This window comes from Cajanus cajan, chromosome 3, assembly GCF_000230855.2.
Source record: "Cajanus cajan strain Asha chromosome 3, NIPB_CcT2T_4, whole genome shotgun sequence".
Lineage (NCBI taxonomy): Eukaryota > Viridiplantae > Streptophyta > Magnoliopsida > Fabales > Fabaceae > Cajanus > Cajanus cajan.
This window is the reverse complement of record NC_138519.1, coordinates 3,803,339-3,947,517: the sequence shown is the minus strand read 5'-3', so window position 1 is coordinate 3,947,517 and position 144,179 is coordinate 3,803,339. Positions and strand designations below refer to the sequence as shown.

The 144,179-nt window shown below is 30.7% G+C and overlaps 12 protein-coding genes across 23 annotated transcripts; 4 read left to right on the top strand and 8 right to left on the bottom strand.

Annotated features, from left to right (window-relative positions):
• Nucleotides 1–73: 73 nt before the first annotated feature.
• Nucleotides 74–14,710, bottom strand: LOC109813377 (K(+) efflux antiporter 2, chloroplastic). 3 transcript variants are annotated; one of them, XM_020377555.3, is made up of 21 exons: nt 14,581–14,709; nt 12,652–14,307; nt 12,137–12,308; nt 11,978–12,068; nt 11,448–11,584; nt 11,298–11,357; nt 11,066–11,185; nt 10,700–10,768; nt 9,860–9,925; nt 9,348–9,437; nt 8,287–8,391; nt 7,979–8,107; nt 7,542–7,751; nt 3,324–3,473; nt 2,544–2,597; nt 2,393–2,451; nt 1,760–1,826; nt 1,509–1,685; nt 1,286–1,342; nt 634–708; nt 74–488 (listed from the first exon to the last, which is right to left on the bottom strand). In XM_020377555.3, exons 2-21 carry the CDS (start codon nt 14,241–14,243, stop codon nt 366–368), a joined length of 3,603 nt encoding a protein of 1,200 aa, XP_020233144.1. In that variant the 5' UTR covers nt 14,244–14,307; nt 14,581–14,709; the 3' UTR covers nt 74–365. The 3 variants fall into 3 exon arrangements, with proteins under 3 accessions (XP_020233144.1, XP_082926341.1, XP_082926342.1); XM_083070215.1 differs by lacking the exons at nt 74–488; nt 634–708; nt 1,286–1,342; ... (1 more) ...; nt 1,760–1,826; nt 2,393–2,451 and having other exon boundaries at nt 2,597–2,762; nt 14,581–14,710; XM_083070216.1 differs by lacking the exons at nt 74–488; nt 634–708; nt 1,286–1,342; ... (1 more) ...; nt 1,760–1,826; nt 2,393–2,451 and having other exon boundaries at nt 2,597–2,757; nt 14,581–14,710.
• Nucleotides 14,711–17,889: 3,179 nt separating this feature from the next.
• On the bottom strand, nt 17,890–20,096 carry PLIM2B (GATA type zinc finger transcription factor family protein). The gene is made up of 5 exons (XM_020377586.3): nt 19,813–20,096; nt 19,206–19,299; nt 19,026–19,054; nt 18,603–18,692; nt 17,890–18,364 (listed from the first exon to the last, which is right to left on the bottom strand). Exons 1-5 carry the CDS (start codon nt 19,945–19,947, stop codon nt 18,083–18,085), a joined length of 630 nt encoding a protein of 209 aa, XP_020233175.1. The 5' UTR covers nt 19,948–20,096; the 3' UTR covers nt 17,890–18,082.
• A 4,060-nt stretch (nt 20,097–24,156) lies between these two features.
• Nucleotides 24,157–46,103, bottom strand: LOC109813407 (propionyl-CoA carboxylase). 6 transcript variants are annotated; one of them, XM_020377590.3, is made up of 14 exons: nt 45,990–46,103; nt 45,241–45,316; nt 44,937–45,138; nt 44,436–44,510; nt 44,170–44,271; nt 43,531–43,571; nt 42,730–42,843; nt 42,020–42,134; nt 41,717–41,907; nt 41,498–41,614; nt 41,348–41,428; nt 25,709–25,935; nt 25,484–25,523; nt 24,157–25,053 (listed from the first exon to the last, which is right to left on the bottom strand). In XM_020377590.3, the coding sequence occupies exons 2-14, from the start codon at nt 45,283–45,285 to the stop codon at nt 24,487–24,489; spliced, it is 1,917 nt and encodes a 638-aa protein (XP_020233179.1). In that variant the 5' UTR covers nt 45,286–45,316; nt 45,990–46,103; the 3' UTR covers nt 24,157–24,486. The 6 variants fall into 6 exon arrangements, with proteins under 6 accessions (XP_020233179.1, XP_020233178.1, XP_020233182.1 ...); XM_020377589.3 differs by having other exon boundaries at nt 45,947–46,060; XM_020377593.3 differs by lacking the exon at nt 45,990–46,103 and adding an exon at nt 45,947–45,962 and having other exon boundaries at nt 45,241–45,319.
• Nucleotides 46,104–53,273: 7,170 nt separating this feature from the next.
• On the top strand, nt 53,274–54,755 carry LOC109813399 (small ribosomal subunit protein uS19m). The gene is made up of 2 exons (XM_020377581.3): nt 53,274–53,431; nt 53,900–54,755. Exon 2 carries the CDS (start codon nt 53,905–53,907, stop codon nt 54,283–54,285), a length of 381 nt encoding a protein of 126 aa, XP_020233170.1. The 5' UTR covers nt 53,274–53,431; nt 53,900–53,904; the 3' UTR covers nt 54,286–54,755.
• Nucleotides 54,756–57,985: 3,230 nt separating this feature from the next.
• Nucleotides 57,986–61,462, bottom strand: LOC109813398 (uncharacterized). The gene is made up of 4 exons (XM_020377579.3): nt 61,017–61,462; nt 59,667–60,190; nt 59,116–59,584; nt 57,986–58,522 (listed from the first exon to the last, which is right to left on the bottom strand). Exons 1-4 carry the CDS (start codon nt 61,164–61,166, stop codon nt 58,160–58,162), a joined length of 1,506 nt encoding a protein of 501 aa, XP_020233168.1. The 5' UTR covers nt 61,167–61,462; the 3' UTR covers nt 57,986–58,159.
• A 6,581-nt stretch (nt 61,463–68,043) lies between these two features.
• LOC109813400 (denosine deaminases acting on tRNA) lies at nt 68,044–72,290 on the bottom strand. Of its 2 annotated transcripts, none has more exons than XM_020377583.3 (10): nt 72,062–72,290; nt 71,863–71,983; nt 70,812–70,999; nt 70,446–70,526; nt 70,041–70,154; nt 69,367–69,443; nt 69,203–69,279; nt 68,998–69,117; nt 68,831–68,918; nt 68,044–68,361 (listed from the first exon to the last, which is right to left on the bottom strand). In XM_020377583.3, the coding sequence occupies exons 1-10, from the start codon at nt 72,204–72,206 to the stop codon at nt 68,251–68,253; spliced, it is 1,122 nt and encodes a 373-aa protein (XP_020233172.1). In that variant the 5' UTR covers nt 72,207–72,290; the 3' UTR covers nt 68,044–68,250. The 2 variants fall into 2 exon arrangements, with proteins under 2 accessions (XP_020233172.1, XP_020233171.1); XM_020377582.3 differs by having other exon boundaries at nt 69,367–69,536; nt 72,062–72,288.
• Nucleotides 72,291–80,314: 8,024 nt separating this feature from the next.
• On the top strand, nt 80,315–84,333 carry LOC109813390 (remorin). The gene is made up of 5 exons (XM_020377568.3): nt 80,315–80,616; nt 82,158–82,208; nt 82,500–82,587; nt 82,936–83,017; nt 83,965–84,333. The coding sequence occupies exons 1-5, from the start codon at nt 80,463–80,465 to the stop codon at nt 84,157–84,159; spliced, it is 570 nt and encodes a 189-aa protein (XP_020233157.1). The 5' UTR covers nt 80,315–80,462; the 3' UTR covers nt 84,160–84,333.
• Nucleotides 84,334–85,623: 1,290 nt separating this feature from the next.
• LOC109813389 (transcription factor MYB17) lies at nt 85,624–89,016 on the bottom strand. The gene is made up of 4 exons (XM_020377566.3): nt 88,762–89,016; nt 88,532–88,673; nt 87,496–87,625; nt 85,624–86,422 (listed from the first exon to the last, which is right to left on the bottom strand). Exons 1-4 carry the CDS (start codon nt 88,963–88,965, stop codon nt 85,861–85,863), a joined length of 1,038 nt encoding a protein of 345 aa, XP_020233155.2. The 5' UTR covers nt 88,966–89,016; the 3' UTR covers nt 85,624–85,860.
• A 12,838-nt stretch (nt 89,017–101,854) lies between these two features.
• On the bottom strand, nt 101,855–107,700 carry LOC109813396 (DEAD-box ATP-dependent RNA helicase 8). 2 transcript variants are annotated; one of them, XM_020377576.3, is made up of 10 exons: nt 107,010–107,700; nt 106,255–106,318; nt 105,400–105,634; nt 104,564–104,802; nt 103,914–104,165; nt 103,650–103,830; nt 103,281–103,369; nt 103,118–103,191; nt 102,902–103,029; nt 101,855–102,477 (listed from the first exon to the last, which is right to left on the bottom strand). In XM_020377576.3, the coding sequence occupies exons 1-9, from the start codon at nt 107,318–107,320 to the stop codon at nt 102,951–102,953; spliced, it is 1,524 nt and encodes a 507-aa protein (XP_020233165.1). In that variant the 5' UTR covers nt 107,321–107,700; the 3' UTR covers nt 101,855–102,477; nt 102,902–102,950. The 2 variants fall into 2 exon arrangements, with proteins under 2 accessions (XP_020233165.1, XP_020233166.1); XM_020377577.3 differs by having other exon boundaries at nt 106,255–106,315.
• A 5,889-nt stretch (nt 107,701–113,589) lies between these two features.
• LOC109813401 (37S ribosomal protein S27) lies at nt 113,590–115,657 on the bottom strand. Its single transcript, XM_020377584.3, has 2 exons — nt 115,371–115,657; nt 113,590–113,975 (listed from the first exon to the last, which is right to left on the bottom strand). Exons 1-2 carry the CDS (start codon nt 115,586–115,588, stop codon nt 113,885–113,887), a joined length of 309 nt encoding a protein of 102 aa, XP_020233173.1. The 5' UTR covers nt 115,589–115,657; the 3' UTR covers nt 113,590–113,884.
• A 4,362-nt stretch (nt 115,658–120,019) lies between these two features.
• On the top strand, nt 120,020–130,349 carry LOC109813402 (uncharacterized). Of its 2 annotated transcripts, none has more exons than XM_083070211.1 (6): nt 120,020–120,172; nt 127,441–127,979; nt 128,739–128,931; nt 129,029–129,093; nt 129,189–129,399; nt 129,799–130,349. In XM_083070211.1, exons 1-6 carry the CDS (start codon nt 120,038–120,040, stop codon nt 130,141–130,143), a joined length of 1,488 nt encoding a protein of 495 aa, XP_082926337.1. In that variant the 5' UTR covers nt 120,020–120,037; the 3' UTR covers nt 130,144–130,349. The 2 variants fall into 2 exon arrangements, with proteins under 2 accessions (XP_082926337.1, XP_020233174.1); XM_020377585.3 differs by lacking the exon at nt 120,020–120,172 and adding an exon at nt 124,718–124,960.
• Nucleotides 130,350–135,422: 5,073 nt separating this feature from the next.
• On the top strand, nt 135,423–140,867 carry LOC109813375 (FT-interacting protein 3). 2 transcript variants are annotated; one of them, XM_020377553.3, is made up of 3 exons: nt 135,423–135,743; nt 136,975–137,036; nt 137,530–140,867. In XM_020377553.3, exon 3 carries the CDS (start codon nt 137,576–137,578, stop codon nt 140,600–140,602), a length of 3,027 nt encoding a protein of 1,008 aa, XP_020233142.1. In that variant the 5' UTR covers nt 135,423–135,743; nt 136,975–137,036; nt 137,530–137,575; the 3' UTR covers nt 140,603–140,867. The 2 variants fall into 2 exon arrangements, with proteins under 2 accessions (XP_020233142.1, XP_082926336.1); XM_083070210.1 differs by lacking the exon at nt 136,975–137,036.
• The last annotated feature ends 3,312 nt before the right edge of the window (nt 140,868–144,179 follow it).

The window sequence follows — 144,179 nt, the reverse complement described above, 5'->3', positions numbered from 1 at the left end:
GTATAACTGCGTGATCAAAATTAATTTGTACCATATCTTTATGATGAAATGACTTGGTTTTATAACATTCAAATCAAGGAATAACACCAATATTTATATAACCTTATGATAGTAGATAAACAGTGGAAATGAGATGCCATGTTATACACGCTTTTCAAAAGCCAAAGAATATGAAACATACAACAGGGACATCATCCTCAGGAGAAATTTGAGAAAGGATGATTAATCAAAATTTCGGTGCAGATATATTTCTGTACAATGATAGAACATCTACTCTGCTGCTATACAATTTTTAACTGTCGTAACTTATCCGAGCTTTTCTGTTTGTTTCTACCTTCCTCTTTGTATATATGGGGGGGTCATCTTCATGTCGCCAGTTTCCCTTCAGAGACTTGAGTATCATCTGATGAATCTGGGGATTGAGATTTGGGTTTGCTCGTAATTCTATTATATCCATATCCAAAAGAATTTCCATTTGATTCGGATAGCTGAATAAACAAACAAACAAACCAAAAGTAACAATTCCATTCAGACATCAATCATATACAAAACACAACGTGTCCATTATGTAATTTCCAACTATCAGAGTTTATAGATAGCCGCTGTGCACATTTGATTAAAGGAAATACGTACTTCAGTGAGCTCAGACAGATGGCGAGATCTGAATTCATTTATAGTTGCTGCAATCTCCGATGTAGGAAGTTTAGCCTGAAGAGAGAAAGGCTTATTTAACTAAGATCGTCCGTAGCATCGACTAAAGACTTCGTTAACTAGAAAAATGATATGAACCTTTTGTATGTTCTCATTCTGATAAGACCTAAATGAAACATTTGCTTATTTTATTTTCAATTTCTTCCCCACATACCTACTAAAAAAACATCTAATATCTACAATGAGATGTACGACCAATTTTACCATGCCATAAAGAGCAAAAATATACTCATACTATTTCTAAGAAAATATAACCATAAAATAAGTAAATGATGGATATGAATACGATAAAGAGAAAATAAACAGAAGCTCAGACAATGCGACATAAAGATTCAACCAAAACAAAATACGAACATAATATTTTAATTTTGCCTCAACGAACGGAAAATAAACAGAAGTACAGATAATGTGACATAAGGATCCAACCACAACAATATACGAACATGATCTTTTACCTCAATGCCCGGTGTTTGTCATTATCAGATAACAGTATTAATAAAATACTAGGACATAGAAAGTTCGTACTTTTGAGTTTTGATGAATTTATCTTCTCAAATAACAACATAATAGTTACCTGAGCAAGCACGGCAGCTGCTAGTTGTAGACTTGGTTCCAAGGTCTCTGGGACAACCTGCAAATATAAGTGGCAGAGAGATAAATAGACAAGAAAGACAAGATCATCGATGAGTATTCCAATGACAGCCAATTTGGCTAAATATACAATAGTTCAGAAAAATATTTCCAAAATTTTCCACAAGGCAATCATAACTAATAATGTAAGAGGTATAGAATATTACAGCGGTAGCTCCAGCCTTTTCTAAATTCAATCCATGATCAACATCGTGAGCACGAACAAAAGTCTTCACGTTTGGGAAGTGCTTGCTCAGAGCCCAAACTGTTCTATAATTTGCACCCGGGGAATCTAGGGTTACTGCAGCAGCACTTGCCCTTTCGGCCCCAACCTTATGTAGGACCTTATCATGCAGTACAAAGCATGTCAGGTAATGAACATGCATTCAAACTCAAGTACTGAAGTCATATGCACTACCTCTCGACTACCAGCATCTCCAAAGTACACAGGGAGATCCAGGGAACGCCCAACTGTGACTCTATCACTGCAGACATTGGCAAATTATGAAGATAGATTAAGTTATAATCTGCTTTCCTGTCCAAAATTGTACATATGATATCGCACATCTTTGGAGAATACTATACAATAGAATCTTGATTAACATCCAAAGATTATCCCATCCTTGTCACTTAGCACCCGCATTATTTAACAAGAAACCAACCAATTTGGGGATTTATCTCTATTCAAAGTATTGAGAAATACACAGAATCCAACAATTCAGAAAGACAGCAAAATCAAATGATTTTTCAGTTAACCCTTTAATGCCAAAAGAAAGTCAGAAACTGATGAACAAGCAAATAGCACATTCATCTAGATACCTCATGAATAAAGAAAGAGACACAATATGATACTAGTCCTTTCTTTTTTTCCCTTGGCAGGGCAGAGTTTAGAATATCATTTAACAATTCTATCCAGTAATGTTTTTTTTTTCAACATAAATAAGATCCATTAATCTTAAAAATCATTTCATAGTTACAAAATTATTTATCCAAAAGGTAATATACAATAACAAGAAAAACTATTTTCAGTTACTATTGACTATTGAGTTACCTTCTCACGTCTAATGCAACAAAAGGGATAAGTTGCTCAGAAAGAAGTTGTGCAATGATCTGGAAAAAACAAAATGCTAACTGTCATATTTAAATAACAAAATGATAAATGATTAAAACTAATTAATTAAACCAAAAAAGAAAGAACTCACCTGCCCAACTCGCCCAAATCCACAAATAATAATATGATTTTGCAGATCATCTGTCTGTAAAAGATGTTCTCCAAAAAGAAGTCAACACCTAATTTTACATGTCAAATCTAAAAAACACAAATGCTGAAACAATATGATCTAACTGCCTCCAAACACGGTTTCAGCTTATCATGACTCTGCCCCCTCTCTTTTAACAGAAGGTATAATTGTCAAGCTGTCCTACATAGTAAACACATTTATAGTTTCTCTGCCTAAGATATTCTGTCCAAAACACTATGAGTATCATTACAAAGATAAACACAAGACAGTGAGTGTTTGCGTGACTGTAATAGTGTAATTGACTGACCTTGTGCAAAGTTAACTGCCTTAGTTTGCTTTTTAATTATTCATTTATATTACCTCCACTTTCTCTAATAATAAATGTCATAAATTTAATGCTTTTTCTTATTGCTACCGTTTGATGCTCAATGGGATTCACATGGGCAATGACAGCCACATAAATTTTATGACTTTATTCTGGGTACAAATGGTAACTTGGAGAAAGAAAAATCTTAAGTCGGTTGTAAGCAAACATTTCTCTATTTTCTTTTTACTACTGTAGACACTACCCAGCTGTACTGTCACTCCTGGTCAAGACTTGCTTTCGTGAAACACAACATATAATCCATTGAGTTGTAAATAAAAAAGATGGTATTCAGTCCACCAGAGTGTTTTAGCAATAAATTTCACAGCCTTTTGCAGTTAAAAGTCCCTGTCAATCACTCATGCAGGTGATCTTACCTCACTTTCTACAGGTAATAAACTTCTAACATCATGCAGCTCAAAACGGGAAGCAAGAAGCTGTCCTCCTGCAGCTAGCCATGGAGTGAGGGCCATTGAAATTCCCACAACGAGAAACAGTAAAGAGGACATCTGGGAAGACATTATGCCCTGCATATAATATCAAATAGCAAATATTAGTTTTTATAGCAGATTAAATTTCAATGAGGAAAAAAATTTTGAGCAACTATCAGTAAATTTATCTCTGTTTTGCATTTTTCAACTTCCATCTTTTAAAGATAAAAAATTATCAAGAAAAAATGCAGAAATGACAATAGTAAGCATAAAATAAACTATTTTGAAACAACGAAACAACTTTTAATAAAATAATTATACAAAAATTCATAGAAATAAGAACCATGAAAGTAGAGCTCAACAATATGTTATGATACTCACTCAAGCCAAATAAACACAGAAAAATAGCAAAATTTGGCTACTGTTTTATTGGGTATCTAATAATAGATCAACTTCCTGAGTATAAATCGAAGGAGGAATAGTAATCAATTACAATATGAAATCAAAATTGAACCAAGACTAATTAGAATAGAAGGGAGAAGGAACTCCTAGAGGAAGAGATTGAATAATTACATTTTACACACTTCCTTTTTCCTTTTTCTCTTATACACATCATACTCACTCATAATCTCTCCACCTACAGTTAGTTATCCTCATTTTGTTGCTCCTCCTGACTTCCTCAATTTCAGTATATGTAACTATTGTTGTTGGCTCATTGCTTTCGTTTGGAATATTCACATTGGGCCTCCTTAAATTTCTCTCCCCTTTTAGAACAAGGTTGCTTTAAAAGGGAATGGAAATGAAATGTAAGGAGGCCCGATGAGAATATTCAAAACAAAAGCAATGAGTCTGCAGAATTAGTTACAGATACTGAAATTAAGTTAGAAAGAGCAACAAAATGAGGATAAGTAACTCTAGGTGTAGAGATTAAGTGTGAGGATGAAGTGTATAAGAGGAAAAGGAAAAAAGGAAGTCTGTGAAATGTGATCCCTCTCTCTCTTTCTCTGGATGTCCCTTTCTTTGCTGTCTTCTATTCAAATTAGTCTCAGTTCAATTCTGACTTCATATTGTAATTGGTTACTGTTCCTCCTATGATCCATACTATGGGTGTTGGTCCATTGTTAGATACTCAATAAAACAGTAACCGAATACTACTATTTTCCTGTTTGTTTTGCTTGAGTAAGTATCAACATTTGGTGTTTTCATTGTGGATGATGGAACATGGATGAAGAAAACGGAAACCCAACTCTCCAGGCTCACTGATAATGGCAACCCAAAACACATTTTGCAGACACAACCTTGAGTTTGGAACGTATTGAAATTTACTGGAAAGCAGAATTCCATTCTACCATCTTTGTCCTCTCATAGTGGACCGAACTTGCACAACAAGAATGGTAAGATTCCCTTTCAAATGCACAACAAAAACCTCAAGTTCTCGCAGTTTGATGGCACCCATGCCTTATAATGGATCTTTAAGGCAGAACAATTCTTTGACTACTATGCCACCCTAGACCATGACTGATTGATGATTGCAGCATTTCATTTGGATCAAGATGCTATTTCTTGGTTTTAGATGATGTAATGTACTCACCTGTTTCATTCTTGGCAAGCCCTAACTCACCATTGGGACTAAGTTTGCCCATCTGTGTTTGACTCTCCTCGTGCGACCCTATTCAAATTGGTGATCGGTTTGGGACTACTACTTGGTATTTACATCTTTGGCCACTCATGCAGAAGGTTTATCAGCAGAGGCATTAATTGATTGTTTTATTAGATCAGTAGACTTCATCAAGATCTACGCAGGGAGGTAATATCAATCGCCTCTATCTTTAATTGAAGTTGTTTCTATTGCTTGATTGTTTGACGTTTGAGGACAAATATACTCAAGTTACGAAATCTCCAAATTCCTTTCCTCGCAATAAATTCCACCCTACCACTTCTCAATCTCAAAATCGCACCACCACTACTCCTTCTACCACGTCTCTTAGCACCATTAAAACCCAGCTACCATCACTTCTTCCCACCCCACCCATCAAACCTTTTCCATTATAGCCAAAAAAAACAAATATTAAACAAATTAGCCCTGCTGAGATGCAACTTTGTCAAGAAAAAGGACTTTGTTATTACTGTGATGACAAATTTTCTTTTCAACATAAATGTCCCAAAAAACATTACTACAACTACAATGGCTAGCCTTTGTGGTGTGGTTCTCCCAAGGTTCATATCACATGACTGAGCAATAATAGCAAATCTTTGGAGCATGCAATATGTACTCAAGCCCTCTTAAACCATAAAACAATTCAAAAATTTCAAGTTACTAGGAACAACGTAGTCAATAACACATGATTGTGGCACTATCGTATTGTTGTGGTGCATCTTGGGAATATAACTTGGCAACTGACTAGTTTAAGAGACATGAATGATAAGAAGGTTGTTACTTGTATTTTTGTGGCAAAACCACCATTGGTTGTATTACTTGAGTAAAGAGACATCAAATGGGAATGAGGGTAGATGTTGATAGTTGTATCAAGACTCCATTTGAAGTGGCAGCATTACTAAGAGAAGCTTGTGCGAAGAAGACTGAGAAGGAGGCATACTTCACTGTGCCTCAAGAAAGTGAGGAGGAGGAGGAAGAGGTGGAAGAAATGATGAGTATTGAAAAGGAAAAAGACCTGCAACTTCATGTGCAGCATCATGTGACCTTGTTGTCACTGCCAAGAAAGGCAAAAGCATAGGCCCATGGATGTCTAGGCAATGCAAGAACACATGATATTGCAAACCCTTATTGAGTCATATAACATCAAAACAACAGCCAGAGATAACCTAATTTTATTAACAATAGCCAAACATCTCACTTTTATACATCGGCTTACTCGAGATTTAAATTGCTAAAGGGTTGGGTGGATTGTATTTTTTACTTAAATCTTTATTTCGACATTTGTTTACAAAAGAGTCTGACGAGTCTTTTAATTTTGACATTTGTGATTTGTCAAGTTTCTAAGCATCATTGTGCATCCTTTTTGCCTAGTAATAATAAAAGTTTTTCTCCTTTTGATCTTGTCCATTCTAATGTATAGGGACCTGTTGTTGAATCTGTTTCTGAGGCCAAATAGTTTGTAACTTTCATCATTGATTGTACCCGTCTGACATCAACCTACCTTATGAAGCACAAATCCGAGGTTTGCCAAATATTTGTCAATTTTTTCTGTCTTGTCAAAAATCAGATTGGTAAGTCTATCAAAATAATTCAGTCAAACAATGAAACTGAATATTTTAACCTTGAATTTTCTAAGTTTGTTACAAAGCAAGATATTATCCATGAATTAACTGTGTTAATACTCCCCAACAAAATGGGATCACAGAAAGAAAGAATCGTCACCTACTTGAGGTTGTCAGAGCTCTACTCTTTCAAATGTTTGTTCTTAATGTCTACTGGGGAGAAGTTGTCCTAACTATTACTTATCTCATTAACCGATTATCTACTCATGTCTTATAGGGTATTAGTCTAGTTGAATAGATGTCATTTTTCTCTTCTCCCTTACTATTAAGTCTCCCATGTCGAGTGTTTGGGTGTGTTGCATTTGTTCATTCTCATAGTCCTCATCGTGGCAAGTTAGACCTAAGAGTTGTCAAATGTGTCTTTATTGGTTATCCTTCTAATAAAAAGGGGTATAAGTGTTATCATCATCAGAGTTGTCGTTTTTTTGTTTCAAAGTATGTCACATTTCATGAAATTGTATCCTTCTTTGTCAGCCCTCAACTTTAGGGGAGAGTACTCTAGAAGTTGAGTTTGTCTTTGGATCATTACCTCTTCCTTCCTTGCAAGATGTGCAAGATATTAATCTTGAAGAAGAACAAGAAGATCACAATAAGGAAATAGGGAAACAAAATAATAAAGAAATAGAGAAGCAAATATCTAAAGATATTTAGAGATATTCTAGATCTTTTAAGTATATATCATATTTACAACACATTATAAATCCACTTATCAGTTTATTTTTCCAAGAAAGTCGATCATAATCACAAACCTCCAAAATAAGTTGAAAACATCAAGATGCATATTGTTAGAAACAAACACAAGCAGGATGATGTATTTTAAATAAATGTAATCTTAAAAAATCTAGAGAACTCTAGCAAAGTAAAACAGTTTAAAAGGACAAAAACCTGATTAACAGCTTCACCAAAAGCCACAAATGCAAATTCTCCCCCAGGAGCAAGAAGAAGACCCACTCTAATGGCAGAAATGAGAGAAATACCAAACATTCTGCCAATTAAAGAAACCAACAAAGTCTTGCCGCATATCAAGAGTCCCAGAGCCCCTGTAATGACTGGAAAGTTTGAAACAAGAAGTTTTGGATCAATTGACATTCCTACCTGAAAAGTCACAAAAATTACATTCCATCAACTACACAGATTGAAGCTGGCTTGCTCAGAAAGTCAAATCTCAAGGCAGCCATTCATTGCTGTTGAAGATTAACATAAGAATTATTCCAACATAAGCAATTGAACAGCAGCTTAACAAACTATAAAATAGATATACTTGCATGAATAAATATACAACACAACTAATTAACTTTCAAATTTGAATATTATGCACAAACCGTCATAAAGAAGAGACCCAGTAGAAGGCCACGATATGGAGCAATATCGGATTCAACCTGTAAGGAAAACTCAGTTTCTGCCAGTAGTAAACCAGCCAAAAAAGCCCCTAATGCCATGGAAAGTCCAGCCTATTTTAAGTAAAGATAAATTATATTAAATAAAGGTAACAAAGTTAGCACACCAAAAATAAAGGCATCACTTCAACGTAAACAAGACTAACTTGAAGAAAACTGCCAAACCTTGGTGTGATTCAAACCCAAACGAAGGAAAAAGAAGGGAAAGGAAAAACATTGGTACAAACACCTACCCTGGCTGTTAGAAGGCTAGTCCCAAGAATAACAAAGAGTGTATTAGCAGAAAATATTTCTGCATTTTGATTCTCTGCAATCTGCTTATATATGGGTCGAAGCAGCTGTAGAAAGAAAAGTGAGAAAAATTACACGGCAAAAGTTATAGTGCATTTAAGAAATGTCATTACATGCCTTCCTAGTTCCTAATGAACCCAAAAATATAGAGCTTATCCTTTGGGGAAAAAAACAAAAAGCTTTTATATGACATGTAGGGTTTTGATACACATATTACACATTATAAGAGTATATTACTCTATTGTATCTTTGCGGTCTGCAAGAAAGATGGCTTTTCCTTGTAATTGTTTCTTGCATACAGATGTGTTAGGTAGTAGCTTGTTGTGCAAGCTAACTTATTACTTAGTTAGTTGATAGCTTGCATATATATCATCTTGTCAACTGATTCATTCAGTCAATTCATTTTACTAAATAAAATTCAGAGATATTATTTCTTCTTTCTCTCATTCAATACATATGCTAAATGCCTGATCCATTTAATCCCACTAAACCTAGAAACTCAAGACCTCAATGTTTAACCACTACCATGCAAACTCATCTCAACCAATATAAGCAACTGATTTTATGCATTCCATTGATGATAAGTAGTACTAGTTGATAACTTCCATCCACAATGATAAGTAGATTATCTGAATGTTCACAACACCATATTGCAGATCAAAGAGATCATTGTAAAATATACAATCTGTGGAACATGGTGGCTGGTGACAGTGGTGAGTAATTTGTACCAAAACTCTACCCCCTTGTCAACCTTTAATTGTCAGCATATCTACCCTGAAGTACAACAGAATTGATGGCCTATTGTTATGCTCCATAAAAACTTGTATGATGAATTTACAAAATACTCTTATCAAGATTATTAAAAAACAAATTAGATAAACTGACAAGAAAATGTAAATATTTCCTTCAATCAGAAAAAACTAGACATCAGCTATTCAGATTTGGAATACATTTTAATCACTAGAAATAATACATCCACACCTCAGTTCTGAATACAACTTACCAACCGTCCACCTGCAATTATGGCAGTGATGGCAACCACTGCCTTAACAGCAGCCAGACCAAGAGCTTCAGCAATGGCTTGAAAACCAACCTGAACACAGAGATTGTTATTTCAATGGATGACAACATAGGCAGCAACAGCAGCATAGAATTGGTAACAATGATGATGGTGATGATAGAAGTAAGGTGAAATCATTGGCTTCCAATAAAGCATTTAACACAAACCACCTTTAATTAGAAAGAGTGAACTGTGTTTTGGTCCTTTTAATGCATATGATATATCATTAAAAAAACTAAATTATCCAATTAAGTAGTTATCTAAACAATAAAGAACTCCCACATTGAGTGAGGGGGGAGGGCAATGAATAAGTCAGAACACCCTTGTCATAAACTGTATCGTGCTACACATGAGTTCATACAACTTTAAGTAGCCATGTTCTAAACCTCACCACCATAATATTTTCAATTATCTGATATACATGTTTTAGGATAAAGAATGCTGGAAAATGTTACCCCTCCTTTGGAAGAATTAGGCGAAATAAGAGGTATGAGTATTAGCAAGACAACAACAGCCAAATCCTGAAAAGCAACAAAGACACAATAGTCAGTTTTGGTCAAAATATTGCAATACAAAAGAAGATTAAGAGATAAAAATAAACAATCAATGTCATAAACAACAGATTGACATAAAAATCACAAGATAGAGACATGGACACTAGTTGAGAATCTATACAAATATACTAAATAAGTGCCAAATATATAAATGTGCATGGCCAACTACCCTGATAAAAAGTAAAAACAGAGGACATGTTTGCTGAAAACCGTGTCTCAAAAGCACACAATGGAGCTTGCATTATATATGCCAGAGGGATTTGCTGGAAAGCTTGGACGGAAAAAGAAAAAATGGATTAATGGACTCTGGAGACACTGGGAAATTTCGGTTTCTCAGATTGCAGCCTCTGATACCATGATCAAAGGTAAAAACAGAGGCCATGTTTGCTGATTATTGTGTACACAGAGGAGCATGCATTGTATAAAACTTTTTACAATGAATACTATTAATTATAGGAGATTTTGTTCCTATAAATCAGATGTGATTTTGCCTATATAATTGCTATCTAATTAAATACAGAATATTTAAAACTGATTTTCAACATATGCCAATCAATAACAATAGATTTTACTTTCAGAATTCATCCTCCTTAACTAGAACAATGCTTGTTAACTAGGACATCCTCCTTAACTAAGATGAAGTTTAGGCAACTACATACTACAAGTATCATATTATTAAATATTTTATTTTACAAGAAAAATCCTGCAGTTTCTAGATAAATGGGTAAGCTAAAAATTAACCTGAAAAAGCAAAACAGAAAATGTAGCCCTTCCATGCCGTGACGTGCTCTCACCTCTCTCCTGTAACACCTGCAAAACAAATTCACTTGAATTATTGCCACATGACAGACTCAGCAGACCTGAAAAATAGAAGTTTCAAATAGAAAGAACACAGTCTTTAAAATTTTCAAAGCAGGACATCAGTTACAGCTATAGCCGTTAATCTTATTAAGTAATGACAACCATAAAGACATCTTTAACACATGCAGGCTACAAAGAAAATCCCATTAATATTAATACTTTCAAAAAGATAGATATCATCTTATTTCAATGTGAACATATAGCACAGTGTAAAAATTAAAAGCAAATGGAGCTAAAGTTATTTACCTGCAGAACAACAGCAGTTGAAGATAATGCCAGGCCATTCCCAATGACAATAGCAGCAGGGCCAGCTTGACCACAAATATAATGAGCCACCAAGCCGACAACTACAGCAGTCACCAAAACCTAAAATTTTACATATAAACTAAGAATTGTTGGCTTGTGCATTACTAGCATATAAATAGAATAGCCTTAGGTGAAACAATAACAAGAATGGAAGATGGAGTTTTCCAATCACCTGAGTAGAGCCTAATCCAAAGACGTATTTCTTCATTGAGCTAAGCCTTTCAACAGAGAGCTATAAAAATACAGTTCAGAGCTTCAGATTATTTTTTTACTATGGAGATGGTCAAAGCAAGGCAGAACAAGATCTTATAGGAAGCTCCACCTCCAGGCCAATGTTGAATAACAGGAAAACAACTCCAAACTCAGCTATTGCTTTTGTCCCATGAACATGACGAATGATGGAGAGACCATAAGGCCCAATTAAGATACCAGCAGCCAAGTAGCCAAGAACAGGACTGCCTAAACATTGTTGCAGGTAGATGGCTTATCAGAATCAATTTGATCAAGTTACGACTTAAAATATTCTGTATCCCAAAACATAATTCAAATAATGACTAGGACGCCTATGACGAGAGCAACAAATTTTTTTATTCAGTTCAAGTAACCAAATTTGCTCCAAACTAACAAATGGCATTTATTATCATAATCAACCTAACAAACAGTAACATAGGAAAAGAAATGTGAACTTAAAAAGATGACAATATAATCTATATACCAAAGTTTCATGCAAGCAATCTATAGAGTTTGGCACCTAATAAAATTCAAGCTGAAATATAACATTAACAAACAACTTTATTATTCTTGGATGGGCTATGTCAATCCAACATTAATAAAACATGGAAACCTAATTACCTCCAGGAATCTTTTGAAATAACGGTACAAATACAACACTTGCAAGTAGTAACCAGAGCATGTCAAAGAGGGAGGCTTCCTCCTCATCCACCTAGGATAAATAACATGCAGAGTCAGATAAAACTTAAGAAATTGAGCATGAGAACAAGGAACACAAACCTCTTGATCAGGTAATGATGCAATAATTTTCTTAAGTCTCCAGGGAAGCTCCTGAAGCTGTCTAACCAGAGGCTTTGTAGTTGAAGAAACTTCTTCAACAGTGGTTGCAATGACTTCTGGCTGCTGAAGCAGCTGAGCATTCCTCTCTGTTTTATTGGCATAGAACACAACCCTGAAATAAAATTCCACCACTTCTTGAAAAACAGTGTCAAACCTTCATATTGATCTTTGCATCTTATTGGCATAACATGGAAAGGTATCAACTTCCAAGGTAGGAATTTTATTTAATTTCACAATCAATTATTAAACAAGCCAGTGAATATTTTAGCCTTGATATGTTTCTATCATGTCACACAAAAAGAAGAAAACTATCCTCCTAATATTTCATATGTTAAACTCGTACCATAAATATTGTGTGCAGCAATATGATGTATATACCTCAAGATTGTTTCTAATATAGTTGAAATGAAAATAACAGCAAGAAAAGGCGCAGGATAAAGGAAGATTATACAAACCCTGCTCCAATTAACAATAACCCAAAAACCAGCTTGGGTAGTTGCTTCTGTACAGACTCCACAATACCATGAAAAAGTGATTCTGGTGTGTAATCGGTCTCATCAGTAGTAAAAGAAAAGAATGATGCTGGAAAAAATCGGGAAGATTTCTTCTGTAATGCCTTAGGAGCAAACGGTGAGTTATCTCTAGTAAAATCCTTTTGTGTTTCCAGCTTTTTTGTTTGAACTACATTCTTCGACTTTTCTATTTCAATTTCAGCTTCTTTAGAAGAGTCTAAGCTTAACTGTCCATTCTCATGATCACTCAGATAATCAGACTGTGCCAAGTCTTCCAAACTTTGGCTGGTGTTATCAGATAGTGTTTCTGATGATTGCTTGGCAAGCAACAGCTCATCATCAGTTGAGAAGTCAATCTCTCTTTTATCAGCATCATCACCAGAAAAACCTTGAACCACCTTCTCCTCAGAAATAGCCACAACATCTTGTACTTGTAGAGTGTCTATGGCATCAGCATTAACATTTGGGGCAGATCTGTCTGCTTTCAGTAATGCAATCTCGGCATCATTCATGCGTTGTGCAGCCTCAAGTTCAGCGGCAACAGCTTGCTCTGCTAAAAGCATTATTTTTGTGACATCTTCTTCTGCTTTTGCTACTTTCTTCTGTGCCTGTTCTGCAAGTTCATGCAATTTGTTCACTTCATTCTGCAACTCCTCCTTTCTACATTGCAAGCATCTCAGGTCATTCTCACAATTTGCTAAATTTGTCTGGCATTCCCTGATATCTTCCTGAGCAACCAAAAGTTCTTTCTCCTCTTGCATTATATCTTTATCACCATTACTCTTGTTAGAACCTTGTGGGGAATCGTAAACCCCTTTTGTAACCTCCAAAGAGTCTATGGCTACTTGAAGCCTTGCCTCAGCAAGGGAAAGAGCCATTGTTGCTTTCTGAACAGCTTCTTTGGCAACAAATTCTTGACCCACAATATCTTGGATGACATCAAGGGTAGAAGTAACATTGTTCCAAGCACCTGCTGCTTCATCCTGCAAAAAAATCGCAGTCTCCGATATCTTTTTAACCTTTTCCTCAAACACAATGCTGTTAACTCGAGCAGCTTCTAATTCTTTCATGGCCTTTTGCAACAGTTCTTTCAATTCATCCACATTTTGTACCTCTACTTCTACTTCACCCCCAACTTCTTTCCTCCCTTCTTCTCCTCCTCCCAAAGGTACACTCGATTCAGCACCGGAAATGGACCTCAAATCAGAGTCCTCACCCACACCTTCCACCCTATCAACATTCCGACCATTGCCATTGACATATGCTAAAGAATCATCACCCTGACAATTTGACCAAACCTCCCTATTTCCCCTAAAATGTTTATTATTCTTCCAAGACAAACTCCTCTTCCCATTTGAAACACTCAACTCACCTACGCAGTCTACTCTTGGACTTCTCCTACTAAAACGAGCCTTTGAAATAGTCCTCGAGTTGCCGAGAAAAGAACAACCAAAACCTCTCCCTCCAAATACAATGCAAGAATCCAAACCATCCAACACCACATTTGACTTTGACAAACTGAAAGCTATATCCATGTTATCCTCCAAAACCAAACACTCTCACAGTTCAATACATTCTACAAACAATTCCTCGAAAAACCTGAAACGAAACAGAAGAGTCCAAAACCGAATTAGAAACCTCAACACTACAGTCAGCAACACAACAGACTCAAAATCACGTTGAAACACAACTCAATCGTGATTTTGCCAAATATTTTATATCATTAGTGAATGATAATGAGTTCGGAGCACACAAACTATAATCAAACATGCACGAAGCAGCATTTTCGCATTCAATTCAACAGAAAAATATCTTTTAAAAAAAAAAACAAGTGTTTCGGGTATTGCGGAATTGAATGGTTGGTGAAATTACCGAAATGAGGAGAAGTGAATGTGGTAATGGAATTTCCGAATTCGTGTGTTGGAGAGAGGGAAATGAATGAGTTGTGCTGCGTGTGGGTGTTGTTAAAACGGTCAGCGAAGTGACGAAGCAGATATATAGGAGGGAGAGGATATTATTCACAAGCTTTGTCTCACTCGCGGCTAACGCGCGTGGGCCTCACAGTCACAGTCACAGTCTCACCTTCATTCACAAAACGATAATAAATAAATAAATAAAACATGTTTTCCTTATTATACGAGTATTTAACGCATGCTTAACAAAACTTTGAGATATTTAGTTAATCTAAAACTTCACAAAAAAAAAAAAATTAGTTAAGCTAAAATAATTTCATATGCACTTTTCTTATATTTGTTTAAAGGCTATAGAAAAGGATTTTGGGACAATTCTTTTATTTCTATGACAGGGTGAGAAAGCCATACTTTTGTAAGAATATAGAAAACCATTTTCTAATATACTTTAACTTTCATTTTACTTGTTATTTCTTCTTAGAGCAAATGATATTATTTTTTTATTGAGAAAGAAGGTTATTATTCTATCATTTCATATTATATTAAAATATATAATTTAATTTAGTTAACTTAATGTTACAAAAAAAAAATACACTTATTTCATATGAGAAATATAAATATTAGGTTATCCTTTCTACAAATATTAAAATATAGGATAAATTACATTTTTAATTTTTAGATATATTAGTATTGCATCATTATTCTCATATTATATTAAAATATGATAAAATAATATTTTATTAGAAGAAACCTGTTTATTTAGATATTTCTTAAAATACTTTATTAATAAAATCAATTAAATAATCTCATAAATTTATATATTACCTTAATTTAATATATATATATATTATACCATATAATAAAAATATTATTTTATTTAAATATTTATTAAATATTATATTAACTACATTAAATAAATACTACCTTAATACATGTGTTTGACTTTATTTTACTAATATATATATTTTAATAATGAAAATATTTATTTTGAATATATAATTAATTTTATAAAAGTTGTAAAATAATAATTAAATGTGCAAATGAAGAGATAAATTATTAAAGTGTAACACTTGTATTAAAGGAGAAAAGTGTTTATTATAGTCTTAGAAGAGAGGACAATATATTATTTACTTCCTATATTCTTTATTATAAGAAGAAAAAAAAATAAGCAGATTTCAATTATTTTTATCATGTTCTTCCTAAAATATATCTCATTTAATGTATCATTTTTCAGTTACACTACATTTTTTTTTTTACATTTATAATAAGAATAAATTACAAAAAAAATATTATAAAATTAGTAAAATTTAATATAGCTAAATAGTTTTTTAATGTATAAAATTGATTTTTTCTTATAATAGAAAGCAGAGGGAGTACATCTTTAAAAGATGTTAAGAGACGTTTAATACGTGGAATATTTTTACTTTTCTTAGAATCTTAAATTGAGAAATTTGATTTCTCATTGATATTTATTTTAAAAACAAAAATTGTTTTACTTTTTTTAGAATCTGAAATTGAGAATTTTGATTTCTCATTAGTATCTATTTTAAAAACAAAAAAAATTCAAGAATATAATTTCACTAAAATCATTTTATCCCACTCTCTCATTTTGTTTTATCCTTCTTAATTATTATGTAATATTTTTCTCTATTTATTTATTTTATTTAAAATAGTATAATTTCATAAATGTAATAAGATTTGAGTAAATAAATTCATGTAATGAGTTTATTTTAATAAATAATTTAAAAAAGAAGAAGTATTTATATACTTAAGAATATGATATTGTAACCAAACATGAAAATCTTTAATTCTTACAAATCTTATATGAATATTCCTAGTAATTTTATGAGTAATCAAACATATTTTAATTATGTCTAAAAGTCATGATTCACAAGTTTTGTAATTTCTAAAAATCATGAGTCTTGGGGTATGAAAAATCTTATCTCATACTAAATGTCCCCTTAGTGTAAGATATTTTGGTAATAAATTTTTTTGTAATAAAAGTTAACAAAATTCTAATGAAAAATTAAAAAAAAATAGATAAAATATTATATATTGAAATATGTCAAGAAAGAAAATTGTAATTTTCACATAAGAGATAGGACAATATAATATTTGCATCTCTCATGTGAAGAAAGTGTAATTTACACTATTTTTTATTTATATTATTTTGAAATTTAAAAATGAGGTTTGTTAATTACATTGACTTATTTTTTAATTGGAGAAGGGTAATAAGTTATAACTATTTTTTTTTTTAAAGTATCATGTATGACTTGTTAGTTTATTCTAAATTAAAAACAAGTTAGCGTTAGTCAACATGCATCTTTAAAAATTATTTTCAAGAATATTAAAATATAAGTAAACACTCTTGAAAATATACCCAAGAAAAATACTTTCAATTATAATATTATTCTCATGAACACAATATGATATTTTGAAACAAACATCAGAATGGACATAGTTAATCATTTTGGTATACTCTAAACTAGGAAGCTTCTCACCTGAATTCAACGGCCACCGGCAGCGCGTGAAGTGTGGTTAGTTAATCATTTTGGTATTGATTCCATGCTAATTTCGGAATATATATAGCTATAATGATGAATGGACACTGAAACTGCTTACAAAATATCCAAACTATATTTTGTTTCTAATGGAGTCTCTTTTGTCTGATACACAGGTATATTCTCCACTTCGTTCTAATGTTCGAAAAAATATTTTTTTATTTTATATAACAATACTCACACTAAATTTATTTACAACAATGTATGAAAAGATTTGTGTTTTATTTAAACTATTATTTTAGTTCCTGTATTGCATAATGATAATATGAATATTTATTTTATATAATTAAAATTTATAATAAATATATATTTGTAAATATATAAATTATATCATAATAAAAATTTATGATCAATAAATATTTTTAATATACAAATTATACTTTGGATTTTTAATAAATAATTTGAATTATAAGGCTATTTTTAAATTTGAAGGGATAGATATTTAAGAAAATCAATTATATAAGTAAAGACAAAACAGAGAGTAATTTGAGGTGATTGTGAGATATAGTTGTTTAATTGTTTGCCAGTTGAGGAAATTATGTGTGAATTCAAGATAAAGAAATATTATTAAAAGTTGTTTAATTGAGAGATGGAATTAAAGTCTTTCTTATTTAATTGATAATTCTTATTAAAGTTTTATGTCTTCAAATCAAATATTATCACTGTTCACTACTATGATTGCAGGATAGGATAAAAATTCCAACAACAAAGACACAAAAGAACACATGGCTCAAATGTTTTGCTAGAAACATTTCAATACATCAACAGACAAACCTCTCAAGTTACAATGAAACTCAAAAATATCTTGTGACAAATAGTGTCTTGAGAGTGCTACATAAACCAATGACCTTGCTCTGAAAGAGGGGGGAGGAATTAATTAACTGAAACAAATACATGTTTCATTCAAGAGGTTTCTTCTTCTTGTGTTTGGTCCTCAGATTCTTCTGGTGCATGTGATGGCTCCTCAATAAATAGTGGCTCAGGAGGTGTGGAGGAACCAGTCCTCTTGTGTGCAGCAGCTTGGAGCACATGGCTGTAGTTCCCTTTCTCCATGAAAAGTTGTGCAAAGTGGACCCTGCAGTAGAGGACACCATCTAGAGCAGCATAGTTTGAATGTGTGAGAGGGCACCCTGCATGTTCACACCTAAAACAAGTCTTGTGGAAGCATTCTCCTTCCAGTGTCATCTGTTTCATAAACCATATTAATGCGTGGTTAGTTAGATTTGTATTTTGTTAAGTCTAAATCCTAGTCCATGTGATTTCAAATCAGTGTACAAATTTAATTACAAAAATGTTACATTATATTCTGTTTCAAAAGCTTGTATCAAAAGGATGAAAATAGAGAACAATAATAGCATTTTTTGGGAAAACAAACTTGTTTTCACTGTTTTCTGACACATGGGGAAGATTGGAGATTACAAACCTTTTCCAATGGATAGACTGTTTTTGAGCAGACTGAACATTTGTCCAGGGTGCCACTGAACATGGAAGATACCTTGCTTGGTGCTCTATTCTGTTAATATCATGATAACTTGTATATTAGAAAGAGCAAATAACAACAATAATAATAATATAAAGTCTCACGGGAAGATATCTCAAGGCAGCAAGAAACTGGAAAATTATTAGACAATTTAGGACCACCAGATGCCAAGGGTCCCAATCAATCTTTGCATGATATGTATTTAAGCTTTTTAGTTATGAGAAAAAATTAATGACACTTGATAATACATCATGTAAAGAATAGTTAAAGATCGTGTCAAGATTATCTAATAATTTTTCGATAGATCTTAGATGTTTGTAGAGTATAATTGATAAAGTATAGGTCAAGGTAGGATAGTGAACATACCAGGTCGCTTTGCCTCTCAGTAGACTTTGCTGCAACATTTAGAGTCAAGAAAACAACATAACTCATTAGTGTATTTAAAAGAAAAAAGACATGTTCTGATTTTCCTACCTACTTTGTGAGATTGGATGAGAATATGAAAATAGAACAAAAATATTTGCCAAAAGAATGTCTTTGTCTTACCAAAGTTCTTGTTGAAATTGCCAGATTCCTTGAAAAGCTGTTCAAAATGAGTCTTGCAATAGAGAACTCCATCCATTGAGGAGTATGTGCACATCTGACCAATATTAAGTAATATATTATGGCACCCCAAGTTTTGGATCAATGTTTAAAGGACATTTAATATTCCCTATGTTTTCTATTATAAACAACAAAAAACACACATTTTTTTCTTAAATATAAATAAATTTTAATTATTTTTATCTCATTTAATAATATTTTCTCTAAAATACTAATTCTTTAATGACATTTTAATTACACTATTCTTTTTGACATTTATAATAAGAACAATATAGAAAAATATTATGAACTTAATAAAATTTAATGCAGCCAACTAATTTTTTTTATATGTGTAAAATCAATTTTTTTTAACTTATAATAGAAAACAGAAGGAGTAGTGTCATATCAAGATACTTTAATGTGTTTGTGGATTAACTGATTTTGTATCTAGAATAAAAATCTTTGAGATGATTTTTCAAAAAGAAATCTAAAAATTAATCTTTCTCAAACATGCAATAACAACATAGAAAGGAGAAGAAGCAAGAAAATGAATGGTATTGAAGATCTATACCGTGAGATGTCCCTTGCAGTGGCTACATTTGAAGCAGTTTTTGTGGTAAGGAATACCTTCAAGAGTTAACAAGTCAACCACATAAACAGTCTTGTCACATGCATTGCATTTGTCAAGAGTTCCTGTAAATGACATGCTTGATTCTCCCCTTCCTTTATTTGCTTGTGTTTTTTTTTCTTTTTTCCCTTTAGGGATGTCTGAGGAACCAAGAGAAGTTCAACAAGAATATGTGCTCCTCAGACAAAAGGGAATACTGAACAAAGTCTTGGATTTGTCTTCGAAAAAGTGACTTATATCAACATATGCTACCAATGGTAAGTGGTTGACAAGAGTTTGGAGACCAAAAATCATGTGAAGCAAAAATGGAAAGTTTTGTTGTGATTTGTGGATATGATCCAATTTGATGGAGTGAAACCAGGTTGGTGTGGTTTGACCATTTCATTGAGTGGAAATTGTGTGGTACAACAAAATTAGCTATTTCCAACTTTTTTCATTTACTATTTTGGCATGATTAAGACGCAACTGCTTAGATTTTTGGAACTGTAACATGGCATAGTCCAAATTAACCATATTGAATTTGATAAATTAAGATACTGTATTTTTAACATGTTTTAGTTAGGATAATTCTAAAAAGAGGAAACCTTCCTAGTTTTTATCCTTCTTTCTTGAATCTAGAAACAAGGAAACAGTTTCTCCTCCGTGGATCTGTATCCCCATATTTAAAAGGTTATTTTATTTGTTTACTAAAAAATCGAATAATTGTAGAGTCTTTGAATTAATCATAGAACTATGTGTAGACACCTACACTGTTTGGGTAGTAAAATTGTATAAATCATATAATTGTATATCCAAAGATATAAATTCTTAGAAGTGAATTCATTTTATAATTTCTTAAATAATAAAAATAAAATAGCGAATGCTAATCATCCTATCTTAACCACATCATCAAAGTAAGAGTGCTTTCTCCAAGTATAGTTTGTGTTAATCTCATTCGTGATGGTACTATTTGGTACACACCTTATTATTTTTTCTCAAATTTTCTCTGGCTTTCTCAAATTTCTACTACGACAAAAAATATGTGGAGAACGTCTTCTCCATTGTTCTATGATTCTATCTTCTTAAATAAATTGTATTTTAAAATTCAGTATTATCACTTCTTTATCAATAATTATACTTAACTAAAAGGCATCTAAACCGAAAGACTCTAATAGATGAAACACTAAAGTGAGTAAGAATTGAATAGGATGCAAGGATGGAAAGAGACGGTAAGATGAATGACGTGGTTTACAATTACACCCAAAAATGCCTGTGCTAACGTGACTTGACAGGAGAGAACGTTCAATTGTTTATATTAATGTACACAACTTTCATTTCAAATTTTATATATTATAAATAGATACACACTTAATTGCACTTAAAGAAATTGTATAATGAATTTGCATAGTTTCTTTTTGCAGACTTTTTTTTAATATATTGTTTTTTTAATTATTTAAATCACTTGGCCCATTTTTATTTATCAAAATAACTAGTTTTTAAGCTCAGGCGAAAAATCGGTTACTGAGTAACCAATTTCTCAAAAAGATTTTTAAAACAAATTTCAAAATTTCTTTGAGAAATCGGTTATTCACTTGGGATTTTTTTTTTTTTTTTTTGTTTTTTGTTTTTCAGATTTTTAAAAAAGAATTGTTTTTTATTTTATTTTTTGATTTTCAGATTTTTAAAAAAATTATAATTAAATTAAAATTTTAAATTTATGTATCATATTTTAAATTTATGTTAAAAATAAAGATAATGTTAAAACTTATTTATTTAATTAAAAAGAAATTTATTTTAAAAAAAATAGGGATAATTTAATTTAAAATTCCCAACTTTAAATAAGAAGAAAATAACAACAACAAAATAGGAGATCGAATAAATAAGAACAACAACACAATTACAATCCACCAAATTATAATCCAACTTTAATGATGTTCGGAGGTTGTCGGTTCCTTGTTGGGTTTCGACGACCAATGCGTGGTTGTTATGGTTCAACTTGCTCCTCATCATGTTCTATATGAACAGTTTCGGTGGCTGGATTCGACGAAGCACTTCCACCGATCTTAGAGTGATAAGAAGAAAATGAAGGAAAATTCATGCTTTGCATATAATCATGTGCACTTTGTGACGTGTGTACGTCGATGCCAAAAAGATTGTTCATGAAGTCTCCTGTTGGAGTTGTTGTTAATGGTGGGGTGTACATGAATTGTTCATTTGACCTATGGAGGTGTTGTTTCCACAACATAGTTGAAGATGAAGAAGACATTTTTGAAAAACAATAGCAACGAAATTGAAGAGTGCAATAGTTGAAGAGAATTGATCTTTTGTTGTGTATTTAGGGTTGGATTGTATGTAGTGTATATATAGTGCAAAAAATTTGAATTAGTTTGTTTCAATGCGTCAAGAATCCAAAGACTTTGTGCAAAGTGTTATTGTCTTGGCCCTAGAGCATCAGAATCCAATGAATTTGTGTAGAGAGTCATCAATTGCTTTGTCCTAGAGTGTAAGAAATTTAATGTTTTATGCAAAGTGTCATTGCCTTGGTCCCTGAGCGTCAGGAATCCAATGACTTTGTACAGTGTCATCAATTGCTTTGTTCCAGAGTGTTAGAAAATTAATGCTTTACGCAGAGTGTCATTGTCTTGGTCCCAAAGCGTCAGGAATCCAATGAATTTATGCAATGTTATCAATTATTTTTTCCTAGAGCGTCAGAAATTTAATGTTTTACGTAGAGTGTTATTGCCTTGGTCCTAGAGCGTCAAGAATCCAATGACTTTGTACAATGTTATCAATTTCTTTGTCCCAGAGCATCAAAAAATTAATGTTTTACGCAGAGTGTCATTACCTTGATCCCAGAGCGTTAGGAATTCAATTACTTTGTGTAGTGTCATCAATTGGTTTGTCCCAAAGCGTCAAAAAATTAATGCTTTACACAGAGTGTCATTGCCTTGGTCTTAGAGCGTTAGGAATCTAATTACTTTGCATTTGTCCACGTTAGCTTGCAAGCATGTTGCTTTAGTTCTATATAATGTTCTGTAACAAAGGCTAAAATGCATCAAATTGAAACATCCAATCAATGGAGTCGTTAACTGTTCCGACCACTGTTTATTATGATGGACAAATTATCTCCACTGAGCATGGAGATACATTTGTTAGCAACGTGGTTAGAACCCTACTAGTAAGCAACGGGATGACTTATCAGCAACTTAAGCATGTTATTAATGATAACCTTAATCTTCCTCATTATAAAGTTGTCATAAATATCTACTACTGATACCCAATTTCATGTATTGGTGGTGTATATAAATATACAGTGTGTCGTCTTAGGGATGTGAAGATGTGGAGTGTATACTTTTATTGTTCATAGAACTGCACGACCTAACAAGTCTCGAGTTGTATGTTACGATGACATATATTGGATTATTGCATGGGATGGAAGCGATTGAAAGATACATTAACCAAGCAATGAAGTTAGATAACTAATGTTATATGATTTAAGGTTTATGTTATTCATCTATTATGTTTGAAGTTTGTTTAAATTATTTTTTTTAAGTTATTTTCATTTTAATGATGTAACCGTTATAATTATTGTACTAAATATATAATATCATTAATATTTAATAAAATAATATTATCATTTATTTAATAATAAATTTAATTATCTATAATTATTAATACAAAATCAATATATTTATTATTATATTACATTATTCAATTTTCTATATTTAATAAATTTAATTTAAATAATAAAATCAATTTTAAAATCCTAAAATTTATTAAAATAAATAAGTTTTAACATTATCTTTATTTTTGACATAAATTTAAAATATTATACATAATTTTAAAATTTTATATATAATTCTGAAAATTAAAATTAATTATATTAAAAAAATCAGAAATATTATTAATTTTATTATTAAATATTATTCTTTAAAAATTATTTAATTTAAATATTAAATATATTTTTTAATTTCTGAAAATTTAATTAAATTAATTTTTTAATTTTTTATAAACAAAAAACGAAAGAAAAAAAAAAGCTCAAGGAGAAATCGATTATCCAGTAACCGATTTCTAGGTAACCGATTTCTCAAAGGAATTCTGAAATTTTTTTAAAACATCTTTTGAGAAATCGGTGTTTAGGGTTATTTTAATAAATAAAAATGGGTCTAAATTATTTAAATAATTAAAAAATATATATTAAAAAAAAGTACTTTTTGCAAAGACAAAAGTTAAAAAAGGCAAAATGACAGCACAAAGTTTTTATAAAAAAGAGAGAGAGAAAATAAACTATCATCCAATCACAAACCATTATGTACTATAAGTTTGTTGACTTTTTATAATAACTATCTTAAAATTCATATAAATAATAATTTCTAGTTGTCGGTAGTTATGCAGAATATTACAAAGAAACAGAACCACCTAATGTGAGGTTTATAAGGCTTCCCACCATAATCTTTAAAGGGATGTTGTGGCTACAGCCTTTGTTAATTATCATCAGAAGTCTGTGTAGGAGTCCTGCTTCAATCGAAGATAATGCGATCAGTCCAAGCTTCAATAATTTTTATCATTCTAAGTTTTGCAATGCTCAGTTCATTTCCACTCATGGGAACATTGCCATATGAGTAGTAAATCACACAATCAAGGAGGCAACACAACTTGTTGACGCAGTATGAGATCTGAAATGGTCTTTCCATGCCGATCAATTCTTCTAGAACAGTTGACACCACCATCCAAGATGTTCTTGACAACAATGTTCAGTGACTGGATTCCCTTGACTTCATATATCTCAACTTTAACAATTTCATTCATCCATTTATCTCTTTGATTTATTGCATCTAAATCAGGAGAAAGGGACAAATCCAATAGACAGGAGGCCACTGATTTTACCCATTCAGATGTGATAATTAGTTTTAACCTCTCATAATCAGGCGGAAAATGTGGGATGAGGGAAAAATTTATGTCATTTCCTTTATCTCCAGCTCTGCTGTGTGCTACACTGTAAAGTGGAATCCTCTGTCCAGATGGAGCAGGGCAACTACTACCAATGGAAACAAATTCTGAGGAGGATTTGTCAGTGTCGTCTTGTAGCTTCGGTGGCAATCTCAATGTGTGCCTCAGTTTGTGTTCAGGATCAACTACTTTATTAGACAGACTTCCTGTGCTTCTCTTTATCCCAGTTCGCCAGAAAACATCTTCGCGCTTAACCTGAAGAAAAATCTAGCTATGATGAATAGTCCTAGGCTCCTAGCATCATGGTTAATGAAGCTTGCAGTAAGATCACTAGCACTGCAACCAAAAATAACTGAGTTACTCTGTCAAGAAATCACAAGTTTCATTCAATGTTCAAGTTCATTATGACTTCAGCAGTTCAGTTCAGAAGGAACACATCTCACAACGATGTAAGTATGAAACACTACATCATTTCCAAGTTCACATTTTCTGCCTCATAATATTGATTGAACAAAACTAACCCTTATAAGTTTAAAAGTCTTTGCTCATAATCATTTTTCTGAAAATTTGGTGATCAATGGATCTCAACGGATTCTGTTGATCCATGTGTGTAAGTGTAGTCCTAATGCTTGCATATACACAGTGTGGGAAAACCCATGACAGAGGAAGGGGAAGAAGAGATTACCAAATGTTTTTCTAGAAGAGTCTCCTTCTTATATCCAGTACTGCATTCAAATAAAAGATGTCACTAACGGTCTGTAGAAAGAATGTTGGGTATAGCGGCAAGTTCAGAAAAACTTGAAGAACATTGATTGTCAATTCAACACAGGTTTATAATTTTCAACTATAAAAGTTAGCTATTAATAATTTTAATCAAATGCAAGCAGAACCAAATTTAAGTAACACTGACCTGATACCACCACCACCAGCTGGTCCATTTGTATACAACGCTGTAAATTCTCTAGTAAATTGGATGGCTTGTTCCTTCTGCTCAAAAAGTCCATCCATGCGTAGCCGAATATCTTCACTACAGTCATTTCCATTACTTCTGGTAGCTTTAAGGCTATCAAACCCAATTATATATGAAAGTATACTGTGATTAAGACCAGGAAATACTTCTTGCATCCATGATCTAACCTGATTAAGATATGAAGATACAGATATATTAATCGATAGTTGGCTAGATGTACCTAGCGGTGGACAAACTGAACTAAACTGAACTTATAAGTAGTTCATATGAATTGAACTGAACTGCTTATTAGTTCAGGAAAACTGAATTGAACTGTTCTTTTATTTCATTGAACTGAATTGCATTATGAAAATTTGAACTAAACTGCACTAAACTGTTATGATATTTTGAATTGAACAATTTTGACTCGTTGATCCATCAAGACTAGACACATTTAAACCTAATAGGTGATCTGGAAGGCTATGCCAGCCACATGCCAGCACATGAGCCACATGCCAGCACATGCCAGTCACCATTGTCAACAATGACAACCACCGAATTTCTTTTTCCACAAAGCAACCACCACCCCCTCTGTTTTTCTAAATTGCCAGCTTCTATGATTTGTATTTTCTTTGTTTCTGATTCCTATAAATAGCTATCAATGTAAGCTCTCAAGGCACTGATCAAATTCGAATAGTTGAAAAGTTTAAGGGTTGAAAATGAAATTTACCAATAGTGTAGGGGTATTTATGAAATTTCTGAAACTTTGGACAGCGTGGCAGTTGACTGGTCAACGTAACGCGTGGCGATTTCTGGTTAGCTGGCGGAATGACGTGGCTTGGTGAGGTGGCTGTGGAGTCAAAGATAGACTTGACCAATGACGTGGCTCCCTTGACACGTGGCGTGAAGAGAGTGGCTGAAGGTGACAGGTGTCCGTGACGTGGCACGCTGACGTGGTCGTCTTCAACCTCTGATTTTCCGGCGACTGCCTACAACTCCGGCACGGTGGTTCTGCAACTCCGGCACGGTGGTTCTACAACTCCGGCAGTGGCGGCGAATTTTTCCGGCGACACCCGTGGTGGCTCCGGTGACCGCGAAACTTCGGTTTCCAAGGTTTTCGTACCTTGCGGACGTGATGGCGGTGTGGTGGCAAATGAGGGTTCTCAGTCAACGTTGACCACTTATACGTGGCGTCTCCTGAGTGGCTGATTAAAGATGACGTGGCGCTTATGTGGCGATGACGTCAGCTTGTCTTCAACCTCCAGAAATTCCGGTGACCGTCAAATTTTCCGGCGAACTTTTCCGACGAATTTTCCGGTGACTTTCCGGGTGGTTTCCGTTGATTCGCACAATTGGTCATCGCGCTTGGTTGAAACTACCAGCCATGCATGTGAACAGCCCACAAACACCGACCATTTCATGTGCAAAGCCAACCACCACTTACCATTCCAGTCTGTTCCCATTACCATTCTAGCCTGTTCCCATTACCGTCCAGCCTGTATTCCCATTCTTTTACAGCTTGTATTCATTTCTGAAGGATGTATGATGGCTATAAATAGCCTTGCTTGTAACCATTTATGCATCTTGAAGTTATAAGAAATTGAGTGTTTTGAGTTAGAGAGTCCCTCTCTTTTGTTCCTGAGCCAGTTTGGCATCAGAGCAAGGTTCCTAGATCTCGGAGTTGAGTTTGAGTGAGAAAATCAACAAAAAGTTGAGTGTTTTTGGTAAGCAAGAGAGTTGTTCTTCCAGAAACTCCACTTTGCGGTCATTTTTTCGCAAAACTGACACCGCCATCACGTCCGCAAGGTACGAAAACCTTGGAAACCGAAGTTTCGCGGTCACCGGAGCCACCACGGGTGTCGCCGGAAAAATTCGCCGCCACTGCCGGAGTTGTAGAACCACCGTGCCGGAGTTGCAGAACCACCGTGCCGGAGTTGTAGGCAGTCGCCGGAAAATCAGAGGTTGAAGACGACCACGTCAGCGTGCCACGTCACGGACACCTGTCACCTTCAGCCACTCTCTTCACGCCACGTGTCAAGGGAGCCACGTCATTGGTCAAAGTCTATCTTTGACTCCACAGCCACCTCACCAAGCCAGGTCATTCCGCCAGCTAACCAGAAATCGCCACGCGTTACGTTGACCAGTCAACTGCCACGCTGTCCAAAGTTTCAGAAATTTCATAAATACCCCTACACTATTGGTAAATTTCATTTTCAACCCTTAAACTTTTCAACTATTCGAATTTGACCCCTGAAGGTTTCAAAATTGCAAATTAGCCCCTAATCTCTCCAAATTTCACTTGTGTCCCTAATCTCTTGTATAATTACCATTTTTCCCTATCTATCAAATTACTATTTTACCCTTATCCTCTCAAATTTCCCAAATTCTAAATTTCTTAAACACCTTTACCATGCCTCCACGAAGACAAAATGAACCAACTCTACGTGACATTCAAATGGAAGAAATGAGGAGACAAATCCAACAATTACAAGAAACTGTGAATGCACAACAAGTCTTGTTGGAAGCACGACACCTACAGTCAGATGCTGACGACTCTAGTAGTGATTCATCATCATTTAAAAGTCGTCATCCACAAAGACGGCCATTCAGAAATGACGACATCAGAGTAGATATTCCAGATTTTGAAGGAAATCTTCACCCAGATGAGTTCGTTGATTGGCTTCAAACTGTAGAGCGAATCTTTGAATATAAGGAGATTCGAGAAGAAAAGAAGGTTAAGATTATTGCTGTGAAACTAAAGAAGCATGCTTCCATATGGTGGGAAAATCATAAGAAGAAGCGTGAACGTGAAGGAAAAAGCAAGATCAAGACATGGGAAAAAATGAAACGAGAACTAACTCGGAAGTTCTTGCCTTCTCAGTATTATCAAGATAATTTTATTCAGCTACAGAATCTTCGTCAAAAGAATTTATCTGTAGAAGAATATACTAGAGAATTTGAGAAGTTGATGATGAAATGTGATATTCATGAAAAGGAGGAACAAACAATAGCTCGTTACCTTGGTGGATTAAATAGTGAAATTGCTCATCCAGTCCAGCTCCAACAATATTGGTCATTGGACGATGTTATCCGTCTAGCCATGCGAGTAGAGAAACAGTTACCCCAGAAGTCTTCTTATAAAGGCTTTTCTTCCACTGAAAATTCTCCTTATCCTCACGAGACATCCACAGATCAACCCAGCTCATCAAGTAAGCCTCCATCCAAACCCATCACCATCGAAAACAAAACCAAGGCCAGCAAATGTTTCAAGTGCCAAGGTTTTGGTCATATAGCCTCCAATTGCCCAAACAGGAGAACCATTACCATTATCAAAGGAGAAGCTTATGAATTATCAGAACAAGAAGAGGGTCCAGAACAAACGGCAGAAGAATGCGAGCCAATGTATGATGAAGAACTCACTGTTCCTGACCATGGTGAATCTTTGGTAATTAGGCGAAGCTTGCATACAACATCAGTAAAAGAAGAACCTTGGTTAAGACACAACATTTTTTACACTCGTTGCACTTCTGCAGGAAAAGTTTGTAATGTTATTATAGACAATGGAAGTTGTGGAAATGTAGTTTCTAACTACATGGTGGAGAAATTGGAACTTCCTACCCAGGCACATCCACATCCTTACAAGTTGCATTGGTTCAGTAAAGGTAGTGAAGTAAAGGTTGACAAACGTTGCCTTGTGACCTTTTCCATTGGCCAAAAATACAAGGACCAGATATGGTGTGATGTTGTACCTATGGATGCTTGTCACCTTCTCCTTGGAAGACCCTGGCAATATGATCGTCATGCATTATATGATGGTTATTCCAACACCTACTCCTTCGTCAAAGATAGAGTAACGGTCAAGCTAACTCCCTTACCACCAAGTGAGCTTGATAGCAACACAAAAGAAGCCAAACCACCGGATCTAAACTCGAGGACGAGTTCTTTCCAACCCGGGGAGTATGACCCAGAGTCTCCCTCTAAAAAGCCATGCATGTGAACAGCCCACAAACACCGACCATTTCATGTGCAAAGCCAACCACCACCTACCATTCCAGCCTGTTCCCATTACCATTCCAGCCTGTTCCCATTACCGTCCAGCCTGTATTCCCATTCTTTTACAGCTTGTATTCATTTCTGAAGGATGTATGATGGCTATAAATAGCCTTGCTTGTAACCATTTATGCATCTTGAAGTTATAAGAAATTGAGTGTTTTGAGTTAGAGAGTCCCTCTCTTTTGTTCCTGAGCCAGTGGTTCGGCACTTCTTGCCTACATCCACAAATTCACACAAAAATTTATTTCTCTCCACTTGCAATTTTTACAAGGACAAAATTGCAAACCCTCTCACTCACAAGTTTTCTGGAAAAACTTGGAAACCTTCATACACAAGTTTTCTGGTTTTACCCATAAAACTTGTGAAGAGATGGGTTTCCAAGGAGAAGGTGACAAGCATCCATAGGTACAACATCACACCATATCTGGTCCTTGTATTTTTGGCCAATGGAAAAGGTCACAAGGCAACGTTTGTCAACCTTTACTTCACTACCTTTACTGAACCAATGCAACTTGTAAGGATGGGGATGTGCCTGGGTAGGAAGTTCCAATTTCTCCACCATGTAGTTAGAAACTACATTTCCACAACTTCCATTGTCTATAATAACATTACAAACTTTTCCTGCAGAAGTGCAACGAGTGTAAAAAATGTTGTGTCTTAACCAAGGTTCTTCTTTTACTGATGTTGTATGCAAGCTTCGCCTAATTACCAAAGATTCACCATGGTCAGGAACAGTGAGTTCTTCATCATACATTGGCTCGCATTCTTCTGCCGTTTGTTCTGGACCCTCTTCTTGTTCTGATAATTCATAAGCTTCTCCTTTGATAATGGTAATGGTTCTCCTGTTTGGGCAATTGGAGGCTATATGACCAAAACCTTGGCACTTGAAACATTTGCTGGCCTTGGTTTTGTTTTCGATGGTGATGGGTTTGGATGGAGGCTTACTTGATGAGCTGGGTTGATCTGTGGATGTCTCGTGAGGATAAGGAGAATTTTCAGTGGAAGAAAAGCCTTTATAAGAAGACTTCTGGGGTAACTGTTTCTCTACTCGCATGGCTAGACGGATAACATCGTCCAATGACCAATATTGTTGGAGCTGGACTGGATGAGCAATTTCACTATTTAATCCACCAAGGTAACGAGCTATTGTTTGTTCCTCCTTTTCATGAATATCACATTTCATCATCAACTTCTCAAATTCTCTAGTATATTCTTCTACAGATAAATTCTTTTGACGAAGATTCTGTAGCTGAATAAAATTATCTTGATAATACTGAGAAGGCAAGAACTTCCGAGTTAGTTCTCGTTTCATTTTTTCCCATGTCTTGATCTTGCTTTTTCCTTCACGTTCACGCTTCTTCTTATGATTTTCCCACCATATGGAAGCATGCTTCTTTAGTTTCACAGCAATAATCTTAACCTTCTTTTCTTCTCGAATCTCCTTATATTCAAAGATTCGCTCTACAGTTTGAAGCCAATCAACGAACTCATCTGGGTGAAGATTTCCTTCAAAATCTGGAATATCTACTCTGATGTCGTCATTTCTGAATGGCCGTCTTTGTGGATGACGACTTTTAAATGATGATGAATCACTACTAGAGTCGTCAGCATCTGACTGTAGGTGTCGTGCTTCCAACAAGACTTGTTGTGCATTCACAGTTTCTTGTAATTGTTGGATTTGTCTCCTCATTTCTTCCATTTGAATGTCACGTAGAGTTGGTTCATTTTGTCTTCGTGGAGGCATGGTAAAGGTGTTTAAGAAATTTAGAATTTGGGAAATTTGAGAGGATAAGGGTAAAATAGTAATTTGATAGATAGGGAAAAATGGTAATTATACAAGAGATTAGGGACACAAGTGAAATTTGGAGAGATTAGGGGCTAATTTGCAATTTTGAAACCTTCAGGGGTCAAATTCGAATAGTTGAAAAGTTTAAGGGTTGAAAATGAAATTTACCAATAGTGTAGGGGTATTTATGAAATTTCTGAAACTTTGGACAGCGTGGCAGTTGACTGGTCAACGTAACGCGTGGCGATTTCTGGTTAGCTGGCGGAATGACGTGGCTTGGTGAGGTGGCTGTGGAGTCAAAGATAGACTTTGACCAATGACGTGGCTCCCTTGACACGTGGCGTGAAGAGAGTGGCTGAAGGTGACAGGTGTCCGTGACGTGGCACGCTGACGTGGTCGTCTTCAACCTCTGATTTTCCGGCGACTGCCTACAACTCCGGCACGGTGGTTCTGCAACTCCGGCACGGTGGTTCTACAACTCCGGCAGTGGCGGCGAATTTTTCCGGCGACACCCGTGGTGGCTCCGGTGACCGCGAAACTTCGGTTTCCAAGGTTTTCGTACCTTGCGGACGTGATGGCGGTGTCAGTTTTGCGAAAAAATGACCGCAAAGTGGAGTTTCTGGAAGAACAACTCTCTTGCTTACCAAAAACACTCAACTTTTCGTTGATTTTCTCACTCAAACTCAACTCCGAGATCTAGGAACCTTGCTCTGATGCCAAACTGGCTCAGGAACAAAAGAGAGGGACTCTCTAACTCAAAACACTCAATTTCTTATAACTTCAAGATGCATAAATGGTTACAAGCAAGGCAATTTATAGCCATCATACATCCTTCAGAAATGAATACAAGCTGTAAAAGAATGGGAATACAGGCTGGACAGTAATGGGAACAGGTTGGAATGGTAATGGGAACAGGCTGGAATGGTAGGTGGTGGTTGGCTTTGCACATGAAATGGTCGGTGTTTGTGGGCTGTTCACATGCATGGCTTTTTAGAGGGAGACTCTGGGTCATACTCCCCGGGTTGGAAAGAACTCGTCCTCGAGTTTAGATCCGGTGGTTTGGCTTCTTTTGTGTTGCTATCAAGCTCACTTGGTGGTAAGGGAGTTAGCTTGACCGTTACTCTATCTTTGACGAAGGAGTAGGTGTTGGAATAACCATCATATAATGCATGACGATCATATTGCCAGGGTCTTCTTTGGGGAACACACCGTTGATAAATTCTATCATCAAGGAGAATTTTCACTGGCCTAAGCTGGAGAGAGATGTCATTCGCCACATTCAACGTTGCAGAATCTGTCACCTAGCTAAATCCAAAAGCCAAAACACTGGCCTTTACTTACCATTACCGGTACCAGCTACACCCTCAAAAATGGCACAGAATGCAAAGGAAGAACTCTCTAAGAGAGAAAATACTCAATTGAGTAATAGAAGTGATATTGATTGATCAGTGCCTTGAGAGCTTACATTGATAGCTATTTATAGGAATCAGAAACAAAGAAAATACAAATCATAGAAGCTGGCAATTTAGAAAAACAGAGGGGGTGGTGGTTGCTTTGTGGAAAAAGAAATTCGGTGGTTGTCATTGTTGACAATGGTGACTGGCATGTGCTGGCATGTGGCTCATGTGCTGGCATGTGGCTGGCATAGCCTTCCAGATCATTCTCCCGGGGTTGGAAAAGACTCGTCCTCGAGTCTAAGCGTCTTCCTCATCGAAGTAGGGTGAAAGGTCTGCGACATTAAATGTAGCAGAAACACCGTAAGAACCTGGTAGCTCGATCTTGTAGGCATTGTCATTAATCTTCTGGACTACGCGGAATGGACCATCAGCTCGTGGCGACAGCTTGGCATTGGACTGTTTTGGAAACCTTTCTTTCCGCAAATGAATCCACACTAGATCGCCTTCCTTGAATACCTGTTGCTTCCGGTGCTTGTCTCGTTGAGCTTTGTACTTTGCATTTTGCTTTTCAATCCTAATTCTGGCTTGCTCATGAAGCTGTTTAATTTCTTTGGCTCTCTGGTCAGCATCAGCGCTGAATTGACTCTTGTCTGAAGACGGAACCAAGTCTAAAGGGGTAAGAGGTCGTGCACCGTAGACGATTTCAAAAGGACATTTACCAGTAGCTTGATTAGTGGAATTGTTGTAGGCAAATTCCACTTGAGCTAGAATCTGATCCCAATGGCGAAGATTTTTACCTACAAAGCTGCGTAGTAAGTTACCTAGTAGCCTGTTGATAGCCTCTGTTTGACCATCTGTCTGTGGATGGCTAGCACTATTGAACTGCAACTTCGTACCCATCTTTTTCCATAGAGTTCTCCAAAAGTGAGTCAGAAATTTAACATCTCTATCTGAAGTGATGGTTTTAGGAATTCCGTGTAGGCGAACAACTTCCCTGAAATATAAATCAGCAATATTAACGGCATCGTTAGTCTTTTGGCATGGAACGAAATGTGCCATCTTCGAAAATCTGTCCACAACCACCATAATAGAATCCTTTTGTCTTTGGGTTCGTGGAAGTCCTAGGACAAAATCCATGCTGATGTCTTCCCAGGGTGCAGCTGGTACCGGTAATGGTAAGTAAAGGCCAGTGTTTTGGCTTTTGGATTTAGCTAGGTGACAGATTCTGCAACGTTGAATGTGGCGAATGACATCTCTCTCCAGCTTAGGCCAGTGAAAATTCTCCTTGATGATAGATACAGTCTTATCTCTACCAAAATGTCCTGATAATCCTCCATCGTGTGCTTCCCAGATAATGGCTTCTCTTAAAGAGCAACGAGGAATGCATAAAACGTTGTCTTTAAATAGAAAACCTTCATGACGATGGTAATGTTGGAATGGCTGATCTTCGGTAGACTTCCAAACAATGTTGAAATCTGGATCGTCTTGGTATAATTCCTTGACGGTCTCGAAGCCAATGACTTTTGTTTGCAGAGTAGTGAGCAAGAAATGACGTCGGCTTAGGGCATCAGCAACAGAGTTCTGCTTTCCTGACTTGTGTTTGATCAGGAATGGATAGGCTTGAAGGAACTCAACCCATGAAGCATGCCTGCGGTTGATCTTTTGTTGTGAACTCAAATGCTTGAGAGCCTCGTGATCAGAGTAAAGAATGAATTCTTTGGGAAGCAGGTAATGACTCCAGTGCTGAAGTGCTCGTACAATGGCATAGAACTCCTTGTCGTAGGTCGAGTACTTTAGCTTTGCATTATTTAGCTTTTCACTGAAGAAAGCTATTGGTTGGCCTTCCTGGCTAAGAACTGCACCAACACCAATGTTAGAAGCATCACAATTTACTTCAAACACTTGATCAAAATTAGGAAGGGCCAATACTGGAGCATTGGTCAGGTGGTGCTTTAATTCATTGAAGCTTTCCTGAGCCTGTTCTGACCATTGGAATTTATCACCTTTGATACAGTTGGTGAGTGGAGCTGCAATTGTGCTGAAGTTCTTGATGAACCTGCGATAAAAAGAAGCCAATCCATGAAAACTTCGGACATCGTGAATGGATTGAGGAATTGGCCAACTGTTAATCGCCTCGACTTTGCTGGGGTCCACCTTGATACCGTCACTAGAAACAATATAACCAAGGAATATAATTTCATTGGTTAAAAATGAGCATTTCTCAAGGTTGGCATAGAGTTTCTGCTCCCGTAGAACTTCTAACACCTTCTGTAAGTGCTTCAAGTGCTCCTCCTTGCTTTTGCTATAAATCAGGATATCGTCGAAGTAAACGACTAAAAATTTTCCATTGAAAGGCCTTAGTACATGATTCATCAGTCGCATGAAAGTACTGGGAGCATTGGACAATCCAAACGGCATGACTGTCCATTCGTATAGACCATCTCGGGTTTTGAAAGCAGTCTTCCATTCGTCACCTGGTCTAATTCTGATTTGATTGTAGCCACTGCGAAGATCAATCTTTGAAAAGATAGTGGCGCCATGAAGTTGATCCAACATGTCATCGAGCCGTGGTATTGGAAAGCGATATTTGATGGTGATCTTGTTCACAGCTCTACTGTCCATGCACATCCTCCAAGTTCCACCTTTCTTTGGAACTAGAATAACAGGGACAGCACAAGGACTGACACTCTCTTGAATCAAACCATTTTTCAATAATCCTTCAACCTGCTTTTGTACCTCTTTCTGTTCCTGAGGGCTCATTCTGTATGCAGGCTTGTTAGGGATCACGGCTCCTGGTACAAAGTCTATGGCGTGTTGTATGTCACGCATAGGCGGTAGTCCTGGAGGAATTTCTTTGGGAACAACATCTGGAAATTTTGATAAGAGTTGAACAATCTCTACAGAAGGTTTAGTTCCACAATTCTGTTCAAGTACTAATATAAATTCCAGATTACATACCTCATCTTTAGGCACCTTGGTGACTAAAGAAACTAAGGGAACTGTTTTCTTTTTATCCTGGCTGGTTTCTCCGGGAGGCAGTGGAGCTAATTTGATCTTTTCTCCATCCTTGGTGAAGGAATATGTGTTGGCGTAGCCATCAAATTGAGCTCGTCTATCATATTGCCATGGCCTTCCTAAGAGGAGGTGACAAGCATCCATGGGGATGACGTCACACCAAACTTTGTCTTTGTATTTTGAACCAATGGAAAATGAAACAAGACATTGTTTGGAAACCTTGACTTCGCTTCCCTTATTGAGCCATTGAAGTTTATATGGGTGTGGATGGACTTGAGTTGGCAGCTTGAGTTTCTCCACCATGTAGTTGGATACTACATTTTCACAACTTCCACTGTCTATGATGACGTCACAGATTTTACCATTACTGGTGCAACGAGTATGGAAGATGTTGTGCCTGAGCCAGCGATCGTCTAAACAAGACATTGTTTGGAAACCTTGACTTCGCTTCCCTTATTGAGCCATTGAAGTTTATATGGGTGTGGATGGACTTGAGTTGGCAGCTTGAGTTTCTCCACCATGTAGTTGGATACTACATTTTCACAACTTCCACTGTCTATGATGACGTCACAGATTTTACCATTACTGGTGCAACGAGTGTGGAAGATGTTGTGCCTGAGCCAGCGATCGTCTTTTGTTGGCGCTGTGTGCAGACTTCGCCTTACCACTAATAGCTCTCCATGATCGGCAGGCGTACAGTCTTCGTCATACACAGGTTCAATGTCTGCTTCTGATTCTTTCTCTGATAATTCATGTGGTTCTTCTTCAATGATGGTGAAAGCCTTTCGATTGGGACAGTCGGAAGAAATATGTCCATAGCCTTGACATTTGAAACATTTTATAGTTGATTTGGATTGTGGGGCAGGTTTGGAGTTGTTGTCTTTGGTATTTTGGGCTGGTAGTTTGGAGGTGTTGGACCGGGTGTTTTGGGCTTTACTATTATAAAAAGGATTTTTGGATGAGGATGGTTGATAAGGGTTTTTAGAGTAGGAAGGGCGGAACGGGTATTTGGATGTGGAGGGTTGGTCTCGAAGAGTGGTGGAGAGTTGTTTTTCAATTTTGATGGCAAGTTGTACTACATCATCTAAGTCCTGGTTCTGTTGTAATTGGACTTGGTTGGCTATTTCAATGTTTAGTCCACCAATAAAACGAACTATTTTTTGTTCCTCGTCATCTTTAAGGTCACATTTCATTACTAACAACTCAAATTCCTGGGAATATTCTTCTACTGTGCGTGACTGTTGAGACAGTTTGTGAAGCATCATATAGTTTTCTTGCTTATAGTGGAAAGGTAAGAACTTACTTGTGAGTTTCTTCTTCATCTTCTCCCAAGATTTGATCTTTTCCTTCCCTGCTCTTTCACGCTTCTTGTTGAGATTCTCCCACCAGATGGATGCTTGCTTCTTCAATCGGATAGCCACCATTTTGACCTTGAGTTTATCTTGAACATCATGCAGGTCAAAAATTCTTTCCACCGTTCGGAGCCAATCCATAAATTCGTCAGGTTGTAATCTCCCTTCGAATTCAGGTATATCTACCTTGAAATTATGAAAACAATTGGTTTGTTGTGTCCTCGACACTTGGTGACTTCTAGAGGAATAAGAAGATGAGGAATCACTGTTGTCTGACTCATGATTTGGTTTATTCCTCAGCTGTTCAAGTTCAACTCGTTGACTTGCAACTGTTTCTTGAAGCTCTCGCAGTTGCCTTTTCATTTCCTCAAATTCGATATCTCGAATGGTCACATCGTTTTGCTTTCCACGAACCATGGTGAAGGTGGATAGGAATAAAGGGGTAATTTAAGAGGTTAAAGGGGTAATATGGGAATTTAGGTTAGGGTAAAATGGTTTTTTTTTGTAGAAAAGGGCAATTTTGGAATTTTAAAAATATAAGGGCTAAATTGTAATTTTAGAAAGTTTAGGGGCAAAAATGTAAATTCAGAAAGTACAGGGGTAAAAGTGAAATTTCAAAACTTACAGGGGCTTTTTTGCAAATTATGAAACTTTGGTCAAAGTCAACACTGAAGACACGTGGCAGAATATGGTTGGTCAGAGGTGGCAAATGAGGGTTCTCAGTCAACGTTGACCACTTATACGTGGCGTCTCCTGAGTGGCTGATTAAAGATGACGTGGCGCTTATGTGGCGATGACGTCAGCTTGTCTTCAACCTCCAGAAATTCCGGTGACCGTCAAATTTTCCGGCGAACTTTTCCGACGAATTTTCCGGTGACTTTCCGGGTGGTTTCCGGCGATACAAACTATCGTTCCCAAGGTTTTGGGACCTTCCGGACGCTTCTACGGGGTCGGTTTTTCGAGAAAAGGCCTCTAAGGGTGGGTTTTCGGGGCTGGCCGAATTTCCAATGGATTTTCCGGCGACCAAATTCCTCCAGGACTATCGCCTATGCGTGACATACAACACGCCATAGACTTGGTACCAGGAGCCGTGATCCCTAACAAGCCTGCATACAGAATGAGCCCTCAGGAACATGCAGAGGTACAAAAGCAGGTTGAAGGATTATTGAAAAATGGTTTGATTCAAGAGAGTGTCAGTCCTTGTGCTGTCCCTGTTATTCTAGTTCCAAAGAAAGGTGGAACTTGGAGGATATGCATGGACAGTAGAGCTGTGAACAAGATCACCATCAAATATCGCTTTCCAATACCACGGCTCGATGACATGTTGGATCAACTTCATGGCGCCACTATCTTTTCAAAGATTGATCTTCGCAGTGGCTACAATCAAATCAGAATTAGACCAGGTGACGAATGGAAGACTGCTTTCAAAACCCGAGATGGTCTATACGAATGGACAGTCATGCCGTTTGGATTGTCCAATGCTCCCAGTACTTTCATGCGACTGATGAATCAGGTACTAAGGCCTTTCAATGGAAAATTTTTAGTCGTTTACTTCGACGATATCCTGATTTATAGCAAAAGCAAGGAGGAGCACTTGAAGCACTTACAGAAGGTGTTAGAAGTTCTACAGGAGCAGAAACTCTATGCCAACCTTGAGAAATGCTCATTTTTAACCAATGAAATTATATTCCTTGGTTATATTGTTTCTAGTGACGGTATCAAGGTGGACCCCAGCAAAGTCGAGGCGATTAACAGTTGGCCAATTCCTCAATCCATTCACGATGTCCGAAGTTTTCATGGATTGGCTTCTTTTTATCGCAGGTTCATCAAGAACTTCAGCACAATTGCAGCTCCACTCACCAACTGTATCAAAGGTGATAAATTCCAATGGTCAGAACAGGCTCAGGAAAGCTTCAATGAATTAAAGCACCACCTGACCAATGCTCCAGTATTGGCCCTTCCTAATTTTGATCAAGTGTTTGAAGTAAATTGTGATGCTTCTAACATTGGTGTTGGTGCAGTTCTTAGCCAGGAAGGCCAACCAATAGCTTTCTTCAGTGAAAAGCTAAATGATGCAAAGCTAAAGTACTCGACCTACGACAAGGAGTTCTATGCCATTGTACGAGCACTTCAGCACTGGAGTCATTACCTGCTTCCCAAAGAATTCATTCTTTACTCTGATCACGAGGCTCTCAAGCATTTGAGTTCACAACAAAAGATCAACCGCAGGCATGCTTCATGGGTTGAGTTCCTTCAAGCCTATCCATTCCTGATCAAACACAAGTCAGGAAAGCAGAACTCTGTTGCTGATGCCCTAAGCCGACGTCATTTCTTGCTCACTACTCTGCAAACAAAAGTCATTGGCTTCGAGACCGTCAAGGAATTATACCAAGACGATCCAGATTTCAACATTGTTTGGAAGTCTACCGAAGATCAGTCATTCCAACATTACCATCGTCATGAAGGTTTTCTATTTAAAGACAACGTTTTATGCATTCCTCGTTGCTCTTTAAGAGAAGCCATTATCTGGGAAGCACACGATGGAGGATTATCAGGACATTTTGGTAGAGATAAGACTGTATCTATCATCAAGGAGAATTTTCACTGGCCTAAGCTGGAGAGAGATGTCATTCGCCACATTCAACGTTGCAGAATCTGTCACCTAGCTAAATCCAAAAGCCAAAACACTGGCCTTTACTTACCATTACCGGTACCAGCTGCACCCTGGGAAGACATCAGCATGGATTTTGTCCTAGGACTTCCACGAACCCAAAGACAAAAAGATTCTGTTATGGTGGTTGTGGACAGATTTTCGAAGATGGCACATTTCGTTCCATGCCAAAAGACTAACGATGCCGTTAATATTGCTGATTTATATTTCAGGGAAGTTGTTCGCCTACACGGAATTCCTAAAACCATCACTTCAGATAGAGATGTTAAATTTCTGAGTCACTTTTGGAGAACTCTATGGAAAAAGATGGGTACGAAGTTGCAGTTCAGTAGTGCTAGCCATCCACAGACAGATGGTCAAACAGAGGCTATCAACAGGCTACTAGGTAACTTACTACGCAGCTTTGTAGGTAAAAATCTTCGCCATTGGGATCAGATTCTAGCTCAAGTGGAATTTGCCTACAACAATTCCACTAATCAAGCTACAGGTAAATGTCCTTTTGAAATCGTCTACGGTGCACGACCTCTTACCCCTTTAGACTTGGTTCCGTCTTCAGACAAGAGTCAATTCAGCGCTGATGCTGACCAGAGAGCCAAAGAAATTAAACAGTTTCATGAGCAAGCCAGAATTAGGATTGAAAAGCAAAATGCAAAGTACAAAGCTCAACGAGACAAGCACCGGAAGCAACAGGTATTCAAGGAAGGCGATCTAGTGTGGATTCATTTGCGGAAAGAAAGGTTTCCAAAACAGTCCAATGCCAAGCTGTCGCCACGAGCTGATGGTCCATTCCGCGTAGTCCAGAAGATTAATGACAATGCCTACAAGATCGAGCTACCAGGTTCTTACGGTGTTTCTGCTACATTTAATGTCGCAGACCTTTCACCCTACTTCGATGAGGAAGACGCTTAGACTCGAGGACGAGTCTTTTCCAACCCCGGGAGAATGATCTGGAAGGCTATGCCAGCCACATGCCAGCACATGAGCCACATGCCAGCACATGCCAGTCACCATTGTCAACAATGACAACCACCGAATTTCTTTTTCCACAAAGCAACCACCACCCCCTCTGTTTTTCTAAATTGCCAGCTTCTATGATTTGTATTTTCTTTGTTTCTGATTCCTATAAATAGCTATCAATGTAAGCTCTCAAGGCACTGATCAATCAATATCACTTCTATTACTCAATTGAGTATTTTCTCTCTTAGAGAGTTCTTCCTTTGCATTCTGTGCCAATAGGTTTATCAAGCAGTAGAATCAACATATATTTAAAAAAAAATGAAGCTAGATCACTAGTCTAAATGATGGTTATAAGGTTGTAAAGGTTACCAGATATTCTGCTGCTTTAGCACGTTTAACACATTCATAACCCCCATAAGATATCTCTCCCCACCCTTTCCATCCACAATCCTGTAAGTATTGAGCATCAAAGTAAAGGGAGATTCTGAGGAACTGACAGAGAATGATTCAGAAATGTACCTGTGGAACCAGCTGCAAAAGTTTATCAGGAACTGATATAGTGGATGGTTTTGCCCCAAAACAAAGAACTCTAGAGCTTGATAATGGAAGGAAAGAAACATCCTGGAAATCAATCACCTGTTGAAGAAAACAGTGAGTTTTTTTTTCTTTCTTTTTTGTCTAACATGGTACCCATCTAGTCATAAATGTTCAGTGCTTCATAACAAACATTTAACTTACCAAATCAGGGGTTACATAAGCCCCAGGGTCTCCAATCTCATAGAGTAATTGTTCAGCACAGGTATTGAAATTTAAAACTCCCCCACTGCCTTCAGCCTTTGCTACACATACTTGACCATCAAAACAGATTTCAGCATAAGGAAGTGATAAATCCAGTAGTTGCAGGAAGGACATATCTCGGTACTTGTCTCCTAAAACAAACAAGATAGAGCTTGAAACTATCATCTCATTCATACAACCTATCAACTTATATTTTATCTCAAACCATATGCAAGGGTAGAGTTAAGCTATATATTAGCAAACCTGGATGCATGAAGTATCCCCCTGTGAGTTGGCAACCACACTCTAGAAGATGGCCAGCCAGAGATCCTTGAGCTAGATGTTCTAATTCATCCCAGTTCCATCCTAGCTCATAAACCTACCCATATACCAGCTTGATCATTCAGAATTATGTCAACAGATAACTAAACTAAGGTATAAAGAACTGACCGACAGAGTTCTCCTGTGATCCTAGTTTTTCTGGTTAGTATAGACAATCTAAGATATTTGTCACGTTATTAAAAAATGTAATATTCTCTTCACAAAAGAAGTCTACAACTTCTCTCGAATAAAATCTTAATTAATGTGATATAAATAATAAAAAGTACTAGTGTTGCTGTTTCTCACCATGTTATTTTTTTGTGTCTCTAGCTATTTAAACAAAATCAACCGTTCATAAACCAAATATCGCAAATGCTTAAGCAGTTGGGTGATGAAAAATGAATAATTTTTATGTCTAGCATGCCACTAACAAGAATGATTTAGGCATGAAACATGGTCAACACATGTGCCAACCCTTCCTTGTGCTAAAATTCAACTTGGTAGAAAGGGGGGTGGGATGGCAAAGATTGATCTCTACAACTAAAAAGTATTGTCCATATAAAGACTGAAATCAGTCACTTAAAAGCAAGCATTGATGGAGGAAGGAGACAAAGATGTAGAATATGAAGGAAAGAACTGATCAGATTTCATACCATAGGTGCTAAGAACAAAGCAGCGTCTGCAATTCTCGAAGTAATTATTACATTTGGTTGGTACTTTTCAAGACAACGAACAATAGGAGAAGCGCCCAAGTAGGTGCTGATACCCTTTGCAAATTACAGCCAAAATTCACGTCCAGGTTAACAAAAAGTCCAAAAAAGTGGAGAAAGCATGCATGAAAAACTAAATTTAATCAGATTATACACATGACAATATTGCAGACAGACAAACAAAGTGGAATAGATTGGTCCCTTCATTTAGTTCAATAAGTAAATCAGAATACAGCCTTACAAGTCTAGAACTGAAGAAAAAATCACAGAAGCAATCATTAATATCAACAGCCAACATCCTAAAAGCTTTAGTTGTTAAGTGAACACTGATGAAAGATTTTATACTTAACACTCTCCTTTATGCAAGAGCCTATTAGATTTAAAGGGTGAACAATGCATTGGCCTACCCTACCTTATTATGAAATTAAACTTTTTTTTACTTAAATATTGGAGGTGGCAAGAATCAAACTCCCGACCACTTGATTATAAAGAGTAATACAATGCCGATGAACAATGACCAGCTAATTCCTAAAGCTTAAGCTGTTAGGTGAATGCTCGTGAATGGTTCTGTATCTAACAAATTATTCATCTGACAATCACTAAATAGTTAACCAGTGGGTGAATTGCTGCGCACAAATTGGTTGGAAATACATTACAAAAATGGAAGGAAAAAAAAAAGTTAATTAGAGAGTGACTTTATATGTGAACACAAATAGCCTCGTAATCGTAGGAACAGATTCTTACACCCTCCATGATATATGATTTTGCTGGTGAAAATCCTGAACCTGAAAGACGTGTGTATATATCAGTCAGTTGTAGAACTTAGCATGGAGAATAGTAAGAAAACCCCCTAATTTAATTTCTCTTTTTTTATATATACAAATATATTAAAACGGGGAAGAATAGTACAACCAGATGCATCAACAATTTCAGAGAAGCGCCTTGAAAAAAGCTAAAAACTTGAAAGAAAAAATTTGAAAAGTAAAAACATATGCCTTTTTAAGCTTAAATAAAGAGTAAATAAATATAGAGCTCATACGGTTAATAACTATCATTCTTTTAACCAGAAAAATCTCCTTATTAGGACACTCCTAGTCCTATTGTTTGTTTATACATTAGAGAGAAGTACGCTCTTCATATCATCCAATTACAGCAAATCAATCTTTCTACTCCAACAAGGACCTTTATCAGAGGAGGGATCACCCAACATACATCAAACAAAATGAAAAATAGAAATTGTAACAGTTGGTAAAAACAAATGCCTGAGACAAATAAACTGAATCGGAAATTAGTTGGTATTTGAAATCCCAGTTCATCATTCAAACATTCATTTAAATTTTCCAATAAAATAGTTCAAAGGAGAGATTACAGGAAATCCAATACCTATACTAGAGACAGACACCTCGTGTGCAACAGCAATAGAAACATTAAGACCCAGGCTGTTGGCTATTTCTAAGACCTTCTGTTGAGCACCCAGAGGATCCACTTTCAGAAACAGAGTGATTGAAGTTAGGAAAAAAAAGAGTAAGAAACCATATTATATCAATTCAAACCCACTGCATTACTCAAAACTTTGTTAAACATATGATATCTTTTGATAATCAATAAATATTATGTGTACCATTAAATGCAGCAACAATAATTCTTACTTGCACCCATATTGGTAATTATGCAAGTTCCTCTTTCCAAAGCCAGAGGCACCAGCGTATGCATCCAGTTAGAAACTGCAGAAATTTTTTACAAAAGAACAAATTTAAGAATAGAATTAAAAAAATGCAAGAGCAGGAAGGAAACCACTCCGCCACTAACGGCTGCAATATAGAATACTTTAAAATGATAAAATGGAAAACATAGTTGTTTTCAAATATAGATAAAGTTAAGTTCACTGTCTAAAAAATTAGTTAATTTTCCTGTTTAAAAAATATAGATAAAGTTAAGTTTCAAATATAGACCAAATATGAGTAAACTATTCATTCATGAGAAGCCGACACCAAACACATCATTGCAAGAAAATAAATTCCACCGAGAATTTTCATTGTGTTTAAGCACATGGAAGAAATGAATATTGCATTGATGTATCCAAAATATATATATTTAAACTGAAAGGCAAAAATGAAACTCCACAATTTATTTTGACATGAAACACCTACTCTGAGAATCATAGCCGTCACCACCAGACATCATGATTTGATAACGATCAGCGAGAGTTCGCTCGGCCAGGCATTCAAGAACCAGATAATTTAGTTCTGGAACTCTTTGAAGCAACTTAAGAGCAGCCAAAGGCCTGTCACCACCAAACCCCGCTCCACATCCAATGTAAACCTTATCCCTTCGCCGTTGGGGATTACTTCTCTGTAATGTAATTTCAACAAAGTTAGTTCCCTAATTACCGTTGACTCTGCATTGGAGACAATAACTAGAAAGATAACCAAAGGTAAGAAACAATAAGGTAACCAGCTTGATCAAACAGTTATGGATCTCTTCATTATGGGGTTCCATCAGTTCTACACTTCAACTTCCACCCCTGGTTCTGCTAGCAAAAAGAATAACCACATGAAAAATAGAATCCAATAGTCTTTTCAAGATCTCTAAAGAAAGAATCTGAATTCAATGCTAAACAAAGGTAGAACAAGTCATTCGTCAAAGGGGCATTTTCATTCCTGAGAGTGGAGTCCTGGGTAACATTTTGCATCAATGTAAAGTGTGAAAATTTGGCACGGTTGAACTTGAACAAGAAGGATATGCTATTTATCAAACACCTTAAATTCAAAACAATTTCACCATTCTCTTTTTCCTTTTCTTTTTGAACATGATTGAACAACAATATCAAATTCAAACCATATTGATAAAGCATACATCAAATTAGGAATTTTTTGTCAACTTTCACAAGAGTTCTGCACGCATACATCCCAACAAAGATAACATGAAGAGTCAAAATTAAACACCAACCATTGGTCAAAATGAAAACTAGTACTAACTACTAACCATACACACACTGAGATGACATAGAGCTACTAACAACTTAGCATATTATTTCCAATATAATGAAACAAATTATGGATGAAATTCACAACATGCAGAAGATACATTTGTCCAGGTAGATCAGATTGAAATGACACAGCCATAATACAATTAAGTTCACAGTCACATGCCCACTTACAAATGAAGGACAGATTGATAATCATTAAACAAAGTTCACTCACAGCAATGAAGATAAGTAGAAGAAACTGGTTGGTACTTTAATTGACAACAATGGTTCCGTGCTTTAATTGACAAATAAATAATGGTTCCGTGCTTTAATTGACAAATAAATAATGGCAAAAATTAATAAATAAATTAAACTTTCAGCATAAAAGTTTGCCAGCATGTTCGGATAAGATTAAATTTGGAACTCGTTATTCATAAATCAATATTAAGAACTCCTTATTCAACGATTGAAATTATTAAAATTTAATATAAAACATAAATTATCGAGTAGATTTAGTCTAACTAAATTTATTTTTTTATTAAAGTCAATGTATATATATATATATATATAATCAACTGAAGCCTGATACCGTCAATGGACTTGTTTCTATTTCTTGATTTTCTATTTTTATTTTAATTGTAGTCATTGGAGGATATTCTGAAATAATAATTTTATTATCTATTTTTTTCCAAGTCTTATTGGTTTTTCTTAAAGGATTTATTGATTTAATAATATTATTTTCTTTACAATAATTTTTTAACCAATCAAAGAAATAAATATTAATTTCATTTTCTTCCATAAAAGAATAATAAAGATTTCTAAAAGTAATAGTTTCTTCTTGAGTAAAATTTGCAAAATACCATTCTCTTAATTTTTTATTGTAATCAACTTTAAAATCTTGATTAATCCATTTTTTATCAATTTGAAATGGTTCTTGTTTTGTAAGAGTATTGAGAATCTGAGAAGCAGAAGGGTTGTAATCTTCTTCTTCTTCAGTTTGTCTTTGAATATTTTCATAATGGGGTTTTGCTATCTTAGAACTAATATCTAATTTAGTTAAATCTATATTGATAGTGGAGCCATCAACTGAATGTCTCGCACTATTTCCTTTATAAATCATTTGTGGTAAATTTGGATCTTGATCTATTCATTCTCAACCTAATATTTGTTCCTTCTTGGACTATTTCTCTAACTTGTGTGTTATAAATCTTGGGCTCTTCTATAATATCTTCTAATAACCAATCTTCTGGAATTTTTGAAATAACCTCAGCGTGACTAAGACGCCTAGGCACTTGTATTGAAGATTTTCTAAGATTTGCTTCTACTAAAACAGTTTCATTTTTTGGAGATGATCTAAGAGCTTTATAATTGTAGTCTATTTTAGTAACTTTATAATAGATTCTAAAAATAAGTTGTATTGGACCAGAATCTTCATTTAAGATTTCATCTGGAATTTTTACATATAATTTTAGAGCATTATTTGTTTTAGTATTTCTAATGTTCATAGAGAAGTTTGGATAACAGTTAAAGAAGGCATGACCATCATGTAAATTACTTTCTAATATTGCTATAATAGAATCTTGAAATTGTTTCATTCAAATATCTCGTAATAATAATAGTATTGGATTGTTTACACCTAATCTATAATTAGGTTTAACAGCTACTTGAATTAATCCTAAATGCATATAATTATAACCCTTTTTTATATGTTCATCTAATATACTTTGTTGTAATAAATTAATAGTTTTGTTGGTTTTAGTTCCTGGATAACAAAATTCTGAGATATGAATTTCATCTTGATTTGTTGACCAAATACTATGTTGTTTATAGACTTCACATTTTTTAACAATAGGTATTGACCAATTATGAAGAGAGTTTTCTATTTCTGCTATCTGTATTTCTGCTTGAGAATTTTCTTGAGAAGTACTTGGGGTATCTTCTAGGGTATTGGGAGTTCTCATAACTATTTGTTTATTTTTGTTTTTGGTTTCTAAACTGCTAAATGTTTCAAAAAGTCTTGATAATTTTGAAGGTTCTTTGACAATGGTAAAGGTGTGGCCTCTATCCATGGCTTACCAATGGGTTTACTACCTCACTAGGCTTTACTATCGGGAACACCAACAAGAGTGTATAACCTTGGTCTCTACTTCCCCCCAAAGAAGATTCAAAATATCAACAATTTTTGAAATAAATAACAGAATTTGAACACAAATTCAAGAATAAAACAAACAGTTATTAACTTAATATAAATCGGATCAAGAAAAGGTGGCAGAGCCTCCTAGTTATGATCAATTTATATTAAAAGTTTAAAAAGTATTGACGGTATCAGGCTCTGATATCAATAAGGGAAGCGTGACATTATAAACATATTGATTATATTGATACAGAGTAATAGAAATATGAAGATATGGATAATCATGAAAAGTAATATGAAGATGACTATTTTCTAGAAATATCAACATAATGAGAGACTTGCAAAGATTTCAGATGGATAGCAGATTTTGAAAAGGAGAATTTTATTTGAAGATTGAAGCTTACTAGAATACTCGATGATTTACAATGAAGGAGAACTCCTCCTTATATAGACTATCTAAGACCTACTAATTTACTTAGAGGGTAGTGACTCATAATATTATACAAGGGTAAGACAGGAAAGAGAAAAAAGTACAATTATTTACATAAAGTGAGACTTCAAAAGATAAGTAATCTTTAAAAGTCTTTTGTCTTCTTGTGCTATTGATGAAACGTCTTGATCTTGATGAGCTGTCTTGTGTCGTTTTGTGATAATGATCTTGAAATCTTGGCAGAATGGACTTCTGACTCTTTATTAAAGTAACTTTTGTTTCAGTCAAACATATCTTCATTGCGAAGATAAGGACTGGTTGAAATTGAATCCGAAGAACCTGTTTCTTCGGGTTGAGTGTCATCTTGTTCTGCTCTAATTAATTGTAATCTTGCTTCAAATTCCTCTTGAGAACTGGCAGAGGCTAGTTCGGCCATAATTTTGCTTTTCTCAGCCAAAAATTGAGTATCTTTGGCTAGCTTCTTTTTGTTGTCTTGTTGTAAAATTGTTGGAGAATTTCCTTTGGCCCATTCTTTAATCCTTGATTTGCTAATTAAATTTAAATCGAACTTTTTCCACCACTTAATTTTTATTGATCTAGATAATATCTTCAAAGGAACATTATCATATGGCTGTCTGAAGATATAATCCCATGTAACAATCCAGGTAATATTCTGGGAGGCCACAAAAGTAATCATTTTGTCCATAATATCAATGTATTGGTATTGAGTAAATGTAATATTGATCTAGGTTTCAAAAAGTTTTGAAAATGGCAGTCTTTAGGGAATATGGTATTGAGTAACTGTTCTCGAGTTAGATCTTTCCACTCGGGTTCTATTAGCATAATATCAATGTATTGGTCTTTGGTGATGTATGAATCGTCATATGATCTTCAATTTGAAGGTGTGGTTGTTGGAATAGTATTGCGGGTAATGTTTTTGGAAAGGTTTTGGGAAATTTGTTTTGAAGGAGAGGGTATTGAGCTAGGTTCTGGGGCATGTCCTAGGGCAGAAATAGGATCGAATTTATTGTGAAAAAGTAATGGAGAGGTGGTTGCTTCTAAGAATGTTGGGGTTTTTTAGGGTAATTTTGTATTGAAAGACATAGGTAACTTTCTTGATGTACTCGGCGAAGCCGATAATTTTCTTGATGCTTCTGATTGAGCCGATTTAACAGTATTGTTGAGTGGGGCCTTGAAGGGCGTCCCATAATTGTCTCTAGAACTTTTGCTCATTGTCCTGTAAAAACTCTCTTGTTAAGTAATCTGGTAATGTGTTGGTCTCTCCTTTAACATGCTCAATCTCAAAGTCAAAACATGATAATAGAGCTTGCCATCTTGCGAAAATATGTTTTGAAACCAAATTTTTAACATCCTTTTGTAAAATTGATGGAGTTGCTTTACAATCTGTTCTAATTAAAAATCTTTTTGAAAATAAATCATCTTGAAATTTTTGAAGACATAAAACTATTGATAAGATTTCTTTTTTAACTGTCGAATATTTCTTTTGAGCTGGGTGCCAAATACCTTAATGGTATCTGACTCCTTGTTCTTTTGATAGAATTTTTTGCTTTAAAATCTCCCCATATCCTAAATCTGGGGCATCTGTCTCGACGATAAGATAGGCTTCTGGGTCAGGAATCCTTAAACAGGGTAATCTTTTGACTATTTGTTTTACTTTAATAATGACTCGAGTCATTTCATTATCCCAAGGTTTTGGATTCTTTCTAAGGCGTTCATAAAGTGGGGCACATATAACTCTAATATTGGGAATAAAGTCTGCCACGTAATTAACACAACCTAAAAATCTTTGGAGTTGGGTCTTATCTTTTAACTCATTTGGGATTTCTGAAAATTTTATTGATCGTTGGATAGGTGTAATAGTTCCTTGGTAAATTTCATAACCTAAAAATCTTATTTTTGTTTGAAATATTTTAATTTTCTTGGCTGACACTACTAATCCATTTTCTTTGATTAAATTAATAAATGTATTTAAATGTTCTATGTGTTGATTAATAGAATTGGAAAATATTAATACGTCATCTAAATATACTAATGCAAATTTCATATATGGATAAAAAATGTCATTCATAATATTTTGGTATTCTGAAGGGACATTTTTTAATTCAAATGGAAGTACATTCCACTCGTAATGTCCAAACGGAACATTAAAAGCAGTTTTGTACTTATCTTCCTCTTTCACCCCAATTTGATAATAACCAGATTTCATATCAAATTTTGAGAATATTGTTGCATGATTTAATCTTTTAATTAAATCTTGTTTATTAGGTAAATGATACCTAATCCATTTTAATACCTTATTGAGGGGTTTATAATTAATAACTAATCTTGGTGCTCCTCTTTCGAGTTCGACTGCATTTAATACATAAAAAGCTGAACAACTCCAAGGAGATTTAGAAGATCTAATTAATCCTTTTTCTAAATATTCTTGAATTTCTTTTTTACAGTATTCTAAATATTGGGAATTCATTTGAATTGGTCTTGCTTTAGTATTGATATTCTTTTCATCAAAATTTTCAAATTATTAATTATAATAATTAAAACAAGAAATTTTATCATCAAAATTAAAACAAGAAAGTCCATCAAAATTTTCAAAATTTTCAAACAAGAAATATCATCAAAATTAAAACTCATTATCCAAAAACAAGAACTTATTATCCCAGGCCTTCTCCAGCAGATGTTCTTTACGAAGAACGAGGAGAATTAGTACAAAATTGTTATTCAGGAAGTGATATAGTTGAATGGAATATAGATGGTATGAGTGAGCAAAATTTACTAGATCACATTTGTATGATGTCTATGGCAGCTAGTGCCTACAAGAGAAGAGGAAACTCATTCAGAAAACAATATTCAATTTTCCAAAATCAAGATCCTCAAGATTATGTCTCCTGAAGAATGGGGACAACCCATCCATCAACCAAAATCATTCTCAAGACAGTTTCATCCCCAAACATACACTTATTATGATTACACCATGGCATGGACATACATGCTATATTTGCAATCCAAGACACATTCTTGGTTCTTCTGGTTTCGTAGAGGAATCTCTTTAAAATTTCCTAAATGGTTTCTCCAATGGTTCTATACATGGGGACCCATCAGAGAATTATTCCCTCAAGAAGTTTCTGAGAACTATGATTATTTTAAAGAAGTCACAACATTTTTACCAAACTACAAAATGATTACTTTTGTGGCCTCCCAGAATATTACCTGGATTGTTACATGGGATTATATCTTCAGACAGCCATATGATAATGTTCCTTTGAAGATATTATCTAGATCAATAAAAATTAAGTGGTGGAAAAAGTTCGATTTAAATTTAATTAGCAAATCAAGGATTAAAGAATGGGCCAAAGGAAATTCTCCAACAATTTTACAACAAGACAACAAAAAGAAGCTAGCCAAAGATACTCAATTTTTGGCTGAGAAAAGCAAAATTATGGCCGAACTAGCCTCTGCCAGTTCTCAAGAGGAGTTTGAAGCAAGATTACAATTAATTAGAGCAGAACAAGATGACACTCAACCCGAAGAAACAGGTTCTTCGGATTCAATATCAACCATTCCTTATCTTCGCAATGAAGATATGTTTGACTGAAACAAAAGTTACTTTAATAAAGAGTCAGAAGTCCATTTTGCCAAGATTTCAAGATCATTATCACAAAACGACACAAGACAGCTCATCAAGATCAAGACATTTCATCAATAGCACAAGAAGACAAAAGACTTTTAAAGATTCCTTATCTTCTGAAGTCTCACTTTATGTAAATAATTGTACTTTTTTCTCTTTCCTGTCTTATCCTTGTATAATATTATAAGTCACTACCCCTCTAAGTAAATTAATAGGTCTTAGATAGTCTATATAAGGAGGAGTTCTCCTTCATTGTAAATCATCGAGTATTCTAGTAAGCTTCAATCTTCAAATAAAATTCTCCTTTTCAAAATCTGTTATCCATCTGAAATCTTTGTAAGTCTCTCATTATGTTAATATTTCTAGAAAATAGTCATCTTCATATTACTTTTCATGATTATCCATATCTTCATATTTCTATTACTCTGTATCAATATAATCAATATGTTTATAATATCACGCTTCCCTTATTATATATATATATATATATATATATATATATATATGTGGAAGGATCAAATAACTTCAAAAGTAACTCTTGTTTAAGTTGTTTCACTCAATAATTCATGATATATGTTAAATTTCAACAATCTAATTGTTAAATTAAAAAAATTTAATACATAGATGAAGTCTATAAATTTAAAAAAAAAATTGAAAACTATTTGATATTTAAAACATTTTATATGTTGATTTGAATATATATAATGAAGTATTATATGATTTTCAATTTTCTTTTAAAATTTTTAAATTTAATCTATACATTAAAATCTTTTCATTTAACAGTTAAATTGTTAAAACTTAACATATATCATGAGTTGAAGTATCTTAAATAAGAGTTAATATTGGAGTCATTTTGATCCCTCTTCTATATATAGAGAGAGGAGGACTCAAATGATACGGATGAAATTTTTATGAATTATTACATTATTAATAACTTTCAATTAAATGTGAATTTTTCAAAACTTATCAATTGAAGGTTCTTTACTTCTAAATCATATATAAAAAAATTTGTATTAATCTAAAATAATTTAATACCTTATTTTTATAAAATAAAATTGACATAATATATTTTTTAAAATATATTAAAATATAAATATTTTAATTACTTTTAAATTTAATTTTAACAAAATTTGATATAGACATACAAGATAATATGAAACTATAGTTCAATATTTAGAATTGTCGATCCATCACATGTTTGAGTTGGTTGAATTAAAAAAAAAAAAAAATTACAAATTTTATTATGTTGGAAATTGAGTCCAACCCACTAACAATGGGTTGATTTACCAATTTACTCATGCAAAATAAAATTGAAAAAAGCCCAGCCCATGAATGTGACAAAGGATGGACGGAGACTTACTGGGTTAGGCGTTTCCTCTTTAGGGTTCTATTCTGCAGTTCAGCACTTCGCCTCTTCGTCTTCGTGATTCGTCATTACTGGGTTAGGCGTTCAACGCACACGCACCGGTACTGATTTTAGTTTCCAATTTGCGTACTATTTTACTAATTAAGATCAAGGATTCTTATTAATTGTGTTGTATATATGGCTATAATTTGTTTAGTATCTAATTTCACATTATAAATCCCTTTAATTCACTAACTCGTAGCAAGCGGAACTAGGTTCATCTTTTATAAGTTGGCTAGAAAGTGATTAAGGTTGGATTCACTCACCTCAGACTGAAGTAGGTGACCCGTTTTCACAACTCTAAAATTTTGGTATGTTTAGATGGGAAATCGTAGTGAGTGAATTGTGCCCCCAAAACATAACCCCAAGCCTCTCCTGTTATTGGCTACTATGTTTGAATGGGTAAAAAAAAAAAACATAATTAAAGCAAAAAATTGCGTTCCGTTTCCTTTAGTATATCTGTCAATGACTGCACATTGGTGTGATTTTCTGTATTTCAATCTTATGGTTTGCATTTTGTGTTTGACTAGGAAAAATGAGGCCCACAATGATGCTTAGGGCTCTGAATAAGCAGTTTCTTGGAATGGTTGGCGATGCAGCAAATACTGTCACTAAGAAGCCTCCCCCACCTCCTCTGGTGTCACGCAAACCAGCGTTCATTGATGCATTCTTGTACAAGATGAAGAAGAACCCAAATCTTTTGTCAAACAAGACCATTTGGTCACGTAGATCCACTATCTTGCCAGAATTTGTTGATACCAGTGTCAAGATTTACAATGGAAAAACCACTATTCGTTGTAAGATTACCGAGGGAAAAGTGGGTCATAAGTTTGGAGAGTTTGCTCTCACTAGGAAACGCAAAACCAGAGAACAAGCCAATGCCAAAAATGTTAAACAACTTAAGAAAAAGAAGTGATTTTATTTTGGACAAAAAAATAATTTCATGGGTCTTTTATCTTCTGCAACTATATACAGCAATCTGGTTGTTTCTTAGGTTCTCTAGATTGCTCTTGAAGACCCAACAGGTTTCCCTGATAGAATATTGTCTACGAGGATCTTCCTGAAATTTGGCGGTGGTTCCTGTTGAATTGGTTCTTTGACTATCTGAACTTTTCATTTCGTATATAATTTAACTTCTGAATGATAGATCAATTTATGTTTATCACTTGATTTGATAGGACCTGGATTTTATAGTTGCCTCTGTTTATGCTGAATGCCCCTGAATTGCATAGGATGTCATCATCATGGCCAGGAACTTTGCATGATTTTGGAATGCTCCACTGTGGGTGTCCTTTACAGTAAGAGGAAATAAATGAAAGAAAATTGTAGTGATGTTTTTATGAAATTTTATATCGTGAATAAATGATATAGGGTGGTTTATTTTTATTTGTTTGGTTATAGGAAGAGTAGAAGAAAAGGAGTGAGAAATATTGTAAGATGATTTTATCTATTTAATTAAATTTAATTTTAAATCATATATTTTTATTTTAAATATAATTTTGTTTTTATAATGTGGTTAAATATACAATATAGTTATTAGATATATAATTATTTTATATTTAATTAACTTTTTAGGTAGAAATATCTTAAAATAACTGTTTAAAACCCTAAGTATTTCAATCAAAATGATTTTCGTCTCAGCACTCTGCCCTTCTGATAGCAACATTCTGCCCATGTTATAGGGGAAAAATGAAAACGGGTATATGTAAGAGAAAAAGAAGTAGCAACTCGCCCAATCTAATTTATATTAAACTAAACTTTGTCATAAGTTCTCAAAACAATAATTTTTTCTATTTTATATTATTTGTATACAATAATTCTTCTTTATAATATATTGTTTTCTCATGAGATTTTTCACTTAAAAGCGTTATTATAACGAATGAGGCTGTGATAGTATAATACATTAACTATATTAATTGTTAATTATTTATTATGAAAATTTTAAAGTAAATATAATCAATAAAATTATGCTAAAAGAATTTTCACAAAATTTCCGTCAAGAATATTTTTGTATAGGAAATTGTAACAAAAAAAAATTCTATTATGTAATATAAAGTTTTTTTTATCATGTAATGTAAATAAGAACAATTATGCTAAATTTCTTTTACAAGATTTATATAAAAAAAATATTTTACGTATAAAAATTATAATGAAAATTGACTTAAAAATATTTAAATATGGAACAAAACATTTTTAATAAAAAAACACGCATAATTGAAATTTCTATGTCTAATTTTTAGAATATTTAAATTAAATCCAAAATTTATTGTACAATAATATTAAGCACTGTCTCTCTCTGAACCTATATACATAAGGAAAAAATATTTAATGTTTTTTGGATTAAAATATAAATAAATTTCAATCAAGTCAACATCATTTAATGCTCTTAAACCAAAAATACTCATAATGCAATAAATAAGAATACTATTTATTGGAAGTGCGATTAAGAATATTTTTATAAATGTAGTGTATATTTTATGTGAAATTGTGAAAATTAAATATATATATATATAATTAATTTTCTTGTTTATATAAAATTGGTATTTTTTGGTTATATATTATATTTATTGAATACAACACTTAGTGTCTCAAAATAAGTATTGTCCTAAATTTATTTTACCCATAACGAGAAAAGTTAATAAATAGATAAAAGAGAATAATAATTTTACAAAAACTAACCATATAATTAATTATATTTTTTAAAAATGATGCAACATGATAATTAGTTTCCAAGGAATATTCAGAGGAGTATAAATGAGAGAATGTTAATTAATACTACATTGAAAAACTAACATAACACTTATTTTTCTTTCAGATACGACACTTATTATAAAACAAAAGGAATACTTGATTAATATGAAAATAATATCAAATATAATATATTTATTAGATTTATCAATTATAGTATATTTAATAAATTAATCACATATTTTTATTAACAAAATTTATTTAAAAAAATTATTAAAATAAAAACAATTTTTTATTAAAAAATTAATGGCTAAAAATATACACACAAAATTACATTATTTTTTCATTTTTATTTTAAAAAATGTGAGTTTATAAGACATATTTTGAAATAAAAAGTTATATATATGAGAAGAAAGATCACTTACTTCAAGTGCAAGTCTTGGTATAGTTACTTTGTTTAATATTTTATGTTTTACATAAAATTTTAATAATCTAATCGGTTGAATTAAGAACTCTTAATAAATAGATCAAATTTATATTTTAATAGTTTATAAATTTTTATATAAAGTTACTGTAATTATAGATATTTTAGTCTAAAAATAATTAATATATAAAAAATACAAATTAGGTCATATATAATTATTCTAAGTTGAATCTTGTAAATGGATTTAGCTCCTCGAAAATAAATGAGTGTACTTAAAAGATAAAGTGTACTTTTGTTAATTAAAGAATCAATTATTGATAATCATAATAAAATCTAAAATTAATTATGATATTTATTGTTGATTTTTTAATAAATAATTATTATTGTACTTTATTTTCTAAAGTCAAATATTTTTACTTTACTTAAGTCAAATCCTTTATAAATAGGTACAAATGTAGTATATCAAATTTCTTCATGCATCTCAAGTATTCTGGCCCTTGAACTCTTTGGAAAAAAAAAAAAAAAAACCATGGTTGAAATTGTTAATTTAACATTGTTGAGATTTTCCACGGTCAACCTAACTTAGTCAAACATGATTTATCCAATTTGATCCATAATCATACTAGAAAATATAGGCTTTTTTTTTTAAATGTCAATTATGTGAAATTTGATGAAATAATCTTTTTTATAAAAATTCACATTATCTCTCTAATTATATGAATTCTTAAATAAAAGGAAATTTTATTGAGTATAAATTAAATCTGAAACACATGAATGACATGAAATATAATCTAATTTAATCATCTATATATAAGAATATAAAGATTATTCCATCAAATTTCACATATTATAAATGAACTTATAACTAAAAATTAAATTACAAAAATATATATAAATAAATAAAAGACCTAATTACAATATTTTAGTTTAAGTACCTAATTAATTTAAAAAAAAAAGTTATGAAACAAATAATGTATCAAACCTTATTTCAATAACTAGAAACATTGGATTAGGTTTTACATGAATAAATTGAATGGATAATAGAAAAATAAATGGCTTTGTCATTCATAAAGATATATGATTAACTGAGGGAGAAAAATACGAAGAAAGAGAATAATATAAAGTTAAATATATTTTTTAAAATAATAATGTTAATTCTTAATTTTTTATTAATTTTTAATATTCATGAAGAAATAAGTCATTTTCTTGTTTCCTTGAATAAATGAATAAATAACATCATCAATTTCAAAGTAATTTTTTTCATCATCAAAAGGTACCCTCTTTCAAATACGAAAACAATTTGACAAATATCAAATAATTAAATAAATATATTTTTTTAACCTGAGTTTAATTCTACATTTACAAAAATTAATATCAAAATTTTAATCATTTAGTTAAACGATGTAAAATAAAAAACAAATTTAAATTAATGTTGATTGCATGAAATACATGTCAATTAAAAGGAACTTGTAGATATTAGATGTAGTGCTTTAAATGAAACTAGTTAGGGGGAAGCTATAATTACATTGATCAATCTTTATGTTTAGCAAGGAATTAAAAAAATGTGTAATGATGATAAACATGAAAGTATACAAGAGATAACCCCACCTGGGTATATGTATGAAAAAAGGGTCATTTGTCACAACATGAAATAAAAAAGAAAATTTGACAAAATCTATCATTGTTCCTTGTTTTTCTTCTCCCAATATTCATCTTCCCATGTTTCTACCTGTCTTATTGAATTAGCCTTTTTATCTAGAAAGTCTTGTAGGGTTTTAGGATCATATGGAGGAGGAATAGTGCATGGATTTGAATCACTAGGAAACTTCACCATGGACTCCTCCATGAATCTCCTTTGTGTACCATTTACAGCACATGCCATGGTTTCAGGACAATACTCCACAGCTCCTCGAGGTATAGTTGGTTTGAACCTTAGGAGCTTTGCATATTCATTAAGTAGATGAAACATGTAATCATATACATAGTCCATGTCCATGTCCTCGTGAATGAATTTGCTAGCAGCCTCACCTATTGCTTGTGCCTGCCAAATATTTTAGCCAAAGTAAGCACGATTTTTTATGATGCTTGTGACATGAAGCGTATGATAAAAGTAGGAAGTTTTTATCAAGATAACAATACTCATTAAACCTTTTATGTTTTATACAATTCATTAAATGCTCTTGAACTAATGCAATTAGGAAACTTGTGAGCTTGGCTAGAAAAATACTAGAAGGAATATATAATGAGTGTGTGCGTGTGAGAGGAATTATTGTTTAATCTAGAATCACCATGTGTTTATGATTCTAATACATCTCAATGTGGCATGTTCAATTTTCCAATTTACAAGTTATGTGTTTGGATTGGTTTCATGGTGAAAAATAAACAATTATTTTTTTGTGAAGGTAAAATGTTAATAGCATTCTTTCTAACACTCCATTTCTAATCATTAAATATGAAGAAAAATTCGTTAAATAAGATGAATGACTCATCTAAATTTATGATTTTTAATAATTTTAACTAATAATAAAAAAGTATTAGAAAGAGTGTTTAAGAAAATATTGCTAGCATTCTTAAAAAAAAAAAAAAAAAAAAAAAGTTGATGAGAGGTGGAGAAAAAAAGGGGGAGAAGTTGACCTCATGAGTGTGGTTGTTGCCCCATTCGACTGCAAACTTAAGAGAGGTGCACTTGGTATTGTCTCTAATGGGCCAATAGTGCTCCAAGGGAACCATGCCTCGGACAAAAAAATCATGGAACCTAGACCTAACATATAGATTCATAGAATCGCAAGCCAAAATGTACTTTTCACTAACGGACCAAGCCCATCCTTCTATGTATATCTTATACCTATGAGTGCATTGATCCCCTAAGTTGGATTTCTTGTACCCTTGGTTGGACTCTTGTTCCCAGTCCTGTATGTATAGGCGAGTGTTCCAATCCTGTTTTTGTGTGACATTGCAATGCAAAAGGTTTTTCCTAGTTGAAGCAACATAAGGGTTACCCTTCCAATACGCGTAGGGTACTCTGTCCTTCCACTTTCTCTTCTTGTTCCCATTTTTGATATCTTCTAGGACATATTTCCATGGCTTTATATTTATCTCAGCCCTTAAATAAATAAATAAATAAATAATGTAGGTGAGTTTTGTACATAAAAGAGGAGATATGTGTAATTTAGGCATATTCTTACCAGCCCCAAAAGGACCAATCAGGGAAGACAATGTCCAAACTCCAGTGGTCGGAGCAATAGCGGAACAAAGGTGGGGGTGCAGCATTTGGGCCTTGAAACCTGTCTTTTGGGATAACGGGCCGGTCATCGCAATCAAACAATAGCTCCAAATCAGGGAGCTTCCCAGGGTAGAGTCTCACAAGTTGCAAGATCCCCCAGAGAGTAAACACATCTCTGGTCTGAATTGACTTCCTATACTTGTCCACGTACACCCTCCCGTCCACGATCACTACCCTCATGTGCGCCGTTCTCCGTGCACCCTCCACCATCTCCCGCGTGATCCCTCTCTCTCTCCACGCCCTTAGATCTTCGTGGATCCAACGGAAGTACGACGGGCACGTGCCACTCCCGTTGCTCCTCGGCCTGTGTGTGGTCGGGTACTCCCTACCGCACACGTGCCACTTCCCGCATCTCAGGGGAAATTCCTGTACGTTCGGCCTGGCTACGTGGACGGCTGAGATGTTCTTGCTTCCAAGGGAACTCCACTACATTTAGATCATAATTCCATAATAAGATTCATGATTAACATACAACAATTTCTTCATACTACTTCATAAATTTATCATTTTATCTTTGTATGTTTTGTTATTTGGTGTGAAATCAACGTCGAATATAATTCAAGTTTATTATGGTTTTATCATGCTCTAATATCATATCTTATTTTATCATATTTTAACCGCTCAACTATTTTTTAATTTTTATTTTTTTAAGCTTACACATCTCTCTTTGCCATAGACTCTCTTGGAAAAAGAATACTTCCTTTTCATGATGCTAACCAAGTCTTGTGTTGTAGTAGCCAGAAAAAAGAAAAATTACAGTGAGTCCTTGAAAAAACAAATCATTTATGTATCATGTAGAAAACATATTTTGTACACTAAATAAGAGATAATTCTTTTTTTTTTAATCATATTGATATAATGAAAAATAATTAAATATGGACAATTAATAAGGCTTAACAATTAATTAACGCCAGAAAAAAAAATGAATTGAAAAGTTCTTCACCTTCCTACTACTTTTTCTTCATCTTGTATATTTCTCCAACAAAAAAAAAGGCCTTGCTGTATACATGTAAAAAAAATGCAAACTCTATGTACTTTTCAAAAAATGAAATTTCGCCCAATAACCACGATTTATGAACTTAAAAGGATAATAAACAAGAATGAGATTTGGTTTTCCAAAATTGCATTCATATCAACTTGAAAACCAAAGAACGCAAACAAAGGCACAAAATAATCTTTTTCTCTGTCTCCTACTTCGTATATATCTTTCTACCAAAGAGAGTACGTGTTAATTTGAACTTGCATGACTAACCGTATTCCAGAAAACAAAAGCACAGAAAGTGGCTACAAAGCAAAACAGCACAGTGACTGTGGTGGAAAGTGTGGTGACTTTGCCCTTCTTCTGGTTATTATAAGAACGACCACCGAAGAGCTTCAAATATGTCTCGTTGTCCTTCTCCATGCTTCACTTTATTTGCCTTCTTCTTCGATTCTCCTAGGTTTCAGATTCTCGTACACAATTGTTTTTTCACCATACTATACACATTAAATTCTCAAAACAATAATACTATATGGTAATATTGGACGGAACGGTGTATCATGTATGTGTATCTTATCATAAACTCTATTGGTTGGTGTCTATAGTTATGCTAAAGAGAGAAATATATGGTATAGTGAGAGAGGAAGAGAGGAACATTGGATGTTTATGTAACGTATACTCAACGTGGTCCCTCAGATTTTGAGTTTAATCTCTACATGCTAAGTTTTTACTCTTTACTTTATATATGCAGACTTTTTTTTATTATATATATATGCAGTTGTTTGCTGATTTATAATAGAATATAATTATGAAATAGGAATTTAAATTCTGATAATAAGGAAAAAGATTTTCTTTAATTTCATAAGATTAAAGAAACGAATTATCTGTACGAAAGGAATTATTGTCTAAGATGGAAAGTAGAATCAAAATTTGAAGATAATATTATCAATTTTAGTAAATTAAACTTCCACTTTTGAGAGAGATCTGAAAATATTGGGCTGACTTTTTCTTTCATATGTTAAAATATTTTTTCATTCTTTTGATGGATTTGAGGATATATATTATCTGAGAAAATAATCTATCCAATATAGTTTAAAGCATTTTTATACTATAAATGTATTAAATTTCATAATAATTACTTTGAGAGTTATGTCGGTAATAATTTTAAATTTATTGAAAGTATAATAAAAATAATAATATTAATTATGTATAATCATTAAACTCGTTATTTTACTTTATTTTCAAAATAATATTTTAATTTATGTAATATACAGGTTAAATATTTAGATATGAAATTAAAATTTATAATAAAGTATACATACAAATAAATATTATGTTTAAATATATGAACCATATTTAAAATTTTATATATAGATATTTTTAAACATATAAATTCTATTTTAAATTTATAAATAATTATAATTAAAAAAATTAATTAAATTAAAAAAAAATTAAAAATATTTTATTGAAAAAAAATCTTAAAAATACTCTCACATAAAATAGAAATTTGCGTTTAATATATAAAAGTTGATTTCTAATTAAATCTTTGTTAGCTTCAACTAAATAATATTATTGCTAAAATATAACTTATGTTACCACTTATATTAAAATATACATTAATTTATTTTATTATTATTGAAATAACTATTAAAAAATATTTTAAAATAGAAAATTTCAAATGTAATTTTCTTGATAAAATAATGTAATTTAATATAATATAAAAAAATCCATAACTATATAATAATTTGTCTAATATTTTTTATCCTTGATTATTATTTTCATAAATAATTTTTAATTTTAATATATGTTTTAAAAAATCTTTATCAAGTCAGTGAAGGATATATAACTTAGTAAGTAGAAAAAAAATATTAAAATCTTTTAAGATCTGTTTAGTACACATATATATATATATATATATATATGTATAAAGCACATAATTTTTTTTATCGTCAAACAAGATTCTATATTCGCAATGGTACAAGGAGTATCATAAATTCGTATACAAAAAGAAAGGAACAATCTATATATATCCACTTATGACTAATTTGAATGTGTGAAGCCAAATTATCTTCTAACCAAGATTATCACAACATATATTATTTGAAAAAAAAAATATGTATTCATTATAGATTTTAAATATAATATAATTTTTATGTAAAAAGTAATTATTTATTATATTTTTGTTATATAAAATAAAATTTTACTATTTTCATTATAGAAATACTAGTTATATATAATTTTTTTAATTAAACGTTTTATTTTTACAAATTATCAAATCTCATATGTTTAACTAAATTATACAAAAGAACTTTTATTATTTTATGTATTTACTTTTCTTAATATAATAAAAAATTATAATTATAATTATTATTCAAATATGTTTTCAAAAAATATTTAATTAATAATTATTTACTTTAATATCTGAGTAATGTGTATGTAATGCACATGATACACTTTTATTTCATGTAACTTAAAATTATAGTAACTAAATTTTTTTTAATATATAAATTATATTTTGATTAAAATTTATAAGAATGAGTATTTTTATTATATAAATTAAACTTAATTAATATTTATAATAAATATTTTTTATGATTATTTTAATTATTAGTATTTAAAAATAATTTAGAAATAACAAAATAATAAATTAAAAATAGATAAAAAAAATTAAAAAAATATTTAAAAATGTTATCATTGAAAAAAAAATAGCTAAAAAAACTTCTTTTTAAAAATGGTTGTTACAAACACTCTCCTTCAAAACAATTATATTATAATTCATATTGAGAAGTGATTATATATCTATAAATCTTATATATATATATATATATATATATATATATATATATATATATGTGTGTGTGTGTGTGTTTTAGTGTTTCAAATTAATGAGAAATTTTTACATTAAGATTAAAACTAAATTATAAACTATTCTTATGAAATAAATAATTAATGTCATTGCTTCTATTATTATCACAATAATAATAATAATAATAATATTATTATTATTATTATTGTGGTATCACCACTTATATATTGTTATCATAAGAGAGAATATCAATCTAATATGAATATATATTAGAAAGAAAAAAAAAAATATATATATATATATATATAATATTTTTTTAACTGTTCAAACCATTATTTTGTTAAAAACTTAAAATCCGGAAAGAATCAACACTTACTTCAAGGTAGGAAGGGAACAAAACAAATTTACACTCTTGAATAACAAGTAAAAGATTAAGAGAATCCTCTCAAAGATTTTTTTATATATATAATTTATAGGGTTACTAATACTAATTAAAAGGAATAACATGGCCAGAATGATGGTATGCTAACTTGTTTGTAAAGGCTATTCCACGTTTATGCCGTCGATCACAAAAGGGTAATTTTATTTCCAACGTATCCAAAGGGGTCGTTGAATTAAGACTCAAAGTCTTCAAGGGTCACTCAAATTGAGTCTATATTATGAAACTCTTCAATCTAACTACAAATTGTTCTTTTATTTTATGAATGATTTTATCCTAGAAATTCGAATATATGAGAAGAAAACAAGAATGGTACAATACCATTGTGGACATCTTGTTTTGTTTCGTTCTCACATTATGGGTTCCAAGAAAGTGAGATAGAAGTATGAAAAGTCAGCAACGATGGTTAGTTTATTCAATATCATATATTTTATCAATTGTGTGGACGGACGAATAGCAAACTAGGTAGGAATTTCCAGAAGTTATTATCTAACTGGTCAATTACTTGAAAATTGGAGAAAAATCATTGGGCTAAGTAGTATAATATATATTAGAGCATTATTAGGTTAAGATCCACGAACTCTGCCTATAGTCTCCTATGTGCTTCATCTAACCATGTGCGTGCGTGCCCACCTATTTTTCAGCGTTCAACTCTAGTAGTATACATATTTATTAGTTGTAGAACTTGAACAAAATTCTTGCACGAGTCAAAAATCTTATACATAGTTTTTTTTCCCCTTTTCTTCCTTTTGTATAAAGGGGCTAACATTAAAAAAAATTATGTTTGTTATATTTTAAATGTTTTAACGCGTTTAAAAAAACGTTACCCGAAAAATTAGAAATTTCTTATATTTGATAGAAGACGATGAAAAGTTTCTGTGTGCATGAAAGATTCTTTAATTATAATAATTTATGAATAAGAAGTTAAATCTTTTAGAAAAAAAAACATGGTAATCGATTTTAAATACATTATTTTTAATAAAAAGTTGTTTGTTCAATTAGTTCAACATTTATGTTCTTTAATCAAGAAATGAAATTTGATCTCTACTTTAAACATAGTCACAATTGAAAATATCATTTTATCTCTATAGAGGTTTACTTAGAAAAGAGCGAAAAGGAGTTATGTCTCTTTAACCAATCAATCAAACAAAATTCAATTCTATTGTGATTTTTAAAATATTATAAAAATAAACAAACTTATTATCCATAATAATTTATGATTTTTTATAATCATATTATTAATACGAAATATTAATTATCAAATGATTAATCTCTTAAAAAATATGGTTTAGTGAATTCTCATATCTTAATTATATTTTTTTCATTCATAAAACTCAACTGTGAAACATTATGTAATTCCACTCTAACTAACAATTTGTTGGAAGGAACTTGTGATAATTTTGTTTTAGCCTAAAAAGTTACAATATTTTGTAATTTTTAAAATCCTGTCATGTGGTACAAACATATTTTTTGTTGGATGATTGTAAGAAATCATTGTGGAGGGGAGAGTGTATTTGCTTGGATCCATATATAATTGTAAATTATGGTTAGATTGTAATTTATAAGTAATTAAATATAAATTATCTCTAATCAAGGATAACCTGTTGTCTTGTAAATGGTTTTATAATATCTCATATACTTATTTTAATATAAAATTATTTTACTGAAGAAAAAAAAAAAACTATGGTCCCAAACTATGACTAGGTCAAGGAGGAGTGAACCACCTTACAATATTCATCCATGCGGGCTAAATTATAGTCACAAACACATTTGGTGGATAACATTTTGTGTACGTTATTTTTACACCAATAAATTAGACTAATAATAACTTAATAATCAGTTGAAAAGAGTATTGTTGCAAGTGTGTGAAGAGAAAGTTGACATTAACGTGCACCAAACAAACTAAGGAGAAATAATGGAAACCACAAATTGACTTTGATTTTGGGACACCAATCACGATGCAAACTCCATGTGCCATTTTTCCAAAGTTGCGAAAAGGTTTCGTACGAGGTGATCCATGTAGAATTGACCAGACCGGGTAATGGTCTTGAAGCTTGGTGGGCCCAAAATACAGGCTTCATAATTGGCCCAGGGTTTAAGAGATCTATCTCCAGCTTGTGTATACGGTTTCATTGGATCATCGAGTGCTTGTAGAGTGGCCAAGTTCATTGGGGCTAGGAACCATGAGTTTTGCTTATGCTATTAGTACGTCCACAGATTTTGACATTCAAGTTGATGAAAACAAAACTTGAGATGGAAATGGGGTAATTGAAGGGTGAGAGTGCGTATCTCAAAGAAAGAGTAATGCTAATACCAAAAAAAGAAAGAAAGAGTAATACTGCTATTTATAGGCATAAGTCAGGTGAGAATCCTTTTTCAAGTGAATGTCTATTAGAGTTGAATAGTACTTTAAGCATTTACTAGGTTCTTGATTTTAAATCATTTTTTTTTTCTCACAATGATTTTAAGATAGATAAATAACTTTAGTTTAAAGATATATAATAAATTTATGAGATGTTACATGGTAACATGGTATCATATATAATTGTGTGTTGCACATAACAACCACTTAATTTTCTACTAAGCACATAAATAATTTAAAAGAAATAAGATTATGGACTAAATGTAGTAATTTCAAATTTTAGTAAAATATAAAATAAGGATTTTTTTTATAAAGAAAAAAATCAAAATTTTCTCATTTTGTAATAAATAAAAACATATTTAATTCTAAACTTTATAAATAAACATGTAAATGACTTACTATTTTTTAAATCCTGAAATAACACAATTTAAACACAATATAAATCGTTCAATTACAAATAATTATATACTACATGTTGATGATTATATTATTATTAAATAACAAACTAAATAACAAATTATCATGATATATGCATAATAATATAAAATGACATTTAAATAATTTCAATAATATTTGATGTTATTAATAAAAAAAAGTATTTGAATTAAAAAAAAAAAAAAACATGATAGTGAGGACAGAAACTAGTGTCATGTGGCAAAGTGTTGTACAAGTTTTCAGCATGTGACAAAAGTTATGTTCCATGTCTTTACACAACACAGTTTGTGGTGCACTTTCCATGTCTTTACATGTGACATGTACATGAAAATGTCACGCATCTTTCAAGTGAATGCTTTTTTTTTCAAGTTAAAAATATTTACCAATTACAAAATCAATACACATGTAACAAATAATAATAATAATAATAATAAATAAATAAAAATAAGCTAATATGTGACATGACTAACCTATCCTAAACTAGTAATTAAGTTTTACATTTATTAGTAAATAATCTCCAAATGTGTTAAATTAGTCAAAAAGCCAACATCACACCCAACGCAAAAAGTTTTAAATTAGATTAAAATATACCCATAATATAATAATAATAATAATAATAATAATAATAATAATAATAATAAATTTACAGTAGTATGTCTATGTCCAATTAAATATATTAAATTTGTTGAATTTATAATTAGTAATTCAAAAGTATTATATAGAATAATTTTCAACTGGTTGACCGTGAAAATTATTTTTACTACGTAATAATCACTGATAAATGATATAGTATTTAAAAAATATATCCATTGGCTATCAAAATAAATACTACAGTAGTCCAATGACTGCCTTGTACAAACCCCACCGCAAATACGAGCTTAAAAATTAAAATGTTTATAGTAACAAAAACATTAAAGTGATTTACACTGCAAAATACAATGTCTAAATCAAATTGGAACCTAAGGAAGTAATAGAATTTTTATTTTTCTTTAAAAGTGCATTTTTAGACCTTAAACTTTCCGTCAAACATGGTCAACATCCTTATAAGTTCATATACGTGAGTTTAGTGTTCAAACTTGGGAAAAAAAAACATATGAACTTAGTCCCTTCTTTCTAAAAATTCATCAAAAATTTTGAAGTTAAGAAAGACTAAATCCACGTATTTTTTAATGTTTGAGGACCAAATTTGTTAATATGAAAATACAGTGAGCTTGACCACTCTTAACCAAAAGTATAAAGACTAAAAAGTAAAAACACATTTTCTAAAAATAAAAATAAAGTTCATTTGTTAGGTGTTTGAGAGAAGGGAGTGTTCACACTGGTCATGGAGGTGCAACTAGGCCTTTTAGACTATGAGCGCGCCAATTGTGATCCATTCTCAGATTACAGAGGTTAAATTTTTGCATGCAACTCAATTGACATTACCAACGATGGGCTTTAGAGTTTAGACAGATAACTAAATGTATTATTCTGAAATGGGGAATGCCTCACAATCAGACGGTTTCAAGAACCACTTGTTAAAAGGTGGCTTCCCTTTAAAAATTTTGGAAGCCAAATGATATTCTTCAGCTCCATCCTGCAAATGATTAATCATGCAAAACAAGTTAGTTAGGAAATATCATTAACATTTGTCCACTCTATTTACAGATACAATGTTAAACTCAAGAGTAAGCACACTGAATTATTATGTATTTATTAGTGAAAACAATCTGGTTTTTAGGCCAGAATTACAGTACAGGACATAGACAATCCCCCTAACAAGGAGCATGCACAAAGAACATAAAGCATCATGCACTAACTTTCACACCATTCTATAATTGCCTAAATAACTGCATATATACAGAAACAATCACAAATATAATAACTCAGATCCATAATTACCCAAAGAACTGCACCGAGACACAATTACTACACAAACACTATTAATTCAGGCCAAGTGAGTCTAAGTCTGCCTTTTATTCCTTCTCACATAAATTTTGCATAGCCTATCAGACAACACAAGTAAGACCATCACAAAAAGAGAATGTGAAGAACATCAAGAATACCTTCAGTTCTCGATACGTAATCCCATTGTCCAGAGAACCGGTGAAATTTTCCCGCCTGAGTGACAAAAAAACCTCCAACAGCCTCTTTCTGAAAAAATAATAATTCTTTTATTATTACATTTAGTGTTTTACAAGTAATTTCTACCACAGTAGATGTCAGCACTCACTTGCACAAAGATGACTGTGTCGATGGGCAAAGTGCCCCTTTTGCAGAGGTGCCTTGCTTTCTTCCAGTAGTTCCCAGGATGACTTCATGCAAGCCACATTCATTCCAACATATGGAATATCTGCAAAGTTAAGCATTCAACTAAATGCAACATCAATCCATAAAACTACAATGACTTTACAAATTTACAACATTTGATTAAGTACCCGCATGTTAAAGTGTTGGCAGCACTCTCAGATTGCTGAAAGTCCTTTGGTGGTACTGGTGCAGCCTGAAATAACGGCTATGAAATGAAAAAAACACATAAAAGTCAGCCTCTTACCACACTACTTTTCTCACTAAAATACTAACTACTGAATATTTCACAGACCTGGTTCACTATAAATGGAGATGTCAGTTCATTTGATAAGGGTAAGATACGTTCATACAAAGCTCTTTTCAAGTTATCTTCAAAATGAAAATTCTCGGGATTGTTAACAGGAAGACCAACAGTAATGGAAGAAAGATATACAGGTTGAAGAAAGTAGGAAAGCAAAGCTCCTGTAATAAGAGAAACAATGTCGCAATACTTTACTTAACGGAAAATACAATCAAACTGCACTATTCTAATTCATGTTCATATCCACATATCCAACATTATAAGACCAACATAAAGCTCTAATTCAAGTTCGCACAATCATTCTTTTTTTTTTTTTGCTATGTGATAGCCAATGATATACTTCTATCCTCGCAGTTGTGTTTACAAACAAATTACGAAGTACAAAGATTTAAGCACTAGTAATATAAAATGCAAAAGATTTGTAAAAAATAAGTAAATATAAAACAAATGTCATAATGATGTAACCAAGTCTAGTTGATGCAAAATATTTACATGTATATAAACACCGGTATGAACCTCAGAATCCACAATGTTTCTGTTTCATGTGTTGTGATAAATAGTTGTCATATAACAGGAATATGCAAAAAGCAAATCAAACCTGATTTCCAAGCAAGAAATACCAACAAGCAAACAGCAGTTGCAACCCTGGTTTAAGCATATCTAACCTTGAACACCAACAACATTCCAACGAGCTATCTTGTCAGAACAACTAACTGACAGGGTTGTATCACCACGACCTGGCTTCCTCTGGACCATCCCCTTTTGTTTTAAACTGTTATCTGGAATTAATGGCAAAAGTAATTCTCTTCAGACCAAAATAAACAACAGTCAATCTCTCAATGGTAAATATCCATCAAATATAAAATATCACCACACATGAAATTTAATAAGAATTGCGATCAAAGAGCAGTCATTGCATTATATAAGGAAAAAGAGTTCAGCCAATCTCAGTTGTTAGAATGTTTTCTTAATCTCATCTGCCTAAGGTTCCTATAGGCCTTAGCCATTTTATAATTTATGTATAAAATGTTAAATGTTGTAAAACTTGACCATGGAATCAAATAGCTTACCCAAAGGTGAAGTTGAACCACTTTCTCCTAAAGGCACATTTTCCAAGGGAGAGACAAGAGAACTCAGTGAAGCATCTCCACCTACAAAATGGAACACAAATTGTTGGATTTGGATCGTCTGCAGTTCATAAATAACTGCACGATCATGCAGTTTGAAATCTAATGGTGTAGAAATTTTTAACTCAAGTTAGTTTATAATTTAATGTATAAATTTTATTTTTAATGGTTGGGATTCATGCAGTTGAAAATTCAACTGCAAAGAACCCTGATCCCAAATTGTTATTCCCCACGAACCTAACTAACAAACAGTGCAAATAAAGAAAGAACTTTGATGATTAGAGTAAAAGGGTGAAAGAGATTAATTACATGGTAACTGTGATATGTACATATGTAATTTCCAATCCTTTCTCAAGGTATATTTTCCTTTATTAACACACCCTGGATCCAACTCAAATGGCAAGTTTCCATCATCAAGTTTCAACCTTTTGCCTCCATTGCTAGTTTCATGCTTACAACTAGTTTCAGTAAGATGTTGAATCTGTGCATAGAAGAACCTGGTGTGAATAGAAACGAATGAAATAACATCTTCTCGCATTGCAAGACTACATCAATTGAGCACAAAAAGTAGCAGTACCCTACAATCCTACATTCAATTTTACAAAAAAAAAAATGCAATAAAAGCATATATCAATGAATAAGAACACGATACATGGACAAATCTAAAATACCAACATTCAAAATAATAAGACTGACAAGCTATTTAAATAAACTGTTGCATAATTATGATACAAAATCAAAGAGAGTAAAGTATATACTGTTAACCAGTAACAAATCATCACGTATAATAAGTTTATTGATTTTTACAATATTTACCTTAAAAGTCAAATAAACCATCAATTTTATCTGTGAAGTGTCACTCTCTCTCCTAAATAATCTTTAAACTGCTGAAATTATATAAAATAGTCCCTAAAGTATTAGAAAGCATACTACATAGTCCCTCAAGGATTGAGAAATTCTATAAATTAGTCTTTCAATGTTAGTAAAATCTATCAACGCATGGACTAAATTGATGAATATTCAATACTTTGAAAACTATTTATATAATTTCATTAATTTAAAGAGTATTTAAGAGAGACGTTAATACTTGAAGGACTAAATTGATGGTTTATTGAACCACCAGAATTGACTTAGTGGTGAAAATTGAGATAGTATACGCAAAGTTCTGTGTTGGAACTTTGTTGTTATTGTTGTGATTTTTCTTACTAATGAAAAAAAAATGATGGTTTACTCTGAAAACAATAACAATTATGATTTATGAGTGACTGATAATGTAAATTTATCTACTCTAACAATAACAATGCATAAAACATGTGAATGGAAAGAGTAATTTTTTAAAAAAAAAAGATAGGAATGGAACCTGATCAAAGCTCTTCGAGCAATGACTTCAGCATGGGAATCATGAACAATGTCACCAGAGGGGCGCAAGAGAGAACGTCCAATGCACTTTGTACCCGTTCCCATTGCAACAACCTTCAAATCTTAAATGAATAAGCGAATTCAGTAAGTATCAAGTATTTTGAAAGTGAAAAATGGTTAGTGGGTAATGGAAAGAGAACCATTGGAAGGAGAAGAGAGAAGGAAAGAGGCCAAAACGGTGACTTCACGGCCTTGAGGTTTGCCCTTTTTGGGAAGAGAAGCGTACAAAGAAACAACCTTTTCGGATACCCTTTGGCCCCAACTCCTCTCCTCAGAACACGCCATGGAAATGGTTCAGTAACCACTCACTCACCCTCTATTCTGTGTTTGTGTAGTGAATAATCAGAGAACCAAGTCACCACACAGACTAATTCTAGGTATACAAGTAATAAGAAATTAATTTTTAACTTAGTTAATAAATTTATTATGTAAAAATAGATTATATATTTACATTGTAAAGTTTGGACTTTATAAAATATAGAGGTGAGAAAAAAAAATATTTACGTAATAAATATTAGAATACAATTACTAATGGAAAATGTCACTATATATATTGTTACCTCTATATTAGAATAATGAAACTGTCAAAAAAATAGCAGTGGAAAATAATTCCCTTTTAATAATTAACTTGAGAAAAAGGGATTTTATTTTATAATTCGATTCTTAATCCATTCTAAGGAGCTTGTTAGTAATTATCAAACAGATATTTTTTTTTGTTATCCTACTCCTAATTATTATAAATAACTGAAAATATTATGAAAGTGGATAAACAAAGTTGTAAGCAAAATTCTAAGAGCATTTTGATATAATTTATTTTGATTTTTTTAATTATTTTTTATAAGACTTTCGATGCTATGTAAGATTTAAAAACTTTTTTTATTTATTTTTCGATGAGAGAACCAAAATTAGATTCTTAATTCATTTTTGTGGGTTTTATAATGGACTCAATTTTATTTATTTTTTATTTTGCTACAAGAACATAATTCTTAAGTCATCATCTCTAATAAGAATTTTTAATATGGTTCTTAAATATACGAATCAATTCTTACAAAATTTATCATTGAAGTATGATGATATGAATGTGTATAAGAGTATTTTTATATAAAAACTATTAAGAATTGATTCTTTAATAATAAAATACTTTTTAATATAAAAAAACTGTGGACTCCGTTATTTAATCTACTTAAGGTGAATTAAAAAGTTAAATTTAGTTCTTCCATTGAATAAAAATAAAGTTCTAAAATCTAAAGTGATATTGAAAATTTCAAAAATTAAGAAAATTAAGAACCTAAAATAGGCTTCACCATTATGGGTTCTTATATAAGAACCAATTCTACAAATAGTAATCAAATTATTATAATCCAATGCTAAAAATAATAAGAATTAATTTTTATTCTAAAAAATCATATAAGAATTAGGGGTGTCATTGGATCAAATTTTTGAAAAATTCAAATCAATCAAATAATTTTATAAATAAATTGATTAACTAATTCACTTTTTATAAAATGGGTTAGTTCAATTTCATAATATATATATATATATATATATATATATATATATATATCACATTTTGTAAACTAGATCAGGGTGGTGTAATTATCAAATTTATACTCATATATGATCAATTTTTAAAAAATTTAAACTAAATTAAATCGACCAACTTCATAAAATTAGATTGAGTAACTAAATCAACTTTGTAAAGTAAATTGATGTGATTTGAATCAAATTTTTTATATGAATCAAAATGATTATAGACTTGATTTTTTTGGACACTCCTAATATGAACCTCTTATTGGAGTACGTATTGTGAAGACAATTTTAGATTTCTACTCAATGAACTTGACTTAAAATTTTGAGCAGAAAATATAATTTACATTAGAAGACTAGTTATTGTTAGTAAATCCCTCTTTGATATTTTTTTTTAGTATATTTGATTTAAAACTTCAAAATATTTTAATTTAAAATTAAACTGTTGAATTTTATTAAATGGCACATTATAATTGGTTTTCTTTATCTCATAATAAATTAATGAAGGTAATTTATTCAAAATGACCAAAATCTTTTGCTTCTTGGGCCAGAACTAGATAGTCACTGTTTTTTCCTCAAGCCCAACAATAAATTCCACATCCACTTATTTGGGCTAGGCACATCAGTAGCCCAATGACTAAATAAGTTTCTTTTTGTTAACATATTACACATGCTGAATCATCTATTTTAATTTTAGTGAAACATGTATATAGTTATAGCTATCCATAAAATGGGTAGATATCACTTAAACGAATATTTGTATGTAAATGAAGCAAAATTCCATCCAATGAAACGAGTAATGGAAGGTTAACACTCGTACTTACTTCGCCCCATACTCCCATCATCATCCTTACTTATTTTATATCATTTTTTCTATTTTAAAATTTTTTAAAATTAGCATTTTAATTTGTGTGTGATGGAAGAAAATGTTCTTTCTCTTTTATACATAACAAAGATGAGAAATACATTAAAGTAACATCATAAATAAATAGAAAATGTTTACACAATTTATTTAAGGTGATTTGATCCTTTATGCTTATATTCATAAACTTGTTTATTATCTTGAAGACTTATCCTTTTCAAGTTTTATGAGTAAAACTTAGAAAATTTCTCGCTTACAAGTTTTCTAGATGGAAACCCTCCCCTATTTGCCCGCCTCTCATTTAAAATAGTGACTCCCTCTACGAATCGAATAACTTTTCTCATTTCAAGAATATATATTTATTAGAGAAAATAAATCCTTAAAATAAATTTATAAAATATTTTAATTTTAAACAATATCCTAAATACAAATAATATCTTTCTATATCTAAACAATATTATATAAATTTAAAATTAAAATTTTGAACTATTTTTTCACTAGTGTGCTATTGAGCCATTTTCCAGAAAATAAAGAAAAAATCACATATTATATCATCATTTATAATAATAACTTTTAACTTAATAAATAATCTCAAGTTCAAATCCTAGACATGTAGTTGTGTTATGTCAAATATTCAGAAAAAAGAGTTTTGTTGTTTCTTACTTGAATCAAATATAATTGGTTCCATGAAAAGATATATGTGATTTATACAAGGAAAAAAAATAGTAACAATGAGTAAAATTTTCCCAATATGTCATTTTTCTTAAAAATAATGCTTTGTTAAATGTTAACTCGTGTTTAAATTAAAATAATAAAGAAAATGTAATTGAGTTAGTTAGTTGAATAGTATGTGAATTGTTGTAAAATAATAATAATTATTGCTCTATTTACCAATCTAATATTGGAGTAGTTGATAGTTGATAGTTGCGAACAACACACGGCGAAAAGAGTGGGGAGTGAAACAAAACACTCTTGGAATCTCATAATCATAATTCCACATTTTTCCAACGCAAATTTCCTGTCTCCAACACCATTAATTTTTTCCCCGTAAAGGTCAACATCAATTATTAATAATTAATCCTTGCACGTTATAACTTATGAGAAAAGGGAATAATGCCAGGAATGCCAAAAAGAATATTAAACAAAATGGTTCTTACAGCCAAAAGGAGAGAGAGTCATAGCTGGCTTGGCTAATGCCTATCTTCACAAAACTAGTTGGCAATACCTTTTCTTGCCTTTGCTCTTCAAACATTCATTTTCTGTCATATAACCAATTCTTTCATGCTTTCATCTTTTAACTTGTGTTTCTTTTGCTTAGTGTATAATGTATACACCTCTTACAACTACTCATAAATAATATAAAGAAAAATTTTTAATTTGAGACTAAAAATAAATCTATCTAAAGATATATTTAAACAACAAAAAATAAAACACACATAAGTAAATATTATACTTTAAATTTTTTGACAAATGTAACTTGCATTCTAGGATGATTTGGCCATTTTTTTAGAAAAAATTTATAACATCATTCATTGTGATCATATTTTTATATCCTGACTTTGTTATTCATATCTATACAGTATATTTAAGTCTAGATTAAGGCGACAAATCATTAACTTTTATTTTATAATATTTCTTTTAAATATTTCTATTAATATTAATTTTTTCACATAAACTCATTATAAAATAAATAATAGTATTAATATTTGTACTCTCCTTCAACTTGTATGAAATCGTTGTCAAGCTCTTGGACAACTTAAATTTGAAGATTGCTTAGCTCCAACTATAGTAAAAAATATTGGTAATTTTCAATAGCCTAGCATTATGATTCCACCAAGGTACCCCAACATTAATGTGAGTAACCACTCCTCATCTTGAGGTTAAATTCTCCTCCAACATCTAAGTAGATAGGGACTAACTATAGGCAATTGATCTTAAGGAGTTATTTATGATTCTTTTTTTCTTCTTTTTTTTTTTTCTGACACACATTGAATCTTAATTTGACCTCGAGTTTATTTCATGCACGAGATTGAATTCTATATAGGTTAATCTTATATAATCACTCAATTCACTCTCATCAAATTTATTTGTAAGACTTATATTAACTTTAATAATAATAAAGTAAATTACCAATCTCAAAGCAGTTGATAATATTGATAATTTTTAAATACTTAGATAATTGGAGATAAAAAAATAGAATTCAATAATTACATTAAGATATTCTCATGATACGAGTAACATTAACCTTTAACTTAAAATTAGACTATTCCAACATCTAAATAAATAAATAGAACACACATACACATTTAAATGAATCAATTATAAACTATCATTCGATGATATCTGATACTAACTAAAACACTAAAAAAATAAATTAATAACATAGTATATTGAGACTTTTGTAAAAACAAACCAGCAAATCTCAATGCAAAAAATGCATATTTGATTCATTAAACATGTTAACTAATTTTCAATTCATGACTTTGTATATAAAAAAGATTGTATTAAGTGAAGTAAAACCTTTTCTGTAATTTACATATACTTTGTGAGAGATTCATTATCTAATTGGACCATAATAAAAACCAATAAAAAGATAAAAAGGTGAAGACAAATTAGTTGAAGTGATATTTGTGTTTTGCAATTAGAGTAAATGAGTAATGATGTTGTTGGCATTTGAACGACGAACAAGACTGTTGGAAGGTAGAAGATACGAAGGTTGATGTGATGAAAACAACAGGTCCTAATATGGATATTGAGAAACACACAACTCACCAAACCCATCACAATCCAAGTTCTATAATTAACCCACACAACACAACAATGGTAAAACACACGGCGGAATGAGTGCCAAGTGCAAACGGAGGAGCCACGCATAACAACCGTCTTATAATTACTCATCTACCCACTTCTATATATATAAAAAATAAATAAAATAAAAATTCAATTAAAGGTTATGATTAAAAACTATTAATAAAAAATAATAGCTAATACTGTAATTACATACATGCACACTTATAATTATTTTGCTCCTTGGAAGAAATTTCTCACCTTAAGAAAACTAATTAAATCCAGCATTTATGGTTGTCATTGTACCCAAAAGATCATGTATATTATCGGTGGCAACTTCTTTCCTTCTTTCCTTTATTTTTCACCTTTTCAGTTTTGAATGAATTGAAAGTTGTTGGCAACGTTAAGTTTGTGAAAAGGTGAGATGAATCATGATAATTATAATTATCAAGTGCCAAGAACAGTGATTATTAATAATAAAAGAAAAGTTGTCGAGAATAATTCACTTTACGTCTTTATCTTTAGAATGCATGATATGATTGCCTATTTTTCCCGTGTATACACCGAGTAAAGTATGCGTCCCCTTTATAATATAATATTTTGCATTTTCAGTTAATAAACATTGTCCATGATACATATATAGTTGATTTAACCATCCTCACAAATATTTTTGTGAACACTAAATTTCTTTTTATTTGATTAATAGTGTAAAAAAAAATTGCTTCACGTCAAACTAAAAAAATCAATTATATTATAATTTTGTTTAAAACAACTTTTCTATATATACCAATAAAAAATAAATAAAATGAATTGAGTTTCTTCCTAAGATTATAATTAATTTACAAACTCAATTTTTTTAAAACTTCTTATATTTGACTTTTAACAAATATTTAATGCATATATTCATTGGTTGAGTGATTAATTATCTTCTCATTATTGTAAATATCGCTAATATAAAGATTTGTTTGCACACAATATGGATTGAATAAGAAATTTTTTATTAAATAAATTATTTCTATAATATATAAACAACAGTGCCTATCTATTATGTCAATCTATCATGTTAAGTTGATTTTAAATTATGAAAGAAATTTAAATAATTAATTTATTAGCTTGAGAGCATGTTTAATTAGATGTAGTCTAAAAATATTTTTAAGAATTTTTCTACTAGAAAGATTAGGAGTATTTTCAATAGAAAAGTTCTTTTATGCTTATATATCTAAACATGTTCTAAATTTACTTTTGGTTCTATAGTTTTACAAATGTGTCATTTTAGTTCTCTAAATTTTTTTATTACAAATTTGGCTCTTAGAATTTTCAAAATCAAACAATTTGATCCATTATTAATTAACATATTATCTAAAATTAAACATAAAACATTGATGTATCCGTGAGTCGCATGCTATTTAGTAGTTACTTAATCACATTAACTTCCATAAAAGAAACAAATTATTTTTTACTACCTATATTCTGTTTCTTTTTTATTTCTATTAAAATTTATAATCAATTAAAATGATTTCATTTTAATTTTTGAACTACTATTTTCTATACTGATAGGCAATGTGAACACTTGCAACACACACCAACGTTTAATTTTAGATATGTTAATAGTAAACTTACTTGAGTTTGAAAATTAGAAGAATAAATTTGTAATAATTTTTTTTGAAAAAACAAAAATTTGTAAATTTGTTATACTATAGGCAAGAAAAGTGAAATTAAGTCTAACTTAGTTTATTTTCTTAGTCAAACGTAAACTATATATCCTTAGTTTAATATTATTGCAAATTATTAGGGTTCACCGAGGGATTGAAAGTTGAAATAAATCTATAAGAATCTAAATTTGACTCTTATGAAAAATATATCGAGAGGGATTGAAGGTATTTAATTAAAACATATACACATGGCCTACATAATGAGTAGTAGTTGGCTAGTAGCCCTGGATGTATTTGAAGAGAAATGCGAATAATATAATTTTTTAATTGATTAAAATTTAATAAAAATATAAATTTTGATGAGTTCTACATCGTATTTAATATTCTTATCTTTTTATTTTAAAATATCAATACATTCTAATCAATAATAAGTGTGAATGTGTTATTTCTCATGTTTGAATAAGAGAAAGATTTCAAACAATACATATGTATTTATTTATAAAAAAAATCGTCAAATTATTTTAATTTTTATTCTTTAAATAACTAATATTTATATTTATAAATTAGAATAATTATTTTTTACAATAAGTTTGTAAAGACTAAAGACTACTATTATTCAATGAAAATATTTTCGGTTAATTTTATTGGATGAATGCGTTTTTCTGAACTATCATCACATTTTTATTTTATCCTTTGTAAATATTTATATAAAGCATATGATTACAATTTATTAAAAAAAAATTGAAAATCATGAAAATTTTAAAATTGTGGATATTAAAACAAAACCAAAAAAAAAAAATCCCTTGTGGTGGTGTGTGAGTGAAAACAGTAGAGCTATCTCTTTGGATGGTTAAGCAAATGAAATCCACGTGGCATATAATGTACATGTTTGTGTATTTTGGTGAGCCCTACCCTCATTAATTCTTGGCACTTGGATATGGAAATATTATATATATAAATAAAGAAAATGTGATATCAGTAGTCACTTATCTCGATTGGTAGCTACTGAAAATCTCTTTCAAAGACGGGGCCACGTCAACGAAAATCTAAGAGGGACCCACCTACCCAAGAACAATAAGACGTCGTCGTCTCGTCCATCAACTTCCATTGCATTGTATTCCCCCAATAATACACATGCCCATTGCCCATGCATCATCATTTAATCACCATACGTGGCCACCATTTACCTGTAGTACCTGTCGGCACTTAACCTCCACCCTACGATCAAATCACTCCATCAATCAACGACTCCTATGCACAACGCTGCAAACACACGGATTCCACGCTACCGGTGTTCACGTAACCGCTAAAGTCTAAACTATACTCGTGCAATTATGCATCAGTCGGTCATATAATATATATATTATTATTATCTAAAGAATCAAATTAGGCTTACAAGCTACACTTTTTGTTAATTAATTTATTATGTCACCAATTTTAAATTGATTTAACTTGGAGAATACTTGCCTTAATTAAAGAATTATTTACTAAGAATTTAATTATGTGTGATATAGACATATATACTAATATGACAGATGGTACGTGTATGATGGATGATGATGCAGTAATTTCACTATTTATCGGTTTGGATTTCGTGGCACTTTAAATTGGAAGGCACTTCACAGCTTGTTTATCGGAACGTTGCTACAAACGACGTTGTTTTCAGATAAACACGTGACTGTCTATCTATCAACCCAACCAAACTCCGAGCTTATGGCAGACCTCCAGACCAAGGCTGAACCCGGTTCGCTTCCAGCTCCGCCACCGCTGCTTGACGCCGCTGAGAAAAAAGTGGTGGCGGCGCCACCACCGCCTGCTCCGGCAGCGGCAGAGGAATCCAAAGCTCTTGCTGTTGTGGAGAGTGAGAGTGAGTTTTTGCTGTTTCGTGTTTGAATTGTCGAACTTTTGTCTTCTATGAATCATGGGTTGCCGTCAAAATTCAACTTTTACAATTACATCCTTTACATGATAGCTTAGTTGTTTTGTCGTTTGTGTTTTGTTGCGACTTTTTGGTTGATGAGAAAACGTTGGTAAAAGGAAGGAACATAAACAGTGTTTGTAAATTGTCTGACAAGGTCTGTTATCTGGTTTAATTAGTATTTTTACTTGAGTTACTATTTTCTTGATGTACTGCTTTGTGCTTTTTTTTTAATTGCTGTTTGGTTTCCTGGAGAATATAAAACATCCAGCATATGTCTGGTTTTGGTTAGTACTGTAGAGTGTTGAGTGTGATTTTTGTGAATGTTCATTAGTTTCTGAGAAAGCGTTGGGAAATGAAAAGAAAAAGAACTATGGCTCTTGGTTTTTGCACTTTAGTATTGATTTTTTTTTTTTTTTCAATCTGTTATACTTTTTTCTTTCATCAAAGATTTATTTTTATGGGATTCTTTTGATTTTCCATTCTACTGGTTCCTTTGAGAGCGTTTAAGGATCTGAATTGGAAAAACATTTAAGGAAAAAAATTGGTTTTGTTGCTTATAATTCTAATAATTCATTTTCCTTTTTGGCTGACTTATCCAATGACTTTGTTCATGGCTCTATATCAGTGATCTTCTAGACTTACCTTTCAATAATTAGATGTGTATTTTTTATTTTATTTTATTGTCTTCTTAATGGGGTAAGGTAACCTCACTTTATTTTCTGCTTCCAAGTCATTTTTATGTTTATTATAGAAGCCTATATGTTTATCTAGTTTAGGCATCAAGCTAACAGATCTGTATTTATTCATAGTATTCACTGCTTTATTATAATAAATTCTCTTATACATTTCTCAGTAGACTAGCTATGCTAAAGCAATTATTTTTCAACAAAAGCCATTATTTTTATGTGTCTTAATGGACTATCCTCACTTTCTTTTAGGCTTCCAAGTTGGTTCGACCCATTAATTTTTATGCTTATTATAGAAGCATAAATGTTTATCTAGTTAATTGAACTTGTTTAGGCATCAGGATCACGATAACTGAACTGTATTTATAGTATATAACTCTTATTATAATAATTTCTTTTATTATTTCTCACTATACTAGGCTATACTAAAACAATTATTTTTCAACAAAAGCATATTCAATTATTCATCATTTCTTGTTCTATACGTCAATGCACAATTTCTCCCCTGCCCAATAAAGTGATTTTTCATTAGGCCCTCCAAGTTATCATAAAATATTGTCCCCCATGTCGCGATGAAAGGTCTTTTTCCACTTTTGCTAATGATGCTTTGATTAACAAGAAAAGTTATTCTAAATACATTTTTCTTTTCCAGCTGGCTGTCATTAATTTAATGCATATAATAAGTTAGTGCATATCCTAATTAGAATTTGACAATGAAAGCTAGCCTGCATTTTTACCATTGATGCAATTTTACCTCTGTGATCATTGTTTATTTTTTAACCATTTTCTTTTGTTCTACAGAGATACCAGATCCTGTAAAAAAGAAGGCCACAGGTGGATCCCTTGATAGAGGTTAGTGTTAAACTTATCTCATAGTTCAGTTTACATTGTCTTGTTAATATTTGATCTTGATCAAAATATTTACACTTAATATTTTGAGCTTTTTGTTTCATAATACTTAAATTAGTCAATTTGAAATGCACCATCTAGTCTCTAGACACATTGCAAATGTACATTCATGGATTTCTAGCTGACACTTAACTATATTTTTCTTTTTTAACATGAATATGTACTCATGGTGATTTGTGTTAAGAAAACTCTATTTTTCATATCAAATGACTGATATATTTCTATGGTGTATAGATATTGCTCTTGCTGAAATAGAGAAAGAGAAAAGGTTGTCTAATGTGAAGGCATGGGAAGAAAGTGAAAAATCCAAAGCTGAGAATAAGTACGTCTTTATTTTAATTTCATTTTTTCACTTTGTCATTCTAGGCATAAAAGTAAGTTACATTGCAAAAATAACCCTCACTAGAAAATAGACAATCTATCAAGTAAGTTCCATGTTGATATGGTTTGCATGACACATAAATCTTCCAAGTCCAAGTCCAAGTTCAAGTCCAAACACTTCATAAGTTCAAATGCTTCAAGATCAGATGAGGCTTACCAAAAACTAAATAAATAATAAGATGTTATGGAAGGAATATTTTTACAAATTTAAAATGTCATTTGATTTTTCTTTTATTGTATGTCTTTATGTAAAGTTTTCCCTTAAGAAATTGTTGTGTTCTTTTAACAGAGCCCAAAAGCAGCTCTCTGCTGTTGGTGCTTGGGAAAACAGCAAGAAAGCAGCTCTTGAAGCTCAGCTGAGAAAAATTGAGGTAATACTTGTCGTTCAGTTATTGGATAACACAGCGACTTTGTTTCTAATATTCAAGATATCATGATGTTTGTTTGCATTGCACATCCTTTTTAAAGCTCTTATTCTAACCAACATAATCAAGATAAGACAAAAAAAAGAGTAAGAATTTATGTTGTCTTTCGTTACATGGGATGATATAGAGTGAGTTTTTTATCCAACAAATTATCCTTTTCCTTCACTCTTGTGTCACATTTAACAGACAGGTGGAACCTTTATCCAATTACTGTCTTGCTTTTGTCAAAATGGAATCAAATACCTAAGCATCCCTAATTGAATCCATCTTCTTAAAGATTAATGCTTTTATCAATGAAATAAGCCACTACAGTCTGTAATGTACTAAAGCTAATACTTTTTTATAGATAGAATTTGGTGGCCATATCCATGTAAGGTGAGCTATCTCTTTCTATCATATGGTGTATCAAAAAACTCCAAATTTGACAACAGAAATTAAACATGGCTTCTCCTCGGAGCGACCCTCTTTTCTTAACACAAACATTGGACATCAAAAGTTCTCTCTTTTCCTTTGGAGTGTATTTTTGAGAGAAAAAAATAAATGACATGGAAATAATGATGATATATACATTGTCAATTTCTTTACGAGTTTAATTTTGATATAGCTGGTCAGTTTAAATTTTTTTACATTATTAAACAATTTAAAAATATTCTAAATATCACTGAAGTAATTATTATAAAAGTTAGTAATTTTTTTACATGATGATATGATAGTGCAAAAATTCTTTACAGCGATGAGTATGTTGTAATTAAATTCATTATATCAAATAATAGAATTGAACTTAAAAAATATACTGTGAAGAAGATTTAAGAACAGATTTTACTGTTACATGTATATTGAATGAAGTAGGTTGAGAATGACATAAACATTTGTGTTACATTAAACTTTTGCAGGAACAACTAGAGAAAAAGAAAGCTGAATATGGTGAAAAAATGAAGAACAAAATAGCCTTAGTTCACAAGCAAGCAGAGGAGAAGAGAGCAATGGTTGAAGCCAAGCGTGGTGAAGAAATTCTCAAGGCAGAGGAAACGGCTGCAAAATACCGTGCAACTGGAACCACTCCAAAGAAGGCCTTTGGATGCTTTTAATTTTCATTATTATTTTTATGCTTTTGTGTCTCATTTCATAGCAGTAATTAAATTTTGTCTATATATTTTTTTTCTTGTCTGTTTTAAAATGTTGTTTATGTGTGTACCAAATGGAAAGGGGAACATTATTATCAAGTTTGTCACATACAGGAAAGCCTCTAGATCTTTTTGCTACGATCAAGTTTTCCTTGTTTTTTCATTTATTTTTCTCTCAACGAAATCATTATGATCATCGAGCAATAGATTTGTTTCCGTTATTAAGATTTTTTTTCCTCTTTTAAGGAAGATGATAACGGTTTAATATTCTTGATTACAAACTAATTAACGAGGCTAGTAGATGATTTAGAATGAGTTTAAATGAAGGATTTTAATGAAGAAATTTAATTTTTGTTTTAAGAATTTCAAATGTTTTGGATAAAATATTTTGTTTGGATGAAGAATTTTGTAAATAATTTAAAATTTGAATATTTTTGAAATTCTTTAAAATTGTATAATTTCAAATTTTTTCATAAAAAAGTAAATTGTTGAATTTTTCTTACATTCCTCTCTTCTCTTTTAAAATTAACATACAAATTATTTTTTTTCTAATTGTTGAATATTCAAAATTATTTTTTAAATTGTTTAATATTTAAAAATAGAATATTATTTAATTTTATAAAATTTAATCTTCACATGTATATATATATATATATTTTAAATTAATTTTACTCATAGTGATAATCAAATTTTCTTATCCAAATTAAAAATATAAATTGACTTATTCAAATAAAATACTTAAAAAATAATAAAAATTAAAATTAAAATAATTTAAATTCTAAAAATTTCAAATTCTTTAAATTTTTAAAACTTTTCATCCAAACATATCATGAGGCATATATCAATTTTGAAGTGTTTTTGCTTCATATTAGTTACAGATAAAAGAAAATGAACAAATCAAAAGCATATAAACTAGACTATTTAGAGACAGTTTTCTTTGTGTTTTTAGGGTTTAGGGTCTGGATATCATGGGCCAAATATATTTGATCGGACCATGAGTTACATGTAGTCCAAAAATAATGTTTTTTATTTTCTATTTTTGGTGTCAAAATAATGTGCTTTATAAATCGAAAGCGGCGTAACAAAAGTGGATGTACATACATTTTTTGAAAATAAATCTGCTCAAGATATGGTATCAATACTCGATATGATAATGGGCTATACTTTTCAAAAACCCAAAATGAGTCTATCAGGATAAGTTTCCAAAAACTCATTAGGAGTAATAATAATATGCATATGATACCAAGTTAAAACTTCTTTTACTCGCACATATAAATGTTAAAATTATATATGAAAATTTAGTTAAAAAATAAAATTACATTTACTAAAAGTTAAAAGTCTAATAATGGTTAGGTTTGAAAAACAATAATTTACACACTAATAGTGGGAAAAAAATTATGTCGTCATCCGATCAAAGTATATGGCATGTATAATGAATTTGTTGATGTTTATAAAAATTACTTAAAAGTCATACACATGCTATGATATGTGATTATTTCACAGCGCAAGTACGTATGTGAAGATTAATGTTGAATAATTATTATATTAAGCTAATTACTAGTTCATCTTCTCATATAACGTCTAGAAAATAGTAGCCAAAAAGTAAATGGTAGAATATGAACATGATTGAGCACTAAAGGGTGGTTGGTGCAAACAAGACATGGCTCATTCCAAGAAGCTCATGTCATTGTTTATGGGAAAGTCTAACAAGAGCTGTAATGAAGTGTCAGATGAGTCTTCCAGTTCACTAGAGCATGAAGAATCCAAATCTTCTTTCACAATGCTTGATGATGCAACATGGTTGGAAGTAGTGGTGGCTGAAACTGAAACTGAGCCACATTTGTTGGAATAGGACCCTACAGAAATGGGACTCTGAGAACTACTTTTGTTGTTATTATCTGATTTGTGCACACCTCGGAAAGATTCTCCAACTTCAGAGTTCCAGATTCGGAGAAAATAGTCAGAGTCAGGTTTGGACCCAAAGGAGGATGATTCCCTTGAGAGCCTGGCCTCTGCTTCAAGCCTTGCACTCTCCCATTGGGCCATGTGGCGGGTTGAAGTGGAGGATCCATGGGCCTTGTCGTTTGGGTTACGTGAAGAGCCCAGTGGCTGGTGGGTTTGTGGGTCCAGGCCCATGCAAATGAGACGTTTCTTCAAGTGGGTGTTCCATAAGTTTTTTATCTCATTGTCTGTTCTGCCTGGTAGCTGAGAGGCTATTGCAGCCCACCTGTGAATTCATTCATTTGTTAAATAATGTTACAATACTTTTCTTGAAAAAGGACAAAACTTAGTATATTGAAAATGTTGTTACTTAATCTCAATAATATAAATTGACATTTAATAAAATATTTTATTATGTATATTACTGAAGTAAAACTCTAATTTTAATGAGAGAGCAATATATATATTTTATTACATGTAAATTTCATCCTAATGACTCAGAGGATACAATATGTATTTCGTTGGTTCAAGAAATAAATGGGTTCTAAAGATAGTGGAATTAGAACTTAGAAGTATACAACATTGTCCATCGTATAGTCTCTGATTGGTAGAAGTTACATCTAAAGTTTCTAAAAGTGTATTTTGTCAATCAAATTAAGTTTTAAGGATCAATTTGACTAATCAAATGCGCATTTAATAAAGAGAAAATTTGATGCAAAGACTTTAGGTGTAATTTAAATCATTCGGGTTTTAACATGATGAAGACTATATGCTTTATTCAAATGACAATTTTTTGGTTTCAAAACACTCCGACAATCTTAATAATCAGACGAAAAATTATCATTTGCTTCTACGTTGTTTGTTTTTATATACATCAGTAGGAGATTTAAATCCTTTGGAATAGCTACACCATGTATCTCTCTCTTATCAAGTGGGTCCCGCTTTAATTCAATGTATTGGTTTCTTCCCGTTTCTCACCACATAGTACAGCTACCGTGGTAAAACTAGCTAGAACAATAGGGCATTCTAAATACCACGTATATCAAAACTTTTAATTCTGAAATGTATATGTCATTAATTGAGATATAAACTCAACATCATAAATACTAAAAAGACAAAACTTAAATATGGTTACATAAAGTTTTGTTTGATAGTCGCAAGCCAAGAACTATATTCTCTAATGAAGCAAGTATATGTTAAAAGCAAACACAATTAGGAATTGAAATCGATATTATATTGTGATGCAAGATTTTCATGTAACTAAATTATGTTGATTTTTTTTTTTTTTTTTGGTCTCTATAGCTCACTTAGTGAACATTAAAGTTATGTTGAAATTTTGCCTCTCATAGTCAAAAGTACCTATTTCCAAGGATACCATGAAGCTGTATGATTAGTTTTTCTTCCTCAAGTGTAAAAGGACCACGTTTAATATCTGGTCTGAGGTAGTTTGTCCATCTCAGCCGACAACTCTTTCCACAACGGAGAAGACCTATAAGGAGAGTTAAATGGCAAGTAATATGGCAAATTATTCTTTTGCTTCCAAGAAAATACAAAAACCAAAATGTTCATGTGAAGAAAAATCTTCAAATGGATGAGCGATTTGCATCTTGGTTACCTTATGCATAACTAACCTAATAATGGAGGCCAAGTTTTCGGTTGAAAACACAAAAGGAACCAGAGAAAATCAACAGAAAAACATGATATTAGGAAACAAAAGGGCTAGGTTATGAATGTATAATCTACAACCAAACTTAACTTGAGTACATATTTCAATCATATTCAATGGTTAAAAAACATTTATATTAAAGTTTAAGATAAAGGGACACTTTCTCTTGCTTTTCAACCCATTATTGTTCTATTAACTTGATGGATTAACTAAAGATCTTTAGGGTCATGTACCAAAATAAATAAATAAAGATCTTTGGTCATGGACGAAAATAAATAAATAAATATCTTTATTAGGGGACCCAAAAATCATTCAGACATTTATTAACAAGCCTTATAGCCGATCGATCGATTTAAAACAGAAGCTCCTCTAACTAATGCCATGCTTAGTTTCACACTTTGGATGTGATTTTTATAAGCTAATAGTTATTCTATTTACATTTAAACGTGATTTCTTCGTTCTCAACAAGTTTTCAATCAAACTATAAAGCTGCAAATTTGTCGACTAAATAAAAAAAAACAACAACAACAACAACTTTAAGGTACATGCTTCATAATGGAAAGGTACTTCCAAAGCAGCTTCTTTCATTGCTTTCCGAGTGTAACAAAACGAGGGAAACTTTTGTTTCCAAGAGAGAAAAGTGATTGTTGAAGTACAATTTCAAAACATGACCACAAAAACAAAGATCCCAAGCAAGAAAAAACTATAGGAAAAAAAAGGCATAAAAACCTGCTAACTTAGGAAGAGAACGCCAACTTCCATGACCACCATTCTTTTTTATATAATTGACAAGAATCTCATCCTCTTCAGCTGTCCAAGGACCTTTCTTCAACCCCATCTTCTCACAACAAGGTGTTCTTCCCATCCTTACCTAAGTGAAAAATCACATTTCATAAATCAAACACATAAAAATTTATTAATTTAAAAAAAAAAAAATAAAAAAAAAAAAGTTTGCACACTTTCAAGTGAGTAGTCTCGTGTACGTTGGCAAGACTTGAAGGCTGGGAGAGGGTATTGTGACATAAATTGGAAAGGGATTTACTGGTGAAAGAAAAATGTGTGTGATCTTTATGGCTATTTGAGGAGAGAGTATTTAATGTTACAGAGCTTGCAAGGACTATAGGCGAGTTTCCAGCAATAAATGCGTTCAGAAGTTGAATCATCGTTGAGAGACTTCCACGAACATTGTGTGTGCATTTATTTTTCTTTTCTTTTATTACATATCTCACCGATAATGTTGTGGGAGAATCTTTTACTCCTGCCATGCCTCGCGGATAACAGTTCATGCTTAATATATATACCGGACCAATTTATTTACTTCGATAACAATTTTTTTTTGTTAGTGTTATTTCATACAATATTTCATATTTTATATTAATTTTTAATAATTCAATTATTGAATTAAGAGTTTTTAATAAATTGTTAAATTTATAAAATTTTATAAAATTAAAAAATTATATTATGCTTCATTATATATATTAAAATTAACATATAATATTTTTTTTAAGAATATGAATTTATTTGATTTAATGTCTCATAATGTCAAATAGTTTTTAAATTTTATATACTTGATCTATTCATTAAAAAAATTTAATTCAACGATTGAATTATTAAAATTCAATGTAGAGTATGAATTATTAAATGAAATAACTCTAAAAAGACTTAAGAAGTGTTTGATATGTAAAATATTTTTACTTTTTCAAAAATCTTAAATCAAGAATCTTGTTTTTCCATGTTTGGTAGTTATTTAAAAAAATCTCATAAATATAATTTTCTGAGAATCATTTTTATCCTACTTTCTCATAAAGACATTCTTACGAGGGAGGTGAGAATTCAACTTCTTAAAATTAAGGGAAAAATTTTATGTATATAAAAAGACTACGGTATCCTTTTATAAAACAAAAAATATTTTTTTCTCATCATCTTTCTAGTTCTCTTTCTTGCTTTTACTCTTACTCTCACTCTCCTCTCTTTTTCTCTCTTCCTTTCTCTATGTCTTTGAGTCTCTCAAGCTCTTCCTCTCCATCTCCCTCTTTCTTCTTTTATTTCTCTTTCTCCCTTTTCGTCTTTCTCACTCTTATTCCCCTTCTCTCCCTCTCTCCCTCTCTCCCTCTCTGTCTCTCTCCCTCTCACTCTCCAGTCTCATCCTCTCATCTCTCACTCCCTCTCATATCTTTATTTTTCTTTCTTGTATCTATTATTTATTGACCTTATCAATTTCAATAATATTATTAAAGTATTTTGTTTCTATATTTTAATGGTATTTATTAATTTTTTTTAATTTGAATGAAATGAAATAATATATTTTTATTCTTCTTAATTATAATGTAGTATTTTCTTTTTTTTTATTCTTTTTGATGAATTCTATATTTAAATGATTTTAATAAACTTTCAACTTTTAAAAATAATTTAATATCATATTTATAATAAGATTTGAATAAATAAATATATATAATAAAATTATTTTAATAAAAGAAATTTTTGTAAAAAAAATTATATATCCAAGAATATACTCTTATAATCAAACATATAAATCTTTAAATTATGAGAATCCTATATGAATATTCAAAAATGTTTATGAGTAACCAAACAGATTTTAACTATTATCAAGAATCATGATTCCCAGAATTTGTAATTCTTAGGAATCATGATTTCTGGGTATGAAAAAATTTCTCTCCTATCAAATGTTCTAGGATTTGTAATTTTCAATACTCATGATTTCTAGATATGAAAAATTTTCTCCCCTATCAAACGTTCCCTTACAGTAAATGGATCTTTCTCCTAGGGATGAGAATAGGCTAAGCTAGACCTTGAACATATAGGATTTATTCTAAGAAATTAAAACTTAAGGCTGACCTATTATCTATTAAAGATTTTTTTATAGGTTTGGCCAACCTTTTTAAAGTCTAATCTAACATATTAGTCTATTTTATATTAATAATGTTAATTAAACTAATAAACTTAATTTTTAAAAAGACAACAAATTTATTTCCAAATATGTCAATTAGGGTTATTTTTTAATTTTCTTGATAAAATATAATATAATTTACTATGATGAAAGAGGGTAATCTTATTTAAATAATATATTTATATTAATTATTTATTATATTATATAGATAAATAAACTAACATATTAGGTATAATAGACTTTTTTATAAGTCTAAATCCAACCTTTTTAAATAAATAAGTTTTTTTTTAAGTTTAAACCTGACATTTTTATTAAATAGGCTATATTAGACCATGTTTTAAAGAGGTCAGGCCACAAATCCATGTTTAAGACCTAACTTATTCTTGTATCTCTCTTTCTCTCTATCTCTCTCTCTCTCTCTCTCTCTCTCTCTATATATATATATATATATATATATATATATATATATATAGGGATTCGTTTACTTCATAAATAAGTCTACCTAAATCCTAAATTCTACCAAGACTTACTATGTTCAATAACCTATGTTCTACATCAAATTTCAACGATCTAATCGTTAAATTTAAAGTTCTTAATGCATAGATCAAATATGAAAATTTTTAAAAAAATTTAAAATCATTTGATACTTCATTTCATTAATTCAAATCATCATATAAAATGATTTTATGATTATCCGTCAATTTGAATTAATGAAATGAAGTATTAAATGATTTTCAAATTTTCTAAAAATTTGCAGACTGTAACACCCTGAATTTTCTTGTTGATTATTATTTATTAATTAAAGGGGTTTTAAAGAGGTTTGTATTAATTTAAAATTATTTATGAAATTTTTATAAATTATATTTTTTAGGCTGGAACGGGCTGTTCCAAAAGTGGAACGGACCGTTCCAGATAATGAAAATAAGTTGTTTTTGAGGGACTAGAACGGGCCGTTCCAAAAGTGGAACAGGTCGTTCCAAAGAAGAAAATTACTCATTTTTGTATTTCCAGAACGGGCCGTTCCCAAAGGGAAACGGGCCGTTCCAAGGTTATGAAATTGCCTAAAGACCTTAGTTGGAAACGGGCCGTTCCAACTATGGTCAATCAGTGTTAACGTGAACTTCAGAACGGGCCATTCTGCTTTTTGAAACGGGCCGTTCCAATTTTTGAACGGGCCGTTCCAGTTACTAAATTTGCCTATGTTCGAAGGATCCGGAACGGGCCGTTCCGAATCCAATACGGGTCGTTCCGGGGACCCCAGGATGCCTATAAATAGGGGCAATGGGGGGTGGAAATTTTATACTAAGTGAGAAGGTGAAATCTTAGAGAGAGAAAGAGGAGAGAGAGATAGAGAGAGAGAAAGAAAGAAAGAAAGAAAGAGAGGGAAGGAAAGAGGGAATCCAGAGGAGGAGGCTCTGCCCAAGTTTCAACTCCGCCCAGGTAAGGGGGGAGTGAGAAACCTCGCTCAGGGGTGTGGGGATAATTGTTGGATAGTTTGTTTGTCGGATTGGCCCCCAATCCGTTGCCGTTGTTCTGTCTTATTTTCTGTTTGCTCTATTTTATTTCTTGTTGAAATTAATAAATGATTATGTAATCTCAATCTCTTACTGTTGTTCTGTCTGATTTTCTATTTACTTTACCTTGTTCTTTGTTGAAGGTGTCGTTATTCTGTTTGATTTTCTATTTACTCTACTTTGCTCTTTGTTGAAGGTGTCGTTGTTCTGTTTGATTTTCTATTTACTCTACTTTGTTCTTTGTTAAAAAGTAATAAATGAATATGGAATTAATGCTAAAATAAATAAGTTTTAATATGAAAAAGAATGTTCTCTGAGAATTCCTGTGCGGACTTTATGAGGAGTATTGATGACGTGACCATGTGAAATATGGACAAATGACATGAGACCTAAGAATGGACTATTGAGACAAACTATGATTATGAGACTATGACAAATGAGGACATGATGTACTAAATGAAATTCTGTAATAAGTTAAATGTTGAGTTAATGAAATAATGAATATGTGACATGCATCATATGCATATATTACTCCAGGTGTGCCGCTGAGGCCGCATACCAGTGATGTAACTTGCTAACGAGGTGTACCTTAGGGTCACCAGTGATGTAACTTGCTAACGAGGTGTACCTTGGGGTCACCAGTGATGTAACTTGCTAACGAGGTGTACCTTGGGGTCACCAGCGATGTAACTGGCTAACAAGGTGTACCTTAGGGTCACCAGTGATGTAACCAGGTGTACCTTAGGGTCACCAGTGATGTAACCAGGTGTACCTTTGGGTCACCAGTGATGATATGTGAAACTTCCTTATGGCGCCACATGCATGCATTTATGAGTCGAGTTCATGACATTATTGCATGATAAATGAATGTATATGTGATATTGATGATGTATGTGTATTGTTTACATTTGACTTATATTTGTTGTGTGTGTGTGGGTGCTATCTAACCTTTATTTCTTCACCTAAAACTGAGTGAGAAGTTTCTCACTCCCTTGTTGTTTTTGTATATGTTTAAATTATGTTGCAGGTGATCAGCATCATGAGGATGTTGGTAATGAGGTTTAAGGCTTCAGTTGGGCATGCTCTGATAGGATGTGACATCGGGCATAGCTAGACTTATTTTGGATGTTATTGTTTTAAAAAGCTTTAATTTTCTCTTCTTTTGTAATTTTGAACGTTCTTGAGAAAAGACCAAAATGTATATCTTTGTTATATTATTTTTATTACATGAATTGAAAGTTATAAATTAATTCCTAACTAGGAGGCACTGCCACCTTTGCTGGAATTAATCTATATTTTTCTTTATATGATTTCTTGAATTTTTATACTTACAAGACGACTTTCTAAGATTTATGAGTTACGAATGTGAATCTTCTACTTTATGATGTTTGAGACAATTGTTTTATACATGAAAGATGGTACCAAATTATGAAAGATTTTATTTACTCAAATACAATAAGATAGTATTTTGTGTATTAATGTTGGGGTAGAGGGTGTCACACAGACTTGATCTATGTATTAAGAACTTTAAATTTAACGGTTAGATCGTTGAAATTTGATGTAAAATATGAGTTATTAAATGGAGTAAGTCTAGATAAACTTACTCCTAGAGTAAACTAATCCCTTTTTCTTTCTTTCTCTCTCTCTCTCTCTCTCTCTCTCTATATATATATATATATATATATATATATATATATATATATGAGGAGAGATCATTTTACTCCAGGAGTAAGTCTACCTAGACTTACTTGTTCAATAACTAATGTTTTACATCAAATTTCAACGATTTAACCGTTCAATTTAAAGTTTTTAATGCATAGATCAAATATGCAAATTTTTAGAAAATTTAAAAATTATTTGATACTTCGTTTCATTAATTCAAATTGACGGATAATCACAAAATCATTTTATATAATGATTTGAATTAATGAAATGAAGTATCAAATGATCCTTCCTCTATATATATATAAGTTTATCATACTCTAAAAGTGTAGTCTCCATCATCAAAGATAGTGTATCTCTAACCCATTCTTATGCTAATATGTTGACTTCCTCTATATATATATAAGTTAATCATACTCTAAAAATGTAGTCTCCATCATCAAAGATAGTGTATCTCTAACCCATTCTTATGCTAATATGTTGACTGATTGGTTAAGGAAGGTATCTAAGTGGTTGATAGTCTAGTTATTTGGTTTGCATATGCTCCCTAATTTACTTTTACCAGTTCAAGTTGATTATATGGGAACTTCTTCTCTAGAAGCATCTAATTGTTTATTTTGTTTCTCTTTTGTCAGCTTTTTCACTAATATAAAAAATAATTATTACACTACTCAATAACTTCTAATTTAATAATTTTTTCTCATAATTCTCCGTTAAATTGAAACTTTGTATTATCTTTAACATGTATGCCAACTTTTGTTAAAATTGAATAATAGAAAGGTGGTCAAACTATTCATATTTTAGTATATTTTTAAAAACATATATTACATTAATTTTGATATATATATATATATATATATATAATGAGGTATTTAATTTTATTATTAATATAAAATTTTGTATATATGAGAAAGAGATCAAATTATATTGTTGTAACTTTTACTCATTATTATACCATTCAATAATTTTATATAATAAAAAAGTTTGTTGCTCCAACTATTGAATTATAACTTTTATATTGCCTTGAATGCATTTGTCAAACTTTTGTTAAAATTTGACAACAGTAAGAAAGTGATCAAACTATTCATATTTTCATATATTTTAAAAAGTATATATTACGTTTATTTTGATTTATATGAATGAAGTATCAAATAATTTTGGATCAACATAAAATTTTGTATATATGAACTATATAAAATTAGGACCCATATTTTTTAAAATGTATCAAAATTATTATTAAAAAATTTTATGACCCCTTAAACATTATATAAAAAATACTATAAATTAATAGATAAAATTATTATGTTAGTTTACACTTTAAAAAAAGAAGAAAAATGTATAATTGATATATAATGTGATAGCAAGAGAGATAAAATGAGTTATAAATGCTAATGAATTATTTATGATATTAGAGTATTTCCACATAAATGTTAAAAAAAATTCTTACCCCTTTAAGTCAAACTATTAAGATAAGTTTACATTGTTGTTTTATTAGAAGTGACATAAATAATATACGATTTATAATCGGGAAGGTTAGTGAAATATTTTGTATTCAAAGATAATCATAAGTAATTCAAATTGAGTGAATTGATATAAATTCATCGTCTTACATCTTATAATTGCATGATTAGAAAAGAAAAAAAAAATTGAAAAGCGTCGCATACAAATATTCAACGTTGTTTTTAAGTATTTTAGAAGAAAAAGTCTAATTATGATATTAATAAATAAAATTATCTTAATTATTTATATCAATTTTGATGAATTAAGTGTTTGTTTCCTATAATTAATAAAAAATAGTATTTTTTTATATAAAAAAACATAAGTAAACACTTATAATGACTTGTTTTCAGTCCAATAAGTTAATTAACTAATTTATAAATTATCTGATTTCTTTGCAAACATAAATTTACTTGATAGTTATTTCACATACTTAAAAAAAAGTATTAAACCATGTTATTGCAAGAGTTTTAATTTTGAGTCCCAAAAATAGGAAAAATAAAAGGTGCATGATAAAAGGAGAAAAAGGGTGTGTATCCTTTATCTAAGGTTTTTGTTTTGCACATAAATGGCATGACAGAGAAAAGTGGATACAGTGAATACGATAGTGACTGCATTAATGGCAGAATCAAGAAGACGAAAAAAAGTTAGCATAAGATTGAGCAATGAATTGAAGTATACAATGCAATGCACACAGTGACATGCTCAGAGATGTCAAAGGTGGACGACTGAGCAGAAAAGAAGCATCAATGGAGGTGCATTTAATGACACACAGTGTACGGATTCAGCATCAAATAACCACTTCATTTGAATTAGTCACTAAAATTATATATCCCTCTAAATTTAGTTTTTTATTTTAATAAATTTCTGAAAATGTAATTTACTGCTCATGAGCCTCTTCTATTAAATAGGATTTGTTTTTTTAAAATAAAAATATATATGTAACAAGATAATATTATGTGGTATACTCATGATACATATATAAAATGAAATGTATTATATGTGTATGTCGTAACGAATATTTATCATATGATATGATTATAATATGATTTTTTAATCTTTAAAATTATAATATAAAGTTAATTTAATCTTTAAAATTATAATTTAGTGTTACTTTAATCTTTAAAAATTTTGGTAATTAATATTAGTATGAACTTTTATATATAAAACACAAGTTTTAGGAGATTTTTCTTTGATGATGGTGACTTTGTGAGTTCTTTTATTTATTTTGATATGTTCAATCTCAAAATTGAAACAAGATACTAATGCTTGCCATCTTGCAAAAATATGTTTTGAAACTAAATTTTTAACATTTTTTTGAAAAACAGATGGGGTTGCTTTGCAATCAGTTCTAATTACAAATCTTTTTGAAAATAAATCATATTGAAATTTTTGAAGGGCTTCAGTCGTCGGCTCCCCTATCATCAGGTCACCAACTTCCTTAACCTTCTGGCATTGGGCAGGCATCAGCCCACATACATGGTTTTATGACTTTGCGGAGACCTATGTTTTTGGTAAACAGTCGCCCGGGCCTGGTCACTGCGACCCCCTTTGTGAGGAGGCACCCCTTCTCCCGAAGTTACGAGACTATTTTGTCGAGTTGCTTAGAGAGAGTTATCTCGAAATAAATATTTATAAATTAAATTTTAATTTTTTAAAAATAAATTATTATTAAATAAAAATAATTTTTGTATTACAATATAAATTATTTATCATAAATTTTAAAGATAGTTTTATGTTAAAAAAATCTATTTATTCAATTTTTATATATAATTTACATAACATTTATTTATATACATAACTTGTTTTAAATTTTAGTTATACATAATAAATATTTAACGTGTATATATTGGATATGTTAAAATATTAGTTTTTATTTTAAATATGATTTTTTTTTCTTATCGTCAATTTTCCCCTTTTTATCAATTTCATTTTTTAAAATATATAAATAAAAATAGTTTATAATTTCTCTATATTTATATTTTATTTTCATAGTTAATTCTCTTATATAAATTACTATTATTTCTAGAAAGATCAACATATTTAACAATATATTTTAAAAGTGGTACAATTTTAAGAATTAAAATAGTTGTGTTATAATCATATGTCACATGGTGTATATACACCACATGATACACTTACGAGACACATGTCACTCCACATATGTACAATATATATGTCACATGATATTATCGTGTCACGTATGCACTTCCGTTTAAGAAAATATATCCTATTAACAAGAGACTTAAATGTTTGGATGGATAAAAAGGTTTATTTGGATAAAAAGGTTGTATGTTATAAAAGATTTATTTGTATTTAGCAAAATATTTTATATGGATCAAAATATAAAAGTAAATAAAATGAATTTCACTATTTTTTTTCACCTAAATCTCTTTATTTTTATTGTGTTTGGGTGTGAGGAGAGAGTTGGAGAAAGTGACAAGAGGTGAATGAGAAAATAAAAAAAAAATAGATAAGAATTAAAATAAAAAATTAATGTTGATCCACAAAAAACAAATAGAACATAAAAATAAAGAAATGATAAAAAAAAACTTATTTGTTTATTATAAAATAAATATTATAAATTGAATTTTGCACATGTCCTGATTAATGAGAGTGAAAATGAAATAGTAAAAATAAGTTTCGGTATTTGGTATGTAAGAAATGAGAGGAGGAAAATTACAAATAAATAAATAAATAAATAAATAAATTCACGATTGATTAAAACATATTTGTAGTGTTATAATTTATTGTGCTAATAAAAAATTGTATAATTTTTTTATTTATTTCTCTTTTCTCTATTTTTACTACATCTAACAACTAAACTTTTATTTTATTTCTTATCTTCTATTCATTTATATCTCTCTTTTATATTTCTCTCTACTTATTTCTACATATGTTTTCCTCACTACCAAATAGAACTTTCATTTTCATTGTATTTGGTTGAGAGGAAACAATTAGATGAAGTAAACAAAAATAAGCAATAAATGAAAGGAAGTAAACAAATATATTAGAAATTAAGGTTATTTAGTTGAATAAAATAAAATAAAATAAAATAATGAAAAAATAAAAAAATGTAACAACTTTTTATATAAAAAATTGAATTATTATCAACTTCTATATATAAAACACAAATATTTATCTTATACATAAGATTTATTAGAAACACTTTTTCGATGAGAGAATATTTAGAGATTCTTATAACTTTATATATAATTCAATTTTTATTTATTATAATTATTCATAAATTAAATTTTAGTATTTTAAAATAAATTATTAACAAATAAAAATAATATTGTGCTACAATATAAATTATTTATTATAAATTTAAAATATAATATGTATATTTAAAAATATTTATTTATTCAAATTTTATATATAACTTATATATTCAAACATAATATTTATTTATATATATAATTTATTTTAATTTTTAGTTATATAATAAATATTTAATATACACATTTCACATGTTAAAATACTAGTTATAAATTAAATTTTATATATATTATTGGCATTGAACTAACTAATTCGTTTTCTTTTATATTTAGTTCACTTAACCAATTATATTAGTAATATAATTACTTATGTGAACATGTGTGTGTGTGTTTTTTTTTAATATGCATGTTCATATAATATATTATGTATTAAAAAAATAATTGATTATATGAACCCCAAGGAGTAGCATATAATCATGGACAAACCTAGCTTAAGGATTACGAAAGGTTCCTTACTCTTTTTTTTTATATATAATTCTAAGAATTTATATATACAATATATTTTTTATTATATTAATTATTCTTATTTAGATAAATTATGTTACTATTATTGTAAATGATACCTCGAGAATAACGTAATCTATTTTAACTTAATGAATTTTTAAGACATGATTATGATATTTTCCAAAACAAATTATTATAAAAGTACATATCAATACTTTTCATAAAATTTATCTGTGACTTATGAAGCTGATATTTGATATTTGTAATATGAGATAATAAGAATATTTAGTTAAGCTGTATTGTTGGATGTAATGCATACAGGGTCCATATGATATGATACATAATTCATAATATTTTTTTGATACTAAGAAACAGAGGAAGGCCACATAGTGATTCATACTACATGGTTGTGGTGAGAATTAAAAATATAGCCTACAACAAAAGAGATTAAATGAATCTCACAAACTTTCCACCAAAGCATCTTATCCTGCAGAGCTCGTATTTAGGGTAATAAATGCAATACTAGCTGAAGTTTTTTATTATTTTTTTATTTGTTTTATTTTTATAAATTTATTTTTTAATTTTTTTTAAAGATAGTTGATAATTATTTTTATAAATATTTTACTTTTAAAATGATAAAAGTGCAACAGCAACTAGATTCTCTGCAAACAATGGAAAACTACAGTATTAGAGGATGAAGGACGCAGCTCAGTTTAGAATCATGCTTCCCCTTTCACCAAATTATTCCACACTGGATATTTCTCAACTCTCAAGCGACATTAATATAATAATAATATTTAAATATTACACAAACTTAATATCATAATTTTGTAAAATTATAATAAAATATTTTATATATTTTTATTTTTTTAATGTGTATGTAAAAGTCTAAATATAATATTTAAGTTTAAATTTTAATAAAATATAAAATTTAAATAATATAAAATATTAATATCTGGATATAAAAATTATAAATTAATATAAATGATTACATTATATCATTATAAGAAAATTATTAAAAATTATAAATAATAAAATTTATAATTTTTTATTTAATATATTTATTTATTTATCTTAAAAATATTTTAAAAATTTTAGAAAAAAAAAATTACTTTTTTAAAAAAGTCTAGTTCAACCTGATTTTTCAGACTAGTTCTTGATCGATTTTTACCAATTTTGAGTTGGTTCAATCAGTTCTTTACCAATTTATTTACACATCGATTTTATGATTCTTTCAGACCAATAGACAAATCAATTTTCAGATCGAACTGATTGGTTGGTTCTGACAACATTGGTATTTTTAGAAGAAAAAATTAAAAAAATAAAATAAACTTTTAAAAAATTAAAATTAACTTATACATAAATTAAAAATAAAATATTAAATAAATTAAGAACTAATTTTTTATAAATTAATTTTAACTTATGAAGAAATTTATTTAACTTTTCTTTTTTACTTTTCTCTTTTAAAAATGTTTAATTTCATCCAAAGTTACCTGTGTAATATGGGCTTCTTGAGCATAAAAAGAATAAGCATGCGGGCCTATACAAACCTTGGAGACCCTCCCAAGTCTTTTACTTGAAACCCTCACCAATGCAAAGTACTACCAGCTAACCCAATACTGTTCATTAGAGGTGTTTAAAATCGATCCAATTCAATATAAATTACATAAATCAAACCAAAAAAATCAAAATTTGAAAATTTGAAAACCAAAAACTCAAAAAGTTGATTTTTTTTAATTGGATTGAATCAATTTTCAATTCGAGAAAAAACAATTCAAACCAAATCAAATAGAACACTTTTATCTCACTATATATCTAATTATTGCCTTTTTTGAATTTGTTTGATATCTTATATTATGATAAGCAATGTATTGACTATTGAGTACTTAAAATTTACGTGTTTATTTGATTTTTTAAGTTAGTAATTTTATTCTATTATAAATATTAATAGATTATTTCAATTTATAACTTTGTATATTATGATTTATAATTATAATTAATAATTAATTAATTAATGATATTAAAAATTATTTTTGTTATAACTTTTTTCCCATAAAATAGTATAACTATTTTTAAAAAATTGAAAACATTTAATCAAAATCAAAATATATTTAAATTAGATTGAATTTTTAAACCAAACTAAATGGATGATCAATAAACAATCGAAAAAACTATCATAATTTTCTCTCTTAAAACCGATCTGATCCAATCAGTATATACTCCTACTCTTTATAAATGGGAAAAGAAACAATCCATATCACTATTTTTTTTAAAAACAATAATAAAAAACCAATTAATTAATCATGAAAAAGATATTTGCCGACCAAAAAAACCTATATAAAAAAGAGAGAAATAGTAAATTGGAAGTAGTTACGTCAACAAAATAGTGTAATAAAGTTTGCTGAAAAAGGGATTTTTTTTTTTATTAACTGTAGATTATTGCACGTCGCTCTTTATGTAGACTTTCTAGTTGTCTTTATTAAGCTGCAACTTGGAAGATTACAATTTTACATTTGTGTGGAAACTTCAACAAAATGATTTAAATAATTATCGAGAGTAACTTAATTTACGAAAATATTTATTACAATCGAAGGACTTCACGATCTAGGAAGTGTTGGAAACAGCGAAATAACAAATAAGGACCAAATATTGAATTTCACACTTAATCGAACATTCATTGCAAAGATAGTGACGAATTAAGCAACCTAAAAGAACTTGCTGATTATAAAAAAGAAAAGAAAACAAACTGTGGAATGAAAAATGTGGCGCATTACTTCATTATAAAAATCCATGAATATGGAAGATACCTAGAAGATAACATTTGAGTAGCATCATGAAATTAAGAAAGGAAGATTCCAACTAGTCGACCCTCGCCCCAAAAACCCCATTTAAAAATAAGGGCTCCACAAACTTGGTAAGGCCTTCAAGGCTTCACTCCTGGCGAAAAGCAATTGCGCCATGACAGAAAATGAGCAGCAAATTGTTGAGGTTTCTACAACTACGAATCTACAATCTAAAACACTAATAGAACCCATAACAGACCAAATACCACAATAGCATAGGGGAGGGGAAAGTTCATAACAAGGTATATCATCCCTAAAACCATTCAATAATAAAACTACGATACTAATAAAATGTAAAACGAAATAAATCTTCAAATGTCATCAACGGAAACCCAAACTGGACCCAGTAACTTACTGGCAGTTAAAAGCCAACATTAAACTTTTTAAAGGTCTCAATAATGTTTCAGGGCTCTCAAAACCAGAACTAATGGAAAAGCACTCGATAAAGGGTCCAACAATATCCAGTTTTTGACAGTGCGTCCTCTCGTGCCTCAACATATGCACCTGCTTGAGCCACGACCACACTAACCTATAGGAAATGCACACATGTCAGCAACAGCAAATGGAAAAACAAAATCATAGTTGACAAACCATGAGCTAAAACAATACTGAACACATGCCTATGTAATCATTAATTAATAAATGGTAAAATCTTTAAAATTTTAAAAATAATGATACACCAAAGTTGAAGTTCCACGTAAAGATATAACCATTAAAACTACATATTTTTGGCTGATCACGGTGCATTTATTTCATCCTTTTAAGAAATTAATTACAATATCAAAGACCTTTGTGAGAATGATTTTTTTCTTCGTTGAAACCAAGTTGCAGTTGCAAAGTTCTACATTTAATATTCATATTTATCAACCACTTTTAGAGATCACAATTCTTATCTGGACTTGGGATCCAGAATGCCCATCATAAATCCCGAAAACAAAAATCATGTCACTCACCACTGCTACTAGCCACAATTGTAAACACAACTCTGGTATTTACAGCCAATCACCGGCAATAAATTGCCTGATCAATTTGTGGTGGAATCTGCTTTATTTCAGTTCCAAGTTCTTGTTCAATCCTATATCTGAACAAAAGATGAAATACATCAGAAAACTACAGCAAGAATATTCTAAATTCACTCAAATATAATATAAATAATATAAATTACATACAAATTAAAGCGGTCCTCATAAGTAATCAAGTTCACCGCAAGCCCAAGGTGCCCAAACCTCCCTGAACGACCAACCTGTCATCAGCAGAGCATGCTTTATAATATGTATAATAACTACTATAAGAGAATGAATTAGGTAGGAAGTGAGCACAAATCGAACATACCCTATGCAAATAAGTCTCCGAGTTCTTCGGAAAATCAAAATTAATAACAACATTAACTGCTTGAATGTCAATTCCTCTAGTAAAAAGATCTGCAAATGTTTCACATAAAGAAATATGAAATTTTTGTATTATTATGACAATGTATATAAAAATAGAAAATCTAACCAAGAGTTAAATTATACAGATATTAATATATCACGACATAAAAACACTACAAGAAACACATATAGATTATACAATTATTGATTTCTAAAACTGCCTTCTAAACAAAGAAAATGAACCATAACTGGTAGGCAGGTTTCGCTCACAAGCAGCTGAGCAAAAAATTATCATTGGGGCCATTTATAGGAGGATGTGTCAGCAACATACCAGTACAAACAAGATTTCGACATGCACCATTACGGAAGTCATGAAACACCCTATTACGATGATCTTGCAGCATCTTTGCATGAATATAAAAACACGAATAGCCAAGTTCAGTGATTTTCTTGGCAAGGAGTTCAACCCGATTCACTGAATTGCAGAAGATGATAGACTGGTTTATTTGAAGCTGAAATAGAAGCCCTCATTGTCATGATCATATTCACAGGCTGCATATAATAAAATCAAGAGAAGAGAATAACAAAAGCAAACCTTAGAAAATAGAGTATTTAAGCAGTGGACTTTCTGCCTTTCTTCCACAAATGCATAAAATTGCGTAATACCCTTCAGAGTAAGCTCATCCATAAGGTTGATGACGTAAGGCTTATGAAGATACCTATCTTTGAAATCCTTTACAGTAACAGGAAATGTTGCTGAAAACATCAAGATTTGACGGTTTGTTGGTAGAAAATGAATCAGCTGCTCTATAGATGGTTGGAATTCTGGGGACAGAAGCTTATCAGCCTGAAACACAGAAAGCCATGTAAAGCCTCACACTAATAAGAAAATGCTATATAACTAAAGACAAAAATCTTAAAAGTGCCATAGAAAGAACATGCACAAATTATGGAAAAGAAAATATGTTCTGCTCTATACTTTAAAACATAAACAAGAAATCAATGAACAGAGACATTTGCTAGACAATATTAAGGAATACAAACTCCTAATCCCAGCAGATTGAACAAAAAATTAACAAAGAAAATATATAAATTCACATTAGATCATATTCACCTAAAAAGATTCAATCATGATTCTAACCTCCATCTTCCTATGCCTCTTTAAATATGAATGTATTTTACAAACTATTCATGCTTCCCAACCAAATTATAAAAATGAGTTATTTTCAAGTGAAATATAATTACCTCATCCATAACAAGCATAGCACAATCTTTCAGAATACAAACACCTTTCTTAGCAAGATCTAATATTCTTCCTGGAGTTCCAACAAGTAAATGAACTGGTTGATATAAGCGCATGATATCATCCTTCAGGCTGGTACCACCGGTTGTAACCATAACTTGAATTTTCAAGTGCTTTCCAAGCTCTTTACACACTTGAGATGTTTGCAAAGCTAACTCTCGGGTTGGGACCAGTATAACAACTGCATGATAGAAAAATACAGAGAAAATATTCAAAACATGGGTAAGGGCGATCATCATGCTTATGAAAAAAGTCAACGACTATGAAATAACTGATTGCAGAATTAAATCATGAACCAACAACTTAGTAATGAGATATCCATTAATTCAAAGGAAATTTCACAATCATGTAATTATAAATATAATTTAACATTATTCTTCATAAACTATAAATATAAATTAACATTATTCTTCATTAATTATAAATATATTACTTCAAATGTGGACACAACACAGGTTTGTTGGGTCAAGACTCAAGTGAAGAACAAAACAAAATATATTCAAACTTGTAACAGCTTCAATATGTATCATGACAAAGAACTAATAACATACAAAAATCAGCTTCTTGTCTTTTCAAATATCAGGTTGTTAGTGCAGCTCTAGCCGAAACCTGGCAGTCACAAATCCCATTTTATTTTTTAATAGAACACTGCTTCGAATAAGTAACAGGCTACCAGATAAGCTTATGGAACTGAGACAATTGTTATATAGTCTCTTAACTAGGTTATGAGAAGCATGCGAAAAGCAGAAGCTAAGAGGACTACAGGAGGACATCAAACCTTGAATAACATTAATATCCTGGTCAATTTTTTCCAGAGCAGGAATGCAAAATGCAGCTGTTTTGCCAGTTCCATTTTTAGCCCTTGCAAGAATGTCACTACCAGTTAGAGCAATAGGGATGCTTTCTTCTTGGATGGGAGAAGGCCTTTCAAAACCCTTTTCATATATTCCCATGAGAAGCTCTCGCTTCAAAAAGTAATCCTCAAATTCATTCCCTTTAGTTGCTGTTACATCCTGGGAAACAAAAAAGAAGACAGATCAAGACCAACATGTAAATATTATGAAGCAAAATTTAATAATAAAAAACTCCATAATCATAGTAGCTAAATCGATTAATCCATGGATGATATCAGTTATTGTGCCTTTCATGTAGATATTAGACATATTAAGTGAATATGCAAAATATAACCACACCACACTCAGATATCTAAAACTTAGGGTAAATGCTAGTGACTGCACTAGTTAGAAGGTATAAAATTCAGTACATCCACTAAATCTTTAGGCAAAGCATAAAGAGTCAAAGAAGTTTGTAAATTCTACAAGTATGATTGTAGTTTAAATAACTGACAATAAATCACCACTTGCCTAATAGAGTACAAGTCACTAAAAAGGACATGAATCTAGCACTCAAACACCAGATAAATTCTATAGCAAAAATGATCTTGACCAAAGACTTATAATATATTATGCAAAAATGACTCCATACTAATATGGATATGCAAATACAAAAAGTAAGGAATTAGAAATATCATAAATAAGATGTAATTCTCTAAGGATCTCAATGAAAAACCATGATTAACAGAAAATGCACATAACCAATAAACTCGGGCTGAGGCAGTATTTCATGACTGTACCTCTGTCCTATAGCGTGTATCAGGTGGTGGAATCTTTAGTCTTGCTTTCCAATCTTGTGAACTACTAAAGGAAAACCAAAAACAAATGAGGATAACATGAGAACACTCTTTCCTTTTGAAACAACAAAACCACTAAATAAAAAAATATAGCTTCATCTAGCAGTAAAAGAGCAAAATCATACAATGTGATCTGTGCAGCCTTCCTTATAACACCGATAGCTACACTTTAGTATAAATATTTTATAATTTATGATGTGAAGCATAGCAAAGTAGTCATCCATCGTATCTAAAGCAGTGACCGCAATCAATAAAACTTAAAAAACATAATCAAACATAATTAACAACAATATTATAGTAATAGTTGAAAGTTTTTATACCATAAACAGATAAACAATAAAACAAGCTTCAATGATTGCCATCCAATTGCATTAATTGTTATACATTCACAAGATTCAATTCAATTCTGAGACACAGCTATACAGATCACATTTACAATTGTTTTCGGTACTACATTGTACACTGCAGCAGAATTGCAGCCATTGGCCAATCCGAAATTTTAAACACAGCTTTTATCATTTCATCATTCCACATGCAAAGAAAAACATCTAAACACCATCAAGCCAACCAGCACAGCATGCACATTACAGAAAAACGACAAACAGCCACGCATCATCACCAAAACACATCAACAACAACAACAACACTGGAACCCTAACCCTAAACCATAAAAATCATATAATAAAACGACGTCACACCTGGAATCCACGGCTTCGGACTGCACGGTCTTCTCGACCTCGTCAACGGCGTTAACGTCTCTTCTGAGCCACTGCTGCTGTTGCTGTTGCTGCTGCTGCTGCTGCTGCTGTTGCAGTGGTTGCAACAAATGCCTCTGCACATAGTGCGGTTGTTGCTGGAACGGAGGCCGGACCTGAAACGAGTGGTTGTGGTTGTGGTTGAGGTTGTGGTTGAGGTTGGGATTCCGGTTGAGGTGGAGGTTGGGATTGAAAGCACCTCGGGCGAGGCCAATCCCGGGAGGGTACCTCTCTCTGTTGTTGTTGGTGTTCATCAGGCCGATTGAAAACCCTAAAAGCTCAACCGCGAGAGAATCTAACCTAAAGTGCCGAAAGAATTTACAAATTGGGAGGAAAAGTAAGGGTGTGAGGGAGAATCTGAGAGGTTAGGGTATTGTACAGAGGAGAAGCGTTAGGGTTTGGTTCTGTTGGGGGAAATGGAAATCAGAGAGGAAATGGTTGGAGAGATCTAGAGCAGAGAGAAAATGAGAAAGAGAGAGAGAGAGAGAGGGTTTTGTGAGGTTTTTAATTTTTATAGTTGAAGTTGAGAGAGAGAGAAGAGGGGAATGGATTTGATGCGTATGTTTGGAAGGGTTAAGGTTGAGGAGAAGAAAACAGCACAGAAAATAATGCAGAATTCTCTAATCTTTGATACTTCCCTCTTCTTCTACTCTACTTTTCTCATATTCTACTTTCGCCCCAATTCTTTATTCTATTCGTAAACTTCCCCACTTTTCTTCTTTCCGTCCCTGTTTCCTACGGCGCTTGTCGTTTTATTTTTCCTATCTGATGTTTACACTTTACAGGGCGGCTAACTAAGTTTTTATTTTTAAAATCATTCTAATCAAATAAAAAAAATTTATGTGAAGTTCAATTTATTTAGGTTTCAATCAATTATAAAATCTGAATGAAACTAGATCAGTATTTATAGTTTGATTTGATTCGGTTTTTATAATTTTCATTTTAAAATTAATTTAAAATATGTAACATTATGTTAGTTATTTAAAATTATATGTAAAAAATAAAATTACAAATATATAAATATTTAAATATTTTGATTAGTTAATGTATTTAATATTAATTTTTTATTTTATTTTATTTTATTTTAATAAAAAAATATTTTTTAATGTAATTTTAATTATTATATTAAATATTTTTCTCATATATATAATTTATTATTTAAAAAAAATATTTTTAATGTTATTTACAGTTTTTTATTTTGAAATTTAGTTTACTAGCTTATAATTTTATATAATAAAAAAATTATGTTACGTGTTAATTTAGTATACATTTATTATATATTTAGAAAAAATATATATTTACAAATAAATGTAGTTTGATTTGCTTTAAAACTATTTCACATTTTAATCTGAAAATTAAATCAAATTGCGTAATTTTAAAATTTAAAAATTAAATTGCTAATTTGTGATTTTTCATCAGTTTTTATCTTCTTTTTTTTATTGGTTTGTAGTTTTTAGTTTGGGTTGATTCAATTTTGAATATTTCTAATTTTATACTTTAGTAATATGCCTAAATATATATTAATAAAACTTGCATTAAATGAAAATACATAATATTAAAAATAAAATTTTCAAATTTTTATTGGAAACTGACACCAATCACATTTAATAAATTATACCTAAGTTTTGTTCTTAAAATAAAGACTAAACTTAAATATTATTTCTTAAATGTGGATAATATTGTTCTCTAATTAAATTGAATTTTAACTTCGATAATATACATCTACATTCAATATAAATTTCATTAATATATATTGTATTACATCTTCCTATATAAAACTTAATTAACGAATATATCAATATGAAAAAAATAGTTATTTAAATTGATGATAATAATTTTTTCATATATATATATATATATATATATAATATTTTTCCTTCTTCTAAAATTACCCTTATTACTTTTTTTTCTTATTTAATATTTATAAGTTTTAATCAATTAAAGTGTATGTCTTATATTATTTATTTATCTTAATTAATATTCATTTTTCTTCTGACCAATTAAAATGTATATTTTTTTAAAAAATTTATAATTAATATATTTTATCAAATTAAATAATATATTTTATTTATAAGCATTTTAGTTTAAAAATAATAAACATATAAGACTATATAAATTATATTTTATATAAAGGAATAAGTAATTATCTGGATCTTATAAATAGGAATAAAATATTTATATATATTATCAAAACTAAATTTTAGTTCTAATTAAAAAAATAACACTAATCACAGTTAAAAAGAAATTACACCTAAGTTTTGTTCTTAAAATAATAATCTTTTTTCCCCTTTTAACCTTGAATGTGTAATTTAAATTTTAACTAATATAATTTAAATTAATTTAATTATTATATTTTCAAGGTCAATATAAATATTTTTTTGACAATACTAATTTTGAGAAAAAATAAAGATTATTCGTTATGTGTTAGAGCATATTCAGGAAAGTTTAATTTTTCCTTTTTTTTTAAAAAAAAAATAAGATTTGTAAAATGAGTTTCATGTTTAATTTTTCCAATTCTTTTTACAATATCTATTTAAGGAATAAATAAATATTATTCATTATGTTTGAGCATATTTGAGAAAGCTTAACCTTTTCCAATTCTTTTTTTAGACTATAGTTAAAATTTATAAATATTTTTTTTTTTGTAAAAATAAATTATCTTACGTATATAAAAATTTGAAACAGAATTATTTATAAAAAAAAATCTTTAAAGACTGGTTTGCAATATAAAAAATTAATTTTTATTGTATCTAAAAAAAATCAAATATTTCAATATTACTTATCATCAAACTTTACCTAAATAAAAATTTATTTTAATAACAATTTATCATAATTATAATTAATTATCGAAATGATTTAATTTTTAATGTTGTTTCAAATACACCTTATACTATACACTAATTTGGTATATGATTTTGAAGTTCAATATATATTATGTATTAAACTATAAACTAATCATTAGATTTTCAACGTCAACATAAATCTGTATTAAAATATCAGTTTTAAGAAAGAAAGAAAAATATATGGTTAATTATATATTAAACTAGAAACTATTAAAAAAAATTAGATATTTGATTTGAATTAATATTTAAATTTATTTAAAATATAATTACTTCCATTGCAAATCCATTAGATTTTTTGACAATTGCAAACCCACGTGGAGCTCAAATCCTAGTCCATGTTTACTCTAAGTCTACCATATATCACAATATTGAGACAAATGGACGATAGATGTTCTTTACTGTTAACTGAAATGTATCTTTTGATGGGAAGATGAGCCTATAACCTACGTGTCGTGGGTTGATTTCATATTATAATTTCTTTTGCATGGTTAGTCACTAATATAGTCAAATTGATTATATTATATCTAACCAAGTTTTTTATTTGTATATAGAGTTCATGGCACCCCTAGTGCGATATATTAATATAACTTTACTTTTCAGAAAAAAAAAAAAAAAGAAAAAAAAAATTTCTCACCGTTAGACATGTCAAAACAAACTGTCTAGAAAAATGGACCACTTTTGCATGGGTTGTGTTTTTATTGGCCTAATCTGATCTATTGGACACTGAGTCACTTTATTTTATGTTTAATAATTTTATATTTAAGTTGAAAAGAAAATGAAAAAAAAAAAAAAGTATCAAGCCTCATTTTTACTTGTCCTACCTAGTCTCGCAGGACAGGTCAATTTTGACACTTTTTCTCACCATTTCATGAGCCTTTCCACCTTGTCAAAGAAGAGTTATGTATATGAACTTTAGTGATTAGCATATTGTACTCTTCTACAATAAGCAACCTCATTTAAGTTTTTCTAAAAAAAAACACATTTAAAATATGGCGAAACTAGATCTCTGAATGAGGAATTTTTCAATACATAAAATTTAATTAAGATTTTGTTTAACAAGTATTAGACTTACCTCATAAAAATCTATTTGAGCGTAAGTAAGAATCAATATATATTAGATTGTTCTGATTTAATTAATAATTTCAAGTTTCCAGCTTGAGTTTGGAATATGTAGCTTCATCAAATATTAAAAAAATAAAATAATATATATATATATATATATATATATATATATATATATTTATATTTACCGCTCATAGCACTCTTCCTCAACTCGAGCATGGTTGCCTTTAGTTGAGACTACATGTGATCACCAAAAAAAAACACATATCACTGAAACTAATCACCCATTGATATGTGTTGCATTTTGTTACAATGTTTAATTCTTATTACTTTTACTTGAAACAATTTTAGTGTTTTAAACAAAAACTAACTGAAATCACAATATTTTGTTATCCATCGATTAATATCAATATTTTATAATATTATAATTTTATTAAGAACACATAATGATTGTGTGAAAATTACTTGGATAATAATTATAACTTAAATAATTTAATTATGTTTGAGAAAGTGTTTTAGTTTTTAATATTGGAACTTTAATTTCAAATATTTCTATGTTTGACTACTTTAATTTCATATTTTTTATATTATTTTTTTATTTATGTAAAAATATACACTATTTTAATAATAAGTTTTTATTTAAATTTTAAGATAAAATAATGTATTTTTTACGTTTTAAAAAGCAAATATCTGCAAAAAAAAAATTAAGAAAACCAATTAATCTCAATCAAACTAATCCATTTCTTATTAGTTTGATTTAATTTGGATCACAATTTTTTTTTAAAAATTCAATCTAAATCAAACAAGTCAAAATTGATTAGTTCAAATTTTAATTTATTCAACAATCAGGTGATGAACACCCCCAAGAAACTAGAGGATCACTAGCCTGGTTGGTAATCAAACTTCCTTAGCAATCCATACCTATAAATATCAAAGTGCTTCATCCTAATATATTGTTACTATACTGAAATTTCTAGTAACTTAAAACAAAGTATGACCACTTTGACTACCATGCTCAGTCGTTACCAAAATAACAGTTCACCGGAGAAATCACCTATATTCAAGTGTGGATTTCTCATTTGAGTCACTTCCAATCATTAGTTTTCTTGCTTCAAAGTTCAAATATAGATATGAATGTTCTACAAATGTTATTTTCACCTTAGTTATAATTTAAGAAGGCGATGTTTTACGCTTTTTAAGAGATAAATAATCTAACATTTCAGTCTTCGTTATTATATTTATTAGATGCCCAAAAATTCATTACACCGATGCGCAAGAGATGTTATTGTGATCATATATACCACCAACCCGACACTGACGCTGGTGCATCAAGAAAAGGCAAAAGAAGCTAACATTGTGAAAATAGAGCTGGTCTTTCAATAGAGCTGCAGAAAATTGAGATATCAGAGTATAGACATGGCAATCTCAAGAATAAATGTAATTTTTATGCTAATGCAACATAGCAGTTGGCTACTTCAATGCCTCTATGATCTAAACAATAAGAGGCATTGCCTTGTGAAAATATTATGACTAAAATTTGACTGAAGTGAAAACTTGACTTGAACGCCTCTACAATTTGACTGATGCAAAATAGCGTTGGACCACTACAGTTTGGCACTTGGCAGTGCCCACAAACTGCTCTTTTAGGAGTTCAGTTTTAAAAAACTGAACTTGAAAATGGTTTTCATTTTTTATTTAAAACAGTTCATTTTTTATTTTAAATTTAGTTTAGTTCAATTCTATATCAATTTAGTTCAGTTTATTTTCTCTTGGCTTAGAGTAAAGGTAACAAATGAATTCATTTATCCATTATCCATGTATAAATAAATTCATCTAATCCTTCATTACAATAAAAATAAATAATAGATCGGATTCAATCCATCAATTTAATTTTATGAATGTTTAATGATTTACCCACTACTTTTTCAAAATCATTAGACTATAATATGTGATGTTTATTGGATTGAATTTTTAAAAACTATTTTGACATAAAAAAAAAGTCTAACTAATTTTAAAAGATTATAAAAAATATATAATGACTTATAAAGAAAAAAGAGACAAATAAAATATTTCAAAAAAAATTTATTTAATTTTTAAAACACTAATTTTGCCAATGGATTGGATATCTATCCATGAAAAATTTGTTAATAAATGAATTAGATATTTTTTTTTCCTTTAAATTGATTGAATTTTAATAGATCTAAATAGATTAATAGATTATTTTTATTTTATCTATTATGATCAGTCTAAAAACTTATCTAATCCATCCATTTGTCACCCCTATCCTAGAAATAGGTACTTGCTTATTGATACTGATAGCGGACTAGGTGGTCTATTGCAGTCACTTGGGTAAATTTCCAAAATATTGCAAGTTGCAATACTAACAAACTTATTATTAGAAAATCACAACCACCAGCAGTGAACTTTCTTAATTCATATAATTAGAAACGATGATCAACAATAAGAATTGTCTTGTTATGAACTCTGATTCATCATATATATATTTGGCAATAGATTATAGACTGCGAAAATGATTTAAAATTAAAACATTTAAATTAAATGTTCTGATGCACAGAGTTCAGTTCATCAAAAACTACGACTATAATAACAAAACTCAATAAGAAAATGGCTACTTTATAAGCTTGTTATTGCATTCCAGATTTCCACCTTCCAAGGTAGACTGAATCAATCTCAGAAAATTTAATTGCACATATAGGACAGAGACCTCAACCAAATTAGGCTAATGGTTTCAACTCTCAAGTGCATAGAGTTTACACTCGGGAAAAAGACAAGTGGATTATATCATTCTGATAACAAAAGTTAAATTCAAAAGTGTCATCACATAAACAACTACTTGTCTATAACTCAAAAGAGTACCTACAATATGATTCCAGAGAAAGGTGAAAGAATAATTTATTTGTTGCGTTTTGCAGCACGCCTTCCTTGGCCCTTCTTGGGTGGTCCTTTTCCTCGTCGCTTCAACATTTCAAGTTTGGATAGACGTCTACAAAGAGCAAGATAACAAATGTTGAGTGAGTGGAAATCAATGTTAGATAACTGGTAAAAGCTACCAAAGATTTCAACAGTAACATTTGGCTGCTTAGTTTCTAGTTTCAGACATAAATTAGCATTGCTGAATACGCTTGATGCAAGACAACATAGTCACATTCACAGTGGAAACCAAAAACACACTTCACCAGTTCACCTGATTTAAATATCCTAGTTTTCATATTGAGAAAGTAGTGCACTAGTTACTAAAACTGAAGTTTAACAGAAATAGTCATCAGTCACCATCTTCAGTATAATTATTTCTAACTTGTAAAGGAGGGTTAGTTAAACAGAATATAATTTCCACCAAATCAGTTCTTTCTATCTTTCTATTTTGAAAGCTATAAACTAAGTTCAAAGGCAAACAGTGGACAGAGGCAATATCAAACATCCATAGAAAATGGAACAAAAATTCAGAAGGTATATTTTACCTTCAGATCGAAAATAATCCCCCAAGACAACAATTGGCTAATTATATCCAAGACAGAAGAGAAGTGCTAACAACATACTCCTCACTTGTTTGTAACACTCTTTTTTATAATTAGTTAAAATTTATTTAAAACTATAAATATTCATGCGAAGGGAAACATTAAATAAGGAATGAGACCTAAATTTTGTGTCTCGTGTTGAATAGTATAATTCAAATATATGGACTGATTGTACAGTCTGAATGTATAAACTGATAGTTTAGTTTGTACATATAGTCTGTAGGTATCATTTATATAGGGATGAGTATTCCTGTGTAATACACAAGTGTGAAAACGAAATTTTTCTTTCCCTTAGTTTTCCCTCTTTATTGTTCTTATTTTCTATGTATGATTATGTGAGTTTTTGTGTCTGTCATCCTCAACAATTCTCAATAAAATTTTAGTCAAATAATAAAGAGTATGTTAAAAGCTCTTTCCATTCTCCGAATTATAATGTGTTTAACATATTGAGGAGACAACCAACATTGCTACTGCTGTCCACACCTCACACCACACACCACACCAAAGCATTCAATGCATAAACTGATCGAGCTCACTCGCCCCAACTTAAAAAATTGTGCAAAACGGTTTCAGGTTAACACACATATTCTCGACTAAACGAAGCACCGAATCATCAAACCCCATTCCAGACCCCTCCAGTAAAAAATGGAACTTTACGATACCATTCAACTCATTAACCAAAATAAGAAAACCCCACTAACTCGCACACCCTGAAATCCACAGTAAACCCCACAAAAACCAAAAACATAAAAACAAGTTCACAGAGGCATAAACACAAACAGGTAGTGCGCATTCCCGTGTGGGCGCGTGCAGGCAAAAAACGAAAGGTAAGAAAGTGAGACTGCGTGAGAGAAAGAGAGTACTCTTGTTCTTCACGGGCCATGACAAGAGGGTCGTCTTTCTTGATGTCGTGAGGGTACCACTGAGCGACTTTCTCACCGAAGAGCTTCATGCGGAGAACCTTGTGAGCCGATTTTTTGCCAGCGGGGTTCAGTTGGTGGCCGAAGATCCTGGCTCGTGCTTCCACCACTCCTTGATTTATTGCTGCACTCAACATGTTCTTCAAACTACCACTAGCCATCTTCGCTGCTTTTTTGTCTGCGAGAAAGAGAGAAATCGATGCCACCGGGTTTATGAAATCATTTTGTGGGTATTCTCATTTTAACCCCACAATAATGCCATTTTTCAACTAATGTCCCTGCCTTTTTTTTTTTTTTTTTCCTTTTCTTTTTAATCTTGTAATCTTATGTTATGTGGTCTCCTACAGTATTGGATGCGTTAATTTGAACTGATTGGTTTGGGCCTAGCCTGGTGGGTCAATTTAGGTTTGGGCCTGGCTCGACAGATTTTGGACCAGCTCACAATGTAATAATATTTTTTTTTTTTGTCTTTGGAGTATTCACTCCGAGCAATGATTAATCTCCTCGCTATATTGGAAGTACCTTAAAAAATGGGATAGCTGACCCCAAGATTTAACGCGGCTGCATACACAAAGTATGATTTTTTTCTTTTTAAGATATATTATTTTACTACCAAAAAATAGTGCATATATTTTTAACGTAAAATTTAATTTTAATAGCTTACAGAATTAAAAATGATGCGCAGTAATTTAAATAAATTTATATTAGTTAAAATAATAATAAAATGCTTCTAGATTTTTTGTAATAAATTAACGTTAAATCTTCGTATTAATCCTCTTACAAATCTTTGTTAGTTGTTACTATCTTATAAAGAAAAGATTAAATTAAAATTAAATATATAATATTGATCAAAATATTAATATTTAATAACCACTATTCAAAAATAATTGAATACTAAAATTTGGTCTTTGTATAATTTTTTTTTCAATTATACAAAATTGTTTATTATTAAACATTGAACAATTTTTTTATTTGTTTTAATTGCGGATTTTTTGTTTGTTTTAATTTTTGATACTTGGAACTATTTTTTTTTTTTTAGATTCATTTAATAGAATGTCAGGTTGAGTTTCAATAACAATATGTAATACTTGACACCTCTATACAATGTCATTGTCAATACTACCTTAATATGTGTGGATATTGATCAAATATTTTTTTAAATAAACTAAATATTTTTATTACCTTTTGTAAGGCATGTAATCGTGTCATTATTTTGCAACACCCGAGAATCCATTTATTCTTAAATTACAGTATCCAAGCACACGTGACTACGTGAGAGTTTGTGGACTGTAGAAGTAATATTTTTAGTACAACAATTATATCATGACAACTCAACAATCTTTTCACTAAGGTTGTAGTTATTGCATTTTGCAAGGCTAATAATAATAAGACCACACAGCTTTAGGCTCCTCTCCAAGCTCTTTATAATTTCTTACAAAAGTTAATTTTAATTTAAATTATTAAGTGGTATATTTTGTTGTATTATTTTTAATTAATTTCTTAGTAAGATATTGTACAATTTAAAAATATGCACGTACATATATATAGTTGTAGATTATATTGATTTGAGAAATTTTATTATCATTTAAAAGGTTATAGAAAATTCAGTTTACATTTGTTTTTAATTTAAATAAAAAATGATATCTACATGATCATTTTTTTTAATTTAAGTTTTTAGATTTTATTTGAGATTAACTATGATATAAAAAAATTAAAAGAATAAAATGGAAATTTATTATGAATTTATTAAGTAAAACTTAAATAAAAAAATTCTCTAAGGTCTAAAAACTTCCTTTTCACTCTTCAATTAATTTTTATTTTGTTTGAATAAAATTTCTCATAAATATATATATATATATATATATACACATAAAATAAATTATTATTCATTCTAAATTACAACAAGAAATGTAACCTATAACAACTCAGCATTACCCTATCAAGGAAATAAGTTAAGTCAAAGTCTTGGCATGCAAACTACCCATTTTATTATATATACGAGTATGTAAATTATTGTTCATGCATGTTTCTTACACAATTATTTTCCCCTCAACTTCCTTTGCAAGCAAAAATTATTGTAGTTAGTCAACTTATAATCTATTTGGCTTGGTTCATATTGTGTTTATAGCCTTCCTTAAAATGATGTTATATAAAATCTGTTTGTTTTAAACTTTTATTTTTTAGAATATAAAAAATGGTTTATGATTTGGAGATCTTGTGAAGTATTTGGTAATAGTTAATTATGAAAAACAGTTTTAATTTAGAAGTCAATTATAATTTAACTTATTTTTAGAAGGTACACAATTTTCCTTAAATTTTTTTTTGAGTCTAATTGGTGCATGCCATGTGCTGATAAAGGTAATTGTTTATCTTATAAGCGACGAAATTAAGATGTGATCAGTCAAACCATGATTCAGCATAAGGAAATATAAAAATAAAAAATGAAAATGAATCACCATAAGTCCATAAGGACCCCAGTTTCAATGCACTAAAACGGATCTCACAAACAGTTTCTTAGGTTGTAAGAAACAAAATTGTATAAATAATAAGAAGAAAATAGAAAGATGATAAAATGAGTATTATAATGAAGAACAATATATATATATAAAAAATACTGTATATTGTAGAATATGTACAATTCATACAACATGTTCAACATATAAATAGAGGAAACCATTTCCATTTATGCAACGAGTACAAATAAATAGAGGAGTAGTTGTTATACATATAAAGAAACCATCGTCATTTATACAACACGTACAATCAAATAGTTATAAATGATATATTTGTTTTCTTTCTCTCAAATAATTTATACTTAAAATTGTGTTCATGTTTTTAATCGATATTTTTTTTACAAAGATGACAGTAAAATTCAATAATAATACTTTATGTACATTATCTTAATTATCACATCACTAGGAATATCTAAAATTTAAGAGTGAATGCATTTGTATTTATTATATGTATTAGAAATCGGTCAACCCATTTTAAAAAGAGAGTTTGGTATACCAATTTTTTTTTTAAACTTCTTTTGAGAATTTAACATTAAAAATGTTAGTTTATTATTTAAAAATAGCGTTATCAAGAAATATTATTTTTTAAGAATTTGTTTTGCATAAGTTCTTTACAAAATTATTCTCACGACGGAGGTGAAAAACTATTTTTTTTAGATAATTTTTTTAATATAATAATAGTATTTTTATTTATATATTTAATGTATTAAAAATCTCTGATTCTCATATAACATTTATAAACACTTTAAAAAAATATTCATGAGTAACCAAATTAACATATTTTCATGATTTTTAAACATAAAAAAAATTTATTTACCAAATGCTTTCTAAGGAAAATCTTTAGGAAAACTTAAATGAGATAGAAAATTGAAGTTCATTTAATGATAGTGTTTGTCCTAATTTAATCTCAACTTCTTCATAAAAGATTAGTTGAACTATTTTTTTTTTCTTTCCAAATAAGTAGTTTTTAAATATTATATTTTAATGAAGGAAAGAAAACTTAAAAAACAATAACCAATTTTTTGATTTTTTGTTAATGATATTTTATCCATGACTATAGTGTGGGCTTCAAGAAAAGAGCTCGTGTATCCCAACAAATAGTAATGCTCTATTTTTGAGGATTCAAACAAATTATGTTAGTTATACGCCTTCGTCACTTTGTCTTTCTCTATTGGGGGAGACTCAGACAAATACGTTTTCAGGGGTGACACACACGTGCCACGTTCATACTCATACACTCTTAATTTGAGCAACGTTGACTTCATCATTTCTACATCATGATTTTTTTTTTCTAGAAAAAGTGATAAAATTAAGAAATACTTTTAAGTTCTTAGAACATCTCTAGTGGGGTGCTTGTTGTGTATATTATTTTTAAGCAACAATGCTTACAATAATCCCTACTGGAGTTAGCATACATGGCAAGATAAGTTCTAAAATTTTTAGCTTTGTTGCTTGGAGAAGCAACGATACTTAGCACTCTAAAATTTAAAATGAAGAGATTTGATTGGTTGATGTTGATCCAAGGTGAAAATGTATAGAGATTTTGTAAAAAGTGTAGTGTGAGGTGTCAAAAAGTGTAGTATGAGTGGTAAAAAAGTAAGGGTACTTATAAGTAATTTTCATTGGAGCAAAAATTGTAAAAATATAATATGAGTTGCTTATGAGTGACGTGACATAATGTGACCCATTTAAAGTGGTTTGGATAAGCAACTCCCATTGTAGATGCTCTTACACTATTGAGTAGGATACTAATGTCATCACGAAAAAAATTAGGAGAGATTTACTTAAAATATTACTATAACACAAACTTAAATAATAAATAATTGTATTTAATTAATTACAGCCACCCAACTATTTTTCATAAAGCGAAAGCATTACAAAATTACCTTGGCTGAGTTGATTAAAGGCACGATATGATTCATTCATCATACATGCTTAAACTATTTTATATTGCACATTGATCCGTTGGCATATAAGCAAACTTTGAGGCTTGATATGAAAATAATAAAAAATAGATTAAGATCCAATGTTTGAGGCAGTTAGAGGACATATATATTTAATTATGATAGCATGAGAAGGTAGAGTGGAACTCCATCGATGGGCAACAACAACAAAGGTTGTCAGCAATCATACAGCAAAGAGAGAAGATGGGTTTCAACCTATGCCCTATTCTCCCTCTCCTTCCTCCTTTCCTTTGCTGTGACCAATTTCATCGTCAACTGGGTTGACCTTGTAAGTCATCATCATCACTTTTCTCTTCCTATCTTAATCACTACCATTCTTCATTCATTTCTCTCCACGTCTTCAACTTATCCCTTGTTTTAGCTTAATTTTCTTCCTTCTTTTCTCAATAGTATAATAGTATATTTGTGTGCATGAATATGTTGCTTACCTCTTTCTTTATTGGTCATGTTCTTGATTTTCCTTTATATAATGTTGAGTTAGAGGTTAATTTCACAATAATTAGAGATAAAATATAATTATTATTTATTAAATCAATCTTTTAAGATTATGTTAGACTCATAATCTATTTTCTTAAGATTTTGAAAGGTTGTTCCTTTCATAATTAAGTAGTATTTTCTTTATTTATCATAATTAAATTTAGTATTAAAAGTAACAATTCACGCACACTACTTACTCAGCTAGCCAGAACTCATTGGTTAGGTAAGCAGTAATTATGAATTATTTTGAAAGTCAAGTATGGAGAGAAAATTACATGAAAAACTGTTTTTTTTTTTAAATGTAAATTGAGATAGAGATAGGACAGGGTATAGGGGAGGTGGGAAGAATTAAAGGGATTACGTAAAAATGTGATTAAAGTCATGAGACGCAATTAAAGAACTATGGACTGTTGACTTTGTTGATGTGAATGAATATATTATGATTCCATGTGCATTTAAATTCATGGAATAGTTAATGGCTACAGTAAGGGATCAACGGGGCGAGCGGGTACTAATACTTATACTTATTTATGAATAAAAATACTTATTTACTTATTTATAATATATATTTTTTACCATTACAAATTTTATTTACAAATATTGCAAGTATGAAACCTTTTTTGACATGCCTAATTATAGTTACGGCATATACTAAGTATCATATAGTACTTTTAAAGTTGATGTACTCATCAACTTAAATGCCCTATGGATTGATATATTTTACTAGTTTAAAAATCACACTTCATTTTCTGTATAAAAAAAAATGACATTTCCTGCTTTCATATATTTTAAAATTAATAAAAATTAAATTAATTAAAATTAAATAATAGTTAATAATTAATAATAAGAATGTTTGAATAATTATAAACAAAAAAATAAAATATTTATATATAAACTAAAAGATAAAATTGTACAAAATTTGTGTATAACAAAAGGAGATATCTCCTTTATTATTAGTATAGAAAAATAGATGAAAATCATGAAACACTTTAGTTCTTTTTGTTTTTAGCTAATAGCCATTAATTTTTTTTAGATGATTATGATATTTGTATGAAATATATATAGATTTTTTTTATGACATAATCTATTTCATATTCAAGGTTAAAATTCAAATTATGATTATCATGTTTTTGTTTTCTTTCTTTTCATTATAAATATAATTAAAATAAGAATATAATATGTTTTAGTCACCATAAAATAAATAAATTTTGAATTTGTTCTTGTAAATTTTTCCTTATTTTTTATCTTTAAAAATTTAAAATTATTATTTTTAGTTTTTATTATTGCATAATTATTTTTAACTACTTATTTATTTTTTAAAAGGTCAAGTGATCATTACAGATTTACAGGTATTATCTATAATTATTAGTGATAACATGACAGTGTATTATATCTCTATATTTTTTTTATAAATTCTTAAAATAAATATTATTTATCTAACTTAATTAAAATCATTGTTAGGATAAAAAATAATGCTTTTAGATTTTAGAGGGATGAAACTGAAATAAAAATATTTTATAAGATCAAAACTAAAATTTACTTATTGTATAAGTATAAAAAATATTTTACAATGACCAAAATTAATGTTTACAAATTTTAAAAAGATGAAAAGAAAACAATTTTTTTTACATGAATCAAAATCAAAATTTGCTCATTTTACATGTATTAAAAATATATTTAACCTTTAAAATAAAATATAATTTTTTTTATTATTTAATTATTAACATATATGATAAATTTGTTAATTTTTATAATAATTATATTTAAAATTATAATTTTAATAATTTTTAGTTATCAACCCTAGTTGATATATATGGAAAAATATTTGTTATAAGAAGTCAAATACTCCTTAAATGAATTTTAGTACCTTAAAAAATTAGTCTTTAATTTTTATTAGAAAATGCTTTATTTTAGTCACTAACAATTCATATAATTTTTTTTTTAAAAGTATACTTTCAAAATCAACTTTTGACTAATTTAAAAAGTTATATACTAAATAGGATATTTATAACCAATCTTATGTATGATGGACATTTAAAAAAAAAAAGAAGCAAAGAAATCATAAAATAGAATATTTATGTGATGAACATTAATAAAAAAAAAAAAGAGCAAAGAAATCATTCAAGTTCACAACCAAACCCACCAACCCCGTCACTAATCGCACCACCAACCCCATCACCAAGTGGAGTGTAAACCACCGTCCTACTCCTACACCTAAGAAACCCAAGACACCAAACAAAGCGAATTCAACCCATCACTCACACCCAAACCCAACACAACAACATCGTCACTGCCCTCTTAGGCACGAGTGTCGATCACCTCCTCTGCTAATAGAGATGTAAAAAATAATTCGTATTCATAAATATTCGTTCATAAAATTTATTATAGATCAAAAATAGATATTATAAATGGATGTTCGCAGATAATCAATATTTATTGATATTTAATTATATAATTATATATTAAATTTATTTAAATTTATAAAAATAAAATATTTTAATAATTAAATTTAGTTTTTAAATCGAAAAATATTGATTAATAAAGTTATGTAAAATATTTAAATAATTTAAGTTTTAATTTTTAAATTATTATTTTTAAAAATTATTAGAATAAATAGAATTATTATTAAAAAATTTTTGAAATTTTTTTTTATAAATAACGACAAATATATGCAAATACTAAAAAATCGGTGGATATATACACAAATATGAAAAGAAATATGTGATACATATTTATTCAAAGGATGGGTAACAAGGGACTATTATGTATATTTGTTCTATCTCGTTGACATTCATATATATTATCGTGACAATGTCGTGAACTTTCCCATTAGATCCCTTCCCCCTCTTCTTGGAGCTCTTCCTCCTCTTTGACGTAGCCCGCCTTCTCAGCTATTACAAAAAATGTTATATATAACGATATATAAAAAATATTATTAAAAATATAATATATATAAGTATAAATTTATTTAACATATATGATTATACAAAATTCTAATACCGATTTTAAATGAGATTCAATAATATATTATGTATGTTATTATATTCTATCTTTACATATTTTAAAAATATAGCATATATTATATCTATAATGTTGATAAAAAATAATTTTTAGTAATAAATATTAATTGTATTATTATAAAATGCAAGTCATTATAATATGTGTATCATATTATGATAATTTTTTTTTTTGTAAAGACTCTGCTCCACACCAAGTCCATAGTGGAGTCCTTAGTTGAAATAAACAAAACAGTGAAAGTGAGAATAAAAACAAAATAATAAATTGATATATACATGGAGGTTGAAGTGGTCGTCTGGCTTAAGGGTTTACATTTATACCTCTTCATTTGTTGCGAAGGAGGAGGAGGAATTTGTATTTTTAAAATTGATTAATGGACTATTAATTTTAAAAGTGATTTCATTATTTATAAAAATTTTAACATCCCATTTAAAATTAGTTCCATTTTAACTGATTTTAAATCCTAATAAACGTATCTTTTTTTTCTATAGTGAGTTGTTGAAATGAAAATCCTTTTAATATCTAATAGTAGCAATTATCAAAATTATGCTATAGTAGTTTGCTTCATAGACATTTTTTTTAATAGAACATTATATATGTGTCGATAGCAACGCTCAAGATTTATTATACAAAAGATTTATCATGTTATGTTTGTTTTAGATGATTTAGAATGGAATAATTGAAAAGGAAGGAGTATGTGGAGTAGAATCTAGAAATAGAAAGTTTTGGTAGTTTAGTTGGAATGGAAATGGAATTAAAGAGAATGAACATATTATATGGGGCTCACGAAGAAATTATTTCCCTCAATATTAGACCCATGACATAGAACGGAAATGGTTCATTTTGGGACATTGGTGGTAAACAATTTCACAAGTATCTTTTTTACAACTTTTTTTAATTAAATACATTTTTTTTTGCATAAATAAAGAAATATCAACTTTATGATTAAAAAGTTAATATAGTAAAATTTATATCCATATTTAATTTAATAATTTTTAATTAAAATAAAAATTTAAATTTACATAATATTTTGTTTACTTTTATCAATATTATATAATTCTCTTAAATTAAAAAAAATACTTTTTCATTTCCTCCAAAAAAAAAAATTCTTCATATAATACATTTTAATTTCACTATTAATCCCTTTTAATCTAATAATTTAAATCAACTTCCCTCTCTCTATACATTTTTCATCACAAAACAAGTCAACCTCACTGATATTGTAATGAAAAATAAGAACCTTGGGGTTAAGATAATAAAAGGATAACACTAGATGCTATATATAGTCCCACTTAAAATTAGTGCATTCCGTCCAAATCGAATAAAGAAAGAGGCTAGTTGCATCATGCAATTGACACACTACCATTGCCTCAATATATAAGGTGCATGACTGAGTTTATTAATAGTCAACAAGAAGGGCTTGTAGAATTCTAAGGCTAACCTCTCGCATTTCATTCATGGTGGCTATGAGTGGTTTAGCAATATGACGAGATGGGTTTTCTTCTCCACCATCATCTTGCTTGTGTTTGTTGCATGCACTTTCTTCCTGGAAATTGATCTCGTAAGTCTCTCTCATCATATCATCCATCATATATCATCAATATCTATCTATCTCAGCGTATTTTAATTTGGTCTATATATTATTTATGTAAGTCTTCATTAAACCTTGGATATATACCATGTATGTATGCTTTTGTCTTTCTTTGACAACTTCGATTGATTCATATGTTGTTCATCTGTCTCTCTCTGGGTTTAGATTGTCTCCCCCCAAAGACCCTAGAACGAGTTTTCAATTCGAATCACATATAGTTGTCTTTCTATTTCTTTGTCGATAATCTATATTCATCCAAAAGTTTAAATACAAATTATTGTTATTCTTAGCTGTGGGTATATTTTCATCCTGGAATTCAGCCAGAACCTATCCTCGTCCAAGGTCAATCTTATTATCAAAGACTTGTCCAAGCAAGCTAAACCCCAAGGTGATAATGAAAGAGAATAAATAATACTAATTAATGCCACGTTTAATATGCATTAATAGTGTTTCTTAAAAAGAAAAACTCGTGCAAACTTTTTTGTGCGTCTCTCGAACACAAATATCTTTTATTAGAAATAATTTGATTTGATGAGTTGAATATATAACTATTATAGATAATAAAATTCTTTTCTCAAATATTTAATGTTACATATAAATGATTTTAACTTGATACATTAATTAAGTTAAAATAATTTTGTGTCAGTTAATATATGTGTTCAATGATAAAACTCGTCTGATTCTAATTTGTATATAGTAGAACAAAAACAACGATATTTAATTACGAACAACCATTAATACCTATCAATTCTTACTATTTCTCTTTTCTGTTAAATCATATTATGTTTTTGTTTAATCTTTTTCTTTCTTAAGTATTAATTAGGGTGTTGGGTGTCCAACAGCAATTTTTGATTGAATAATAACTGAGCCAATGTTTAGGGGTGGACTAAAAAAATATTTGTGGTATGGATAAAATAATATTAAATGTTATTTTTTGAACGCACTAAATCGACTCAATGATGGAAAAAATTGAATAATTTATGTAATTATAAAGTCAAACATTGTTATCTTATTGTACATAAAAGAAAATGCCATGTTCTGTTCTGTTTGTTTTTAGTACACGATGTACCAAGTTTTTTTTTTTTTTTTGATGAAGGAAATTATGCGATTAATTAATAATCATCATTACATTTTGATCTATAATATGTGTAGTTGTGGTCATGGGTCTCCTTCACATGGACCATTACTTTTAAAACCACCAACACTCTGTGCACGTTGGATTATTATGAGTGTGCATTTGTGGCACACACGAATAACTTTTTATTCGTTTTCTTAAAATATCTCTCCTAGGACACATCATACATGATTTTTTTTTTAATCTATAGAATAAAATACGATACTCAAAAGATTTATAACACTCACACATCATATTTAATTAAGTAAATTAAATTTCTTTAATTCATATTTGATTATTTTAAGAGAATTTTTTTTTTTTTTACCATTATACGCTGCAGACATTTTAGATAATGAAGAAAGCTCCAACAAACAATTACCTCTAATGAGAAATAGAATCCGTAAACACTTATGCAAACACTAACATCTAAGTTAGAAGATATTTCAACATCACCATTAATTAATTACGTCATCTTATATATAACAACAACGCTTAAATAGTCATTGTACGCGGGGTGGACTCAAATACATTTGAAGGGTGAATTTCTGACTTTCAAAAACTAATATAAATATATGTGTAGTGTTATTATTTTTTGCCCCTATTTTTATAGTTTAAATCTACTATCATTATTTTTTGAATTGTTATTAATTTTTTTCTGTTGTTCATTAATTTTTTTATATTATGTTTTGATCTCTTTTCAGTTGATTGGGTGCTTTTATATTTTATATTTAGTTGAAAATTTTATTCATATGAACCGTTTCTTCTTCTTCTTCTTCTTCTTCTTCTTTTTTTCCTTTAATATTTATATCTTTATTCTCATATGTATAATAATAAAAATTATTTATTTTTATTTTTAAATAAATTATCACTGACTTAAGATACTTAATTTGTCACCGATTGTGGGCCACGTGACATGTCCATAATAGTTATTCCCAAATCAGTCGTTTTCAGGTAGAAACGACATTAACATAGGGAATTAGGTGTGTTCTTGAATAATTTTAATTTATATTTTTTTCTTTCTAAAATCAAATAACAAACTTACGTTAAAAAAAAATATAACAGTAATGGCATAGGTATTAAATAAATATAAAAAATGATAAAATAATCTCTACTACTAATGTAAATTTTTCATATTATTATTTCCTAAAAAATAATTATGTATAATAATGTTATCGACTTTTAACATTTTTAAAAAGCCATATCTATCATAATTTTTTTTTTGGTTACTTAACCGTATAAAAATCTTTTAAACTGTAGAAAGTTTACAAAAAGGTACAATCTATGTTGCTAGCTAGCACATATTTTTACATAACGATGTTACCTTTTTGTCTTTCAGTCTAGAATAGCAAGCACCACTTTTCTCAAGACAATTGTATTCAACGAGCAAAAACCTCAATTCTTACTTAACTGCACTGATGGGAACTCAGCAGCAACATGTTCATCATACTACCCCACAACATTTGATCTTGACAATGATTCATCATCAACCGCATCATGTCCAGAGTACTTCAGATGGATCCATGAAGATCTCAAGCCATGGCGGAGCACAGGCATCACAAGGGACATGGTGGAAAGGGGCAAAGACACTTCACATTTCAGGCTTGTAATTGTGAATGGAAAGGCTTACATAGAGAAGTATGCCAAGTCATATCAGACAAGGGATGTGTTCACAATATGGGGCATTTTGCAACTTCTAAGGTTGTACCCTGGGAAGATACCGGATTTGGAGCTATTGTTTCAGTGTGGTGACAGAACTGTTGTGTTCAAGAAAGACTTCCAAGGGCCACAAGCCATGTCACCTCCCCCTGTGTTCCATTACTGTGGAGAGGAAAATTCATATGACATTGTCTTCCCTGATTGGACCTTCTGGGGTTGGTAAAGCTTCTATTCCCTTTAGAATTAAATAAAACATTAACAAGATATAGGATTTGTTTGAATATAAAGTTAAAAGAATTTTAATGAGTTTTTCTCCTGAAAAGAATTCTTTACTTTTAGTAGATAAATGCTCTAAAATTCTTTTAAATTTGTATTTAAATAAGTTCATAAAACTTTTAAAGTATTTTGTTGATTTTGGAAGTGCATGGTATAAACAATGATAAATAGGAAAAAATGATTGTAAAGTCTTATGTGACCATAATTTCGATCATTCTCCACGTGACATATAATTAGGTTATTTAATTAATAAAACTTTTCTATATGTCAGATGAAGATTAACTGAGATCACGGTGGTTTGAGAGACTTAGCATGCAATAATGTTTTGAAAAGATGAATGAAGTAAAAATCAAAAGTTTTTTTATAATTTGCTGCATAATTGGTTTTAGCAAATTTGAATCCTCTGTTATTATCAATTTCTGATACTAAGCACATATTTGAGTAGTGGTGAATTTGAATTAACATGATAGTATTTTGAGAGAGAAAGCTATAAAAATAATTATAGTAAAACTTCTTATTGGTTGTTTTTAGGTCTATTAATTTTGTTTGAGAGGACCTAAATCTGGGTGGTAACCTCTTTTATTTCTTCTATCAAGTTTTATCTCTAATAATCATGTTTGAAGGCACAAGTGAGTTCGTTGTTTTTCCTTTACAAAAGGAAAACTCAAAAGTTATACTTCAATGTTTTTTGTTCTTTACCAGGGCTGAGCTCAACATAAGACCATGGGAAACAACATTAAATAATATAAAAGGAGGCAACAAGATAGTGCAATGGAAAGATAGGGTACCCTATGCTTTTTGGAAGGGCAACCCTGCAGTGTCTAATATTAGGAAGCAACTCGGCAAGTGCAACGTCACAGAAGAACATGATTGGAATGCAAGAATATATGACATTGTAAATATATAATAATTCCAACCCTGCCTTTTGTTTTAAGTGATTGCATTAATTATTTCAAGATGAAATTAACATAATTTTTCTTCCTTTTTTTCAGCAATGGCAGAAGGAGAAACAAAGCAATTTCGAGAACTCAAAACTTGAAAATCAATGCAACTTTAGGTAAATTCTTTAAGCACTTTGTATGATTTTGATTTTTTTTTTGAATAATTACTAGGGGTTAATATAATTATGTCTGTGTTGCATTTTGTGATAAGATATAAGATCTATGCAGAAGGGGCCACGTGGTCTGTGAGTGAAAAGTACATAATAGCATGTGACTCAATGACCATGTTCATAGAGCCAAAGTATTATGACTTCTTTACAAGAAACATGTTACCTTTGAAACACTATTGGCCTATCAGCACCAAAAACATGTGCGAAGACATTAAGTATGCAGTGGACTGGGGAAATACTCACCTTGACAATGTAATCATTTTCTTCCTCTATTTGCTCCTAAATGATTCCTATAATTTATCTACCGTCACAGGGATTTCTCTAACTCATTCAACAAGTGATTAATACTGCTCATAATACTATAACTATTGTTAAGTTGACATATTTTTATACATGACAGAAGTGAAACACAAATTTCCTGTTAAATAGATCGCTCTTATGATATATTAATGCAGAAAAATAATTCTTATACTTTAAACCAATTAAAGCTTGTTGTTTGCGAAAACTTTTTTGGATAAGCTATAATCATAAACGAAATTAGTCTCTAATCAGTAAATTGGAAATATCCATGACAAGACAAAAAAAAAACTCCTCTTGAGCTGAAACTAATGATTTCTAAACACTATAATTCTTTGGCTAAATTAATTGCAGGCACAAGCAATTGGAGATGGAGGAACTAACTACATCTTGGAGAATTTAAAGATGAAGTTTGTGTATGATTACATGTTTCATCTCTTAAATAGTTATGCAAAACTATTGAAATTCAAACCAACCATACCCCCAGGAGCTGTTGAGTTTTGTCCTGAAAGCATGGCATGTTCCCTCCGTGGTCTAAGGAAACGATTTTTGGTCGAGTCAATGGTGACATCACCAAGTGATACACCTCCATGCACAATGCCTCCTCCTTATACACCCCAAACTCTCGAACAGTTTCTGCAGGAAAAGGAAAATCTGATGGAACAAGTGAAGACTAGGAAGATCAATACAACGCAATAGAGATTGGTGTTCATTGTGTTAGAGTCTGATTGAATTCAAGTTTAGAATTTTTTTTAGAGTTTATTTACAAATTTTGTTTCTTCTTATTTTCAGAAACACTAAAGGATTCTTCCAAACTTGTATTGAAACATGAGCTTAGTCTATATACGTAGATGTAGTTATGTATGCCACACTATATATCAATTAGTTGAGCATTTTTTTGTTAATTTATATAAAGTTTTTCAGTTATATCTTGTTAATTTGGATTATGACATGAATATAAAGCAATGTAATTTCCTAAATATTTCGGACAATACATCCTAATTTGGCCTAATTCAAAATCGAGATTGTATCTTTCTCTTTTAAGAAGTTTAGGAAATAAGTAAATTGTAATTTTGGTCTATAAAAGTGTTGGGATGGGTAACTTTTGCCTTTGAAAGAAGAAACTTGATGAAAATGTCCTTGAAAATATGATTCATCGGTTATTTCAGACTTTATATTAGCAGTAGTAAAACGTTAATAGATCAATTTATGTATCACATTAAGTGTTACACCCAACCATTACTACTGCTTGTCCTTCTCTGCTCAGATGTGGGTGTAACACCATGCAGTAATTAATGGCTATGATAGAAAACGGCAAAGGCAAACATTCGGTAGAGCCCAAAAGATTAAAAAAATAAAAAATGATGAGGCTTGATGTGACCCAATATCAATTGAGGCCCAACAACTCAATTGTATCCTCCTTTTCTATTTAGAAGGTTTTAAATTTATTTAAAAGCGAGGGATATTTTATGGTTGTATTCTAACTTTTTTTCCCCCCATCAATATATATTTTAAATATGAAATTAAATAAAAATTTGTATAAAAAAAATAATTTTGCTCTTAAAAATGATAATTGTGCTCTTAAAAATAATAATTTCACTTATTTTTTCTTTTTTCATGAAAATACGGGGTGTTTTTATTTATTTATTTATATATTTATTTTTCATGCTAGTCTAGCATAAGCCCCTTTTTCAATAATTTTAATTAATTTTTCCAATTACTAATTAACTTAACATTAAATGTTTTATTCAAATGCTACAATATAATATATAAACACACCAAAAAAATCATGAGATTACTAGACTTTTATATACATATAAAAAAATATGGAGGCAGCGCCATAGAAGGTCATTTAAGTCTGTCCCCAATTTTTTAATGTATTTATATCAGTAATTAACATATCTTTAGTTTCATATATAAAAATCTAGACTATAATTCATTATCAATGGTATGGTCGATGAAAACAAAATGTATGAATATAAAATAACAAATAAAAAGTATTATGCTAATTTTTTTAAAAAAAATTAAAAATCATAATATTAATATAAAAACAACAACATTGATAAATAAATTTAAAATTTAAATCAATAATAGAAATAATATTTAGTCGTTTTTTTAGTGTTCAAAATTCTTGTACACGGCACTGGATGGAGGTGAAGCTTCCAAGTGTTAATCTACAATAAATAATAAATAACAGATGATGATCGTGTCAACATTATACAAAAACAAGTTTAAAAGTTAGATAAGCATATAGTCTTTTCTGGTCGCACGTGTCTGATGACTTTGATTAGCGTAATCGCAGAATTTTCTATTCAGAAAGAATAACATTCTATGTACACATGGAACTTAATTATAAAACTCTTCTGATGTTTTGTTCGGTCATGCATGCATTGTTTTCCACCCAGTATCAAATATTTGTTTTTATCTTTTTAATATGGAAGAAAAAAGAGACACCAAGTTAGTTGGATTCAATTGTAATAATTGAAGGATTAATATTGTGTTAGCTGTGTGTGCATTTGTTAAATTTGGGTAGGTTAATTAATTAGTCTCGTTTTGATTTCATCCAGTTGGTTTAGTTTCTGTAAATGAAAAGTGTTGCTTTATTTTATCAACTATAATTAAATTCTATGCATGATATGCCATGACGTGGTGGTTACCTATAAAGATTCAACTATAAGCACGTAATTCCTAATACGAATTCCTCGGTATGGTTGACTTTTGCCACGACCTCATTTATACGTAGTGGTATTTACAAGTATTTTATACTATTTTTAATTAAAGTTAAAATATTCCTAAAACAATTAAAATTAAAAAATTTAAATACATTTTTAATCTGTGTAACATAAGCTATATAGCATGAATTCAGATAAGATACGAATACACGACACAAACACATAAGTGGATACAACAAAACCAAAGAACATAATACATGAAGATGACATACATATAATATATAATCTAAATAACATGACAAAAGTATTATATATTAATATAACAATAATCTGCTATGTCTTTAAAACAAATTATTAAGAAATATTATATTCTACAATAAATTTTTTTTAAATTTCAAATTCTCTCTTTATTGTTTTTATTTTTATTAAGATTTTTCTATTTTTTTATTACCTTAAAGTTAAGTAAGGAGAGATATAACAATTTTCTTCCTGGTTTTTATTTTTATATTTTTTTTAAATCTCAAATTTAATTTAATTTATTTTTATTTTTATCAAGAATTTTTTTCTTTTTTTAAAAATAATCTCAAATTATCTTCTTTTTATTTATATTTTTTTATTGAGATTTATTCTTTTTTTTTTTAATATCAAATCATCCTTCTTTATTTATGTTTCTATCAATATTTATTATTTTTTTAAAAAAAATCTTGAATCCACGTATCAAATAGTACATCGAGATGGAAACATGTTTATTTGCAGATATCCATGAAGACACGACAATTTTGTAGATGTCCATGAATATTAAGATATGTCCAATTTGTATGGATAATATCAAAATGTTCGAGACACGTCTACAATGTGTCCGCTACTAAAGAGCGTCGAATTCAGGAACATGACAGTCTCATGCCATATCCATGTAACATAGAATATAAGTGAGTTTTAATTTTAATTAAGCAAACTTATTATTTATTTATTTATTTTACATGAACTCAAAATAATAATTATAAATCTTAGAAGATAGATTTTTTTTTATAGAGATCATAATCAAAATTATCCGATACTAGAAAGATATTCGGGCTGATTAATATTTGACATAAGAAGATATTAAAGTATGTTACTTAAGTGCAAAGAACAATCCTAAAAACACATACCATAGTACATCTGAATTTTATTCATTCAATTAATGAAAATTCATATAATAAAATTAGGCTACCTAACTGCAGGTTACTAAAACTCAAATTTTAAGTTTACATTTAATTTTATAAATAAAAATTCACATGTTAAAAAAATTCTAACATATAAATCTGAAGTAAAAAATCCCTTTTTAAATTTACATTATCTAGACTAACGTACAAAAGATATTTTGTATTTTTGTGAATTATCTTAAAAAAATAATAAATAATAAAAGTCATATTATAATAAATAATACATCGATTAGAAAAGAATAAAAAATTTATAGTTTATAAAAATATAGTTATAAAGATAAAATTGTATATAAAAAAAATTGTGGACGGAATAGTCCAATTTATTAATAGCAAATATTTCCCCGTTGGACCGATCTGGATGACGTTTCTTAGCCATTTGTATGAGCTAGGTTATGATTCCAAATATGTAGAAGAAAGGTAGGAATATTATAATAGTAGTTATTTTGTTAGAAGTTTTTGGGCGAGAGTACGTGGCCAATAAGATAAATGTGCCCGTATAAGTTTAGCACCGCCCACACGATTCTTTTGAAAATGAAATCAGGCAACTAGCAAGTATGCATGTTTTTTTTCAATTGATAAGCAAAATCTTATATACTAGTTTTTAAAAAATAATGCTATATATATATATATTATATTAATTCTTACATAAATCAGATCCATTTGAATAAAAAACGTTTAAGTCCATTTTAATACACAACTAATTATTTATTGTTGTATTTTTTTTTATAAAAAATATTTTTCGATTTTATGTATGGTTAATTATACATATGTTTGGATTTCAGTCCAGAAAACTCATTTTTTAATAGTTTAATTACTCTTTTAGTTTTATAATTTTATAAACTTTATTTTTTAATTTTTATAGTTAAAAAAACAAAATATTTTTTTTTTTTTTTATAATTTCACTTATTTTATTTTTTTAGTCTCTATAATTTAAAATTAATATTTTTAGTCATTATACTCATATTTTTTTAATTATTTTTAATTTATATAATTAACTTAAGATAAATCTTTTTAATCTCTATATTTACAATTTTATAATAATTTTAGTTTATATTATTTTTTTTATAACGCTATTTATTTTGTATTAACGTGTTAGAAGTCTTTGAAAACAAAAAAATATATCTTAATAATGGACGTTGTAAATAAGAATGAAAAAAAATATAAATTATTGAAAAACCTAATTTATAATAATTTCAACAAAATAAATTTAACATAATACACATAAAATTGAATTAATATATTTATCATGTTAATTCAAAAGAGACATCTTAAAATAAAACTATTAATAGAGATTAAAAATATTTAAAAAATTACAAATATAAAGACTGAACAAATTTATCTTAAATTATACTCATTAAAAAATATTAAAAAAGATAACTATAAACTTAAAAATATTTATTTTAAACTATAAAAATTAAAGTAAAGTAAGTGAAATTATAAAAATTAAAAAATATTTAACCTTAAAAATCTTTTTATTATAATTCTTATACATACTATTTTTTTAATTCATATATCTTCTAATTTTATAAGAATTAAAAGAGAAATTTTATACAATTATAAAAACTAAAAGAAAAACATTTATGCATTATACATAAAGAAATAATTTATACGAATACAGATACTAAAAAAATGATAAATATAAAAACTAAAATAAATATTTAATAATAAGAACTAATTTTTTTTTTATAAAATTATAGAAATAAAAGTAATTAAACTATTTTTAATTCTCAAAGCAAATTGTTTTACTTCAGTATTGAAATTCACAAAAATACTTTTACAACTTTAATTTATATAGCCTAGAATATTTTCTTTCAATTATTATTTTTTTCTATAAATAATATTGTAAGCAGAAACTTTATTTAAAGAATTTAACTCCAACTGAAGTAAGGTGATATAAAATTAGAATAATTTCTGAGTAGCAAATGCCAAATGAGTATTTTATTAGCAAAAAATGCTAAAAGTTCCAGGTGAGCTTACTAAATTTATAGAAAAAATTATTGAGTAAAAAGAATATTATCGGAATCTGTATTGTACATTTGAAGATGTGAAGAGTGTGACAGAGAAAGGGAAAGAAAGAGAGTTTGCATTCGCAATTGCATTGATGAGTTGTAAGAGTGAGTGGAAGGTGGGGTCAAATCAAAGCTAAACTCACCCAACACACACTGTAATAAAACCGTGTTGTTATGAGAGTTCTTAGATGGCACACCACTGCTTCAACTGCTGAACAATCCGAAACCGACATTCTCCGTCAATTTCTGTGTGCTACTTTCTCTCTCTCTCTCTCTACTTCTCAAAAATCCCATTTTTCCTTTCTCTCTTAAGTCATAACTTCTCTGTTGCTCACCTCAGTTTCCCTTTGTTCTTGCGATTTTACTGTTTTGGGTCTTCAGCTCTTCCAGTGAAGGTTTTAGGCTCATAATCTCAGGTGTGTTTCATCCCCTTCTTCTTTCTTCTGGGTTTGTTTACTTTTGTGTGTTTATTTCTTTCTGGGCACATGTGGAATGTTTTGATGAGTTGCTCTTGGATATTGTAGAGAGGGGTTTATTTTATTGTATTTTTTGTTTTTTTTTTCTTCCTTATTTCACCTTGGTAGGCTCAAAAGTTTTTTCCTTTTTTTGTGTGTGGGTATGGGGGTGTTTAAATCTGCTGTTGGGATTTGGGATTGGGGTTTTGGCCAGGCTGTGGCTGAAAATTGGTCTCTGTGTGTGTGTTGTTTTTTTTTGCTTCATGGGAAAAATATAATGGAAAAATTGGGCAAGGTTCCCCAGAGAATCATCTTCTCTTCTGTGTGTCAATTTCACAACCCCCCCCTAATTTTTCACTCTGCAAAATATTTGATAATTAATTAGGTTTCATGCTTGTTTCTATTTTAATAATTAGAGAAACTTGAATGAGAATACATAAACACCCGGGGTTCATGATTCACGGATCAGTTTTTTTTTTTTATTATTTATTTTTTAAATTTAAGATTTTAATTTTCTTCATAGTATCTGAATATTCCCGTCAGACGACCATATGCACTGTGTATAAGGAGTCCATGCCTTTTTTTCCTGTTCTTGAAAACTTTTTTTTTTTAATTTTTTTTTATATGTAGAATAGAAAGTACTTTAGTGGGATAAGGCTCTGTTGTTGTTGCAGAATAGGAAGTATCTAAGGCTCGTTTTGATTATTGTCTTGCTTCTTGATCACGGAGTAGACAATTGTGCGAGTGGTGGTTGAAACTTTTGGAGTTTTTCTCTTTCTTGCTTGAGTTTTAAGAATTTCTTGCTTTTGATAATGATATTCTTCTCTTTTATTTTTCTTTTCTTTCTTTTCACTTTAGAGGGGTGAATGATGCCATACCTTGTCTTATTTATGACAGAGAACCAACTGAATAATAATTTATAACTCGGTGCATAAAAGATAATCTTGAATTCTGTTGCTTTCCTTTGCACACGTGCACTGTGCACCCACAAAATTTATGTATTTAGCAGTACTTCATTTTGTATTTGATCTTGTTAGTCAATATTTACTATTAAAAAATAAAATGGCAAATAAATGTTAATTTGAACATGTCATGCCTTTCTTTGATAAATCAATTAATTAGAATACTTTTACTTAAGTAATGCTTATTTGCTGGTGAACTTCCAAATTATTGACTTTTGATATTATGATAGGAACTCAAAGGTTTTCAAGAAAAGTTGAGCTTGGTCAATGTGGTAATGCAATAGTCAGACAGGTCTACACTCTACACCTGGTCTATTGCTTTTATTTATAAGGACTTGGGAGATTTTGTTTGCCAACAGAATAAGATTTTGAAAAAGCTTAGACTTATCATAGAGTTGCTATACTACTGCTAGAAATTAGAATGCATCTTTGAATATTGATAAAGAACAAAAACATTAATGGATTAAGGATTGCTTCTTTTGTCTATGAATTTAAAGTAAAAATTTCACTATATAAGCATTTGACTTTCATCCACTGACAGGGTAAAGAGTTGTACATCAAAAGAAAACCATATAGTGCCGTGTGTTTAAAAATCTTTTCTTGCTATAATGATGTTGCCTTTTTGTCTATTGATAATGATAATATAAAAGGGTTTATACCCCAGTTGATTGAAATTGCTCTCATAATTTAACAGAGGACGTGGCTAGGAAGTTACTTAGATCATATAAGGGTATTGAAATTTATATTTGGTAAATGTTGAACCCTGTTTCACTTTCTCTTTTCAGGTATAACATCCCTCAAGTTTTCCTGGAAGCTAATTGATTATTGGCAATGAGCAATCTGAAGCTAGGTGTGGAAGTTGTGGGTGCTCATGATCTTATACCCAAAGATGGGCAGGGCTCATCTAGTGCTTATGTGGAGCTTCACTTTGATGGTCAGAAATTTCGAACTACAACTAAAGAGAAAGATCTGAATCCTGTTTGGAATGAGAAATTTTACTTCAATGTTACTGATCCAAGCAGATTGCCGAATCTCACTCTTGATGCCTGTATATACCACTTTAACAAAAGCAATAATTCCAAAATCTTCCTTGGTAAGGTCCACCTCACTGGACCCTCATTTGTTCCGGATTCTGATGCTGTTGTTTTGCACTACCCTCTGGAAAAGAAAAACGTTTTTTCCCGCATAAAAGGAGAGCTTGGTTTGAAGGTATTTGTTACTGATGACCCTTCAATAAAATCTTCAAACCCTTTACATGATGTGGAACCCTCCATGGACACTGACCATCGCTCAACCCCAGATCATACTCCAGTTTCATTCACAAATTCAATCCTCAGCGTCTTTTCTCGCAAGAAAAATGAGACAAAGCACACATTTCATAACCTTCCAAATTCACATGAAGAAAAACAGCATAAATCTTCATCTTCAGCTGCTGCAAAGACAACTAAAGACCATGGGACGCATGAGAATAAATCTGGACTGCCTTCTCCAAAAGTTTTTCATGCATATCCAGGTTCATCATATCCAATGGATTATGCCTTGAAAGAGACAAGCCCTTTTCTTGGTGGGGGACAAGTAGTTGGTGGGCGAGTTAAACGTGGGTATGGGCCAGCCAGCTCCTATGACCTTGTTGAACCAATGCAGTACCTTTTTGTACGAGTTGTAAGAGCTCGTGACCTTCCATCAAAGGGTGCGACTGGGGGCCTTGATCCATATGTGGAGGTAAAGGTTGGAAATTTCAAAGGAATTACCAAGCACTATGAGAAAACTCAAGATCCTGAATGGAATCAGGTGTTTGCCTTTGCAAGGGACAATCAGCAGTCAACTTTGCTTGAAGTTGTGGTCAAAGACAAGAATATGTTAGTAGATGAAGTTATTGGCACTGTGAAGTTTGATCTCCATGATGTTCCTACACGTGTTCCACCTAATAGTCCATTGGCTCCTGAATGGTATCGAATTGAAAAGGGCAAAGACAAGAAAAAGGGGGAGTTGATGCTCGCTGTATGGTTTGGCACACAAGCTGATGAAGCTTTTCCTGATGCTTGGCATTCTGATGCTCTCTCTGCTGGTGAAATCTCTTCATCTGCATACTCTCAGATGCGATCAAAAGTTTACCATTCACCAAGATTATGGTATGTTCGGGTTAAGGTGATCGAGGCACAGGACTTACTTGTATCAGAGAATTCCCGAGTCCATGATGCCTATGTCAAGTTACAGATCGGTAATCAGATTTTGAAAACAAAACCAGTTCAATCAAGGACCCTGGTTCTGCGTTGGGATCAAGAGCTGATGTTTGTTGCTGCTGAACCCTTTGAGGAACCTCTGATTGTTTCAGTTGAAAATCGAGTTGGTCCCAACAAAGATGAGACTATTGGAGCTGTTGTTATTCCTTTAAACCAAGTTGACAAGCGTGCTGATGATAGACCAATCCATACTAGGTGGTATCACCTTGAAGAATCCATGTCATCTGCAATGGATGGGGAACATGGTAAAAAGGAGAAAGATAAATTTTTCAGTAGAATTCACCTCAGTGTCTGTCTTGATGGTGGGTACCATGTTTTTGATGGGTCAACTTACTATAGTGGTGATCTCAGAGCCACATCAAAGCAACTCTGGAAGAAGTCAATCGGTATCCTAGAACTTGGCATACTAAGTGTTGATGGGCTTCATCCAATGAAAACCAGAGATGGAAGGGGGTCAACAGATACATTCTGTGTGGCAAAATATGGGCACAAATGGGTTCGCACTCGAACCATTACCGACAGCCTAAGTCCAAAATACAATGAGCAGTACACTTGGGAAGTTTATGATCCAGCTACCGTTCTCACTGTGGGGGTGTTTGATAATGGACATCTTACTAATTCAGATGGTAACAAGGATCTGAAAATTGGTAAAGTACGGATCCGAATCTCCACCCTGGAAAGTGGCCGTGTTTATACAAACAGGTATCCTTTACTAATGCTACATCCTTCAGGTGTCAAGAAGATGGGTGATCTGCACTTGGCCATTAGATTCTCGTGTTTCTCAACAGTTGACTTGATGCAACTATATTTCAAGCCTCACTTGCCAAAAATGCACTATAAAAGGCCACTTAACTTGATGGAACAGGAAAAGCTGCGACACCAAGCGGTCAGTGTTGTTGCTGCACGACTGAGTAGGGCGGAACCCCCACTTAGAAAGGAGGTAGTTGAATACATGTGTGACACGGATTCTCATCTTTGGAGCATGAGACGCAGCAAGGCGAACTTCTACCGTTTGATGACAGTGTTTTCTGGAATTCTGAGAGTTGTAAGGTGGTTGGGGGAAGTATCGACATGGAAGAATCCCATAACAACAGTGCTGGTGCACATTCTTTTTCTGATGCTCGTGTGTTTCCCTGAACTTATTCTGCCAACTGTCTTTCTGTACTTGTTTGTAATCGGAATGTGGAATTGGAGGTTCCGGCCGAGGTGCCCTCCTCACATGAACACCAGACTCTCTTATGCTGATGGGGTGTCCCCAGATGAGCTTGATGAGGAATTTGACACGTTTCCCACCTCAAAGAGCCCTGACATTGTACGGTGGAGGTACGATCGGTTGAGAAGCGTGGCTGGGAGGATTCAGAGTGTTGTTGGAGACTTGGCTACTCAAGGAGAGAGGGTCCAAGCTCTTGTGAGCTGGCGCGATCCTCGTGCCACCACCATGTTCATGGTATTCTGCTTTGTGGCTGCTATTGTGTTGTATGTCACACCTTTCCAGCTTCCCATTCTTCTTACTGGATTTTACCTTATGAGGCACCCCATGCTCCGGAGTAAGGTGCCGCCGGCTCCGGTCAATTTCTTCCGTAGGTTGCCTGCTCTCACAGACAGCATGCTGTAAATCAACTCTCTTCTGTGTCTTGGAAACTTATCTCCTGCTACCATTCTATGATTTTTGGCAGTAATCGTAAAATCATTGGAGCTATCTCACCTTTTGTTGTTTAATGAGTGTTTACTGTAATGTTGATGCAAATGAGTACTTAGAGTGTTAACCTCCGGTTTTGAACTTGTGTTCTTTACTGTAGTGTTTACTCAATGATCTGTCCCAAGTGTCTATAAGAAATTTGTCTTTCTAAAAAGAGTGCTGAAATGATCTTTGGGCTCAATTTGTGTTCTACCTAAAAAATCAAGGTGAGATGGGTATTTTAACTAATGGAAAATTCTTTTTACATATTTTTACCAATCTCCTAAATAAATATCAAACACTTGAGTATTCGATAAATAACATGTAGAAGCTATAGAATCTCATTAAGATTTCATATCCCCCTGATTTCAGTTGGGCCTTAATTTGTTCAGAGTTTTGAAATTCTATGTAATGCTCTCGGAATCTCAAAGATTATAGCCAAGTTTTTTTTTTTTAACTTTTCCGAATCTCGTGCTAACAAAAGAAGTAGGTGGGTTTCGGTGAGCAGAGTTACAAGTCGAGAAATGTTGTCTGTTCCAATAGTCTTATAAGGGCTTTAAAGAAAATATTTTTTTACCGAATACCCTGTACACACTGTACAAAAAGGATAATGAAAATTTACTCGAGGGTTTTCTCTTGTATCAGAAGCAAAACCTGACAAATTTTGGTGGTTTGATGTTTGAGGATCTTCTAGAAACCAATCAATAAGTTGTTAAGAAACTACAAGTGCTCAAAAATATTTTCAACACTCTAGACTTAGAAAATAGACCTAACGAATTGAAAGTTTATATAGGTTTACGCGATTTTACTTGTGATATTGTTTTTGATACTGAAATTTATTTGTTGAATCTGACATTGTTATTGTTCCGGTATGCCTAAAAGTTCCACATCGCTTAGGAGTCGAGGCTAAGGGTAGTTTATAAACACTCTTCCTCCTTAACCCACCGAGGCGCCTTTTCAAGGACAAAACTGTGACGGCCCAACGAGCGCCAAAGCGGACAATACCTCGGATGCGGTGACTCTAACGATGACAGCGAACTTACGGTAGGAACATTGGCGCTAGAAGGAGGGCCCAGGCCACTCTCGCCCCTTAGCATCGACTGGGGGGCTTGTTCCGGTATGCCTAAAAGTTCCACATCGCTTAGGAGTCGAGGCTAAGGGTAGTTTATAAACACTCTTCCTCCTTAACCCACCGAGGCGCCTTTTCAAGGACAAAACTGTGACGGCCCAACGAGCGCCAAAGCGGACAATACCTCGGATGCGGTGACCCTAACGATGACAGCGAACTTACGGTAGGAACAGTTATTATTTGACAAATAACTTTATATAGATATATGTGATATTTACTTGTTATTATTTGAAAGTTTGTTATTTGAAAGTTTGTTGTTTGTTGAATCAATACTCAAAACTGTACTGATTGCATTATCAAATATCGACGGATAGATCAACAATGGGAGACCTAGATGAGGTTTATACAAGATTGGCGATGATGATAAAGAGTTCTTGAGTTCTTCAAAGGCCTTCTAACATTCATCATTCCAAACGAAACAATTGTTCTTTTTCAAGCATTGCAAGAGAGGCAGTGCTTTATCAACCAACTTTGAAATGTTGAACCTCTTTCATAGTTCTTGGACTTCTCATGTTAATTATTGCTGAACATTTATTTGGGTTGACTTTAATTATAATATTTTAAATTTTTAAGACAATGTTTAATTATATTATTATAAATTTAATTGTTCTTAATTTTTTTATGAATCTATATAATATCTAATTGTTAATAATCTAAATTCATAATTGAAATATTTTTAAATTGTAATATTTTAAATTTTCAGTAAAATATTTTATTTACATTGATGGAAGTATTTTTAATTTTTAAAATATATTATATAAGTAAACTACTTACTAGATAGATAGTACCTGATATCATACACATACATGTGTTGATTAAGCATTTTTTTTACTATGAGAAATTAATTCTTGGTTACAAATAGTTAAGTTTAATTTAATTTTTTACGAATAAAATTTTGAGTTAATATAACTATATTTAATTATATGAAAACTTCAATTTTTATTTTAAATATAAATATAAAATTCCTCTCTTTCTCTCACACATATATATATATATATATATATGATCTGAATGGATAAACCTACATATCTGCTACTTGACTTATCCATAGTACGAGTGATCCATATTAAACGAAATCTAAGTATAATAAACAAAAAAATTGAAATTACGATATGTAAAAATAAAATATCAACTAACTGTAGTGATGATGAATTTGCCTATATAGGTATCATCAAACTTGCAAATAGAAGTACAAAACGGATATATTAGAAAATGTGATCAAAGGTGAACGTGAGAAAAGTGAGTGAAGTAGAAAAAAATTGGGTTTCTATTTAGTTATTTTCAAAGTTCCTAAATTTTGTTTATAGTATTGTTTCAAATATTAAGGTACGGGGACAAGACTTTTATCTCTTTTAAATTTTTATATTATTTTAATTGTCTATTTTATATTATTCTTATTTATATTTATTTAGTGAGGTATTCTTAATCTTATCTTACTTGTTCAATGTATGTTAATTTTAATAAATTAGTGAAGTGTCTATAATTCATTTTATTTAATTATTTGTTGTTAATCTTAAATATCATTTATACAATTTAAATTTATTTTTAAATTTATTATTTAGTTGTTATTATTTAATTGATTATATATATATAAATATATAAAATACACACACACACACACACATATATATATATATATATATATATATATATATATATATATATTTTAAATAGTAGTAAATGTAAATTTTAATTTTTAATAAATTATTAATTGGTTTGAATTAATTTATAGTTAAAAATTTAACCTTGGGATTTAAATGAGTAAATGCTTAAGGTAAAATATTCTTGTATTATTTGGTACCATAATTAAGCTAATTTATCCTGACTAGTTACTACAAAAATAATGCAAATCCTTCCATGGAGTAAAAAAATATATTTAAATTTGTGATTAATAATAATATGCAAATATATATATATATATATATATATATATATATATATATAATTAGTTTTATTATTTGATAAATATTCTCACTTCTTTCTTTTGTGTTTCTTGTTCTTAATTATATGTATGTATCTTTTAAAATCTTAAAGAGATGGATCCAATTATACCTGAACCTTTCACTACGGTTACTTTGACTATATTTTCTGGTACCAGTTGGACTGTAGATACTATTGAAAATTCAATGACGTTTCAAGACATCAAGTTATCTTTCTTTGTATTTTCACCAAATCAACAAGTTCCAATATATATTGATGGTCCTATGTAGGGATGACAAAAATACCCGCACCTGCAGATATATGCGGGTAAAATCCGCTACGGATAATAAATGGATAGACTAATTGGGTACTCGCGGATAATGAGAATGAATAATTTTTTACCCATTTATAAATGGGTGGAGGCGGGTATGATATCCATACCCGCGGCTACTTGTTTAATAATAT

Excerpts from the sequence above, each read along its gene's own strand:
- LOC109813398 (XM_020377579.3), bottom strand. The coding sequence starts at position 61,166 with ATGGAGAAGGACAACGAGACATATTTGAAGCTCTTCGGTGGTCGTTCT. Across the intron at positions 60,191-61,016 it reads CTTTTGTTTTCTGGAATACG|TGGAGTTCCCTTGGAAGCAA; the intron begins GTTAGTCATGCA and ends ATCTAAATGTAG. Across the intron at positions 59,585-59,666 it reads GATTGGTCCTTTTGGGGCTG|GGCTGAGATAAATATAAAGC; the intron begins GTAAGAATATGC and ends TATTTATTTAAG.
- LOC109813390 (XM_020377568.3), top strand. The coding sequence starts at position 80,463 with ATGGCAGACCTCCAGACCAAGGCTGAACCCGGTTCGCTTCCAGCTCCG. Across the intron at positions 82,209-82,499 it reads AGGTGGATCCCTTGATAGAG|ATATTGCTCTTGCTGAAATA; the intron begins GTTAGTGTTAAA and ends TATGGTGTATAG. Across the intron at positions 82,588-82,935 it reads AAATCCAAAGCTGAGAATAA|AGCCCAAAAGCAGCTCTCTG; the intron begins GTACGTCTTTAT and ends TTCTTTTAACAG.
- LOC109813407 (XM_020377590.3), bottom strand. The coding sequence starts at position 45,285 with ATGGAACCCCATAATGAAGAGATCCATAACTGTTTGATCAAGCTG. Across the intron at positions 44,272-44,435 it reads AATTACCAATATGGGTGCAA|TGGATCCTCTGGGTGCTCAA; the intron begins GTAAGAATTATT and ends TGTTTCTGAAAG. Across the intron at positions 42,135-42,729 it reads CTTTGTTCTTAGCACCTATG|GTTTATGAGCTAGGATGGAA; the intron begins GTATGAAATCTG and ends GTATATGGGTAG.
- LOC109813377 (XM_020377555.3), bottom strand. The coding sequence starts at position 14,243 with ATGGATATAGCTTTCAGTTTGTCAAAGTCAAATGTGGTGTTGGATGGT. Across the intron at positions 1,827-2,392 it reads GTTGCATTAGACGTGAGAAG|TGATAGAGTCACAGTTGGGC; the intron begins GTAACTCAATAG and ends CAATGTCTGCAG. Across the intron at positions 709-1,285 it reads CAGCTGCCGTGCTTGCTCAG|GCTAAACTTCCTACATCGGA; the intron begins GTAACTATTATG and ends TTCTCTCTTCAG.
- LOC109813402 (XM_083070211.1), top strand. The coding sequence starts at position 120,038 with ATGGGCAACAACAACAAAGGTTGTCAGCAATCATACAGCAAAGAGAGA. Across the intron at positions 120,173-127,440 it reads TCGTCAACTGGGTTGACCTT|TCTAGAATAGCAAGCACCAC; the intron begins GTAAGTCATCAT and ends TTTGTCTTTCAG. Across the intron at positions 129,094-129,188 it reads GAAAATCAATGCAACTTTAG|ATATAAGATCTATGCAGAAG; the intron begins GTAAATTCTTTA and ends TTTTGTGATAAG.
- LOC109813401 (XM_020377584.3), bottom strand. The coding sequence starts at position 115,588 with ATGGCTAGTGGTAGTTTGAAGAACATGTTGAGTGCAGCAATAAATCAA. Across the intron at positions 113,976-115,370 it reads ATGGCCCGTGAAGAACAAGA|ACGTCTATCCAAACTTGAAA; the intron begins GTACTCTCTTTC and ends TGCTCTTTGTAG.
- LOC109813400 (XM_020377582.3), bottom strand. The coding sequence starts at position 72,206 with ATGGCGTGTTCTGAGGAGAGGAGTTGGGGCCAAAGGGTATCCGAAAAG. Across the intron at positions 70,527-70,811 it reads GTACATATCACAGTTACCAT|GTGGAGATGCTTCACTGAGT; the intron begins GTAATTAATCTC and ends TCCATTTTGTAG. Across the intron at positions 69,280-69,366 it reads CTCCATTTATAGTGAACCAG|CCGTTATTTCAGGCTGCACC; the intron begins GTCTGTGAAATA and ends TTCATTTCATAG.
- LOC109813375 (XM_083070210.1), top strand. The coding sequence starts at position 137,576 with ATGAGCAATCTGAAGCTAGGTGTGGAAGTTGTGGGTGCTCATGATCTT.
- LOC109813396 (XM_020377576.3), bottom strand. The coding sequence starts at position 107,320 with ATGAACACCAACAACAACAGAGAGAGGTACCCTCCCGGGATTGGCCTC. Across the intron at positions 105,635-106,254 it reads ATACACGCTATAGGACAGAG|GATGTAACAGCAACTAAAGG; the intron begins GTACAGTCATGA and ends TTTGTTTCCCAG. Across the intron at positions 103,370-103,649 it reads TCGAAATCTTGTTTGTACTG|ATCTTTTTACTAGAGGAATT; the intron begins GTATGTTGCTGA and ends AAACATTTGCAG.
- LOC109813389 (XM_020377566.3), bottom strand. The coding sequence starts at position 88,965 with ATGATTCAACTTCTGAACGCATTTATTGCTGGAAACTCGCCTATAGTC. Across the intron at positions 88,674-88,761 it reads ACGAGACTACTCACTTGAAA|GTAAGGATGGGAAGAACACC; the intron begins GTGTGCAAACTT and ends TTTTTCACTTAG. Across the intron at positions 87,626-88,531 it reads TTCTCTTCCTAAGTTAGCAG|GTCTTCTCCGTTGTGGAAAG; the intron begins GTTTTTATGCCT and ends CTCTCCTTATAG.
- LOC109813399 (XM_020377581.3), top strand. The coding sequence starts at position 53,905 with ATGAGGCCCACAATGATGCTTAGGGCTCTGAATAAGCAGTTTCTTGGA.
- PLIM2B (XM_020377586.3), bottom strand. The coding sequence starts at position 19,947 with ATGTCATTTACAGGAACTCTTGACAAATGCAATGCATGTGACAAGACT. Across the intron at positions 19,300-19,812 it reads ACTGCAAGGGACATCTCACG|ATGTGCACATACTCCTCAAT; the intron begins GTATAGATCTTC and ends AATATTGGTCAG. Across the intron at positions 19,055-19,205 it reads CAATTTCAACAAGAACTTTG|CAAAGTCTACTGAGAGGCAA; the intron begins GTAAGACAAAGA and ends TAAATGTTGCAG.